Below are 103,737 nucleotides of genomic sequence, written 5' to 3' on the forward strand. Positions count from 1 at the left end.
GCTTAAAAAAAACAGGTGAGGATGACTTGTGTGATAGGTTGTGCGTGGTGAAGCTGTAATAGTAACCATGGATACCAGATGATCTTGGAAAAACACATTTGCAGAGTTCAGGATAGCATCTATTGAAACTACTTTGCAGAAATGTTAACCATAAAACCGTGCAGAGCTCAGGTTTAGCCTTGGATCAAGGTCACACTTGGTCATCTATCAATTTGAAAATTGAGTCTGCTCTTATCTTTTGAAGTGATAGACAGAAATGATAAAGTTTTTTCAATGGTAGGATATTATGTCATCGCGCACCTGCAAAATGCTCACATTTGGACAGTTTTTGTCTGCTCAAAGATTAGATTTTTTTTTATTATAAATTGTTAGAATATCAAAAAAATGTAGCGCACCAAAGATTGGATTTTGCACTTGGTATAATTTTAAAAACATTTACCGTTTGGTTTAAGCCTGATAACATGATAAATTGTTTGGGAGTAGAGCCGGAGCATTTAGGGGGATAAAATTTATCTAAGAGGACTCCAAATTATAAGTACTAATGCCAATCTTTGTGTTGACAGGATGTTAACAAAGAAAAACGGTCATTTTACAGGTGCAAAAATAATACCAGACCATGTGCAGAACAAGGGTTTGGGCTTTCTGAGAAAAAAATTAGGTCTGTCCAGGGGAGTTTGTGACTATTTGACTTGTATAGGAAAGCACATTTAAATATCACTGTGTGGAGCTGCAAGCATGTAGCAATTCCTCATCGTTCAGTACTGGCTCCGCCCCAGAGGTGACTTGTATATTTTAAGAAACAGAATCTGTAACTAAGATATTTGTAACTACAAAACATCTGCTATTAACACATTACTTCATGAGCATTTTGTGAAAAATGGCTGTTTTCATTGAAAAGTCTCCCGTTACAAGTTCAAATTGCTATAAAACTATAAAAACTGCAATAGTAATGAAACTTGGCACAAATGTTGACTGCACCATTGCTTTGCAACATGCTCGGGCTTAAATTTCCTGTTACCATGGCAACAAGGGGACATCTCAAATTTGTCAAAAATCACTATTTTGCGTTGATTTTTTCCATCAAAATTTCAAAGTGCTGCAACTTCTCAATGGATTGAGATAGAGTCAAATGCTTTTCAGCGTTGGTTACACGTTACCTTATGATCAATCTTGGGTCATTTTTAGCCTCTCACAAGTCCAAAATTTTCTTAGTGATGAGGGGGACTGCCGCCCCCCTTCAAACCCCCAAAACAGAAGGGGGCACATCCCCCTTCTGGCAACCACCTGATGTACATTGGTTGGGGGGCTGCGCCGAAAAAGTGGTCTTTTTTTTAAACAACATTTCTCAAACAAAAACAAGTGTTGGGGCCTAAATAAGGCATTTTTTCACCATTTGAGACAACAAAAAAGGCATGTATATCGCGTAATGGGTTAATCATGACCCTTGGGTCTTATTCTGGTGAAACTATATTGCCTAGATTTAAGATACATATTATATTTGACATTGTAGCAATGCCTTGTTGACTCTGCCACTTTGGTAATTGTTTGCCCTACCCCTGGTGTCAATTGATAGTCTTGTATGAGTTAAAAAAACATTTCAGTCTTATTTTGCAAATATACAATGCCAAGAGCTAAGGTATTTAGCATGTAGCATTACCTTCTGAAGGTCTGCAAAACTGATATTAAGGGTCAAATTGGTCTGCCCTGGGCACATTTTATTGTTGAAATACTTTGTAATTACAATGTACCCACTCTGGCCTATCAACAGTGCACTCAAAATTGATATTTATTTCTTAATTTTAGGCTTAATTAACCAACCTTGCTTCTCAAAAAAGCATTATTTGTTATGAATTAACAGTTTATACTGAGGCCAATCTTAATAGATGTTATCCGGAACTTGGCAAAAGTGGGTTTTTCCAAGCTAACAAACAAGTCTTTACCAATTTATAGCTTCATGGTGCACTACCGGTCATGACAGATCAGTCAATCTGCTTTGCTTATTTTCAAAGCTGAAACAGTAAAAGTTTGTTTCTACCCCTGGATTAGCTGGGAAAAACCCAAAATATTCTTAATTCCCGAGTAAGTCTATTTTCATGCAGTTTCATTATTAGACAGTTATTGAAATACATAATAATGCAAAAAAATGAATAATTATCTTGAAGATCTGTTTAGATAAACTGGTAGATATTTTCATAATTATACATTGTATTTATCTTAGTATCATAGAAAAATAGGAAAGGCATCATTGTATTTCATTACCTTATGCTGTCTATAAATACTAATTCCTGATTTTCAACTGTTTAATTGGACAAGTGAAATCCTATTCATGCGCAATGATGAAATGAACTGTCAACATTTTTAGCTGTTACACTTGTGTCAACATCTCGGGTTCAAGGATGATATTTGGAACTGTTGCCCTTTCAAAATGTCATCCCTGATACCTCAGGGCAACAGTTTTTAATGTTCCACAAACACCCATGAAATAACTGTTTACTGTTTCCCTTCTATTTTATCCATATTGTTAATACAAAATTTTACTTTTTGGATACATGTCATTTGATAGGGCCTTCTGTCTTGTTCGAAGATTTAAGCCCAGCAGCAGACCGTGGTACTGAACAGCAATGTATTAATTTTTCCAGAGAATAATATAACATAATTTGTTTTCAATGTGTACCTGTAGTTAGCCTGGAATTCAGGCGTTGATATTTTATGCTTATTCATAATATATACACGCTGTTTCATACTCGTTTGTGTTTTTGATAACATCAATGTCGATATGCCGAAAGGCAACACATAAAAAAACCGACAGACTGGAACCCAAGCCAATCTGACATGGATTGCTCCAAATAATTTGTAAAAAGATTCCACAAACCTGACATGGGCCACTTTTTGTTTGTTTGTTTCATTTTACGCCTTTTCCCAACAGTATTTCAGTCATATAGGCCGGACGTTTCCTAACCATCGTTCCTGGAGAGTTACACCAGTACTAGACTATCTTCCTCCGTGCTAAACAACCAAAGCATCTCCCGGGGATCGAACCCATGCCAGAGAGGTAACTGGATTAGAAGTCATCAACTCTAACCCCTCGACCACGGAGGCGGTCGTGGGCCACTTAAGAGAGCAACTTAACCTGTTCTGTTTGTTTGTGTGATATAACATCAATGTGACTATAAAAATCAAATAAGATAAAATTTTGCTGTATCAGAATTTCTTTAACTTGTTAAAATCATTATATTTATTCAACCAATGGACCTCAACTTTGACTATTCACTGATTTAAAATTTCTGGAATTTAGTAATTCACTTATGGAATTTAGTAAGTCATATTGAATGGCCTTGAATGCAAATAATTTGTGAGATGTATATATATAAGGATAGTATATTGGAATGCAAATGACTATTGAAAATACCATGTTATTTGACACTTTACAGATATAAATCAACTTTTACTTTCATGTATAAACATAATTATAACAATACAATGTAAATACAAAATGTACATGTACAATCAATAACTTTATGAACACAATGATCAAAGTACCGGTGTGTTACATATTACAGGCTTTTTCATAATGTATTAAAATTACACTACTATAAACACTACAAAAAAAGAACGACAGAAGCTTTTACAAAAAAAAAAACATTTTCAGAACACTGTTTTCAGAAACAAAAACAACAACAACAAATAAAAAACATTAAGAATAAAACAAGGGAAATTAAAGAAAAAACAAGGTTTACAATTTGTTTCTAAATGGAAAGATTTAAATAAGCAAATTAACAGACTTCAAAAGTACATTTTTTAAACTGAATTGGGTCTACATGTAATAATATGGGTACATTTTCAAAAAGTATTTAAAATCTTGATTAAAAACAATAGAAATGTATGACCATTTGGACATTCTTACAAAATATTTCTTGAAAGAAAAAAGTTGATCTAGTTCTAAGTGATTAAGTATAGGTTAGTGTTTAATAATACGTATTTAACAAAAATAATTGGCGACCAATTTTTTTGTTAATGCGTATTATTAAACATTAACCTATTTAATGATCAACATTATTGTTTTCAACAAAAAAACAAGGCATTTCTCTAAATCACTGGATAGCTCCGCCCTTTCGCTCCTATAAGATGTCTACACCTTGTCAAGTTTCTAACATGTCACATTTAGATAAGCTAAATAAATGGCCCCTTTCAACATATAATCAGGCACATTTTTTTATTAAAATGTCACAGAATTTATACCTTTATCTACAGTAAAGACTATCATGTTTCTATAAAAATATCTGAGAAAAAAACAGTGATGCAATTAGGTAAAAACAATGGAGTTAATGAAATGTGTATATCCTTTTAAAATAAATGGAAAATGTGAGAAAAATACATAAGAGATTATTAATTAATACAAATATTAGGTTCAAGTTATTTCACTAACATTTAAAATCCCTATTGATTTGCTCATTTGAAAAACAGTTCATTTTTTTTTTTATTTTTCTGTGTATCAATTTAGGTTTACAGGTGGAGGGGGGTCCATTTACAATGAGTTTTCCAGCCAAAAAATGTAATAATTGTATTCTTAATATCAATGATTGTTTATATGCAGTTTCATTCCTATCAAGTGAAAAAAAAAAATGTTTTGGAAAATATAAGGAGACATTTTTCTTAGAGTTAAACGGATATAAAAAGTTACTATGTAATCATTTGTCTCTGCGTGCCCAACATGTATTATCTATGTAATAAATCAATTGATTGTATCCTCACATTTTGACCTCGACTAATTTTTTTTATGTTGGCATTGTTTTGCTAACCTTGACATTTTACAATTCAGAGTGTAAACCATACCTCTAACTCCTCCCTAATATAATGCATTATTGAAATTTGTTAGACTGCGGTTAGACGAGTGTAGGACAAAATCCCTCCCGGACAAAAGCCCTCCCGTCAAAAAGTGACAAGGCGGACAAAAGCCCTCCCGTGAAAATGACAGGGCGGACAAAAGCCCTCCCGTGAAAATGACTGGGCGGACAAAAGCCCTCCCCTAAAAATGACTTGGCGGACAAAAGCCCTCCCGTGAAAATAATAGGGCGGACAAAAGCCCTCCCGCAGCAAATACATATATGTACATTGAATAGTTTTTTTTTCAATGCACTCAACATATTAAAATTGTAATCATGAGTATTTTGTTTTCCATCCACATAACCGTGTTTGTATGAGCTTGAGCACATTCCTGAGAGGCATTTGAATAATTAGTGCTAAAATCTGTAAGTGCATATTTATTCACGTAGATATGAAGGATTACACCTATGTGAAGTTAATATTAATAGAGAAATAAATGATAAAAAGAAGTTAAAATTATCTAACTTAAAAGTATAAGACATTTATAATGTACCTTGCAATGAGTCATTTACTTTCAAAAGTGGCTTTGTTTTTAACGACATTCGTGTAAAAAGTTACCTCGTTAAACATTTCAGGAAGGTATACTCAGAATAAAAGGTGGTTCTAGCCCATACACATACTAAGGCCAATTGAAAACAACAAGAAATATATGTAACAATTTTAATATGTTGAGTGCATTGACAAAAGCCACAGGTATTCAACATACATATTTATTTTTGTTACGGGAGGGCTTTTGTCCGCCTTGTCATTTTGACGGGAGGGCTTTTGTCCGCCCTGTTAATATCACGGGAGGGCTTTTGTCTGCCCTGACATTTTCACGGGAGGGCTTTTGTCCGCCCTGTCATTTTCATGGGAGGGCTTTTGTCCGCCTTGTCATTTTTTGACGGGAGGGCTTTTGTCCGGGAGGGCTTTTGTCCGTTTCCCCGGTTAGACAACAGATTAAGTGAATTTTATTTAGTTAGTACACATTAACCAAAGTTAGACTTAGCAGAAATTTGAAAAATACTACAATGTGATTGGACAAAAAATAATGTTGATCATTAAGTATAATTAACATTTATATTACTGAAAAATAATAATTTGTTCTAGGTACACTTTATGCATTTTTAAAATTCTTTAGAAATGCCAAACACATGTGTTTATTTATGTTTTAAGAATGGATTAAGAGATTATGATTAAACAACTGAAATAAGTAGTGATGTGTCGTTAAGGTAGGAAAATGTAAACTTAATAGTATTTTGACTTCCACACAAAATACTAATTTGCTAAATATACCATTTGCAAACAGAGCAAAATAAGTGAAAATATGGTAATTGAGGATATTTTTTTTAAAACTGTGACAAGATAACAAAGACTGAATGTTTTTGAGAATTAAAAGTTAATAGCATTTCTACGGCATAATTGACCGTAAATAAATATGAAATGTATCTTACAATTACTGACAACATCAAAGTGTAATCCTTCTATTGTTTGTTGTCATCTATGTTACTATAAATACTTTCAACATAATTTTCATGGTATTGGAGACATTTTATTATTGACCAATCTACTTTAAACTGTACTTTGACAAGATAATTCTACATAATGTGCATAATAATAATGACAACTTAAATGAAATAAGAATATATTATAATTTGACAAACAGAATCAATACTAAAAATGATTTCAGGAATCAAATACAACATCAGAAACAAGACCTCCACTGTGGATTAAATGCCTGTACTTGTAACATTTGTTACATAAATCAACTTATAATGGATAAAAATATAAACAATCTCCAAAAAATGTTTTCACTCTCATCATGTCAAAAAAAACACAAAAACAACAAAAACTCGGATCATTCCCTTTAACAATAAAAATAATGAAATTATAACAGTTATCAGGTCTGGTTATTTAAATTTTTCACTTTTGCTCATTATTTATTACAATTAAAGCCATGTTGACACTTACTAGATCTACAAATAGTTCATGTAAATAGAAAATGTTTTTCACATATTTCTGTTGGGAAAATTCCAGACTTCGTTGTATGTATGTTCATTAGAGATAATGGAAAGAAACTCTTATGCTCCCTAGCACCCCTTCCCCCTAGCACCGGCTTAACCTGTATCTTTAATCTTATATAATAAAGTATTTAAATCAATAATCCTGAAGGAGTCGAAAAATACAACAACACTGAAAGCCACAATGGCTTCTTCACAACATCATCCTAATAGTCAATCAGACTGTTAATATTTAAATGTTTCACAAGTCTGTACAGCTTACAATTAATACATACATAAAGGCCAACCAATCATGCTTTTTTTGTTGAGTGTCATGGGAACATTTCTAGACAAATACCAGTACATCTATTATGTAACACTTTTATCACCTATTCTCTTTTAAGGCTTATAAATCCTGTGTGAAATGTTAAAAACACACTAAATAAATAAAGCCTTAATGATGCTTGCAAAGCTACAAAGAATGCTGTTCTAACTTAAATGTCTCAACTTTTATCTTGCTGGTGTGAAAAACATTGTATTTTTTAAGGGGATTAAGTCTAAAATATGCTTACATGAGAAAAAAACGTCAGTACCTATAAATGTATGGTGAAATCAATGAATAAATTGGCTTGATATTGCATGATATCCTACCTAAACAATGCTGAATGTATTATGTTAGGGACCATTGCTCTATCCTTTTCTTGTATAATATGTGTATAATAAAAATGTGACACTTTTTTCTTGCTAAGACTTTCTCTAAAAATGGTAATTATAACAACAAGGGTATGAAAAAAAAAAAACATAATTTGAATACAAGTTTTTTGAAATACTTCTGGTATGTTTTACCAGTTTCAGCTCAACAACATGTAACACCATAAGAAAATAAACATTTTCAAGCACTTGTATTTCCTGCATCATCAACTTTACTACGTGTTAAATCAGGGTCTTTCTAATAAAATCCTGGTTACAAAAATGGGTAATGTCCTCATCTTTTGCACCTTTTCTGATGTTTTTTTTATATTTGGCTTTATAATATCATGTAATAAAATAGAATTATTAATATTCATGTACTTACTTTAAAGTCTTTCTAGACATAAAATAATGTTTGCTACTGCCATGATTATTATTTATTTTTTCATAGATTTGGTTAATAAAGATTAAACTATAGGGCAGCGTTTTACTAACATTGCGTAAGTTTTTCCGTAAGAATTATCGTAACTTTACGCTTACGTTTAAACTTACGCAAATCTTAGGCGTAAGTACGTTAGTAAAACGCTGCCCTAGGGTCCATAAAAAGACAATAATTATTTGAAAATGACCAGTCAAATGGAAGCTTACATTTTCTTGGTATGGTATCTATTAATGAAAAAAAAAAGATTATAAAAAAATTATTAATGAATGTGAACACTTTATTAGAGTATCTTTCAAATGAAAGTATGTTGTAAAGTTTGTTGTAACTATAATAACAGTATAATATATATACAATGTAATTGCTAACTGGGAACACTTAACCTTGTATAAGATATTTCACAAAAAAATGTAAAAAGTACATTACAAATGACAAATATAAATGGTAACAAAATGCAAATAACTGACTCAAAAAATTATATATATTAAACAAAATATAACTCACAAGTAAGGCAAGAAACAAAAATGATACCACAGAAATTATGGTTTCATAAGCAGATTCTGGTTTTTTTAACAAACATGTGAAGATTTCAAAAAATTCTAGTTGAATACAAATATTTATATAAATGCCCATATTCAATGCTTAAAGTATATACTGAAAAATTATGAACACTTTGTTTTAATATCATTAGCATAATATAAAACACAACAGAATAATGCTAAAATTCCAGCCTTGTTGATTTGAGTAAAACATTCTTTATGTCTAATCAAATACAAAATTATTGTATTCCTTTCTTTGCTTTAAAGTTTCTATGTGTTAAGATTTAATTTTCCAGAAGAATCTTTATACGAGGGATGATCAAAAATAACAAAGACATTTGCGTTTGCATAGACACAGGTGGTTTAAATAAAGTAAACCATAAACTGAAACTAGAAATGTGTCCATAGGACACGGGTGCCCCCACACTCCACCGATTTGTCAATCTTATGTCTCTTGGTCAAATTTTTTTTTTGGCTACATGTGCCCAAGTTAAAAACTAAAAATCTTTTATTCAGTAAAGGGCAAATACTACAAATACTGAATTAATCCACAAGAAAACCCCAAGGTGCATAAGTACATATGCTGACCAACATTCTTGTAAACTTTCAGGCCTACAGGTCAAATACTTAACACAAGTTGAATATTGTAAATTTTTACTAAGTCAAGGGCAATAACTCTAAAAATACTAAAAATATCCACACGAAAATACACAGGTGCATAAGTACACATGCTGATCAACATTCCTGTAAGGTTTCATGACTCTAGGTCAAATACTTTTTTAGTTACCTGCGACACAAGTTGAAAATTGGAAATTTTTACTAATTCAAGGGCAATAACTCTAAAAATACTAAATATATCCACACAACAATACCCAGGTGCACAACTACATATGCTGAGCAGCATTCTTGTAATTTTTCATGTCTCTAGGTCCAAATACTTTTTTGAGTTACGTGCCACACAAGTTGAAAATTGCAAATTTTTACAAAGTCAAGGGCACAAGCTGATCAACATTCCTGTAAAGTTTCATGACTCTAGGTCAAATACTTTTGAGTTACGTGCAACACAAAAGAGAACGGACGGACAAGGGTAAATCTAAATGCCCGCCACTAAAAGTGGGGGCACAAAAATGGAAAAGTAACAAAGGGCAATAACTCTGTAATTAATTTAGATAGAGTTATGGTTCTTGTGCACTGCACTTCCCCTTATTGTGTTTGACCATTGTATGAAGTAGTTTTCAAGTTATGCTCCGGACAAGGAAAAGTAACAAAGGGCAATAACTTGGTAATAAGTGAAGATGGAGTTATGGTTCTTGTGCACTTCAGTTCCTTTCAATGTGCTTGACCATTGTATGAAGTTGTATTGAAATTTCAACCATTAGTCTTCAAGTTATGCTCCGGACAAGGAAAATGCAACGGACGGCTGGATTGGCTGACCAACCACCGAGTGACTCCACTCCTATATACCCCCTAAACTTCATTTGGGGGGTATAATTAATATACACATGTATAATTATGCTTCATAGCGGTACCAAAAAATACCACTCAAAACAACAACTGTTAAACATTTGTGAGGCACCTGTATGTGCCTACATACTGGACAAATCAGTAGCTGTCCAAAATTAATCATATTTATTACACCTCAGCTCTAGCAATTAAAGTAGTTCATGCATGCACTGTCCCAGAAATAGTTTCATTATTTTCCATATTCTCTTCGGAACTGTCTCCGCTGCTTTCAATAAATTCAGTATCATTAAACTGTGTAAAGTTTTGTTCAGTCTCTTGTACATCTTTATTCAGACTACCTCCTGTTTTCTCTAATATCTGGTGAATATCTAGAGCTGTACCTGAAAATACAACAATCAAAATGAGTTAACTGACTGAAGCTTGTTTAACATGTTTGGTTCATTAAACTGAAAAATGGAAATAATGACATGCATGTGAATTTTACATGTTTGGTTTTTGTGTCGCCTTGAAAAAGGGGCGTCTTTGGCGTTGTCGGCGTCGGTGTCCCCTTAAGCTTGTCCGAAGCATAAGTCAGTCACTATAAGTCGGATTGACTTCAAACTTGGTATGCATGCTTCTTATAATGACCTGAAGTGCAGTGCACAAGAACCGGTGCTCTGCACTTCTTATTTTTTGAGTTATTGCCCTTTGTTAATTTTCATGCTTTATTTTTGTCCAGGCCATTTCTCCTAAAGTATAAAAGCTATGGACTTGAAACTTCGTATGATGATAGATCTCATTAAGAAGAAGTGCAGTGCACAAGAACCAGTACTCTGCATTTCTTATTTTTTGAGTTATTGCCCTTTGTTAATTTTCATACTTTATTTTTGTCCACGCTATTTCTCCTGAAGTATAAAAGCTATGGACATGAAACTTCAAAGGATGATAGATCTCATTAAAAAGAAATGCAGTGCTCAAGAATTGTTTACTTTGCATGTTTTTCATTTTTTTTTGAGTTATTTGCCCTTTGTTAAATTTTCATACTTTTTTTGTCCAGGCCCATTTCTCCTAAAGTATAAAAGCTATGGTCCTTTTAAAACTTATAGGATGATAGATCTTAATTAAAAGAAAAAGTGCAGTGTACAAGAACTGGTACTCTGATGAAGACCTTATTGATAAGAAGTGTAGTGCACAGAAACTGCTGCTCTGCATTTCTTATTTTTTGAGTTATTGCCACTTTGTTAATTTTTCATATTTCATTATTGTTCTGGCCATTTCTCCTAAACTATATTTGTTCAAAAAGGTGACAACATCCGACTCATAGAGTTCTAGTTTTAATGTTGATTTTAACACAATTTTGGAAATATCTTGGTGGTAAGTCCACCTAACTGGATTGCATGGATAACTTAATGGAAATTACCAATTTCTTTGCAAGTGACCAATTTTAACTCATCCTGCATGATTTCTGAATCAAATGTGAGCAGAGAAAAATATTGTCTGAGCAACCTCTAGATTATACATTCAATGTTCTCCCTATTGAGCTAAGCAGGCAGATCAAAATATAAATACAAAAACTGCTAAACCGAGAATAATTTAAAGTTAAGCATCTCTTTTATCCATTAAAAAGACTCTAATGTGTCTTTTTGACATGATGCAACTAGAAATTATATTTCGAGATTAATGTTCCATTAATGATGTAGGTCAAAACCAATAACTCACTCTGTTTTCCCGAATAATTATACTAATTGTGAAAATTATCCAAAATTGAAAAGCTGTGTCATGCATGCATTTCACTCAAGTCTGGCTAAGATTAGCACAAAAATACAATTTTAAATTTATCCTAGAGTGTATTCCTTAATTATCTTATGCATACCCCTTTGTATCGAAGTGCCCCACTGAGCTATGTTAGAAATTCAGAAATTCATTTTTTTTCATGTTTTGACCTCAGTGGAGTTCCTCTAACTTCATTACCAGGTTTTAATATTTTAATCTTAATATTTATATCAGAAAAAAATAACACAGCTAACATTCAGGACAGAGTTATACAACTGCTGCAGTCAACACTTGACTAAAAATCCAACTTATTTAATAGTGAAAAAAGTTGTAAAGGGAGTTTACCAATAAAACTTATAATGATAAATCAAATTATTGTTGTCTCCCTTAGTTGAAAAAAAAATCTGAATAATTATATGCATTATGAATAAACTTTGTTACGGGATAAGGTTATCAGTACAATAATAATCAAAGTCTCTTAACTATCGCAAATCAACTTTTTAAAGCATAACACACTTATATAATCTTAGCATGGACTGAAAAGCATAATTTTTTGTGTGTGCTAATTTCGGTTACCATAGGTTACCCATTTATTTTTCCAAATAATAAGCATAAAAATTAGCATAGATTAAATAATTCTGCAACAATGACAAAACATTGAATTAATTTTTACTGTTGTTGATTTTTAAAAATATGTGTTATAAGCTTGAATAACTTTACGTCTTTTTTCATCACAAATGATTTTGGATAATTATTTTGTTTCTATCATAGTACAAGATTATAATTTATTAGTTGGTATGTCAAATTGAGTAAACCTAATGAGTTATCTGTTGTTCAGGTAATTTCAACAAGTTTTCCATACTTTTCAACAAAATTATGATTTCCATGAATTGTACATTTGAAAATCAGCCCTTAATATCGCTCTGCTTTTAGATATCTGACCGTGACCAAATACGAAGTCATTTCTGGTGACCTTTCAGCTTTCATAAAACAATCTTGCCCATTAAAAAATGACTATTATTTCAAGTTAATTTGCTAAAAATAACTTCAAACAATTTTTTTTTCTAACAAAAATCAACAATTTGTTTAACTTCTACAGATAACAGTATTTTGATACTTCCTCTAATGCTTAAATCTGTAAAAACCGGTTTGATTGCATGGCTAAAAATTATAAGCTTTCTTGGGAAATCTGTATTATAATAAAGAAGGCGAAACATATATGTCATATAGGTCGTTATCAGATCTACATGAAAGAAATAAGTAGATCTGAACTTAAGATTGACTATCTGTCATACTGTAACGGACAAAGTCATATGATAAAGTTTCTTTTGCTGAAGTTGTTGTGCACTGTAATCACAAAGTTAGTTTGGGCAAGTCTCATTTTCTTATCACACAAAAAACATTTATCAGATAAATATACATACATGTATTATAACTGTATCACTATATACATGTATTATAACTGTATCACTATATACATGTATTATAACTGTATCACTATATACATGTATTATAACTGTATCACTATATACATGTATTATAACTGTATCACTATATACATGTATTATAACTGTATCACTATATACATGTATTATAACTGTATCACTATATACATGTATTATAACTGTATCACTATATACATGTATTATAACTGTATCACTATATCACATCATGAGGACTTGATGATACAGTATGCATTACTATTTTGATGGTTCACTAAGACAGCAAATGTCTGAATTAAAAATTAAAAAGAACAAGATATGTTTGTAAAACATGTATGCCCCCTATCGGCAGCCAATTTGTCATGTGATCAGGTTATTATGCATGACTTCTGACCCAGTGAACAAGCAATTAATAAGGGTTATCTAGTGTCTACTGGTCATGACTAGTCACAAGGTAATAATTATTGTGACCCCATAGGTTGTGTGCAGCAATTAAAGTTATTAAAAATCTTACCAAATAATATATACATAAATTTTATGAATCACGTAGGCCTCATTAATGACAGCCAAGTTGTTATATTACATAAGACCTTCAAATGTGTATACCAAAAGCACATAAAAATATCAACCAAGGCAACTTAAGTTGTTGAGTTATTGGTCAGAAACGGTTATTAAGTACAAGGTCACTAAGACATTGACCCCTTGACCCAAAATCAATAGGGGTCATCTACTGACCAATCTGTCATGACCAATCATCATACCAAGTTTGAAGTTCCTAGGCCTAAGGGTTTTTTAGTTATTGATCGGAAACCGTTTTTACCTACAAGGTCAATGAGACCTTGACCTTTGACCCTTTGACCCCAAAATCAATAGGGGTCATCTGATGGTCATGACCAATCATCATACCAAGTTTGAAGTTCCTAGGACTAAGGCCTAAGGGTTCTTTAGTTATTGATTGGAAACCGTTTTAACCTACAAGGTCAATGTGACCTTGACCTTTGACCCCAAAATCAATAATGGGTCATCTGCTGGTCATGACCAATCATCATTCCAAGTTTGAACTTCCTAGGCCTAAGCGTTCTTTAGTAATTGATCAGAAACCGTTTTTACCTACAAGGTCAATGTGACCTTGACCTTCCCCCTTGACCCCAATATCAATAGGGGTCATCTGCTGGTCATGACCAATCATCTTACCAAGTTTGAAGTCTCTAGGCCTAAGCGTTCTTTAACTATTGATCGGAAACCGTTTTTACCTACAAGGTCAATGTGACCTTGACCTTTGACCCCTTGACCCCAAAATCGAAAGGGGTCATCTGCTGGTCATGAGTAATCGTGATACCAAGTTTGAAGTACCTAGGCCTAAGCGTTCTTTATTTATTGATCAGCAACCGTTTTCACCTACAAGGTCAATGTGACCTTGACCTTTGACCCCTTGAACCCAAAATCAATAGGGGTCATCTGATGGTCATGACCAATCACCATACCAAGTTTGAAGTACCTAGGCCTAAGCATTCTTTAGTTATTGATCGGAAACGTTTTTTACCTAAAAGGTCAATGTGACCTTGACCTTTGACCCCTTGACCCCAAAATCGATAGGGGTCATCTGATGGTCATGACCAATCATAATACCAAGTTTGAAGTACCTAGGCCTAAGCGTTCTTTAGTTATTGATCGGAAACGGTTTTTACCTACAAGGTCAATGTGACCTTGACCTTTGACCCCTTGACCCCAAAATCAATAGGGGTCATCTGCTGGTCATGACCAATCACCATACCAAGTTTGAAGTTCCTAGGCCTAAGGGTATTTTAGTTATTGATCGGAAACCGTTTTTACCTACAAGGTCAATGTGACCTTGACCTTTGACCCTTGACTCCAAAATCAATAGGGGTCATCGGCTGGTCATGTCTAATCACCATATCAAGTTTGAAGTTCCTAGGCCTAAGTGTCATTTAGTTATTGATCGGAAACCGTTTTAACATACAATGTCAATGTGAACTTGACCTTTGACCCCTTGACCCCAAAATCAATAGGGGTCATCTACTGGTCATGACCAATAACCATACCAAGTTTGAAGTTCGTAGGCCTAAGGGTTCTTTAGTTATCTCTCGGAAATCATTTGGTCTACGGACCGACGGACCGACAAGTGCAAAGCAATATACCCCCTCTTCTTCGAAGTGGGGGCATAAAAATATGGCTGGCAAACACAGATCCAGGTCATTTTACCGGAAGGGGGTTTCAAAATACATTATAATGACAAATGGAAATGCATAATTCAGACAGGGTTTAATATTTTCCTAGTTTTCAATAGTCACATTTTCGCACGATTTTCACTCATTTTTAGGTGATTTTCACAAAACATATTACATCACCCTAGAGCAGTAATGCTCTAACTTCTTATTTAATGATTTAACAGGAGTTAACCAGTTACTGCACTTGACATTAAGTCCTAAGCTGGGAGGGTTTCCACATACAATATGAAATCTAAAAAGATGGTAGTGGAGAGATGGATTGACCAGAGGCTAGGTTATTAATGGCCATTAAGACTGAATCAGGTACAAAGTGCCAACTATGATCATAACAATGTTCATTTGTTCCTTACTCATATTAAACTTCATATAACTATGAATTATATATCTACTAAATTACATGGGTCATACCTATATTTAGCTGGCTTTCACAAAAACAAGGGTAAAAACATGAAAAGTAGATTAGACTGGCATGATTTTAACACATTATTTGGTCATATCTTGGTGGTAGATCAAACCTGACTGCAGGCTTTCCCCGATTACCAAATTTTCCACAAGTGACACCTCATGATTTCTGAATCAGTGGTGACAGACAGAGACAAATGAACAGTCCTGATCAATTATCATGGAGAAATTAAACCTAGCTGAAGAATCAAATAAGCAAACCTAGATTACTTACTCAATTCTCTCCTTATTTAGCTAAGCTGGTGGACAGTAGTCTGACAACATTAGACAAGCATTAAAAACTAAAAGATTAAAAGCATTCCATCTCTAAGAGGAAGATAACCTTGAAATTAGTGAAAAGAAAATGCAAGCAGCTCTTGAACTTATATCTAAAGCTGGTTTCCAAATAAAACTTCCTGACATTAAAAGAAAAATGCAGACTCATAAGTAAATCAAATTATTTATAGTGTCAACTTGCTAAAATATATATATAACCTGTTTGTAGTTAATATTTTAACATCTGGTAAAGGGGTGAATCCTCCAAAACGGAGACAATGATGTTTCTGCTGGAGTTTAGTTGGTATCGTATTTTTATTTCATCACAGTGATAAATCATGTATTACTTTGAACTGTTTCCTTATAACAGACATTTGTGCCATATGATCATGGCCTGCAGTTTTCACTATTCAGTCAGTACATATTTTGAATTTTTTCCCTAAGTGAACGATAGTTTTGTCCAGATTGAAAATGGACAAGTCAAATGAAGATATTGAGTGTGATTGCTTACGATAAGAATCACATTACCAATCCTCTTTCTCCATCCTTGTTATGTTATTTTTCACTCACAAATTGCTTAGTTTGTGTGACCAGGCTTCTTAAAAATATGCAAATAATGGCTATATGACAAGAAACTCACAAAAATAATAGAATCTTTTCTTTTTATTTCATTTAAAAAAACCCTAACAAATCATCATCATTATTCTTTATAGATATATTTATGTTTAATCAATGTTAAAAACAAATATTTGTTGAAAGAATCACACAAAGTCTGAGGTAGGTTTAATCATTGATAAGGTGCATTTTAAGACATATGAAGTAAAATATAATATTGAAATAGATTTTACTTTGGCCAAATACTTTCTGCAGGCTACTCAGATAGAACTAGTTTTAGTCCAATGATAAATCATACACTTTAATGTTACCAGTATGTTGACGCACATACAATCTGTTTTCATTCTGGTAGTATGCCACCCCTACTGGACATTCTATTCCTTGTTCTTTAACCAGTAGAATCTTCACCTTGGTCAGGCCAGGTGATAATTGATGTATATTGTATGACCAAAATCCACATACAAATACTGCTCCCGACCTATCTACAGTCAGTTGAAATGGCCTCTTCAACTGGTCATCCTTGTAAATGGCCTTGACTTTCCCATCAAAAGTTAAACCTATCACACAGTTTTCTTTATAGTCAGATACATATATAACAGTGTTGTCTGCACTGATTGTTATGAAACAAGGATTAACACACAGACATTTCCCATGATGATCTTTCTTAAATATTTCCAATACTGTACCAGACATATCAAGTATCTTCACTGTTGCTGGATTGGCTGTGTATGATACTATAAGCTTGTTGTTACTATAGGCAACACCATGACAACATACTCCTACTTTCATATCTTCACTGTTGGTCACTGTCAGAGACTTTGAGAATGTTATCAGTCTTAATATTCCAAGCACAGGAAATGTGATAGCAACTTTGTTATTGTCAACTTTAGCAACTGCCCAAGGATACGAAGGCAGGTCTATTGTATCATATGATGAAGTGCTGACTGACATATCCTTGAATATTATCAGCTCACTAGAGCTAAAATTAGTAACCAGAAGACAGTTTTCAGATAATAAACAAAGAGATGAAAAGGAGTGACGTTTGAATATAATATCTGTGTAATAACTTGCAGTTCTTGGTACTTCAGATTCATGTTTTTCTTGATAGGTGAAAAATTTGTCACAATCTTGTAAATTGGTTATTTTTTGTTCAGAAGCTTTGCATTCAACTTTGTAGTAATGAATAAAATTGTCTTTACATTGTTTATCTGCATGTGGTTTCAATTGTTCAATGATTTCCTGTCCCTTCTTCATAGCAACAAACAGTTGCCACCTTTGATCTGTACCTTGATGATGAACCAGCTCTGTTGAAATGGCTTTTATTTTTATTTTCATTTTAAAGGTTTTCTCTGTGATTGCCTGCAAAATTTTTCTCGTCATTCTTTTTCATGGTTTGAATTTTCTTCTTTATTTCATTCTCCTCATCATTTAATAACTTTTCTAATTTCCTTTGATGTTCTTGTAATTTTTCAATCTTCTCTTTTTTCTGTTGTTTAAGTCTTTTTAAGGTTTCTTCTATCTTTTTGTCAAAGTCTTGAATTACTTTTTTCTGATGTTTATCAAACACTGATAATATTTCTTTCTTTTTTTTCATAACTTTATCTAAAGTCACTGTTTCTTGTGAAGCAACACATTTCATGTTTATGTTCACATGTTTTTCTGTATTTTCCAAATCTTTCATAAACGTATCAAGATTTTCAGTAAGTTCTTTAATTTCTTTGCTGTTTTCAATTCCTGGGACAAGAGTTGGTAAATGACTAACCATACTACAATTCCCATGGTCTTGAGTCTTGCATTCAGTACAGGCAAATTTCTTACAATCTTGACAATAGAACTTGACTAATTTATCTTGATGAACAGAACATTTCTGTAGACAGAAATCCTGTGGCATATTATCATTATCTTTGATGGTATGGGATTTTATGTATATTTTATGGTACTTTATGCAAGTCCCACACAAGTACTCAAAACATTCCTCACAAAATCCTTCAGCAGGAGCATATTGCTTGTCATGTTTATCACAAACCTCACAGAACATTTCTTTAACTTCATCTGAGTCCTGTGTAAATGAGGCACTGAAATCACTTCCAATTGAAAATGCCATAATTCAGGTACTTTGGTAACCACACACTTGTGTTTTGTTTAAAACAATCTCAATATCTAAAGTAATACCGATATTAAATCGTTATTATCTATGATAACTACAGCATCATATGATCATCCCATGACAAATTTTACACAACGATAACTACAATCTTATCATAAGGTACTCAAATAAGGTCAGTGTTTTAATAATAGTAGTACAAATGTTAAAATGTACATTCCTTGTCAAATGAAATTTATTATGTAATTTGTTATCTTTTTAACCAAGGTTGATAACAATATTGAAGAATATACATTGCTGACTATTCATATGTTTACTATATGAGGCTGAATACAAATCTGAAATGCTCATCAGTCTTTATGATTTACTTACACTTTGTTTAAATCCTCAAGTTAGGAAAATGTTTTTTAATGAATTCATACATTCTTCATCATTTAGACTATTGTTACACTATTTTTATCATTGTACTACATTATATTTCTGGTATTAAGGACGTTTCCACGGGGTTACTATTCTCGTTTTTGAGTTATCTGCCCCTGAATCAGAATTTACTACTTAATTTGAGGTAATTTAAAAGGCAGATAACTTATACATACGTAAATGAATTCTTGATTTCACTTCTGGATAATGTTTTTCTTTTTATTGTTGAATAAAAAACATAATAACATACAATTCCTTATATCATTTCTGTTATTTTTTTTTCAAAGAAAATAAAGGTACTTTAAATTCATAAAAAATAGGCCAATTTTTAAAGGGATACACAGGCAAAATAATGACAAAAATACAAAAATGATCTTCTGTACTCAAATCACCCTAAAATGACTTTTCCTAAAGTCCCAGCATGAATTTCTGTATAGATTCTTTATATTTTGGGTTTGAAGCTTAAATATATCTATATATGTTGAACGAAATTTGGTCGCCAACAGAATCACCGAATAGTTTAAAAACAAGTCATGTGATTTGAACAAACCCTGGAAGTTACTAAAACAGGTATTGCAGATATTGTATGATTAAAACAAGTCTAAGTAATTGATTTGACATGTTCTTTAACGATTCCAGAGTACACAGTAACAACTATTTTGAAATCATAGCGCTCTAACCTGACCCACGCGGGTCAAGTTAGGAAAACACCATTTTATTCTTTATATGGAGAAAAGTTTTGTTCTTTTTACTGTTTAGTGCATTCATTTTGATGACATTTACAGAATAATGAATGAAAAATTAAAAACTAAGAAATTAAAATTTTGCCTGTGACTCCCTTTAAGAAAAAATGCACAGATTAAGAGAAGAAGTGGGGAAAAAAAACTATCCACTCTGAAAATGTTCTTGAAATTTTGCATATTGACTATGACGATGGTAAGCTTCATGAAAATAAGAAGAAAAAAATGTGTTGTTCCACTTTATTGTAAATTATCTGCCCTTGAATTTAACGAAAAAGTCCAATTCAAGGGCAGATAACTAGAAAATGAGAATAGTGACCCCAATTTTTTTCCGTGTAAAATGTTTCTGTAACATGCCAAGTTTAAAGAAATTCTATTGAACAGCTTTAATTTTGCCTACAATTGTCTATATGAAAACTCTGGAAAACGTCTTTAAATCAATTGAGTAAACCTCCTATCATTTACATCTAATAGACCGGTTTGATTTTCAGAAAAGACCCTCCGTTAAGAGTCTAACGGCATTTTTTAGTACAAGCAGGTAGTCAATCGTTTTTACATAATTCGGATACGCTGAATCCATTTTTTGCTCTACCACGGCTGTACTCGAAGTCCTTGACCTTCTAAAGGTCAAATCAAAATGGCCGCCATTGTCCTTTACCATCTACTTAAAAAATTATTATTTCTGGTACATATCGTATCGTATGTCCGTAAATCTACATGGAATAAAGTTTCAATTACTTTTAGGAATAATTGGCTGATAATTATACATGCTTTACACATTGACTGCTGTGCCGGCCATCTTTTATTTCAAAATGGACACCTTTTTTAACAAATATAAGTAAAGTGCTTTTTAACAAATGGATCCTTCTGTAGGAATGAGTATCAAAAATTGTAAAATGATATAAGCAACATGTCATGTCGAACTGTAAACACTGTGTAGGTATACAGCACACTTTAAATTACATCATTACTTCAAACTATCACAGATCATTCCTTTTGGACAATTAATCTATGTCAGGTATCTGAGATCCCAAATGTCTTACATAAAACCTGCAAATTTTAATTTACCATAAGATATTTAAGTTTTTTTTTATTTTGATAGAATAGTATTTGTGTTAACCTTTATGGACACTAGGTCATTTTATAATTTGAATGCCAAGAGTCAAGGTCAGTATATAAATATTTTAAATATTGCCTGTCATCTTCACAGGTCAGCGACTATGTCTCTGGGCCCGCACGTCTTTGCAACAATATCTATTGTACGACCCGATTTAAAATAGAAAAAAAAAACAACAACAGAATCCCTAAAAATGATCAAAACGGCAAAATTGAAATGTTGTAGGCTCGATTTGATTGAGCTTGAACATGGACGTTACTTGAAATTGCAAGGTACCGTCCACGCACCCTAGCACCGGCCTACGCAAAATTCATATATCAAAGGGGGAATTGCGAAATTTGGAATTTAGAAATATCCGCAGATGTGTTTATACTATATTTTTTATTGTTGTATTGATATAGCTACTTTATAAAGGGTCGTATTTATCAATCAAACTTTAAACACGCCTAGACATTGGTTAAAAACAGATCATCTATTTATTAATTGAAATAAACTCAAATAAATGGTAAAATAATTTTAATCTTTATTATCTTTCACTTTGAAAAAAAAGTATCGTAAACATTAACCATAAATAGTCTACGAGCTTGCACTGTCTTACTGTTAATGAATAATATAGAGTAAAACATTATAGGTCTATCGCGGGTATTTGATGATGGTACATGCATAGAAGATTAGACAGATAATTGATACCAATTCTGCAATTAATATATTGACGATTCACTGCTGTATACCCTTTTTATTAACACAGAATGATTTGATAGAGCATTTTGTTTTTTGCTACTAAATCATGTAACATATGCCGTCGAAGCCTATGTCTTTAAATTTTATTAACTTAACTGATAATACGAGATTTTTTGCGTTTTGACATTTATTCATTCATTGTCTTAGTTAATATCAACGTCTTCATTATAATTATGTCACTTTGCCAAGGACGCTGCGCCTTACTCTATCTCATGTTTTAAAATCATTCAAGTGACTAAGATATATTCAAATCTTCATACTTATTATGTTCTTGTATTGGCTATCTTTCAAGAAATTGATGAGTATCTTATTCCATTATGATATAACATATTTTGATGTTATTTAATTTGCCACAATATGATTATTTAATCTCATATTTTTTCTACTATCACTCCATAATATTACTTTGGCATTTCTTAGTGTAATTTTAGTCACTAAAATGTGTACCAACTAAATTTGCACTATCCTGACAATTATGTAAAACAAAGATAAACAAGGGTGTGCCACTTTCCTTGTTAATCTTGTTTTCCATTTTTTACATTGAAGGCATGGTTACTGTAATCTTACAAGTTTTACAAACATTAGAAACATTAACATGATTAAGAAACATTTATTTATATCTTCAGTAAACCTTATTATTTTAAAAGCATGGATTAAATGACAAAGATATAGACACAACCATCAATGTTCTTAATTGCCCTATCTAGCTATCAACATAGTGTTTAAGCATTACAAGTAGTCCTAATGTGCCACAAATGTATGCCCGGTTATGCTAATATCCATCTAATAATTGACAGAATTCATGACCGGACATGACCTTTAAAATATGACCTTTAATGTCTGAAATCTTACTTTATGCGACAATTCTTTTCTCACTCAAGACAAATTGTTTCAAAGTACCACGTATTTATGCTTAGCTCTCGCTGAATAACACATATATGGACTGGACATGGCCACAAATGCACTCTCATACCATGACTTTTGAAATACAAGTGTGACCTTGAAACATTTGTCCGCTACATGTCGTCTTACAAAGAGGCACCATATTTATCCCAAATGATTTTTAATTCATCCATGAATGACAAAATCGTTAACCAAACTTTTTAGACACTTTAAGGAAATATTTTGTTCGAAGTGAAAGTATGATTTTGATCTTTGATCTACATCTGTATTCATCAGATGGGTTTACATGTGACTCATTGTCCCAATGTGCCATATATTTATGCAGAATTATTATTTCAAAAGGCATCAATTAATGAGAAAGTTATAGATCGGACACAACCACCTTGTTACGTTTATATAATGATTTATGATATAGAAATTTAACTGTAGACATAACCCTGCTTGTGCATGACACGACCTTTTCAAGTTACACATTTACGCAGTTATTGTCGTTCCAGGACGGCGGCATATACAATTAACAAGATTTAAATATTTTTATCCGTACACCACATGCTCTAGGTCAATCAAACAGATAATTTAATAGCACATGATAACAAAATAGACGACAAAAGTCCTAACACATGGGCCTCAACCACCATGTTCTTGTCGGGTTACCTATATAAGCAAATGAAATACTATCCTCATGTACGAAGCTCGGCACTAATTTGTAGGGGCTTCCATGGGATAAACACCATATGAAATATTTCTCTTACAAGAAGAAACATAAACTCTATTTTTCAGGAAAGTAGTCTACATTGTATTTCATGAAAAAAAAATATTTTTCGAATGCCAGCCTGGATGGCGATTCCTATATTACTTTTGGAAATATTTTAGTCTAAGACTTTTTTAAATATCATGTCGTGCATGAAAAATTGTTGATCGGGTTCCCCACTAATGAACTTTTACCAACTTGTCTTTCTTGATAGACATGACCCTGATCTTTGGACTGTTGAATTGGCTCTCAATCACTCCACGTCACAGTACATGTTCTTGCGCAATTGACATTGACATAAGAAATAGCCAAAGAATTTTCATGGTATCCCTGTTTGAAGATTAAGTAATAATATAAAGTATATCATTTCCCAATCCGTTATAGGCCGTATATTTATGCTTAACTTTTTTCAAAATCCATCTCATAATGACAGAATACTTAAATGCACATCTTTTTTTCTAGCACTTTCAAGTCTAACTTGAGGAGTTGAGCTTCAAACCTGGGTCTTTCTTATGACATTGTATCAATGTGCCACACATTAATGCAATTATTTCAAAATATATCAAAAAATGACAGATATGGACGAGATTAAAAACGGACAGACAGGGACAAGCTCTTACTGAGAGATATGTGAAGATGTCTGTTATCTTCATGTTTGTTTCTTCCCATAATCAATGATTCATCCAATAGGTTGGAGGTATACGGAATTAATCTAAACGCCTAATTGTGATCGCAAATACCCCTAACTGAGACAAAAGGACGCTCGGACAGACGAACAGACATTTGAGCAGGTCCCCCCTCAGGGCGATACAAATCCAATTTAAAAAACATCGCACTAATTTAAAGACCATGCATTGTATTCTTAGAAGTATAAAATAACATCTCAATGACAAAGTGAGGGCGAATATGACTCTCATTTTCGTTGTATTAGGGTAAATTGTGACCTTTGTGCACCATAAAATTTGTTGTTTTAATGGATGTTTTTCAAAATCTGCGCATGGAAGTCTTAATTTTAGTATCACTGCACTTCTAATAAAAGAAAACATGCCTGGTAAAATGTCTGCTTGTGCTTGTTTACTTTAATTATAATACATTGTATAAAACATAGGAAATTGTCAGCCATTTTGAAATCCAAGATGGCTGCCGCAATAAATTTTATTGTTTTTGCATCTATTCTTCTCGTCCAGACTAAAATTAACAAAGCCTTAAATTAAAATGCCATAAAATATGTATATATTACGCCCATGGGAAAATTAAAGTAAAATTAAAAAATTCAATGGCGGCCATTTTGAAATTGATTTTTAAATGTCAAGGACAAAAAATACAGCCGTGGTAGAGCAAAAAATGAATTCAGCGTACTCGAAATAGGTAAGTAAGCCCAACTACCTGCTTGTACTAAAAAATGCCGTTAGGATGAACATTTTCCCAAAATCAAACCAGTCTATAATGAGTTATCTTTTGTTCAGGTATTTAAATTATTTCAACATTTAGTTTTCCATATTTTTCAACAAAATGATTTGTATCAGTTGTTCATTTGATTATCTGTCATACTGTATTTGACAAAGTCATATGATAATTTTTTTTTTGGTGAAGTTCTTGTGCACTGTACTCACAAAGTTTTGGACATGTTTTATCGCATTTGTGTTTCGACAAGCATTATCAGATAAATGTACAATGTATATCTATATATACATACATGTAAATTTTGTATAACTTTATCACATCAAAAGTACTTGATCATACAGTATGCATTTCTACATGTATTTTGATGGTTCATAAAGAGAGCAAATGTCTACATTCAAATAAAAAAGAAAACTAGAAATATGTCCATAGAACATGGGTGCCCCTAACACTCCACTGTTTTGTCAATCTTCTGACTAGCTTAAATATTTTTTGGGCTCAAATGACACAAGTTGAAAACTGAAAATCTTAAAATCTACTAAGTCAAGGTAAAACTGAATAAATCCACAAGCAAACCCCTAGGTCAAGGTGCACAACTACACATGCTGACCACAATTCTTGAAACTTTCAGGACTACAGGTCAAACACTTTTTAAAAAGCAAGTTATGAGCCGGTTGAAATGGAATGTAACAGATAATAATATACCATTTCTTAAAATTAAACAAAAAAAAATTGCATGATACAAAGTTAATCAAATGCTTTTAGTGTCCAAACAATATTTAACTTGCTTTCTATATATATACTACTCAAAATTTGCTAAAGATCACTTTTCTACAATGCTTTACTTTTGTGTATTTGTAATAAATGTGAAAATTGATGAATTCAATATAATTAGTTAGGAATTGGTTTTTATAAAAATAATGACAATGGAATAGTTCCTTGACGTGTTGCGGAAAGAGTGTGTTGGACGAAAATTAACATTGTGGAGATCACAAAGTGGAATACAAAAAAATCTTGAAAGTCAGGAAATGGTTTACATAGGGTGTTAAATACCGAGTAAGGTGTCCGTGGGCATTTATTATGGCCTGGCATCACTGCCGCATGCTGCTAATGAGCCTGTGGACCTTGTGATGAGGAATCTGGGTCCATTTCTCTATAATTGCATGTCTTAGCTTCTGAACTGTTGTTGGTTCATCGTGGCGGGAAGAAATGGCTTTCTACAGCATATCCCAAGTATGTTTTATTGGATTTAAATCTGTGGAATTTGCTGTCCTATCCATACGGACTTTAGTTGCGTCCTCAAGATATCGGAATGTGATGTGGGCACTGTGTGCACGTGCATTGTCATCCATAAGAATGAAATCAGGGCCGACTGCGGCAGCGTACATGGACATCTAAGATATCATTGACATACCTTACTGCCATCAGTGTACTGTTTTCAATGATGTGTAGGTCCGTTTACCCCTGAGCCCTTATTGCCGCTCACACCATGACTGAACCCACGCCAAAAGGGTTGTGTTCTGCAATGCATGCTGGAGCTAAGTGTTCATATGGACTTCTCTAAACCTTAGCCCATCTGCCCGTGAAGTCCACACAAAACCTTGATTCATCATTGAAGAGGACCAGGGTCCAATAATTAACTGTCCATGTGACATGAGTCTGCGCCCATTGCAAACGCTCTTGAATACTGCGTTGTGTCAAAGTAATGCGAATTGCTGGCCTCCGTAACCACAACCCAGCATCATGCAACCTGTTTCTAACAGTTTTTGTGCTTACACGCACACCAGTTGCATTCTGGAAGTCATAACGTAAGGTCGTAGCGCTCGAGAACCGTTGGCACCTGGCCTGAAGGACAATAAATCGTTCCTGGGCTTGAGTCGTTGAATGTTCCTGACCTTAGGCGTGGCCCTACAAGACATTTCCAGTCATTTGGAATCGGTTTCACATCCTGGAGACAACACTCTGGGATTCCACATGAAGATGGGCAACATGCATTTGTGAACAGCTTGCCTCCAACATTTCAATACCCCTGTTCATCTCATCTTCACTAAGACGACGTCTATCCTGTCGATTTGCCATAGTTTGTTAATTTCGAAAACAGTTTTGCAATAAAAAGAGTGAAGTCTCGCTGCTTGTACAAGTTTAAGTGAAAGCACATGGCCATTAAACACCAAATTTCCATGGGTATGCTTTTCCATGTACTTATTGAGCAAGGTGTACATAACATACCGATAACTTAAGTACACGATTATGAGGTCCCTGTACAGATGTATCTTTAGCAGAAATATGATTTTAATATGATAATAGGAAGGAAATATGCAATGTCAAAAAGATGATCCTTAGCAGATTTTGAGTAGTATATATATATATATGACCTGTTTGTAGTTAAGTGGAGTAAATTCAATACATTAAATGAAAAGTTTGGCATGCTTAATATTTTAACATCTGGTAAAGGGGTGAATCCTCCGAAACGGAGATAATGATGTTTCTGCTTGAGTTTAGTTGGTATTGTATTTGTATCTTATCACAGTGATAAATCATGTATTACTTTAAACTGTTTCCTTTGAACAGACATTTGTGCCATCTGATATGGTCTGCAGTGTTCACTATTCAGTCAGTGCATATTTTGAAATTTTCCCTTTAAAAAGAAACAGTAGGTAATAGTTTTGTCCAGACTGAAACTTATGGACAAGTCCAATGAAGATATTGAGCAATAAGAATCACATTAGCAATCCTCTTTCTCCATCCTTGTTATTTTTCACTCACAAATTGCTTAGTTTGTGTGACCAGGCTTCTTAAAAATATACAAATAATGGCTATATGACAAGGAAAACACAAAAATAAGAGAATCATTTTTTTTAATCGATAAATAAACCCTAACAAATCATTATTATAATTGTTTATAGATATATTAATGTTTTATTAATATTCAAAACTCCTTGTAAATATTTGTTGAAATAATCACACAAAGTCTAAGCTAGTTTGATAATTTACAAGCTGCATTAAAAAGACATTGAATAAAATGTTATATTGAAATAGTTTAAACTTTGGTCATGTATTTTCTGCAGGTCATTCAGATAAAAATAATTTTATTCCACAGATAAATCATACGCTTTAATGTGAGCATCTTGTTGACTAACATACAATCTGTTTTTAACTTGGCAGTATGCCACAATTACTGGTTCAATTAATCCTAGTAGAATCTTCACCTTGGTCAGGTCAGATGATAATTGATGTATATTGTTTGACCAACTTCCACATACAAACACTGCTCCCGACCTATCTACATATGGCCTCTTCAACTGGTCATCCTTGTAAATGGCCTTGACTTTCCCATCAAAAGTTAAACCTATCACACAGTTATTCTCATAGTCAGATACATATATAACTGTGTTGTCTGTACTGACTGTTAAGTAATCAGGATTAACAAACAGATATTTCCCATGCTGATCTTTATCAAATATTTTCAATACTTTACCAGACATATCAAGTATCTTTACTTTTGCTGGTCTGTTTGTGTAAGATACTATAAGCTTGTTGTTACTATAGGCAACACCACAACATTCTCCTCCTACTTTGATTTCTTCATTGTTGGTCACTGTCATAGACTTAGAGAATGTTATCAGTCTTATTATTCCAAGTCTTGGAAATGTGATAGCCACTTTGTTATTGTCAACTTTAGCAACAGCCCAAGGGTATGAAGGCAGGTCTATTATATCATATGATGTAGTGCTGACGGACAAATCCTTGAATATAATCAGCTCACTACAATTAAAATTAGAATTAGTACTCAGAAGACAGTTTTCAGATATTAAGCATAAAGATGACAAGGAGGCACATCTTAATTTAATATCTGTGTAATAACAAGCAGTTCTTTGTACTTCAGATTCATGTATTTCTTGATAGGTGAAAAATTTGTGACAGTCTTGTAAATTGGTTATATTTTGTTCAGAAGCTTTGCATTCTACTTTGTAATAATGAATTAAATTGTCTTTACATTGTTTTCCTGCATCTGGTTTCAATTGTTCAATGACTTCTTCACCTCTCTTCATAGCAACAAACAGTTGGCACCTTTGATCTGTATTTTGGTGATGAATCAGCTCTGTTGATATGGCTTTTAGTTTTATTTTCATTTTTGAGGTCTTCTCTGTGATTGCCTGCAAAATTTTCTTGTCATCCTTTTTTATGATTTCAATTTTCTTCTTTATTTCATTTTCCTCATTATTTAATAACTTTTCTAATCTATTTTGATCTTCTTGTAATTTTTCAATCTTCTCTTTTTTCTCTTGTTTAAGTCTTTTTAAGGTTTCTTCTATCTTTTTGTCAAGGTCTTGAATTACTTTGTTCTGATGTTTTTCGAACACTGACAATATTTCTTTCTTTTTTTTCATAACTGTATCTAATATTTTTGTTTCTTGTGAAGCAACATATTTCATGTTTATGTTAACATATTTTTCTGTATTTTCCAAAGCTTTCATTAACTTATCAACATTTTCAGTGAGTTCTTTGGTTTCTTGGCTGTTTTCAATCCCTTGAACAAGAGCTGGTAAATAACTGATCATACTACAATTCCCATGGTCTTGAGTCTTGCATTCAGCACAGGCAAATTTCTTACAAGCTTGACAATAGAACTTGACTAATTCATCTTGATGAACAGAACATTTCTCCAGACAGAAATCCTGTGGCATGTTATCCTTATCCTTTATGGTATGAGATTTCTTGTATACTCTATGGTATTTAAGGCAAGTCCTACACAAGTACTCTAAACATTCCTCACAAAATCCCTCAGCAGGAACATATTGATTGTCTTGCTTATTACAAAACTCACAGAACATTTCTTGAACTTCATCAGAGTCCTGTGTAAATGAGGTACTGAAATCACTTCCAATTGAAAATGCCATAATTCAGGTACTTTTATAAACCCACACTCGTGTTTTTTTTTACATAATTTCAATATTTAAAGTAATGCCAATATTAAATCATTATTATCTATGATAACTAGTGCATCATATGATCATCCCATGACAAGTTTTACACAATGATAACTACAATCTTGTCATAAGGTACTCAAACAAGGTCAGTGTTTTGATAATAGTAGTACAAATGTTAAAATGTACATTCCTTGTCACATGAAATTTATTATCTTTTCAACCAAGGTTGATAACAATATTGAAGAATATACAGTGCTGACTATTCATATGTTAACTATATGAGGCTGAATACAAATCTGAAATGATCATCAGTCTTTATGAATAAAAGTAACATTAACTAACACTTTTTAAAACTTCAAGTTAGGAAAATGTTCTTTAATATATACATTCTTCATCATTTAAACTATTGTTACACTACTTGGGGAAATTTCAGTAAGGAACTCTTAAATGACATGTGGCAAGAATAATTTTGAATACACCCACTGATAGTTTTAGTTTACAATCAAACTGAAAGAAATTCTCTGACAGGGTTCAATATAAAAACAGCTATTTCAGTAAATAAGTCCCTCCCTGATTACATGCAACACCCTGTCACTAATATGGAAAATATACAACTAAGATCATATGAGCATGAACTACTTTCAGCCCTGATACCTTGACTCAAATTCTGCAGAAAATTCCTAAAATATTAAGGCTCAATCATTTGTAACTCCCTTCCTTTATATATATATATATATATATGAAAGAAAGAAAGTCATGAGCGTGAAATTATACATAGAAAAATCGCACGAAAAATCGGCACGCCGCAGTTTTTCGTGCGATTTTTCTATGTATAATTTCACGCTCATGACTTTCTTTCTTTCATATATATTCATTCTTGGGCGGGAATGGTCTTATAAAACAATAAATGTGTTTGCCATAAGATATTTGTAATAAGAAAATTAATAGTGACTGAGTCTGCCAACTGCGGTAAAAGAAGCTATAAATAGCTCGCCGCTATGGTAATAAAAGTGATGACGTCACAATAAAGTTAAAAATAACTTAAATATATAAGGCCAATTAGCACGAAGAAAAAGCAACGGCCGCTGTGGTGTAGTGGTTAGCATACTGGACCGGCAATCCAGAGACCCGTGGTTCGAGTCCCGGCTGCGGCGTGCCGATTTTTCGTGCGATTTTTCTGTATATATATATATATATATATATATATATATATATATATATATATATATATATATATATATAAAAACAAGCATTAGGAATGCCCTTAAATCCTTTACATATATACATTTGTATATTATAAACAACATTCAAAAAATGTATTTGAAATGGTGGTAATCTTCAGTGGAAATCAGTGTTATAAAATTCAACATACATATGTATATGTCTGGTTAAAATTAAATGGGGGTGGTGTGTGCCAGATGAGTCTCGTGCCATACAACAACGTCATTTTAGCGCACTTTATGGATGAACCGCGTTAAAATGACGTAGTGTTAGAAGGAAAATATGTGCTAAGGATGATGTCATTTCGCCGTTGTTATTTAAGTTGTAAGTTTATATGCTATTGTAAGAAAATACTTATGGATGAGATGACTTTAATTTCCATGAACATATATCATATTGAGGTTAACCATTTTAAATATGCAAGAAAAAATATCTGACATATGTTTGCGATTCGGATCGGAATATCCGTCCCTCGGGAACCCGCCCATGGGCGGTAACTCGGCAAGCCTCGTTACCACCCAACGGGCGGGTCCCCTCGGGATGGATATTCCAGTCCGAACCGCAACATATGACAGATATTATTATTATCATTATAATTATTACTGATTAATTTTCAACCACACTGTATTAGGTTGAGCTTCAATCAGAATTACCATCTGCCTCTGAAGCCAAATTGAATAAGAAGCACCGCAATGAAATGAAAACCAGGTTTTCAATGACCAAGTTTTGATGTGACAGCAATCAAAAGGTCAAAGTGCTTAAATATTGTGTAGATGCTGAAAATTCTATTGTAAGCAAATGACCTTGCACTGCTCCCAGATATCTTAGTGGCAATCCAAAGCTGCCATACACGACAAAAGTTTGGCTACTTAGAACTACTGGTATTTTTGAATTTACATAAAGAATGACAGACAAGAAATTCTGGAAGCAAAAACTTAAAACTAAAGGACAAATCATGGCCTATTTTACACATACCTAAGGCTGATTTATCCAATGTCATTGATAGATTATTTTCAGTTATTGCTACATTTTATCAGTGATTTATTAACAAAAACATTGAAACTGTTGTTACTGGACTTGAAATTCTCTACATTGGCTGATAATCTTTAATGTATGATCAGATTATGTCAACAAATTAAGGTTGTCTCCCTTTGTATATGACCTGCATGCATGAGTCTAATTTGTTCAATGATGATTAAAGGCCCATTATGCCTAAGAAATGCTTTCATTTATTTTTAGTATCTTATTACAGTTTCAAAATAAAAACACTCATTGTCTGTTGGCAATTTGTATAATTATATTGAATTAGTATTTTGTATGGAAGTATTTTGTTTACATTTTGCAACCTTTTTGACACATAACTCTCAATTCGTTTTTAAAACATTATTAAACATGTTTGGCATTTCTTGACAATAAAAAAATTTCCGAGGCATAATGTACCTTTAAAAAATGTTTTGACAGCATATTCACTAAAAATGTTTCCAAAAAATGCCTATTAAATCAAATCTACATTTTTCTTAAAAAAATATAAAACATAATTTTAAAAACAAGAGGGCCATCATGGCCCTGAAATGGCTCACCTGTATATAGGCCCCTGGGACAAGACCAATTTTAAACGAGGGGCTTTTATTTGAACAAACATGGTTTAAAAGAGAATTTTATTTCATTTTTTTTTTGTGTGAAAAAAAATATTGCAGAGGGGTTATTCAAAAGTAATGAAATTTAACTTGAAATTAAACTTGCCGTTAATCGTTAAGTATGTAATATTTACATAAAAGTAAGAAATATTACATACTTAACGATTAACGGAAATAAAAGCATATGTCGTGCATTGAGGGTACTACCTATGTGTGTTTAAAAATGAGAGGGTACCTGTGATATAAAAATTCAAATGAAGAGAGGTAGCCCGTGCCGCTGCAAAACCGAAAGTAGGGTGTTTTTATGAACTTTACATTTATTTTTGACAATGTACTGCCATTTGTCCGAAGATGATATGTAAATGAACATATTGAATATGTATGATGCATATATAATCAAGCCACATAACCATTTCAGCCCAAAAAATATGTCGAGGTGATGGGCGAAGCAAGACATGTCGATTTTTTGTAGCTTATTGTGAATTTGTAGTACATGAAAAACGGACACATGACAAATCAGTACAGAGATAAAACATTCTAGTGTTCCGTGGTATACATGTTTTCTACGTGTCATACCTTCTTTCCTTATTTAATTGAAATTTTACTGTATGGTTATCCATCGCAGGTTAATGTTTTTAGCAGAGAGTGGCCTGTGCATGTGCAAAAAGGGTACCGTTTCAGCAGATTTCGCAAAGAGGGTACAGATATGGATATGCACTGTGCCTCTTGTGGTTTCAAAGTTATGTCCCGGACAAGAAAAGCGGACAGACTGACGGACATACTCACAAAATGGTACTTATGTGACTTTTCCTTTGATCTTTTTGCCATTTTTAGTCACACAAAGCTTAAAAAAAGACACACAAGTAAAAACGGAATGAAAAGGATCAAAGAGAATTTACTGTTACCCATTGTTCTCCAAGCCACACAAGTACCTCTTTGTTTGTATGGACAGACTGACGGACAGACAAAGCGGCGACTATATGCTCACCCTTCAGGAAGCATAATAAACAGTGTCCGTAGTTGTATAAAGGCTTTCATGACATTGATGTTTTGATGCTTTGAGACATTGATGTTTCTGCTTGAGTTTAGTTGGTAACATATTTTTATTTTATCACTGTGATAAATCATATATAACTTTGAACTGTTTCCTTTATACAGACATTTGTGTCATCTGATATGGTCTGCAGTGTTCACTATTTAGTCAGTACAGATTTTGAATTTTTCCCCTTTTAAGTGAACAACAGTTTTGTCCAGATTGAAAATGGACAAGTCCATTGAAGATATTGAGTGTAGTTAATAATCTGATGTTTATGGTACCAATCATGTTACCAACCATCTATTTCAAAAGTTGACCATGTAGTCTTATTTTTCACTCATATATTTATATATTGTTAAGTTATTGTAATGGATTCTTAAAAATATGCAAACACATGTAATGGCTTTATGACAAGAAACTCACTAAAATTATAGAATCATTTTTTTATTTGATAAATAAACCCTAACAAATCATCTTTAAAATTCTTTAATAATGACTATACACTATACAAATGTTTCTTGAAACAATCACAAAATGTCTCAGCTAGTTTGATCATTTACAAGCTGCATTAAAAAAAACATGAGGTAAATTTTATATTGAAATAGTTTTAACTTTCGTCAAGTATTTTCTACAGGATATTCAGATAGTAATAGTTTTATTCTAGTGATAAATCAAACACTTTAATGTTATCATCTAGTTGACTCAACACATACAATCTGTTTGTATTCTGGCAATGTGCCACAGCTACTGCTCGTTCTTTACCCAGGAGAGTATTTACCTTGGTCAGGTTAGGTGATAATTGGTGTATATTTTGTGACCAACGTCCACATACAAACACTGCTCCAGACCTATCTACTGTCAGTTGACATGGTTTATTCAGCTGGTAATCCTTGTAAATGGCCTTGACTTTCCCATTAAATGTTAAACCCATCACACAGTTCTTCTCAAAGTCAGATACATATATAACTGTGTTGTCTGCACTTATTGTTAATAAATGAGGATCAGCAAACAGACAATTCCCATGATGATCATTAACAAATATTTTCAATACTTTACCAGACATGTCAAGTATCTTCACTGTTGCTGATCTGGTTTTGTAAGATACTATAAGCTTGTTGTTACTGTAGGCAACACCACGACAACCTCCTCCTACTTTTATATCTTCAGTGTTGGTCACTGTCATAGACTTAGAGAATGTTATAAGTCTTATTATTTCAAGTCGTGGAAATGTTACAGCAACTTTGTTATTGTCAACTTTAGCAGCAGCCCAAGGGTTGGAAGGCAGGTCTATTGTATCATATGATGTAGTGCTGACTAACATATCCTTGAATATACTCAGCTTATCCCTATCAAGATTAGTAACCAGAAGACAGTTTTCTGATAATAAGCATAAAAAAGGTTTTGGAGCATAGAAAGAAAAACTGTTTAATAAAGATGCAAAGGAGTCGGATTTGAATTTAATATCTGTGTGACAACTTGCAGTTCTTGGTACTTCAGACTCATGTATTTCTTGATAGGTGAAAAATGTGTCACAGTCTTGTAAATTGGTTATATTTCGTTTAGAAGCTTTGCATTTTACTTTGTAATAATGAATTGAATTGTTTTCCCATTGCTTATCTATATCTGGTTTCAATTGTTCAATGATTTCCTGTCCCTTCTTCATAGCAACAAACAGTTGACATCTTTGATCTGTATTTTGGTAATGAACCAGCTCTGTTGATATGGCTTTTAGTTTTATTTTCATTTTAGAGGTTTTCTCTGTGATTGCCTGCAAAACCGTCTTGTCATTCTTTTTTATGATTTCAATTTTCTTCTTTATTTCATTCTCCTCATCATTTAATAACTTTTCTAATTTCCTTTGATTTTCTTTTAATTTTTCAATCTTCTTTGTTTTCTCTTCTTTAAGTCTTTTTAAGGTATCTTCTATTTCCTGCTCAAAGTCTTGAATTATTTCTTTCTGATGATTTTCAAACACTGACAATATTTTTTTCTTTTTTTTCATGACTGTATCTAATATCTTTATTTCTTGTGAAGCGACATATTTCATGTTTATATTCACATATTTTTCTGTATTTTCCAAATCTTCCATTAACATATCAAGATTTTCAGTGAGTTCTTTAATTTCTTGGCTGTTTTCAATCCCGGGAACAAGAGCTGGTAAATGACTGACCATACTACAGGTCCCATGGTCTTGTGTCTTGCATTCAGTACAGGCAAATTTCTTACAAGCCTGACAATAAAACTTGACCAATTCATCTTGATGAACAGAACATTTCTCTAGACAGAAATCCTGTGGCATGTTATCCTTATCTTTTATGGTATGAGATTTCATGTATATTTTATGGTATTTTAGACAAGTCACACACAAATACTGGAAACACTCTTCACAAAATCCTTCAGCAGGAGCATATTGCTTGTTATGTTTATCACAAACCTCACAGAACATTTCCTGAACTTCATCAGAGTCCTGTGTAAATGAAGCACTGAAGTCTATCCTGGAATATGCCATTATTTTTTTTATTTAAAATATGAATTTACTACACAGTACTGTCTATCTAAATCTGTTTAAAATGGTTCAAATGAGGAAGTATAAATCTATCCATTGAGAGATTTATTATGTGTGTCTATTTGCTTTTTCATGTTATTGATAAGGGATATATAAATAGCAATTGTTAAGATAAACTACTACTTGGTCTTAAGATTATAAACACATGACAAAATATTCAACAACTGATTTAACTTTACAACATGTTTAAATTTGTTTTGACTCATTTTTCATTCAAAATATAACTATATATACATAAAAATATAACTGTCATGTTCTTGTAATATTTTGAAATTTGTGTATATTTTCCCACATTTAACTTTTAGCCTGATTTCCTTGTAAACTGAAATCACTTCCAATAGAAAATGCCATAATTCAGTTACTTTGGTAAACCCACACTTGTGTTTTGTTTAAAACAATCTCAATATTTAAAGTAATACCTATATTAAATCATAGTTATTTATGATAACAAGAGCATCATATGATCATCCCATGACATGTTTTACACAATGATAACTGCAATCTTATCATAAGGTATTCAAAAAAGGTCAGTGTGTACAAATATTAAAATGTACATTTGTTGTCACATGTGATTTCATTATCATTGTCACATGAATTTTTGTATTTTCTGATCGCAAGATCAGTAAATACATAGCTAACATCCACGGTCTAACACAAAATTTCCTAACAGACCTAACAACGCAAAGTAGATCTCACTCAAAACTGCTTAAAAACCAGCAATTTAAAAGACAGAATAATTTTTAATGTAGGCATTTAACAAATTACAGTGCATTGAAAGTTCAGATTAGTCAATAGAAATATGAGGTTACAATCACAAATTTTGCGGATGAATATCATTTTAATCAATGAAAATGTTCTTTTTAGCTATGTCGATTACTGAATACTCCAGGGCGTAGTACACAAATAAATCTGACTGCCGAGTAGTGGAATATATGCATGTCGGACTGTTTTGGCGAGAAGATTTTCCCTAAATTATTTCTATCAGTGTTAAACAGGTTTATCGTGAACAAAATACCTCGAAATTGATAAGGATTACAAACACAAAATAGAAATTCTCAATTTAAAATTACAATGTATTTGTTTTTATTCAGGCTACATATTACGTATTACTTCACCGTGGTGCAGGGGTATTGCGCTGGTATCACGCTCGTTTAGGGTGTGAAGGTCTAAGGTTCAAATCCTAGTCAAGGCAACTTTTTTTTGAAGTGTCTTTTTTAAGGAAGTAGCCATGATAAAGTGTGGCTGTCATAAAAAATGATTTTTGATGCAACTCTAGTCATCCAAAATTCCATATGTATCAATCTCAAACTATTATAGAAAAAAATCTTAACGCAGTTGCTGCGTAAGATGTATTATAGTATATAAAAATAAACTTATATAGGAAAATACATACAGATAGTCAGTATGATTTAGATTGCAAAGATCAGAAAATACCACAGAGCTTGCAGCCCTTTGATTTTTTATCTTTTCAGGGTGTTATCAACCTTGGTTGATAACTTTTTTTAAAGGAATATACATTGTTTACTATTCATTTAAGGCTGCATACAAATTTTAAATTATCATCAGTTTTTATGAATAAAAGTAACATTAACTAACTCTTTTTTTAAATCTTCAAGTAAGAAAAATGTTCTTGAATGAATACATTATTCCTCACATTTAACTACTGTTAGACACCGGGGCCAGTAGGACAGCTCTCCATATACTTTGTATAGTCGAGCTAAAAATGTTCTTGAATGAATACCTTATTCCTCACATTTAAACTACTGATCGACGCCGGGGCCAGTAGGACAGCTCTCCATATACTTTGTATAGTTGAGCTAAAAATGTTCTTGAATGAATACATTATTCCTCACATTTAACTACTGTTAGACACCAGGGCCAGTAGGACAGCCCTCCATATACTTTGTATAGTCGAGCTAAAAATGTTCTTGAATGAATACATTATTCCTCACATTTAAACTACTGTTAGACGCCGGGGCCAGTAGGACAGCTCTCCATATACTTCGTATAGTCGAGCTAAAAATGTTCTTGAATGAATACATTATTCCTCACATTTAAACTACTGTTAGACGCCGGGGCCAGTAGGACAGCTCTCCATATACTTCGTATAGTCGAGCTAAAAATGTTCTTGAATGAATACATTATTCCTCACATTTAAACTACTGTTAGACGCCGGGCCAGTAGGACAGCTCTCCATATACTTCGTATAGTCGAGCTAAAATGTTCTTGAATGAATACATTATTCCTCAGATTTAAACTACTGTTAGACGCCGGGGCCAGTAGGACAGCTCTCCATATACTTTGTATAGTCGAGCTAAAAATGTTCTTGAATGAATACATTATTCCTCACATTTAAACTACTGTTACACTATTTGGGGGAAATTGCAGCACTCTTAAATGACATGTAGCAAGACTTTGATACACCCACTGATGATTTTAATTCACAATCAAACTGAATGAAATTCTCTGACATGGTTAAATATAAAAACAGCTATTTTAGTAAATAAGTCCCTCCCTGATTATATGCAACACCCTGTCACTTAAATATGGAAAATATACAACTAAGATCATATGAGCATGAACTACTTAAGCCCTGATACCTTGACTCAAATTCTGCAGAAAATTCCTAAAATATTAAGGCTCAATCATTTGTAACTCCCTTCCTTTATATATACATGTATATAAAAAAAAACCAGCATTAGGAACACCCTAATCCCTAACATATATATATTATAAACAACATTCAAAAAATGTATTTGAAATGGTGGTAATCTCCAGTGGAAATCAAATACTTCCATCATTGTTATAAAATTCCAAATACAATGTATATATGTCTGGTTAAAAGTAAATGTCATACATGTACTTACATTGTTTACATTCTTATTAATTTTGTTTACATTCTACTTTCTTAATAGTGATATTTTTCAATAGCTTATTTAATAGCTTAAAGATTGCATTTATATGTTGTATAACAATTGTCAAAATTTGCTGTTCATCAAACATTTTGTTTGTAACTATATACATGTAAATTTGTGAGTCTTTTATAGGAAAGACTCACCATGTCTTTGGTGCATCTTAAAATAAGTGTCTATTATTATTATTATTATTTATATTATTATTACTGAATTAAAAATAAAACTATGGTTGGCAGACACAGATCCAGGTCATTTTACCAGAAGGGGGTTTCAAAATTATGACAAGTGGAAATTTTTATTCAGACAGCGTTTGGCATTTTCCTATTTTTCCATAGTCACATTTTCGTGTGATTTTCATTCATTTTTAGGTGATTTTCACAAAACATATTACATCACCCTAGAGCAGTAATGCTCTAACTTCTTATTTAATGATTTAACAGGAGTTAACCAGTTACTGCACTAAGGTGACATTAAGTCCTAACCTGGGAGGGTTCCCACATACAATATGAAAACTAAAAAGATGGTAGTGGAGAGATGGATTGACCAGGGACTAGGTTATTAATGGCCATTAACACTGAATCAGTTACAAAGCTCCAACTATGATCATAACAATGTTAATTTATTCCTTGATCTAGATGGATGTTTCCAGTTTCAAATTAAACTTCATATAACTATGAATTATAAATCTACTAAATTACATGGGTTGTACCTAAATTTTAAGCTGACTTTAACAAAATTGTGAAGGGTAAAAACATAAAAAGTAGATTAGACTGGCATGGTTTGTTTGTTTTATTGTTCTTTAACACCTATTTTAACAAATTATTTGGTCATATCTTGGTGGCTGGTCAAACCTAAAACTAACTTGTAATTACAATTTTTTCACAAATGACACATCATGATTTCTGAATCAGAGGTGACAGACAGAAACAACTGAACAGTCCTGACCCATTGTTAGTGAGAAATGAATCAAATAACCAAACCTAGCTTTCTTATTCAATGCTGTTTGTAGTTAATATTTAAAAATCTGGTAAAGGGGTGAATCCTCCGAAACATGCAAGAGACAATGATGTTTCTGCTGGAGTTTAGTTGGTATCGTATTTTTATTTCATCACTGTGATAAATCATATATAACTTTGAACTGTTTCCTTTGAACAGACATTTGTGCCATCTGATATGGCCTGCAGTGTTCACTATTCAGTCAGTGCATATTTTGAATTTTTTGACTTTTAAGTGAACAAAAGTTTTGTCTAGATTGAAAATGTACAAGTCCAATGAAGATATTGAGTAAGATTGCTTACGATAAGAATCACATTAGCAATCCTCTTTCTCCATCCTTGTTATGTTATTTTTCACTCACAAATTGCTTAGTTTGTGTGACCAGGCTTCTTAAAAATATGTAAATAACGGCTAATAATGACAAGAAACTCACAAAAATAATAGAATCATTTTCTTTATTGCATTAAAAAAAAAACCCTAAAAAATCATCATTATATTTCTTTATAGATATATTAATGTTTTATTCAAAACTAATTGTAAAATTTGTTGAAATAATCATGTAAAGTCTGAGCTAGTTTGATCATTTACAAGCTGCATTAAAAAAAAACATGGGGTAAATTAAAATAGTTTTAACTTTGGTCAAGTATTTTCTGCAGGCTATTCAGATAGGAATAGTTTTATTCAAGTGATAAATCATACACAGCACATTGATTCGCAATTATTGTGTTATCAGAGAATTTAATCTCTTCAGTACATTGACTGACATACAATCTGTCTGTATCCTGGCAGTATGCCAAACCTTCTGGTTGGTTTTCACTGGGTAGAATTTTCACCTTGGTCAGGTCAGGTGATAATTGATGTATATTTTCTGTCCAACGTCCACATACAAACACTGCTCCAGACCTATCTACAGTCAGTTGATATGGCTTCTCCAACTTGTCATCTTTGTAAATGGCCTTGACTTTCCCATCAAAGGTTAAACCTATCACACAGTTATTATTATAGTCAGATACATATATAACAGTGTTGTCTGCACTGATTGTTAAGTAACGAGGATCAGCAAACAGATAGTTCCCATGCTGATCTTTATCAAATATTTCCAATACTTTACCAGACATGTCAAGTATCTTCACTTTTGCTGGTCTGGTGTAAGATACTATAAGTTTGTTGTTACTATAGGCAACACCATGACACCAGTTTCCTACTTTTATATCTTCAGTGTTGGTCACTGTCATAGACTTAGAAAATGTTATCAGTCTTACTGTTCCAAGATCACTAAATGTGATAGCCACTTTGTTATTGTCAACTTTAGCAACAGCCAAAGGCTCTGAGGGCAGGTCTATTGTATCATATGATGAAGTGCTGACTGAAATATCCTTGAATATCATCAGCTTTATAGAATAAGTAACCAGAAGACAGTTTTTAGATAATAAACATAAATATGAATACCAGTCACATCTGAATTTAATATCTGTCTGATAACTTGCAGTTCTTGGTACTTCAGACTCGTGTATTTCTTGATAGGTGAAAAATTTGTCATAGTCTTGTAAATTGGTTATATTTTGTTCAGAAGCTTTGCATTCAACTTTGTAATAATGAATTGAATTGTCTTTACATTGTTTTCCAGCATCTGGTTTCAATTGTTCAATGATTTCCTGTCCCTTCTTCATAGCAACAAACAGTTGACATCTTTGATCTGTATTTTGATGATGCACCAGCTCTGTTGATATGGCTTTTAGTTTTATTTTCATTTTAGAGGTTTCCTCTGTGATTGCCTGCAAAACTTTCTCGTCATCCTTTTTTATGATTTCAATTTTCTTCTTTATTTCATTTTGCTCATCATTTAATAACTTTTCTAATTTCCTTTGATTTTCTTGTAATTTTTCAATTTTTTCATTTTTCTCTTGTTTAAGTCTTTTTAAGGTTTCTTCTATTTTCTTCTCAAAGTCTTGAATTATATCTGTCTGATGTTTTTCAAACACTGACAATATTTCTTTCTTTTTTTTCATGATTGTATCTAATATCTTTGTTTCTTGTGAAGCAACATATTTAATGTTTATGTTAACATGTTTTTCTGTATTCTCCAAATCTTTCATTAACTCATCAAGATTTTCAGTGAGCTCTTTGATTTCTTGGCTGTTTTCAATCCCTGGAACAAGGGCTGGTAAATGACTGACAAGACTACAGTTCCCATGGTCTTGAGTCTTGCATTCAGAGCAGGCAAATTTCTTACAATTTGACAAAAAGAACTTGACCAGTTCATCTTGATGAACAGAACATTTTCTCTAGACAAAAAGTCCTGTGGCATGTTATCCTTATCTTTTATGGGGTATGAGATTTCATGTATATTTTATTGGTATTTTTAGACAAGTTCCACACAAGTACTCGAAACACTCTTCACAATATCCTTCAGCAGGAACATATTGCTTTGTCATGTTTATCACAAAGCTCACAGAACATTTTCCTGAACTTCATCAGAGTCCTGTTGTAAATGAAGCACTGAAGTCTATCCTGGAATATGCCATTATTTTTTTTATTTTAAATATGAATTACTACACAGTACTGTCTATCTAAATCTGTTTAAAATGGTTCAAATGAGGAAGTATAAATCTATCCATTGAGAGATTTATTATGTGTGTTCTATTTGCTTTTTCATGTTATTGATAAGGGGATATATAAATGAGCAATTGTTAAGAATAAACTACTACTTGGTCTTAAGATTAATAAACCACATGACAAAATATTCAACAACTGATTTAACTTTACAAACATGTTTTAAATTTGTTTTTGACTCATTCTTTTCATTCAAAATATACACTATTATACATAAAAATATATAACTGTCATGTTCTTGTATATTTTTTGAAATTTTATCTATATTTTTTCCCACATTTAACTTTTAGCCTGATTTCCTTGTAAACTGAAATCACTATCCAATAGAAAATGCCATAATTCCAGTTACTTTGGTAAAACCCCACACTTGTGTTTTGTTTAAAACAATCTCTAAATATTTAAAGTAATACCCTATATTAAATCATAGTTATTTATGATAACAAGAGCATCATATGATCATCCCATGACATGTTTTTACACAATGATAACTGCAATCTTATCATAAGGTATTCAAAAAAGGTCAGTGTGTACAAATATTAAAATGTACATTTGTTGTCACATGTGATTTCATTATCATTGTCACATGAATTTTTGTATTTTCTGATCGCAAGATCAGTAAATACATAGCTAACATCCACGTCTTACACAAAATTTCCTAACAGACCTAACAACGCAAAGTAGTTCTCACTCAAAACTGCTTAAAAACCAGCAATTTAAAAAGACAGAATAATTTTTAATGTAGGCATTTAACAAATTACAGTGCATTGAAAGTTCAGATTAGTCAATAGAAATATGAGGTTACAATCACAATTTTGCGGATGATATCATTTTAATCAATGAAAATGTTATTTTTAGCTATGTCAATTACTGAATACTCCAGGGCGTAGTACACAAATAAATCTGACTGCCGAGTAGTGGAATATATGCATGTCGGACTGTTTTGGCGAGAAGATTTTCCCTAAATTATTTCTATTCAGTGTTAAACAGGTTTATCGTGAACAAAATACCTCGAAATTGATAAGGATTACAAACACAAAAATAGAAATTCTCAATTTAAAATTACAATGTATTTGTTTTTTATTCAGGCTACATATTACGTATTACTTCACCGTGGTGCAGGGGTATTGCGCTGGTATCACGCTCGTTTAGGGTGTGAAGGTCTAAGGTTCAAATCCTAGTCAAGGCAACTTTTTTTTGAAGTGTCTTTTTTAAGGAAGTAGCCATTGATAAAGTGTGGCTGTTCATAAAAAATGATTTTTGATGCAACTCTAGTCATCCAAAATTCCATATGTATCAAATCTCAAACTATTATAGAAAAAAATCTTAACGCAGTTTGCTGCGTAAGATGTATTATAGTATATAAAAATAAACTTATATAGGAAAATACATACAGATAGTCAGTATGATTTAGATTGCAAAGATCAGAAAATACCACAGAGCTTGCAGCCCTTTTGATTTTTTATCTTTCAGGGTGTTATCAACCTTGGTTGATAACTTTTTTTAAATGAATATTCATTGTTTACTATTCATTTAAGGCTGCATACAAATTTTAAATTATCATCAGTTTTTATGAATAAAAGTAACATTAACTAACTCTTTTTTTAAATCTTCAAGTAAGGAAAATGTTCTTGAATGAATACATTATTCCTCACATTTAACTACTGTTAGACGCCGGGGCCAGTAGGACAGCTCTCCATATACTTCGTATAGTTGAGCTAAAAATGTTCTTGAATGAATACATTATTCCTCACATTTAACTACTGTTAGACGCCGGGGCCAGTAGGACAGCTCTCCATATACTTCGTATAGTTGAGCTAAAAATGTTCTTGAATGAATACATTATTCCTCACATTTAACTACTGTTAGACGCCGGGGCCAGTAGGATAGCTCTCCATATACTTCGTATAGTTGAGCTAAAAATGTTCTTGAATGAATACATTATTCCTCACATTTAACTACTGTTTAGACGCCGGGGCCAGTAGGACAGCTCTCCATATACTTCGTATAGTTGAGCTAAAAATGTTCTTGAATGAATACATTATTCTCACATTTAACTACTGTTAGACACCGGGGCCAGTAGGACAGCTCTCCATATACTTCGTATAGTTGAGCTAAAAATGTTCTTGAATGAATACATTATTCCTCACATTTAACTACTGTTAGACGCCGGGCCAGTAAAGGACAGCTCTCCATATACTTCGTATAGGTGAGCTAAAAATGTTCTTGAATGAATACATTATTCCTCACATTTAACTACTGTTAGACGCCGGGGCCAGTAGGACAGCTCTCCATATACTTCGTATAGTTTGAGCTAAAAAATGTTCTTGAATGAATACATTATTCCTCACATTTAACTACTGTTAGACACCGGGGCCAGTAGGACAGCTCTCCATATACTTCGTATAGTTGAGCTAAAAATGTTCTTGAATGAATACATTATTCCTCACATTTAACTACTGTTAGACGCCGGGGCCAGTAGGACAGCTCTCCATATATTTCGTATAGTTGAGCTAAAAATGTTCTTGAATGAATACATTATTCCTCACATTTAACTACTGTTAGACACCAGGGCCAGTAGGACAGCCCTCCATATACTTTGTATAGTCGAGCTAAAAATGTTCTTGAATGAATACCTTATTCCCTCACATTTAAACTACTGTTAGACGCCGGGCCAGTAGGACAGCTCTCCATATACTTCGTATAGTCGAGCTAAAAATGTTCTTGAATGAATACATTATTCCTCACATTTAACTACTGTTAGACGCCGGGCCAGTAGGACAGCTCTCCATATACTACGTATAGTTGAGCTAAAAATGTTCTTGAAATGAATACATTATTCCTCACATTTAAACTACTGTTACACTATTTTGGGGAAATTGCAGCACTCTTAAATGACATGTTAGCAAGACTTTGATACACCCACTGTTGATTTTAATTCACAATCAAACTGAATGAAGTTATTGACAGGATTCATATAAAAACAGCTATTTTAGTAAATAAGTCCCTCCCTGATTATATGCAACACCCTGTCACTAATATTGAAAATATACAACTAAGATCATATAAGCAAGAACTACTTTCAGCCCTGATACCTTGACTCAAATTCTGCAGAAAATCCTAAAATATTAAGGCTCAATCATTTGTAACTCCTTCCTTATATATACATGTATATAAAAAAAACCAGCATTAGGAACACCCCTAATCCCTACAAATATATATTATAAACAACATTCAAAAAAATGTATTTGAAAATGGGTGGTAATCTCCAGTGGAAATCAAAATACTTCCATCATTGTTATAAAAATTCCAAATACAATGTATATATGTCTGGTTAAAAGTAAATGTCATACATGTACTTACATTGTTTACATTCTTATTAATTTGTTTTACATCTACTTTCTTAATAGTGATATTTTTCAATAGCTTATTTAATAAGCTTAAAGATTGCATTTGTATGTTGTATAACATTTGTCAAAATTTGCTGTTCATCAAACATTTTGTTTGTAACACCCCAGTTACATAGAGCCATCGGTGATTGATCGGATTAGTTTTTTTAGCCAAATTATGGAGTGGACCGATGACAACGTATTTATCACCGATATCACCTATTGGTCACCTGTTTTCCACCTATCAACTGCTATTGGGGGAAAGATAAGTTTCGTCGGTGAAAAATTACCGATTGAGATTTTTAAACACGTTTAAAATTTCTCGATCGGTGAAAAATATTTTAAAAATTACCGACGACAACCTATATCACGAGATGTGCAAGCTCTTAATCACCGATATCGCCGATCGGACAAAGATAACCAAATATGAATCACCGGCCATATCTGACGGAAAGTGTTTAACCACTGATGACTAGCTATCAAACACCGATTTATCAGCGCTACGCCCTATTTAGCTCCGATTTACAAACGATAAAAACCAAAAGCATTTCAGCATTTAATCATCGACCCATTCCGTTTGAGTTTGCTTTCTGTCACCGATGGCCGTTTACACAGAAAACTTAAAATAAAATCACGCATGACAACCGATCATAGCAGCGAGTAAATTTAAAATTAAATGACCGATTGGGGACCGACCGTCTGTGTAACTGGGCCCTAACTGTATACATGTAAATTTGTGAGTCTCTTATAGGAAAGACTCGCCATGTCTTTGGTGCATCTTAAAATAAGTGTCTATTATTATAATTATTATTATTATTATTTATATTATTATTACTGAATTAACTAGAAATGTGTCCATAGGACACGGTGCCCCCACCGCCCCCACTGTTCTATCAATCTTTTTATTAAATCAAAGGAAATAACTCTACAAATACTGGATAAATCCACAAGCGAAACCCCAGGTGCAAATCTAAAATATGCTGAGCAACCTACCCATAAGGTTTAATGACTATGTCAAATCCTTTTAGAGAAACCTGCGACTTAAGTTGAAAATTGCAAAAAATTTCTAAGTGAAGGGTAATAACTCTAAAAATACTAAATAAATCCAGACGAAAATACCTGGTACACAACTGCACATGCTGATCAATATTCCTGTAAAGTGACATGACTCTAGGTCAAATACTTTTTGAGTTACGTGTGACACATGTTGAAAATTGCAAAATTTTACTAACTCAAGGGCAATAACTCTGAAAATACTAAGAATATCCACACGAAAATACCCAGGTGCACAACTACACATGCTGATCAACATTCCTGTAAAGTTTCATGACTCTAGGTCAAATACTTTTTGAGTTACGTGCGACACATGTTGAAAATTGCCAAATTTTACTAACTCAAGGGCAATAACTCTGAAAATACTAAAAATATCCAAAAGAAGATACCCAGGTGCACAACTTTACATGATGATCAACATTCCTGTAAAGTTTCATGACTCTAGGTCAAATACTTTTTGAGTTACGTGTGACACAAGTTGAAAATTGCCAAATTTTACTAACTCAAGGGCAATAACTCTAAAAATACTAAGAATATCCACACGAAAATACCCAGGTGCACAACTACACATGCTGATCAACATTCCTGTAAAGTTTCATGACTCTAGGTCAAATACTTTTTGAGTTATGTGCGACACAAGTTGAAAATTGCAAAATTTAACTAAGTCAAGGGCAATAACTCTAAAAATACTAAAAATATCCAGACGAAAATACCCAGGTGCACAACTACACATGCTGATCAACATTCCTGTAAAGTTTCATGACTCTAGGTCAAATACTTTTTGAGTTACGTGCGACACAAGTTGAAAATTGCAAAATTTTACTAAGTCAAGGGCAATAACTCTGAAAATACAAAGAATATCCAGACTAAAATACCCAGGTGCACAACTACATATGCTGATCAACATTCCTGTAAAGTTTCATGACTCTAGGTCAAATACTTTTTGAGTTACATGCGACACAAGTTGAAAATTGCAAAATTTTCTAAGTCAAGGGCAATAACTCTGAAAATGCCAAAAAATATCCAGACCAAAATACCCAGGTGCACAACTACACATGCTGATCAACATTCCTGTAAAGTTTCATGACTCTAGGTCAAATACTTTTTGAGTTACGTGTGACACAAATTGAAAATTGCCAAATTTTACTAAATCAAGGGCAATAACTCTAAAAATACTAAAAATATCCAGACAAAAATACCCAGGTGCACAACTACCCATGCTGATCAACATTCCTGTAAAGTTTCATGACTCTAGGTCAAATACTTTTTGAGTTACGTGCGACACAAGTTGAAAATTGCAAAATTTTACTAAGTCAAGGGCAATAACTCTGAAAATACTAAAAATATCCAGACGAAAATACCCAGGTGCACAACTACACATGCTGATCAACATTCCTGTAAAGTTTCATGACTCTTGGTCAAATACTTTTCGAGTTACGTGCGACACAAAAGTGAACGGACGGACGGACGGAAGGACGGACAGAAGGACGGACGGAAGGACGGACGGACTGACGGACGGACAAGGGTAAATCTAAATGCCCGCCACTAACGTGGGGGCACAAAAATAAAAATAAAACTATGGTTGGCAGACACAGACCCAGGTCATTTTACCGGAAGGGGGTTTCAAAATTGTGACAAGTGGAAATGCATAATTCAGACAGAGTTTGGCATTTTCCTAGTTTTCCATAGTCACATTTTCGCGCGATTTCCACTCATTTTTAGGTGATTTTCACAAAACATATTACATCACCATAGAGCAGTAATGCTCTAACTTCTTATTTAATGATTTTACAGAAGTTAACCAGTTACTGCACTAAGGTGACATTAAGTCCAAACCTGGGAGGGTTTCCACATACAATATGAAATCTAAAAAAGATGGTAGTGGAGAGATGGATTGACCAGAGACTAGGTTATTAAGACTGAATCAGGTACATTGAAGCACCAACTATGATCATAACTTTTTAATTTAGATGGATGTTTCCTGAGTTTCAAATTTAACTTCATACAACTATTTATCCCATAAACCGTAGCGCAGGAGTGTAATACAGCCATTTAACAAAAACGATATTACACTAGTGTAATAACACTTTGACGTGACGTCATTTGCGTTATATATACACATAGCGTAAAAGCGCACTAATAAGAGATTAATACACGGCAAAGTAGGGCAGGAAGGTGTTAATAGGCCCGCAAAATGAATAATGGCCCGAGGGCCGATTATCACCTTCCGGCCCTACTCTGCCGTGTATTAATGTCTTTAATATACTTGGTAGATCTAATAATAGAGTTTTTCTAAAAAAAATACTTTGAAATTTCTTTCGTTGAAATTCCTGTCTGCATTTCTACCGTACATTACAGTACAGTACAGTAACTTCCATAGAGTTGTTTACTTTTTGTATGTTCAAAGTACACTAGACTACTGTAGAATCTGTATTTCGTTTTTTCAGGATGAATTTGTCGTATTATTTCTTTAAATTACAATAGTAATAAATAGTGTACAAAATACGCTTAAGCTCTCATAATAAAATCAAGCGATTCATACTTAAAACCTACTTTCACTTTTTACAGTTAACTGTTTGATGACGTAAAATGTGACGTCATTGTTTCAGTTTGTGTACGTGCACAGTCATGTTCAGCTGGCTGATAACCAGTTCTCGGCCCCGGGCCACAAACTCATAATAAGTCACATGACACTCATAATCAGTTGATATCATAGGCGATTTTGTTACTATATATAGTAACAAGTGTATTAATGTTAGCCTTACACTATAGGCGTGTCAATGAAAAATGAGCCTTTTTAACAGTTAACCATTCTTATTTTAGATATATAATACAGTCTAACTTGCCCATGCGACCACGTGTATTAAGCGACTTTTGTCTTAAACGACCACTTTAAATTCCCCCCGATCATTTTCTCTCTATATCTTTAATGTATTAAGCGACTTTTGCTCAACGCGACCAGCGACCGCTAATTAGTCACCTTATTGACATCAATCTTTTCATTAAACGACCACTTTTACCTGTCAAGTAATTGTGTTTTTAGAGAACGCCACCTCGTTATGTCACAAGTGTCAGCAATCAAAACACAACAATAAACGTGTGAAAAACTCTATTTCCCATACAGTTTTAGCGTATGCAAATGAAGTTAAGTATACGCGTGACGTGTATTATCCAATAATATCGGATTAACAATGCAACGCTCCGCCCATACTGAGATGGTGTATACGCTTCGCTTGTTGACATTTAGACTGCATTGAATTGACCTTGAACTTGATCAGCCATTAAATTAATCGTAACAAATAGATGTAGTTTGTTTATTTCAAATGAAAAATGCACGACAGAAAACATCTTCACTAATAGGGTTTTCGTGTTAGAGACAAGGAAAAACAACGGAGAAGTTAAAAAAATTCTGGAAAAAATGTCAAACATGTACGTAATGGATCAAAACTGTTTTGTCAATAAATATCAGAACGTTATTTTTACATTTGCATCCGTTTAGATTATCGAAGCGTACTTATTATTCAACATTTATATAAAAATGAAGTTGAAAAACAATCCCATCGAATAAAAAAGATGTCATTTATAAATTTTGACTTTTATATCATGCTGACTGTCTTAAGAGACCGTTTCATTAAGCGACCGTTTTTGGTGTTTCCCTTGCCCGGTCGCTTAATACACGTTTGACTGTAAATATAATATTATATTCGTGTAGATTCGATACTTAATTTATTGAACTTGTTGAATAAAACAATATTATGCTTGCCAGAGGCTCGCATAATATGATGTCATTCAACTCGTTCCATGAATTTAGTATTAAACCTACGCTCCTTCAATATCCTCTATAAATTATATATCTGCTAAATTACATGGGTCATACCTATATTTAGCTGGCTTTCACAAAATTGTGAAGGGTAAAAACATGAAAAGTAGATTAGACTGGCATGGTTTGTTTTATTGTTCTTTAACACCTATTTTAACACATTATTTGGTCATATCTTGGTGGACAGATTTTGATCAAACTTATAATTCACTATTCAGTCAGTACATATTTTGAATTTTTTCCCTAAGTGAACGATAGTTTTGTCCAGATTGAAAATGGACAAGTCTTATGAAGATATTGAATGTGGTTGGGGTTAATAATCAGATGTTTATGATACCAATCATGTAACCAACCATCTATTTCAAAATCTATGACCAACTAATCTTATTTTTCACTCACAAATTGTTAAGTTTAATTGTAATGGATTCTTAAAAATATGCAAATAATGGCTATATGACAAAGAACACATAAAAATAATAGAATAATTTTTTTATTTGATAAAAAAGCCCTCGCAAATCATCTTTGTAATTCTTTATAGATATATTAATGTTATGTTTATATTCAAAACTTAGCGTAAACATTTGTTGAAACAACCGCACAAAGTCTAAGCTAGTTTGATAAGTTACAAGCTGCATTAAAAAAACATGGAATAAACTTTTACATTGAAATACCCTATAGTTTAAACTTTGGTCAAGTACTTTCTGCAGGCTATTCAGATAGGAATAGTTTTATTCCAGTAATATATCATTGGCGTCCGCGCCAAAGCGCGGCGCTCTTATGGAATGAGATCAGATTTTGTGAAAGGGCGACAGCAACTTCTCGAGCCTTTTAGTCGGTCATAATAAAAGCCGAAAATTCCGATCGGTATGAGTGTGCTTGATTATTAAATAAGAATGAAATGTCGCGATATGTTACAATGAATTTTCGCAATGCAAACATTTACAAATGAAATAACCTTTTCCGTCAATAAATCGCGCTCTTCGGGTTTTTTTATTTATCATTTTTAGTCCACACAGTCCGGTTATCATTCATGGGGTATGTTATTGTTGTACATGTATCCTAGAATGATCAGTTGATGACCTAAAAATTCCAAAAACCTATTTATAGATATATCTTTTTATCACTCCTATCGGTAAATGCCGGTCTCTCCCGGTCTATTTTGACCAGGATTTACTAGTGACCGGCGAATAGTACCACACGTTTATTGTCCGGTCTCTCCCGGTTTTGGAGTAGATGTTTGATATCGTTACAATTAGAAAAAAACAACAATAGCATGTTTCATTTTATCTATATGAGATAAAAACAATAAATATGTACACGGATTTATATGTAATATAAATCCGTGATATGTACAATAATTGAGAAAAAGGTACATTTTTTATGGTATTAAAATGACATTATCAACTTTGAAACATTTTATTTAATTATTCAATTTGTTATCCTGTTTAGTAAAGATGCCGAGGAATTATTCAAAGTTACAAATTAGATTTTATGAATTATTCAATTGATCGATAATTTAAAAAATGATAAAAAAATGCAATGTACATGTACATGGTTTAAGAATAAACAATATTATATATTGAAAGATAAACCATAATTTACTGACTTTTTCCAGTTAAGCTTTGACTTATAATCGTCGGTCAATATGACAATTGAATTCTTAAAAATTTATTTTACAATTTTAATAAAAAAGAGTAGTAAAAACTCAGTATTAAAATAGCACATAAAACACAAAAAAGAATAAAAGAAAACAATATTCATAAAATTTGTATTTTTTTTTAATTAAAATTAATAGATATTACAATTATTGTATAATAAAACAATTACGCTCAAACATGATCAAACATGGTAATATAACCAGTGTCATATTTTTACTAACTTAAAGTGTGAACAGATACCTTAAGGGGGTCTTCGCTAATAGCGATAACATGTACATAATAAGGGACAAATGTGTGGTACGTGTTGATCATGCGTTACACATATGGATTATAAATGATTGCATACATGTATATCCGTTGCTATTAATAACCACGATCATAAAGAAATAACAAGTAATATTCTAATCTCTAGCATGCCAATCAAAGTTCATAATGAACAATGTCTTTCGTCCGCTCATTCATAAGTGGTATACATTTCTGGTAGTTTATAAGAATATCTTCTCATCATATGTGTACTAGTTCATCTTCACTTGCTGCATTTCTTGCTTGGACGCCCTTTGATGCTTTGCATCAATGCTTTTCTTGTACACTTTAATGTTACCAAGATTTTGACCCACATACAATCTGTTTGTATCCTGGCAGTATGTCACACCTACTGGTCCATTTATTCCTTGTTCTCTATCAAGAAGTATCTTCACCTTGGTCAGGTCAGGTGATAATTGATGTATATTGTGTGACCAATATCCACATACAAACACTGCCCCAGACCTATCTACAGTCAATTGATATGGTATTTCCAACTGGTCATCATTGTAAATGGCCTTGACTTTCCCATCAAAAGTTACATGTAAACCTATCACACAGTTCTTCTTAAAGTCAGATACATATATAACTGTGTTGTCTGCACTGATTGTTAAGTTACGTGGATCAACAAACAGACATGTCCCATGCTGATCTTTATCAAATGTTTTCAATACTTTACCAGACATGTCAAGTATCTTCACTGCCGCTGGAAAAGTGTAAGATACTATAAGTTTGTTGTTACTAAAGGCAACGCCACGGCAACATCTTCCTACTTTTATATCTTCATTGTTTGTCACTGTCATATGCTTAGAAAATTTTATCAGTCTTATTATTCTAAGTTCAGGAAATGTGACAGCAACTTTGTTATTGTCAACTTTAGCAACAGCCCAAAGCTCTGAGGAGAGGTCTATTGTATCATATGATGTAGTGCTGACTGATATATCCTTGAATATAATTAGTTTACTAGAATTAAAATTTGTAACCAGAAGACAGTTTTCAGATAATAAGCATAAAGATGACAAGAAGTTAACTGTGAATTTTATATCTGTGTAATAACTTGCAGTTCTTTGTACTTCAGATTCATGTATATCTTGATAGGTGAAAAATTTGTCACAGTCTTGTATATTGGTAATATTTAGTTCAGAAGCTTTGCATTCTACATTGAATTGTCTTTACATTGTTTATCTGCATCTCGTTTCAATTGTTCAATGAATTCTTCACCTTTCTTCATAGCAACAAACAGTTGACATCTTTGATCTGTAGTTTGATGATGCACCAGCTCTGTTGATATGGCTTTTAGTTTTATTTTCATTTTAGAGGTTTTCTCTGTGATTGCCTGCAAAACTGTCTCATCACTCTTTTTTATGATTTCAATTTTCTCCTTTATTTCATTTTCCTCATCATTTAACAACTTTTCTAATTTCCTTTGATTATCTTGTTATTTTTCAATTTTTTCATTTTTCTCTTGTTTAAGTCTTTTTAAAGTTTCTTCAATTTCCTTCTCAAAGTTTTGAATCACTTCTTTCTGATGATTTTCAAACACTGACAATATTTCTTTCTTTTTTTTCATGACTGTATCTAATATCTTTATTTCTTGTGAAACGACATATTTCATGTTTATGTTCACAGGTTTTTCTGTATTTTCCAAATCTTTCATTAACATATCAAGATTTTCATTAAGTTCTTTAATTTCTTGGCAGTTTTCAATGCCTGGAACAAGAGCTGGCAAATGACTGACCATACTACAGTTCCCATGGTCCTGAGTCTTGCATTCATTACAGGCAAATTTCTTACAATCTTGACAATAGAACTTGACCAATTCATCCTGATGAACAGAACATTTCTCTAGACAGAAATCCTGTGGCATTTTATCCTTATCTTTTATAGTGTGTGATTTCATGTATATTTTATGGTATTTTAGACAAATTCCACACAAGTACTCAAAACATTCCTCACAAAATCCCTCAGCAGGAACATATTGCTTGTCATGTTTATCACAAACCTCACAGAACATTTCTTCAACTTCATCAGAGTCCTGTGTAAATGAGGTACTGAAATCACTTCCAACTGAAAATGCCATAATTCAGGTACTTTGATAACCACACACTTGTGTTTTCTTTAAAATAATCTCAACATTTAAAGTAATACCGATATTAAATCATAGTTATCTATGATAACTACAGCATCACATGATAATCCCATGACAAATTTTACACAACGATAACTACAATCTTATCATAAGGTACTCAAATAAGGTCAGTGTTTTGATAATAGTAGTACAAATGTTAAAATGTACATTCCTTGTCAAATGAAATTTATTATGTAATTTGTTATCTTTTTAACCAAGGTTGATAACAATATTGAAGAATATACATTGCTGACTATTCATATGTTTACTATATGAGGCTGAATACAAATCTGAAATGCTCATCAGTCTTTATGATTTACTTACACTTTGTTTAAATCCTCAAGTTAGGAAAATGTTTTTTAATGAATTCATACATTCTTCATCATTTAGACTATTGTTACACTATTTTTATCATTGTACTACATTATATTTCTGGTATTAAGGACGTTTTCACGGGGTTACCATTCTCGTTTTTGAGTTATCTGCCCCTGAATCAGAATTTACTACTTATTTGAGGTCATTTAAAGGGCAGATAACTTATACATACGTAAATGAATTCTTGATTTCACTTCTGGATAATGTTTTTCTTTTTATTGTTGAATAAAAAACATAATTACATGCAATTCCTTATATCATTTCTGTTATTTTTTTTTTCAAAGAAATTCATAAAAAATAGGCCAATTTTTAAGAAACAAGAGGGCCATGATGGCCCTGAGGTCGCTCACCTGTATATAGGCCCCCAGAGCAGGGCCAGTTTAAACCCCAGGGCTTTTATTTGAGCAAACTTGGAAGACACCCATTAGAAGATGTTTCATGATGTTAAGTTTTTACTACACACATATAATGAAAAACAATGACCTCCGCCCCCCCCCCCCCTTTGGCAGGGCCAATTTAAACCCAAGGGCTTTTATTTGGACAAACTTGGTAGACACCAACAAAAAGATGTTTCCTGCTTAAAATCTAACCTCTAGCTCATTGGGTTTTTTAAAAGAAAATTTTTAAAGTTTTTACTATACACATATAGTTAAAAACAATGACACCTCTGGGGCGGGGCCAGTTTTAACCACAGGGCTTTTATTTGAACAAACTTTGTAGACACTTACTAGAAGATGTTTCATTCTTAATATCCAAACTCTAGCTATTTGGGTTTTTTCAAAGAAGATTTTTAAGTTTTTGCCATTTGTTTTTGCTATTTGGGTTCTTTAAAAGAAGATTTTTAAGTTTTTACTATATGCATATAGGGAAAATCAATGACCCCCTGGGGCGGGGCCAATTTTTACCCCAGGGCTTTTATTTGAACAAACTTGGTAGACACTCACTAGAAGATGTTTCATGCCAAATATCTAAGCTCTAGCTCTTTGGGTTTTTTAAAAGAAGATATTTAAAAAATTTTCTTTTGGTTGCCATGGCAACCAGAGTTCTGCATGGAATTAAATTCTTTGAACAATTTTTAAAGGTGACCACCAAAGGAACATTCCTGTGAAGTTTGGATGAAATTGGCTCAGTGGTTTATGAGGAGATGTCATTTAAAGTAAAAGTTTACGGACGGACGACGGACGGACGACGGACGGACGACGGACGGACGACGGACGAAAAGCGATCACAAAAGCTCACCCTGTCACTTTGTGAAAATGCACAGATTAAGAGAAGAAGTGGGGAAAAAAACTATCCACTCTGAAAATGTTCTTGAAATTTTGCATATTGACTAAGACGAAGGTAATCTTCATGAAAATAAGAAGAAAAAAATGTGTTGTTTCGCTTCATTGTAAATTATCTGCCCTTGAATTTAACGAAAAAGTCCAATTCAAGGGCAGATAACTCGAAAATGAGAATGGTGACCCCAATTTTTTTCCGTGTAAAATGTTTCTGTAATCATATTCTATAACATGCCAAGTTTAAAGAAATTCTATTGAACAGCTTTAATTTTGCCTACAATTGTCTATATGAAAACTCTGGAAAATGTCTTTAAATCAATTGAGTAAACCTCCTATCATTTACATCTAATGAGTTATCTGTTGTTCAGGTATTTTATTTCAACATTTAGTTTTCCATATTTTTCAACAAAATGATTTGTATCAGTTGTTCATTTGATCATCTGTCATACTGTATTTGACAAAGTCATATGATAATTTTTTTTTGCTGAAGTTCTTGTGCACAGTACTCACAAAGTTTTGGACATGTTTTATCGCATTTGTGTTTCGACAAGCATTATCAGATAAATGTACAATGTATATCTATATATACATACATGTAAATTTTGTATAACTTTATCACATCAAAAGTACTTGATCATACAGTATGCATTACTACATGTATTTTGATGGTTCATAAAGAGAGCAAATGTCTACATTCAAATAAAAAAGAAAACTAGAAATACGTCTATAGGACATGGGTGCCCCTAACACTCCACTGTTTTGTCAATATACTGACTAGCTTAAATATTTTTTGGGCTACAAGTGACACAAGTTGAAAACTGAAAATCTTAAAATTTACTAAGTCAAGGTAAAAACTGAATAAATCCACAAGCAAACCCCTAGGTCAAGGTGCACAACTACACATGCTGACCAACATTCTTGAAACTTTCAGGACTACAGGTCAAACACTTTTTAAAAAGCAAGTTATGAGCCGGTTGAAATGGAATGTTAGCCTGGGTTCCAGTCTGTCGATTTTTTTTATGTGCTTCTGTTCGGCAAATCGACAGCCTGGGGAAATACAATTTTCGATCGAAGCGCCACCTAGTATACACCCCGAAAATTACGGGTGTTATAAAAGAACGATAACTTTCTAAAAATAGAAACGGAATTTCCACGAAGTGATTCGAAGCTCAATGAACAGTTACGGAGCCTCGCTTTCAAAACACCATTTCCGATTAAAAACTAACACTAGTTGACAAAGGTTATTGCATGATGAGTGAATTTGATTAATAGGTGTGATTATTGAAAGTAGATAAAGTGTGTAAGCATCAGATAATTTTGCTGGACTCAATTTATAATGGTAAATGGCGTCAAATTTTCAACATTTATTATCTTCGCCTCGATTTCGATTTAGTCATGTAATTTGTTGGTCACGTGCTAATCGGTCTATTAATAGGATTATCATTAGTCAATAATTACATGGGAAATCCCGCAGGTTTCCCCAGGCGTTGATACTATCAAAACCAGAGATGTTGTGTTATCTATGACGATCGAGTATGAAATAGCGCGTAAGTTATGAATAAGCAAAAAAAAATATCAACGCCTGAATCCCAGGCTAATGGAATGTAACAGATAATAATATACCATTTCTTAAAATTAAACAAAAAAAATTTGCGTGATACAAAGTTAATCAAATGCTTTTAGTGTCCAAACAATATTTAACTTGCTTTCTATATATATACTACTCAAAATTTGCTAAAGATCACTTTTCTACAATGCTTTACTTTTGTGTATTTGTAATAAATGTGAAAATTGATGAATTCAATATAATTAGTTAGGAATTGGTTTTTATAAAAATAATGACAATGGAATAGTTCTTTGACGTCTGCCTGTTGCGGAAAGAGTGTGTTGGACGAAAATTAACATTTTGGAGATCACAAAGTGGAATAAAAAAAATCTTGAAAGTCAGGAAATGGTTTACATAGGGTGTTAAATACCGAGTAAGGTGTCTGTGGGCATTTATTATGGCCTGGCATCACTGCCGCATGCTGCTAATGAGCCTGTGGACCTTGTGATGAGAAATCTGGGTCCATTCCTCTATAATTGCATGTCTTAGCTTCTGAACTGTTGTTGGTTCATCGTGGCGGGAAGAAATGGCTTTCTACAGCATATCCCAAGTATGCTTTATTGGATTTAAATCTGTGGAATTTGCTGTCCTATCCATACGGACTTTAGTTGCGTCCTCAAGATATCGGAATGTGATGTGGGCACTGTGTGCACGTGCATTGTCATCCATAAGAATGAAATCAGGGCCGACTGCGGCAGCGTACATGGACATCTAAGATATCATTGACATACCTTACTGCCATCAGTGTACTGTTTTCAATGATGTGTAGGTCCGTTTACCCCTGAGCCCTTATTGCCGCTCACACCATGACTGAACCCACGCCAAAAGGGTTGTGTTCTGCAATGCATGCTGGAGCTAAGTGTTCATATGGACTTCTCTAAACCCTAGCCCATCTGCCCGTGAAGTCCACACAAAACCTTGACTCATCATTGAAGAGGACCAGGGTCCAATCATTAACTGTCCATGTGACATGAGTCTGTGCCCATTGCAAACGCTCTTGAATACTGCGTTGTGTCAAAGAAATGCGAATTGCTGGCCTCTGTAACCACAACCCAGCATCATGCAACCTGTTTCTAACAGTTTTTGTGCTTACACGCACACCAGTTGCATTCTGGAAGTCATAACGTAAGGTCGTAGCGCTCGAGAACCGTTGGCACCTGGCCTGAAGGACAATAAATCGTTCCTGGGCTTGAGTAGTTGAATGTTCCCGACCTTAAGCGTGGCCCTACAAGACATTTCCAGTCATTTGGAATCGGTTTCACATCCTGGAGACAACACTCTGGGACTCCACATGAAGATGGGCAACATGCATTTGGTGAACAGCTTGCCTCCAACATTTCAATACCCCTGTTCATCTCATCTTCACTAAGACGACATCTATCCTGTCGATTTGCCATAGTTTGTTAATTTCGAAAACAGTTTTGTAATAAAAAGAGTGAAGTCTCACTGCTTGTACAAGTTTAAGTGAAAGCACATGGCCATTAAACACCAAATTTCCATGGGTGTGCTTTTCCATGTACTTATTAAGCAAGGTGTACATAACATACCGATAACTTAAGTACACGATTATGAGGTCCCTGTACAGATGTATCTTTAGCAGAAATATGATTTTAATATGATAATAGGAAGGAAATATGCAATGTCAAAAAGATGATCCTTAGCAGATTTTGAGTAGTATATATATATATATGACCTGTTTGTAGTTAAGTGGAGTAAATTCAATACATAAAATGAAAAGTTTGACATGCTTAATATTTTAACATCTGGTAAAGGGGTGAATCCTCCGAAACGGAGACAATGATGTTTCTGTCTGTTTGTTTGTTTGTTTCATTTTACGCCTTTTCCCAACAGTATTTCAGTCATATAGGCGGATGATGTTTCTGCTTGAGTTTAGTTGGTATCGTATTTTTATTTCATCACAGTGATAAATCATATATTACTTTGAACTGTTTCCTTTCAACAGACATTTGTGCCATCTAATATGGCCTGCAGTGTTCACTATTCAGTCAGTACATATTTTGAATTTTTTCCCTTTTAAGTGAACAAAAGTTTTGTCCAGATTGAAAATGGACAAGTCTTATGAAGATATTGAATGTGGTTGGGGTTAAAAATCAGATGTTTATGATACCAATCATGTTACCAACCATCTATTTCAAAATCTATGACCAACTAATCTTATTTTTCACTCACAAATTGTTAAGTTTAATTGTAATGGATTCTTAAAAATATGCAAATAATGGCTATATGACAAGGAACACACAAAAATAATAGAATAATTTTTTTATTTGATACAAAAAGCCCTAACAAATCATCTTTATAATATTTTTATAGATATATTAATGTTATGTTTATATTCAAAGCTTAGCGTAAACATTTGTTGAAATAATAACACAAAGTCTGAGCTAGTTTGATCATTTACAAGCTGCATATCTGCAAAGATATTGAGTAAGATTTTATATTGAAATAGTTTTAACTTATGTATTTTCTGCAGGTCATTCAGAGAAAACTAATTTTATTCCAGTGCTTTATCCCAAAGATAAATCATACACTTTTAATGTCACCAAGAGTTTGACACACATACAATCTGTTTTTATTCTGGTAGTATGACACACCTACTGGACATTCTATTCCTTGTTCTCTATCCAGCAGTATCTTCACCTTGGTCAGGTCAGGTGATAATTGATGTATATTGTGTGACCAACATCCACATACAAACACTGCTCCAGACCTATCAACAGTCAGTTGATATGGTTTATTCAGCTGGTCATCCTTGTAAATGGCCTTGACTTTCCCATCAAAGGTTAAACCTATCACACAGTTTTTATTATAGTCAGATACATATATAATTGTGTTGTCTGCACTGACTGTTAAGTAATGAGGATCAACAAACAGACATGTCCCATGCTGATCTTTATCAAATGTTTTCAATACTTTACCAGACATATTAAGTATCTTCACTGTTGCTGGGCTGTTTGTGTAAGATACTATAAGTTTGTTTTTACTATAGGCAACACCACGACAAACTTTTCCTACTTTTATATCTTCAGTGTTGGTTACTCTCATACACTTAGAGAATGTTATCAGTCTTACTGTTCCAAGTTCAGGAAATGTGACAGCAACTTTGTTATTGTCAACTTTAGCAACAGCCCAAGGCTCTGAGGGCAGGTCTGTTGTATCATATGATGAAGTGCTGACTGACAAATCCTTGAATATTATCAGCTTCATAGAATTTAAACAAGTATATAGAAGACAGTTTTCAGATAATAAGCATAAAGATGACAAGGAGTTAACTGTGAATTTTATATCTGTGTAATAACTTGCAGTTCTTTGTACTTCAGATTCATGTATATCTTGATAGGTGAAAAATTTGTCACAGTCTTGTATATTGGTAATATTTTGTTCAGAAGCTTTGCATTCTACTTTGTAATGATGAATTGAATTGTTTTTACATTGTTTATCTGCATCTCGTTTCAATTTTTCAATGACTTCTTCTCCTTTCTTCATAGCAACAAACAGTTGGCACCTATGATCTGTAGTTTGGTGATAGACAAGTTCCGTTGATATGGCTTTTAGTTTTATTTTCATTTTAGAGGTTTCCTCTGTGATTGCCTGCAAAATTTTCACGTCATCCTTTTTTATGATTTCAATTTTCTTCTTTATTTCATTCTCCTCATCATTTAATAACTTTTCTAATTTCCTTTGATTTTCTTGTAATTTGTCAATTTTCTCTTTTTTCTCTTCTTCAAGTCTTTGTAAGGTTTCTTCTATTTTTTTCTCAAAGTTTTGAATTATATCTGTCTGATGTTTTTCAAACACTGACAATATTTCTTTCTTTTTTTTCATGACTGTATCTAATATCTTTGTTTCATATGAAGCAACATATTTCATGTTTATGTTCACATGTTTTTCTGTATGTTCCAAATCTTTCATTAACTTATCAAGATTTTCAGTGAGTTCTTTAATTTCTTGGCTGTTTTCAATTCCTGGAACAAGGACTGGCAAATGGCTGATTATACTACAGTTCCCATGGTCTTGAGTCTTGCATTCAGTACAGGCACATTTCTTACAATCTTGACAATAGAACTTGATCAATTCATCTTGATGAACAGAACATTTCTCCAGACAGAAGTCCTGTGGCATGTTATCCTTATCTTTGATGGTATGGGATTTCATATATATTTTATGGTATTTTAGACAAGTTCCACACAAGTACTCAAAACATTCCTCACAAAATCCCTCAGCAGGAACATATTGATTGTCATGTTTATCACAATGTTCACAAAACATTTCTTGAACTTCATCAGAGTCCTGTGTAAATGAGGTACTGAAATCACTTCCAATAGAAAATGCCATAATTCAGGTACTTAGGTAACCACACACTTGTGTTTTGTTTAACATAATTTCAATATTTAAAGTAATTGCCAATATTAAATCATTATTATCTATCACAACTAGATCATCATATGATCATCCCATAACAAATTTTACACAATCAAAACTATCTTATCATAAGGTAATCAAATAAGGTCAGTGTTTTGATTGTTAAAATGTACATTCATTGCTTCATATAAATTTTTATTATCTTTTCAGGGTGTATCAAACTTGGTTGAAAACAATTTTAAAATAAATAGAAATTGTTTATTATTTCTAATAGGCTGCATATGAATTTGAAATGGTCATCAGTCTTTATAAATAAAAGAAAGATTTACTAAAACTTCAAATTTTCAAGTTAGGGAACTGTTCTTTTATTAATAAAATCTTCCCCATTTAGACTATTGTTGCAATATTTGAGGGAAATTGCAGTAAGAAACTCTAAAATTACACAGTTAAATTTCAAAACTGTAGAGCAAGAATAATATTGGATACAACACATATCAGACTTCACAATCAAACTGAATGATGTTCTCTGAAAGAGTTTATTACAAGAGCCAGTCTCCCTTAATAGGTTTCGGACTTCTTGTTGATATCTCTTGTAGTTTTAGAGTTATGTGCTGGACCAAATTCACAGTGTAAAAATGAAAACAAAGCGCATTAACTCCAAAATTAGGCAAGTCAGAGTTACAGTTCTTTTGCACTGCACTTCTACTAAATGAGATCTATCTACCTACTAAATTTGTTGTGGATATTTTTGTGGTTTCAGAGTTATGTCCTAGACAAAGTTCAAAGAGTAAAAATGAACAAAGGGCAATATCTCCAAAATTGGACAAGGCAGAGTTTAGGTTCTCATGCATTGCACTTCTACTAAATGAGATCCGTCTACCTATAAGGTTTCTTGTTGACACATCTTGTTGTTACTGAGTTATGTCCCAGGCAAAGTTAAAAGTGTAGAAATGAATAAAGGGCAATAACTCCAAAATTAGGCAAGGCTGAGTAACAGTTCTTTTAAATTGCACTTCTAATCAATTAAATCTACCTACCTACAAAGTTTCTTGTTGATACCTATTTAATATTTACTATTTTACATACTTTTTTTAGTAAATAAGTCCCTCCCTCATTATATGCAACACCTTTTTACTAATATAGAAAATATACAACAAAGATCATATAAGCATTGGCAACTTTCAGCCTAAAATCTTTGACTCAAATTCAATAGAAATTTCCTCCTATATATTCAATCAACTCCCTTTCACCAACAAACAAACTTTCATATAAGAGAAAATGCCAAGCCAAGGTCACACTCTACTCTTTTTTTTTCTAAAGTCAAACACACCAGAGAAAGAATAATTATCATAGTAAAGACTACTCCTACAAAACATAATTTTCTGGTAAAAAATAAAATTCAAATTTCATATTTGACCTTGACAGCCAAGGCCATTGCAAAGTGAAGGTCACAATTGAATTAATCATCATGTTTATTTTGTCATAAGTGCTCTTGTCTAAGAAAAAATCAAATCCATAAATAAATAACAAAATTATGACAATAATGAAAATTAAAAAAATTCAATAATTTGGCAGTAAAGGTCAATCAAAGGTCAAGGTCATCTAAGTATTTTTCAACAAATCAGTTTTGTCACATATGGTCTTTGTCCAAGTATGAATCAAATCTGTAAATAATCAATAACATAAAAACAAAGGTGTGGCAAGCAAATTTCAATAATCTGTCCTTGACTGTCAAAGTCAATTAAAGGTCAAGGTCATACTTGAATAATTCAACATAGTCATGGTATCTGGAGTTGTTGCAGCCCTAACAATCTAACTAGCATTTACTGCCATTTATTGAATCTATTGAACATTGTCTCAGCTAAAATTTATTTATTTAAACATTTGAATAGAGGAACCGGTCTCGAGCTATCAAAACTGAAAAATAATAAAGAATAATAAAAGAAAAGATTGTTGTCCTGGCTTGTCAAGTCATTAGAAATGTTGAATCTCCCGAAGATATTTTCTTTTCAGTCATATAGCTTATTGAGGATCAACACTACTAACACACATTATGGATATGCTCTCCAATTATTTGATCTATTCCTAAACCTGCCAAATTATTAACAAATTTAACATGAATTTTCCTACTTAGCTTAAATCCTGAAATAATGAAACAAACTAACATCTATTTTCCTGTTTAGAGTACCATAATCTGACAAATTTATATAATAAACATGTACATGGTGTGCATAATAAAGTGTACATGATGTACACAAGAGCGCAGGAGTGTTATAAAGCCATTTAATAGAAACGATATTACACTAGTGTAATAACACTTTGACGTGAAGTCATTTGCGCTATATATAAACATAGTGTTAAAGCGCGCTAATGTTAGCGTTACACTATAGGCGCGTCGTTGAAAAATTACTCATTGTAACAGTTTACTGTTCTTATTTTATATATGTGATAAAAAGAATATTATATTCATGTAGATTCAATACTAAATTTATTGAACTTGTTGAATAAAACAATATTATGCTCGCATAATATGATTTTATTAAACTCGTACAATAAATTTGGTATTAAACTACACTCATTTAATATCCTCTATATATTAATCTCTGACAATACATATATTGAATTTCTATAAATTTTTTATTTGATTCAAGTGATTTCCTATAGTCATAAATTAATTCATATCCTGTAGGGTCAGTTTACTATATTTCATCAATGTAGAAGCTCTTCACTTTTAAACAACTGCTTCAAGGGAGGTAACCAAATAATAATTAATTATTAGCTTTTAACAATACTGTTTTAAGTTTACCAGTCCTGTTTCTTTCAAATATATACTATTCATGGTGGATGGTGAAGGCTCCAACAATATTGTCTCTTTTGGTTGATTGATTTTTTTTGTTGTTGTTTCGTTTTGTTTTTTAGTTAGTGGGAATTTGAATGCCAAGATAAGAAGTCAAAATGATACATACAAGCAATTTGCACTTAATTTGCTCTTGTTTTCTGTTTTTCTCAGTGTGTTCTGTTTTAAAGTTTATGTGTTTTTTTTGTAGTGCCACATATAAAAAGGTAAATGGCACAGGTACCAACATAAGTAAATAACTATAATCCCTTCATGACCTTGAACTATAATTTGGCTTAAGAATTTACCTTGTGGTATATCATAGCCCTTTTCAAGTCCATGTGGGTTTGATGGTGTGACACAATCTAGGTTTACTTCCTTCCGTAGACACTGGTCAATATCAACAGCACTGAAGAAAGCCACAGTCTGAAAACGCAACATTCTATAAATAACTTTTATGTTATAACAACATCAAATATTAAAATGTATGTGTATCACACATAGAAGATGACATGAGTTGCCATTTTAAACACAAGCCGGTTGAACCGGGTGATGTCTCTGAATAGGTTTTGGATACAGAAAAGTATACTTTTGTAGTTTTAGAGCTATGTCCTAGACAAAGTTCAGAGTGCAATAATTCCAAACTTTGGCAAGGCAGAGTTAGGGTTACCCAATAAGATCTATCTACCTACAAAGTTTCATGTTGATATCTCTTATAGTTTAAGCAAAGTAAAAAAATTAACAAAGGGCAATAATTCCAAAATTGGGCAAGGCAGAGTTACGGTTCTTTAGCACTGCTCATCTACACAATGAGATCTATATACCTACAAAGTATCATGTTGATACCTTTTGTTGTTTCTGAGTTATGTCCTGTACAAGAAAAGCGAATGGATGGACAGACAAAGGGGCGACTAAATGCTAATCATATGCTCACCTTTCGTGTAGCATAAAACGAAACCAGGTTTAGAAAATATCATAAAGTAAGTGTAATATTATTTGTAAATGTTTCGATGAAACATCAATAATTGTCAGATTCTTTCATCACATGATCAGAACAAGTATCTGTGTGTTTACATTTAAATAACATTAATATAAAGGGGGCGTCCTTGGCAGAGTTGTATAGGTCATTAACTTCAAACCACTTGCCCCTTACAGCTGTGGGTTCGAATCCGGACAGGGAGTTTGGATTCTTTCATATGAGGAAGCTATCCAACAAGCTTATAGAGGTGCCCGTTTTTGCCTGAAATAATACACAGAGGAGCACCTGAGCTTCTTCACGATCTTTTTAGGGCTCTAAGAAGCCCTTAGCCTTCTCTGTGCCTGACTCGGACCTCTGTATGAAAATAGCCATTATGATAGAACGACATGTATTATCGGGAGAAAAGGCGTTATAAAATGTAATGAATGTAATGTAATGAAGATAGCTCATGGGAAGGCTTGCACCAGTGTGCATATGCCGGAACAGAGCTTTCAGACATAATAAAGTGAAAGATTGTTCTAGGGATGGCAGAAACAGTGAGAATTTGTCTGTCTATGCAATAACCTAACATTCGGAAACTTAAATAATGAAGATAGCACATGTGAAGGCTTGCACCGGTGTGCATATGCCGGAACAAAGCTTTCGGACATAATAAAGTGAAAGATTGTAATAGGGATGGCAGAAACAGTGAGTATGTGTCTGTCTATGCAATAACCTAACATTCGGAAACTAAAATATTGAAGATAGCTCATGGGAAGGCTTGCACCTGTGTGCATATGCCAGAACAGAGCTTTCGAAAGTAATAAAGTGAAAGATTGTTATGGGGATGGCATAAACAATGTATGAGAGTGGTCTACGATAGGGCTGCCTCCTTGTGGCGTAGACTGGAAATGTCTCTTTCTATGAAAGAGGCGGCTAACAGCCCTTAATCAACATGATAAATAATTTTTCACCTATTTTTTTGTTTTTTTACATCTGTTTCTTGAACGCAATTCTATCAGATGGCATCCAATCTTAACTAAATTATGCTTAAAATGTGCGTATGGATATTCTGTAAACATTGATGTATGTTTCAATAATATCCAACAAAGAATTTTAAAGCTATACCCGAAAACCTACCCCTCTACCCGGACTTCCGTCATTTTTGAAAAGTTTTAGATTTTTTACCCCTAATTTTTGCATGTAAATAATTTATTGATCATTCGATTCTTTTAAAAATAGTCTTAAAAAGTGCCAATGTTTAATATATTTACTAAATATGAAAAGTTTTTCAATATTATTTTATGAATGGGGTGAATAATTTGAAATATGCTACCCCTGTATCATAATCTTCGCCTATTTTTCGTTTTTTACATCGGTTTCTTGGACGTAATTCTATCAAACGGCATAGTATCTTGACAAAATTAGGCTTAAAATGTGCGTATGGATATTCTGTAAACATTGATGTATGTTTCAATAATATCCAACAAAGAATTTTAAAGCTATACCACGAAAACCTAACCCCCTACCTGGATTTCCGTCTTTTTTTAAGAGTTTGAGAATTTTTACCCCTAACTTTTGCTTGTAAATAATTTATTTTTCATTTGATTCCTTTGAAAATAGTCTTAAAACGTGCCCATGTTTAATATATTTACGTTTATGAAAAGGTTTTTAATATTATTTTATGAACCTGAGGTTTTCCTCCACCAGTAAAGCTGGAAAGTCACCATATCACCTCCACTGTAATGGTGCGATCATAAACACAAGCAAAATAAGAGGGCCATGATGGCCCTGAAATCGCTCACCTGTATATAGGCCCCAGGGGCGGGGCCAATTTTAACCCAGGGGCTTTTAATTGAACAAACTTGGCAGACACCCATTTGAAGATGTTTCATGATAAATATCTAAGCTCTAGCTCTAAGAAAATTTTTAAGTTTTTACTATACATATACATGTATAGTGAAAAACAATGACCCCCCTTCTAGGCGGGCCAATTTTGTCCCCAGGGCTTTTATTTTAACAAACTTGGTAGACACTCACTAGAAGATAATTCATGCTTAATATCTAAACTCTAGCTCTTTGGGTTTTTGAACAGAAGATTTTTTAAGTTTTTACTATATACATATAAGAAAAATCAATGATCCCCGGGGCGGGGCCAATTTTAACCCAGGGGCCCTTAATTTAACAAAAATGGTAGACATCCCATTAGAAGATGTTTCATGCTAAATATCTAAGCTCTAGCTCTTAAGATTTTTTAAAAGAAGATTTTTTAAGTTTTAACTATATACATAAAAGCAAAAACAATGACCCCCTGGCGCAGGGTCAATTTTGACCCCCCCATGGCTTTTATTTGAACAAACTTGGTAGACACCTACTAGAAGAGGTTTCGTGTTTAATAGCTAAACTCTAGCTCTTTGGGTTCTTTAAAAGAAGATTTTAAAGTTTTTACTAAATGCATATAGGGAAAATCAATGACCCCCTGGGGGCGGGGCCAATTTTGTCCCCAGGACTTTTATATGAACAAACTTGGTAGACACCCACTAGAAGATGTTTCATGCTTAATAGCTTAGCTCTAGCTCTTTGGGTTTTTTAAAAGAAGATTTTTTAAGTTTTTACTATATGCATATAGGGAAAATCAATGACCCCTGGGGCGGAGCCAATTTTGACCCAAGGGCTTTTATTTGAACAAACTTGGTAGACAACCATTAGAAGATGTTTCATGCTAAATATCTTAGATCTAGCTCTTTGTGTTCTTTAAAAGAAGATTTTTTAAGGTTTTACTATATGCATATAGGGAAAATCAATGACCCCCTGGGGCGGGGCCAATTTTGACCCCAGGGCTTTTATTTGAACAAACATGGTAGACACTCACTAGAAGATGTTTCATGCCAAATATCTAAGCTCTAACTCTTTGGGTTTTTTAAAAGAAGATGTTTTAAGTTTTTTCTTTGGGTTACCATGGCAACCAGAGTTCTGCATGGAATTAAATTCTTTGAACAATTTTTAAAGGTGACCACCAAAGGAACATTCCTGTAAGGTTTGGATGAAATTGGCCTAGTGGTTTATGAGGAGATGTCATTTAAAGTAAAAGTTTACGGACGACGGACAGACGGACGATGGCCGGACGCAGGACGAAAAGCGATCACAAAAGCACACCCTGTCACTTTGTGACAGGTGAGCTAAAAAACAAAACATTAATCTAAACTGCTAAAATGAAGTAAAAGATAAAAATGAATAGACAAATCATAATACATGCTTACTAAAGGCAGATCCTTAAGACCAAGTTTGTATGCAAATATTGAACGCGTTAGTAGATTGGTGATCTGTAGAGCTAGAGCTGCTCTGTAACAATCCTCCTCAGCCACCAGGTATCTGGAACAAAAAATTATATTCTGCAAATTACTCATCCAGTCTTAACTAATGCAATTTAATAGTATTTATGTTGTTTTAATTAGGAAATAGATATCAATTCTGAGTGCATTGTTCTAGAATAATGCACGGTTTGAGTTCAAATGCGTAGTAATATAATCACGAAGGCCATTAGGCCTGAGTGATTAATTACAAAGCATTTGAACGAAAAACGTGCATTATTATACAATAATGCACGAAGAATTGATATCTATTTCCATTCTAACACGTCAAGAAAAAATATAATTATTATTATAAAGTTGGACTTTATTTTTGGTGGTTAAATTTGTTTTCGCCTCAGAGTTTCCAATAGAAACGTTCTTTAATGGCCGTTCCAGTGGGTTGAAAAAAACTGTCGTTAAATCTACCGTGTGTAGAAACATTTTGAGAATAACGAATTTTGAAAACATTGATAAAACTTTCTTTATTTATTTTATTTCAGTCTATAATTTTCCAAGCGAAATACAAATTATTAAAAGTGAAATATATGTAAAACTTGACTCGTTTGCGACATTAAAATAGCGTACTTGATTTGATTGTTTTGCATGTGCTGTTTGGCGCTACATTGTGACGTCACGTAAACAACACTTTAAACGTCTGTACAGTGTTAACGACTGAATTAAAGATATTAGTGTTCGGATTCATTTTCTTAGTTAGACCATTTTCTTTCATTCTAGATAGTTTTCACAACAAAATTCGACAAAAAATTGTTTTGTTTATCAGATTTTTCAAACAAAATGGCGCCGTCAATGTGAAAATACACAGGGAGATAATAAGAACGGCGAGTGCATTGTTGTAGAATAATGCATGCTTCGGGCCTTCTTTGTTTATATGGAAAAAATTCCGATAGTGTTAGAATACATTTTTTGGTCATATCTTGACAGTCAATCCACCTAATCAGCTTTCCTGGACAACTAACCAGTAATTAAAATTTCTCCCCACATAATCAACTACTTATCCCATGATTTCTGAATCAGCAGTGATAGACAAATGACTATCAGACTCAATGATCAAGGTCAATTGTCAAAGCATAGAGAAATTTAGCTTTGCCCGAGGATTGAACCAATAACTCCTGGATTACAAATCAGCTGCTCTCCTTATTGAGCTTATCTGGTGACAGTCATCATTTCATTTACTTTGGTTTTTTAGTCAGCTTAAACACAATAAATGTCATATGGCAACTTTTTTTTCTATGCTGGTAGTGGAATACATCTGATGCTCTTTCACACACTGAGTTGAACCAGTGGCATTCTATAAGCTTATTGGACACCTTGGAAGACGGACAAAGTACCTTATAAATTTAAACTTAATGATATGAGAGACAAGTGTTTCAAAGTCAATAACCTTAACTTATTGGTCATGGGTAACCCATTACTGTCATGATAAATATTATTAATTATGAATCTTTTTAAATTCATTTTGATTAAACATGGATCTTTTTAAATTCCTTTCACGATAAGAATAAATATATATATATATGTATATCAAAACAATGACCATTCAATGTTTTTGCATTCATTTTAAGGATTCTTGTATGCCAGTATAACTGGACTTACCTGACTTCATCATGAATACTGATAGAAAACCGTCCTTTGATATTGTACTCTTCAAACAACCAACTCATACATGATAGCATCAAGTGGAGATAATCCACTGCTGAACTCTGTACGACCCAATTTATACGACTTGTCATAAACTGAAAATAAAACATCCCAGACAATGTTTAATTAACATCATAATTTATTTCCTGCATGAAGAAATAATTCAATTTGTTGGGTATTTTTATATCGAACGAGTCAATAAGGATTCTTGTTTGCTTATATACTCTTACTTATATAAATGTAAAGAAAACACTTTACATTGTCACAACACAATGTTTTCTATGAAATTTCATACTATTTCTGTCACCTTATCATCAACAAAAGCAGCCCAATACCTCCTCAGTATAGCCTGAAGAGGCTCTATATGGTTTTTGGCTGATTTTTTAATTGCAATTTAATAATTTAATAATGAAACTAGAAATGTGTCATCAAGCCACGGATGCCCCGGCATGCAGCCAAAATTTCAAATGTTATAATATTTAGTTTTTTCATTTTAAGTTCAAAGCCCTTAAAACTTTTCAATGTTAACACAAACCATTTTCATACAATGTTCAAGGCACTGAAATTATTCAGTCTTAACCTTTTAAAAATAGCATATTGCATATTTGTAGCCAAAATAATGGCTAAAAGTATGAGTGCTGAAACTGAAAGTTCAAAATTTTTCCAACATTCAGGAAAGATAAGTTTGTCCAAAATCATTGAACCACGACCAAATTCAAACTTAAACTGCTTATTCCTAAGATGTATCTATATTATTTTTCAAAGTGAAAGGGACATAACTCTGTCAAAAAATCATCAAACCATGACCAAATTCCAACTAGACCTGTCCATTTCTTTGACATATCCATATGTCAAATTTGAGTTGAATATGTAACACTGTTGGGTAGATAATGAACAGAAACTGTAAAGATCATATTATTTTCAAAGTGAAAGGGGCATTACTCCTCCAAAAATCATTGAACCATGACCAAATTCGAACTTGGCCTGGGCATTCCAAAAACATATCCATATGTCAAATTGAGTTGAATGTGTTGTACCGTTGGGGAGATAATAAACTGAAACAGAAAATTTCATATTATTTTCAAAGTGAAAGGGGCATAACTCTGCCAAAAATCATCGAACCATGACTAAATTTGAACTTGACCTGCGCATACCTTTGACACATCCATGTGTCAAGTTTGAGTTGAATGTGTTGTACCGTTGGGGAGTTAATGAACGGAAACTGAAAATTTCATATTGTTTTCAAAGTATAAGGGGCATAACTCTGCAAAAAATCATCGAACCATGACCAAATCCGAACTTGACCTGTATTTTCTCATGACATATCCATATGTCAAATTTGAGTTGAATGTGTGAAACTGTTCTTAAGATAATGAACTGAAACTAATGATGATGGAATGACAGAATAATGGAAGGACAGAGGGATGGAAGGAAGGAATGACGGAACAGGGTAACACTATATGCCCCGGCCATTACATGGAGAGAGCATAAAAACCTTTTTAACTTGTAATGAATTTTTCTTGATAATCTATGGTACAATTGTTGGCTGTGTATTGCCAGGTTAGTGATTAAGACAAAACAATTCTCAGTACAATTCAGAATATATAAAAACGATACCAAATTGCTATGCATTCAGAATACTGACTGCTATCTTTCTGTAATCATATGTATAACTATCAATAATTGCGAATCGCATGAATCACAATGTAAAATTGATTTTTTTAGCATTGTCTGTAATATTTCAAATCGATTTTGAAACTATATTATACACAATAAATTCTGTACACTTTGTAAACATGAGCAAACTATGGAAAAAAGTGTCGATCTGAGGTGATTTCTTGATACTACATTAGCAGTTCAATGTGTAAGGAAGCAATAATCCAGTACTGTCAGCTGGCTTATCATGGGCTATTGTAACAAGATTAAACCTCTAAAACAATTCTACTTCACTTACATCTTCGCTGACATTTTCTGGTTCTAAGGCCTTGCTGATCCGGCAGCCCAGCACTGGAGTGCAGGGTTCCTCTTGTTTGGCAATTTCTTCCAGCTTGTTAAACATAGAGCTTTCACTGTATACATAAATGAGCCGTGTCACAACAAAACCAACATAATGCTTTTGCGACCAGCATGGATCCAGACCATCCGGGCAGTCTGATCAGGATCCATGCTGTTCGCTATCAGTTTCTCTACTTGTAATAGGGTTGGTAAGCGAACAGCAGGGATCCTGGGGGCCGTTTTATCAACGTGTCGTAGTCTACGACAATTTTTTGTCGGTGCCGTACGTCTGCGACAACGTCGTACGACTGTTTTATGAAACGTGTCGCAGACGTTGTGTTTCTACGACGTCGCAGCCTTTGTCGTAGACAATAATTCTTACGAGACACAGTCTAGCCAGTGCGCGTTTTGACGTCACATATGAAATCAAAGTACTTAAAGTACTGATGGAATTTACATGACTATTATCAAACGGATAAATTTACATGATTATTAGAAAATGGATAAATATTTTATAATGTCATTAAAAGAACACATTTAGTGAGAAATACAGCATATATTTTCTGCACTCGATTCAACCCTTAAAATACTAAATCACGCTACGCGTTTCCACCATTAATGCCGGGTCTGTACTGAATGCTAAAGGCACATTATGTCTCAGTCTAATCAAGTTTCTGAACACGGGTTTTATAACCTTTAAAATAACTTTTTCAAAGCAAGCAGCCGCTTATGACTTGAAGCGGTGAATGTAAAATTATTAACCAAAAATGTCAACAAAGTAGTATTTGACTTTTATACAAAATACTAAATAACTATCACAACTAAATTGCCAAAAATTAACAGACGCAAAAGATGGAAACAACCGATCAGCCACTTTTGGAAATTAAAACAGAAAACTAAAAATCAAAAGCATTTTTAAGAAACGCCAAAAAGTATGTTAATAGTACTTAAATAGTAAATTAAAATATAAATAGCACCGGGCTTTTCAAGTGTATCGTGTGGCGATCAATCGGAATGTCACGGCTATTATCTATAATAACATCGGAGTTAATACGGATTGAAAGTAGTTACACCAAGTAAGGAATACGCACATTCCAACTGATTTTAACGAGATAAGGTGCAGAGTACCCGTGACTATATAAGCTACCCACAGTATATAAAAACTAAAAAAAATAATAACCTGAAAGCATTCGAGTATAGCCATTTTTCATAGTATTTCCGAGAAATACGGTACAGACTCGAATATATGAACAAGCGAATAACTAGTCCCTTGTTTTTCTAGTTGTTTGAAACAAAAAAAATAATATACATGTATAGTATAGATATACCATTGCCAATGCATCGAAATAATAAATTGCTGTTTTGATTTTTTTGTTTATTTCGTTTTTAATTGAAACGGAACACGCTGTTTTGTATTCTGTTCCAATTTGTAATCTTAATGAAATATTTCTATTTAAGCGTCATGTATAGTTATTTTTTAGTGTTTTTTTTTTCAGAATTATATTAATTGTTTAAAGGTATTTATACATATATTTCATGTAGTATTCTAAAAAATCCCCTACTCCCGGCATTGTAAATACAGTTCGGGTACTATATTTTTTCAAGTCTTAAAAAGAATTGAAATACATAACTGGAGAGGTCACGAGACCTCTTCACAGTGTTCAGACCTATTGCTGGCGGCATCCATTTTTGCGTACATGTGTTTATCATTTATTTTAAATTTAGTTTGATGGCATAACACAAATTATTTTCTTTGTAGAAAAAGTATCGCTTAAAGTATCTCCGGCATATAATCTTTCAAAACATTTTTAAAAAATGAAGTGTAAAACAAACTTTCATTATGACACTATATAATAATAGTCTATTTTGTTAAATAATTGTAATTAATAACCATTCATTGTGTCTTTTAATGCAAAAAATATCCCCAAATATTTTCGAATTACACAAATCTATCACAGCAGCAAATTGACCTCTCGCATGCTTCTTTTTAAAGAAGCAAACTTGTTAATATATCATGCAGTTTGTGCAGACTTACATTTTTGTTTTGCCTGTATTTCTAAAGAAAGTAGTTGTGAATGTGAAAGTATTAAAATTGTTACTGTAGCAAAATTGTGACTTTCATACAAATTACTAAAATCATTAACACCGTTCTTGATTGACAAAAATTAACAGAAGCAAACGTTAGTTCAGGTTAATGATAATGGAAATAAAAATAATAAAGAAAAATAAAAAATAAAAAAATATAAATAAAAAGCTTTACAAAATAAAAGCATTTCTAGGGCTTTATTGGCCTTTATGAAAGGATTTTTGCGCGTTAGAAACAATTGTAGCTGCTTTTTTTAGAAACGCCAAAATTGTGTTTAAAGTACTAGCTATCATGATAAAACCAATGATTTGTACATATGATTTACTTAAACGGCACCCGATGTACTTTTTGTAGTATGAAGTGTGCGCACATTTTTACCCATTTTCCGAGGAATTCAGTACACACAAGATTTCAAACAAGTTCTGTTCCTTCTCGTTGTTTGAAATAAATATATATAATTAATCTTATAGATTTACTATTGCTAAAGTTTTGAAATAATGAATTGATGTTTTGACATATTTTCGTAAAGTTATATTAAGCGCACTGCTTTTAAGTTGAAACGCCCCACGCTGTTTTTGTTGTAATTTACATGAACTAATTCACTTTAAAATGTAGCTTTTTGTTGTTGTTTTAGTTATTGCGGTTTTTTTACGGAAAGCGGATTAATTTTTCTCATAGATTAGCCTGGGTTCCAATCTGTCGATTTTTTATGTGCTTCTTGTCGGCAAATTGACATAATTGAGCCGCGTCATGACAAAACCAACATAGTGGGTTTGCGACCAGCATGGCTCCTGACCAGCCTGCACCTCCGCGCAGTCTGATCATGATCCATGCTGTTCGCTTACAAACCATATAACAAGCACAGGCACGAGTATCGGACCTGGGAAGAAAAAATATGACCAGATTGATAAAAAAAACCAGTGTTCATCTTAAAAGTGTCAAAAAAACAAAAAAAATGTAAATAATGACCCCCTTTAAAAATATACTATAAGTTAAGAGAAGGCCGGAAACTCCAGATTCGAGCCTACGAGCAAGGGATTCATTTCCCGTGCTGTTGTGAAAACAATTGGCCAGACAATTAAAAAAAAACTTTTATCACTATTTCACTTTTATATTAAGCTTCAAAATGAGACCAACCCCAAGTCTCTAGCCCTTCCCGTTCATGAAATATCTATCAGGAAACGAGCGAATTCGTGCTAAAAATCCTTGGTAGACAGAATTGCGGCACAACAATTCGGTACGTAAACATAGACTAATACATGTATGTCAGCTGACTACGGGTCAAAATCACTTGCATTTACTAAATAATATTACTAAATACATTAAGTTGGACCACTCACAACCGTCAGTAGCATCTGATACACGCAAAATTCGAATTTAACTTATATATATATAACTTTCCTATTTTATACCATATGGGTTTCTTCAAAGAAATATCTACATTTATGTAAAATCTAGTTAAAATATTATGATTTTTCCAATATTAATGTGAAATAAAAAAGAGTTAATTCATTTTTTATTCTATTTTCCGAAGACATCTTTGGAACTCATTATTAATAGAATAGAGTATGACCGTAAAGGCATATTTGCTCCAAATGAACGATATTTTAGACATTTTTATAGGGTATAAGATTAGTATATTCTGTCTCTTTCTTATACTTAGAGCGCATGTATAAAGTCCCTTTATAAACGATTGACATTAAAAGAAAACAAATTGAAATATGTTGTTTGTTTTTTTTATTCTGAAAAAGTTATTTCATAAAAATTAATGTGCTGAGCATGTATACATGTAAACAGTGATCGCCAGTCTTGACGTTACAGTAACGTCGTACGACAGCCCTAACCCTGTCGTAGAGCTGCGACATTTTTTACGTCGTAGGCTACGACAAACGTTAATAAAACGGTCTTAACGTTCTGCGACATGTCTGCGACAAAAAACTAGCCTACGATGTGTCGTAGAGCGTTGATAAAACGGCCCCCTGATCAGACTGAGCGGATGCCCAGGCTGGTCTGGATCCATGCTGGTCACAAACCCATTATGTTGGTTTTGTCATGACACGGCTCATTAATATAATTACAAACTTAGCATGCCTGACAACTTGGTGATCTATGTAAATCTAGAGAGAATAAAGTATTAATAAATTAGGTATTTATCTTAAAATCAAATTTTCTCCTTTTTTTGCGATCATTAAATTCCTCAAAACGAGTTGAACCACTGATGTTACGTAAGCTAGCTGGATAGCTTCCTCACATGGAAGAATTCAAAGTCCCTGGTTGGATTCGAGACTTCAGTCAGTGAGGGGCAAGTGGTATGAAGACAACAACCTAAAGAAACTTAACTAGGGACGCCGATTCACAAGAAATTAAATAAAAGTCTTTCAAGCCTTCCATGCATTCAAACTAAAATAACTATGTTATAATATAAAATATCAATAAATACATGTAATAAAATAAACAAGTTTAAAACAAACAGGCTTTTGCCTAATTTCATTTTTTTTAAACTAATATTTTTAGAAAAATAAGCCTAACTTTACATGCAGGGAGTAAAATCTAACAGCTATTATAATACATTTACCTCCCACCACTCCACAGCCCTGTTCGGTAGCTGAAAGTTAAAAGAGAATAAGTGAGTTTACAATTTTTGTCACCTTATTTCTATAAAATAACTTGAAAACTAATGGCTATTTTCAGCATGTTATGCCTATTTCAACATATGTTACACCTTAAAAATTTCTGGAGACAATTTAAATACGAGCAGCTTTAGTAGCTCATATCACTCCATTAAATTTTGACTCAACAAAAGTTTGACTTCTTAGAACTACTGGTATTTTTAAATTTACATTAAGAATGACAGACAAGAAATTCTGGAAGCAAAAACTTAAAACTAAAAGACAAATCATGGCCTATTTTACACATAGCTACGGCTGATTTATCCAATGTCATTGATTATTTTCAGCTATTGCTACATTTTATCAGTGATTCATTAACAAAAACATTGAGACAGTCGTTACTGGACTTGAAATTCTCTACAATGGCTGATAATCTATAATGTATGATAAGATTATGTCAACAAATTAAGGTTGTCTCCCTTTGTATATGACCTGCATGCAGGAGTCTAATTTGTTCAATGATGATTAAAGGCCCATTAAGCCTAAGAAATGCTTTCATTCTTATTTCTTAAAAACAATTTATTTTTAGTATCTTGCTACAGTTTCAGAATAAAAGTTAGTATTTTGTATGGAAGTATTTTGTTTACATTTTGCTACCTTTACGACACATACTTTCTTCAGTTGTAAAACATCTTACATGCTCTAAATTCATTTTTAAAACATTATTAAACATGTTTGTCATTTCTTAACAATAAAAAAATTATGGATTTCCGAGGCATAATGTGCCTTTAAAAAATGTTTTGAGAGCATATTCACTAAAAATGTTCCCAAAAATGCTTTTTAAATCAAATCTACATTTTTCTTAAAAAAATTTAATTTTTTTCTTTCGGTAACCATGGCAACCAGAGTTCTGCTTGGAATTAAATTCTTTAAACAATTTTCAAAGTTGACTACCAAAGGAACATTACTGTGAAGTTTGTATAAAAGTGGCTTAGCAGTTTATGAGGAGATGTCCTTTAAAGTAAAAGTTTACGAACAGACACCGGACGGACGCCGGATGAAAAGCGATCACAAAAGCTCACCATGTCACTTTGTGACAGGTGAGCTAATAAAAAAAGTCCCAAGATAAAACAATAAAGTTTTTTCAGTACCATCTTTTGCCTTTTGTAGTAGCAAACATCAGTTTGGCTTTCTGCCTTGCCTCTTCAATTGTAAGTCTATGGTTAAACTGTTGGAGAAGTTTCTGTGCAAACGTCTGGCCTGCCCCATATATACGCCCATAGTTAAACACCTGTACATGGAAAATAATGAGAAAATTCATACATCAATAAGGTTTATGTAACGGCAGCTATAATATATTTTACTAGGTAGCATGGGTAGGGAGATTCAAAAACGCACCTCTTGGTTTTTATATCTATTTACTAATGATACTACAGAGAGGTGATGCAAGGTGAATTTAGGCGGGGCTTATCAGCTAGCAGCTAATACTAGCTGACCAATAGCGAGTCAATATATTACAGTTTATATACCCAGTTAATATGTATAAATGGGACAAATATTAAAGGGTTTTAGAAAAACATTCCTCCATTATTCATGATCTTGATAAAGAGAGACTGATAGTTTGATTTTGTTTAAATTGATAGACAAACTTGACATACTAAAACTACATGTTCTCTAGCCTAAATACTCAACCAACCTGTTATTAAATGCTACCCTTGTGTGATTTGCTAATATTTCCTCACAAAAAATGTCTGGAATTTGAAATAAGCTTACTTTTTAACATGAGGAAATATTCACTTATACAGTATTGTTTGACTGCTCAATCGCTATTTGTCAAGAATGCCATGCTCACAAAATCTTTACCAATTTCCCCGTATTCTTTTTATAATCAAGTTAAAAATGTTTTGCTGATAAACCTCACCTTGGCATGGTCTCTAGAGATATCAACTGTTTTGGCAACCACACTGTGTAGATCTGTGCCCTCTTTCTTACTGCCTTGTAGTGTCATCCAACCCAGAGCTGTACAACCTGAAAGTGACAAAAGTAAACTACCATATACTCTGTAAAAAATGCCCCCACACCTAAAAAACACCCCCTTTAGTTACCAAGATCATAGCAGTTTACTACTAAATCAAGAAAATTAGCATACCTGAATATTTAACATTCAAGGCCTTTATGACAGAGTGACAGAATTCTGTTCATTTACCCCTTAATAATTTGTGGATTCAATGTGTGTCCTTAATGTGTTGAAGCTGTCCACCAAATGTAACAAATATTGATTATTCTCAGGTGACCACTCATGCATAAATTTATATACACAGACAGATGGGTATTTGAGGTTTAATTCATCTGTATTATTTCTTTTTAAAAATAAAACGCAAAAGTTCATAAAAAGGCTTGAACCTTTAAACAGCCATGGGGCAGTTGCCTCCATGTAAGCAGTCATCATCACTTTACCACCAAAAGCTGCAATCAAATAAAGAAACAAACATTTTCATACCATGTGTCTTTCCAAAGTTGGCATCCCCTAGGATAGCACCAATCCACAATTCCTGTGAGTCAACATCAGCCCCTACAAAACAGAATCCTGGTGGTGCCTGAACCATTGATTTCAACTCACTCCCAATTCTGTCCACCTACATAAAGAGTACACATTGATATCTGTTTCAAGAAAATATTTATGTATGTCCATCATTATTATATATAAATACATACAATTCAAAATATTAGTATATAAAATATAATATTAACCAGATCTAGGGCATTAACTCTAAGTACAATTGTAAACCTAATATATATAGGGGCATTAAGTAACAAAGAATCTAAACCAAAAATGCAAGAAAAACAAGATGAACTGTTTATTTAACCAGATCATGGGTAAACCACTTATTGGTTATACTTTTAATGATGGTTTACCAGAAATAGCATGCTGAAAATCTAGGTTGTTTTATTTGACTTACAAGGGAGATAATTAACAAACTTTTTTATAGGTGTTAAATGTAAATCTTTAATTTACATGCTTCTTTTTAAAGTGCCAAGTCACAATCTTTGTCTTGCATGCCAATTCAATAATGAAACAATTCAAGGGCAGTAACCCCATAATAACTTAAAATGTTTGAGGAGCCTTATCTGATCAATTTGATCAGGTCAAGCGCAGTAACCCTGAAAAACATAATTAGTTCAAGGGCAGTAACTCTGCAAAACATGTGAAAATACCACTGACTATAGATTTGTTATGAGATATAATTTTCATTAATATGATTGTTACCAAATTAAATGAAACTCATTTAAATTAAAAACTACTTTTAAAGATGTTTTCTTTTAAAAATGCATCTGCCATGGACTTTCTTATTTCATATGCATGAACAAAATATTTAAGTTTAGTCTTACTCACATATGCATTACTAGCTGTCAGCCAGGTTGGTTCCACACCCCTCCGTGTAATGGTACCAGCAGGGACAATTCTGGGAACTATTGCTCCTATTTGACTCCCCTCTACATAATTTGGTGCCCTGTAAATAAAGACAATGAATATCAACTTCATCTATCTAAAATATGTGAAATATCAGTGAAAAAGAATTCTCCCACTTTGATCTGGAGCTACTCTTGGTCAGTTCAAGTTCAGTATATCAATTATACCATAACTGACCAATCAACAGTATACAAGAGTCTGGTTAGACTGCACAGTCTACATAAGCGTACAGTTACTGCTTCAAGACCCAATGAGTACAAATTTTACCATTCCTCTAAATAAGGCAAAACAGACCAAAGTATCTCTTTTCTGGTTTTCAGATAAAAATATTCAGGGCAGTAGTTCAAATCCAATAGGGTCCATCATCATAATTACCAATACTTCCATTGCAAATATGGACACATTTTGACAATGGCAATAAGGTCAGTAAGCAAAGGTCAAAAGGTCTAGATCAGAAGGCCAATTTTCTTGCTCTATTCAATTTTGTGAAATAAAGAGTCCTATAGATGTAAATAAAGTTTTTAAATACATATGTTTCTAAGTATTCAAATAACTAGGTAACTTGTATCAGTGACCACATCAAAACATTGTTACTTCTGTTTTGTTTGCATGCATTCCTTGCTAACCTTAATGTTTTAAAAGCATTTGCTATCATGATTCAGATTAACCTGCAATGTTTCTGACCAATAAAAATATTGCTGTATCATATATGACACACAGGAATGGAAATTTTGAATTAATTGCCTATGTTAATTAGAATTGCTATTTTAGATAATCAACTCCATGTGGTTTTGATTGTTTGTTTATTTTGTCATTTATACATCAACTGTCAACATGTAATATTATCCAGTATGGTTAATAATATCTAAAGTTGTTATGCTTAAATCTTTATACTCACTGTTTGATATGGTCATATATCTCCTCATCAGAAAACCATATTGCCATCTGTGACCTGGAAATTTATGAAAAAATAAAATGTAATGAAGGAAATGTCAATTGATTAAAACATTTCCCAATATAGGAAATTTAGATTTTGACAGAATTTCATGTTAAATAAAATCTTGCTGTATTTGTTGGTTTTTTTGTAGTTGTTTTTTGTTGCTTTTTTCAACAAAAACATTTTGGCTTGACATCTCCAAAAACGGTTTTGTTTAGTTGGATTTTTAAGTCACACCAACACTGTAAAGGTCATATGATGACTTTCCACCTTTACTGGTGTAGGAAGACCTTAGATGCCTGTTAGTGCATTATTTCAGGCACAAGCAGACATCGAAGTAGAACCATTGACCTTGTGTAAGCTTGCTGGACAGCTTCCACACATGAAAGAGTTTGAAGCCTCTGACTGGATTCAAAGGATAGATTGTTTGAAGTTAGTAACCTGAACCACTCAGTCATGGAGGGGCCTATCTACAAAAGGTTAATGGAATAATTGATGACATTTTGTTATCAGGTGTTCCCATCTTCAAATTAATGGGCTTTGCAAAAAGTTTGACAAAATAATTCTTATCAGAAACTTGAATAAATTTTTTAAAAGATTTTGCTAATTACAAACAAAAAATGTTCATAATTAAAACATATTACAAAATTGTTTACATTCAACTTTGTTTTTTTTTTTCTGGTTTCTGACAAATTTCAACTTAGTTTTGGTCATATCTTTGTGGTCCTTCCACATAACAGGTTTTCCTGGATAACTAAGCAGTAATTTCTTGGAGAGTCATGACTACAAATCCTACATGATTTCTGGATTAGCAGTAAGAGACAAATGATCATTAGACTCAATGTCTTGAGATGAACTGTCATGGAGAAGTTTTGCCTCAAATGATGATCAAACCAGTTACCCCTTGTTTAGAAATCTGATGCTCTCTCTATTAAAACAAGATATGTTTGTAAAACATGTATGCCCCCTATCAGCAGCCAATTAGTCATGTGATAAGGTTATTATGCATGACTTCTGACCCAGTGATCAAACAATTAATAAGGGTTATAAAGTATCTACTGGTCATGACTTTGACCCCTTGACCCAAAACTCAATAGGGGTCATCTGCTGGTCACGACCAATCATCATACAAAGTTTGAAGTTCCTAGGCCTAGGCGTTTTTAGTAAATTGATCAGAAACCGTTTTTACCTACAAGGTCAATGTGACCTTGACCTTTGACCCCTTGACCCCAAAATCAATAGGGGTCATCTGCTGGTCATGACCAATCACCATGCCTAGGTTGAAGTTCCTAGGCCTAAGGGTTCTCTTATTATTGATCGGAAACCGTTTTAACATACAAGGTCAATGTGACCTTGACCTTTGACCCCAAAATCAATAGGGGTCATCTGCTGGTCATGACCAATCACCATGCCAAGTTTGAAGTTCCTAGGCCGAAGCGTTCTTTAGTTATTGATCAGAAACCGTTTTTACTTACAAGGTCATTGTGACCTTGACCTTTGGGCTTAATCCCAAAATCAATAGGAGTAATCTGCTGGTCATGACAAATCACCATACCAAGTTTGAAGTTCCTAGGCCTAAGTGTTCTTGAGTTATTGATCAGAAACCGTTTTTACTTACAAGGTCAATGTGACCTTGACCTTTGACCCCTTCACCTAAAACTCAATAGGGGTCATCTGCTGGTCATGACCAATCATCACACAAAGGTTGAAGTTCCTAGGCCTAAACGTTTTTAGTAAATTGATCGGAAACCGTTTTTACCTACAAGGTCAATGTGACCTTGACCTTTGACCCCTTGACCCCAAAATCAATAGGTCATCTGCTGGTTATGACCAATCACCATACCAAGTTTGAAGTTCCTAGGCATAAGGGTTCTTAAGTTATTGATCGGAAAGCATTTTTACCTACAAGGTCAATGTGACCTTGCCCTTTAACTCCTTAACCCCAAAATCAATAGGGGTCATCTGCTGGTCAATACCAATCACCATACCAAGTTTGAAGTTCCTAGGCCTAAAAGTTCTTTAGTTATTGATCAGAAACCGTTTTTACCTAAGAGGTCAATGTGACCTTGACCTTTGACCCCTTGACCCCCAAAATCAATAGGGGTCATCTAGTGATCATGACCAATCACCATCTCAAGTCTGAAGTCCCTAGGCCTAAGGGTTCTTTCATTATTGATTGGAAACCGTTTTTCCTACAAGGTCAATGTGACCTTGACCTTTGACCCCTTAACCCCAAAATCAATAGGGGTCATCTGATTGGTCATAACCAATCACCATACCAAGTTTGAAGTTCCTAGGCCTTAAGGTTCTTTAGTTATTGATTGGAAACCGTTTTTTACCTACAAGGTCAATGTGACCTTGACCTTTGACCCCTTGACCCCAAAATCAATAGGGGTCATCTACTGATCATGACCAATCACCATACCAAGTTTGAAGTTCCTAGGCCTTAAGGTTCTTTAGTTATTGATCGGAAACCGTTTTTACCTACAAGGTCAATGTGACCTTGACCTTTGACCCCTTGACCCCAAAATCAATAGGGGTCATCTACTGATCATGACCAATCACCATACCAAGTTTGAAGTTCCTAGGCCTTAAGGTTCTTTAGTTATTGATCGGAAACCGTTTTTGCTTAAAAGGTCAATGTGACCTTGACCTTTGACCCCTTGACCCCAAAATCAATAGGGGTCATCTACTGATCATGACCAATCACCATACCAAGTTTGAAGTTCCTACGCCTTAAGGTTCTTTAGTTATTGATCGGAAACCGTTTTTGCTTTCAAGGTCAATGTGACCTTGAACTTTGACCCCTTGACCCCAAAATCAATAGGGGTCATCTACTGGTCATGACCAATCACCATACCAAGTTTGAAGTTCCTAGCCCTTAAGGTTCTTTAGTTATTGATCGGAAACCGTTTTTGCTTTCAAGGTCAATGTGACCTTGACCTTTGACCCCTTGACCCCAAAATCAATAGGGGTCATCTACTGATCATGACCAATCACCATACCAAGTTTGAAGTTCCTAGGCCTTAAGGTTCTTTAGTTATTGATCGGAAACCGTTTTTGCTTAAAAGGTCAATGTGACCTTGACCTTTGACCCCTTGACCCCAAAATCAATAGGGGTCATCTACTGATCATGACCAATCACCATACCAAGTTTGAAGTTCCTAGGCCTTAAGGTTCTTTAGTTATTGATCGGAAACCGTTTTTGCTTTCAAGGTCAATGTGACCTTGACCTTTGACCCCTTGACCCCAAAATCAATAGGGGTCATCTACTGGTCATGACCAATCACCATATCAAGTTTGAAGTTCCTAGGCCTTAAGGTTCTTTAGTTATTGATCGGAAACCGTTTTTGCTTTCAAGGTCAATGTGACCTTGACCTTTGACCCCTTGACCCCAAAATCAATAGGGGTCATCTACTGGTCATGACCAATCACCATACCAAGTTTGAAGTTCCTAGGCCTAAGGGTTATTTATTTATCACTCGGAAACCATTTGGTCTACGGACCGACGGACCGACAAGTGCAAAGCAATATACCCCCTTTTCTTCGAAATGGGGGCATAATTAACAAAATACAGTATCATAAAAATAAACTCACTCAATACGCTTGTGATTCATTTTCCAGTAGTTTGATGACTTGTTTAATTTCAGGACAAGATCTGCACCTGGACCTGATTGTGCCGACAGTGTCCCATCTTCAACACGATTAACATAATCTTTTGCCAGAGGGTTACCAACTCTCTTACCCTTCCCATCCTGCAGACACAAGAATTCACAATAGACACAAGAATTCACAATAGACACAAAAATTCACAATAGACACAAGAATTCACAAATATTTTAACATGAAGGGTATACGTAAAATGTATCAGATGAAAGTGGAAAAAACACATAGAAAACTTCTGTCTTCACCAGAAATCTTCTTGTCAAATGTTTGTAATGCTTTGAATGCTTTGAATTGCAACGTTACAAGATTCAACTAGGAATATGTCAATAAAACACTTATGCACCTTCTTCATTTACCTTTTACAGTGCTAATTTTGTAGATTGTTACCTTGTGAGGTGAAGTGAAACAAGGGTAAATCTAAATCCCCCCCCCCCCCCCCCCCCACTAAAGTTGGAGCACAAAAAACTTCTGTCTTAACCGGAAATCTTCTTAATGTTTGTAATGGATTAGCAATGCTTTGTATTGCAACATTACAAGATCCAACTAGGAATATGTCCATAGCACACTCATGTGCACCTACTTCATTTACCTTTTACAGTGCTATTTTTGTAGATTGTTACCTTGTGAGGAATTTTAAAGAACCAGCAGCCTGGAATATTCACACTGTCATAAGGTCCATCTCCTGTATGTTTTAAACGTTTTCTTGATCTTCTTTCCTGAAAATAATAACACAGCATCCATGAGCTCAAATACCATACATTTTTGATAATTTATTATAGTTTATTATACATGTATACATCAATGGTTTGATCCTCTGGTTAGGCAAAGTTTGTCTGTAACAACTGATAAAAGACATTCAGTGTAATGATCATTTGTGTCAGAAATAATGTTGGATTAGTAGTAGTCATTCCTATGTGTAGAAATTGGTTATTAACAGTTAGTTGTCCAGGAAAGCCTGTTATATGTATCGAATGCCAGGATATGACCAAAAATATGTTAAAATCAGCATAAAAACAAGAAAAACAAATAAATTAACATTTTATGATGACAGACAAAAATCTTTGGTGCTCTTAAGAGGTGTTACTTCACAGAAGTAAAACTCATTGTGAATTGTTACTTCGAGAAGGAAAATGGTACTAATGTTGGAAAGAAGTAAGTACAGTCAAACGTGTATTAAGCGACCGGGCAAGGGAAACACCAAAAACGGTCGCTTAATGAAACGGTCTCTTAAGACAGTCAGCATGATATAAAAGTCAAAATTTATAAATGACATCTTTTTTATTCGATGGGATTGTTTTTCAACTTCATTTTTATATAAATGTTGAATAATAAGTACGCTCCGATAATCTAAACGGATGCAAATGTAAAAATAGCGTTCTGATAATTATTGACAAGACAGTTTTGATCCATTATGTACATGTTTGACATTTTTTCCAGAATTTTTTAACTCCTCCGTTGTTTTTCCTTGTCTCCAACACGAAAACCCTATTAGTGAAGATATTTTCTGTTGTGTATTTTTTCATTTGAAATAAACAAACTACATCTATTTGTTACGATTAATTTAATGGCTGATCAAGTTCAAGGTCAATTCAATGCAGTCTAAATGTCAACAAGCGAAGCGTATACATCATCTCAGTATGGGCGGAGCGTTGCATTGTTTATCCGATATTATTGGATAATACACGTCACGCGTATACTTAACTTCATTTGCATACGCTAAAACGGTATGGGAAATAGAGTTTTTCACACGTTTATTGTTGTGTTTTGATTGCTGACACTTGTGACATAACGAGGTGGCGTTCTCTAAAAACACAATTACTTGACAGGTAAAAGTGGTCGTTTAATGAAAAGATTGATGTCAATTAGGTGACTAATTAGCGGTCGCTGGTCGCGTTGAGCAAAAGTCGCTTAATACATTAAAGATATAGAGAGAAAATGATCGGGGGGAATTTAAAGTGGTCGTTTAAGACAAAAGTCGCTTAATACACGTGGTCGCATGGGCAAGTTAGACTGTACTTTTAAAAAAAGGTCACACAGAGTTTGTATTCACACGAGCTGTCATAGGTGGTGCAAGCATACTTGACTAATTAGATATATGACATTTTGAAATCATATATGTTGCCAATAAACATAATACTTTATTAATATATAGAAACTATTTTTGTTACATAACACTGATAATTAATTAAATACCAATCCTTTCAATAGGATTATATTTTCAATGTAACATAAGCCTTATTATGACTTGAAAATTAATTTACAGAGAGATTTCAAACCTGCAAATATTGACAACAAGTAAAAAAGCCAATCTGTGAGCATGTTATAATCAATGTAACACATGGCTATATTTATCCCTGCTTTTCCCTATGTCGGGTCACATAGTAAGTTCAATAAGAACACATTGCTAACTCAATGTTAAGTTAGTAAGAAATGAGTTGTTGGAGTTTTATTTTTATACTTACTCTGATTCCTCTGCAGATCAAACATTTAAAGTGAAAAATTTAATTATTGTAAATTCTCAATATGATTAATACACATTTCAGGTTTGACTTTCAACTTTTGACTTTTTACAGCCTGCACATGGTTTAGTAGCTAGACTCTGGATAACTAATACTGGCACTGTAGTTAACACACAGTGCTCCATTGGATATACAATTTATTCCGCGGGCATTTCCAAGAAAAAAGTCTCTCAACTATGATACAAATTGAAATGGACCATCTCATAAATATATGACATCAAAACATGTTTGTTGTCTTAAATGCCAAATATAAAAGCACAGATAATATCATATTCTGTGTGTTTTACTACGCAAAAATAACTGGTTATTTTCCAATTTTCTAATGAAAATCAATACAAAATATGATAAAAAAAACAATTCATCAATTCTTATAGACTACTGAATAATTCTGCCACATAAATATTACAGTAGCCTTTTTGTTTTTAAATCAAAAGATGATATAATGACAAACAATTTAGTTGGGTTTTTTTCTTCTACAAAGACAGATTGATAACTTGTGATCTTCATATGTTAGGATTTCACTTTTAACACATTCTCTATCTATCTATTACTTTTGCCAGCAATGTTTTATTCAGGGCCAAAATGCCACTTTTAAAAAAGTCCTTTTCTTGACAGACCAGATACTTTTCACTGAATGGATAAAATGTTAGGGAAATGAAAGTGGGAACATTAACTGGTCTTTTTTGTTTAGATTACAGATACCAGATGAAAGTCTGATAGAGCTGACTCTGGTGAAATAATGATATTCACTCAAATCAAGGCCACAGTCATAAATGGCATCCATGGCAAATATAGCATTGTGAACAAGGGCATTGGTCTGGAAGAACACCAAAATTTTACTGAGTTTTCTGCATCATTTGAGTTACCTAATCATTTGAGGTGATACATAATATGTGTTAATGACTGTTTGTCCCTTTTGCAGAAAATCTTTGATAGGAATACTGTCGTCTCCATCACAGAAAACTGAGGATATATCCTGAAGGTGCTGTTTAAGTTTTAAAACATAGTGATTCTTAAACTGGAAAAAAACAAAAAAACAAAAAAAAACATACATGTAGAAACAATACTGACCTTGACTGCTTTTTTTATCTTCGGGTCTTCACCTTCTTTACGATGTTTGTAAGATTTGGGACCGGCATTTACAAGTCCATTCAGCATCTTGTCCATCTTTAGTTCAAACTCTTTATCTGTCATATCAACATTTCCCTCATCATCACTATCAATACATTCATCATCTTCAATACTTACAGCGGAGGCTTCTTTTCCTATACCCAGGATTTCACAAAGTTCCCTGTAAAAAGTGATTAAAAAATCAATATACTGCAATAAGCAATAATAAAAACAATACTATAACAAGGCAGTCCAAAGGACAGCCATGTTACCTCACACTTTAGCTTGTTCAATCAGAATTTCATGTTGTCTGCATTCTAAATATCATCTCATTTATCTCATCATTTGGTACAGGTAGACCTTAAGATATATCAAACTTGCTGATTTAGGTAAACTTGGTATGAAAAGATTGATGGACAGTTCTATTTCTATTATGTCCAAAGGCATACAAAATTTAAAACTTTTTACAGGTGATGTTTATGTGCCTTTAAACAATTTGTATGCCACAATTTATCCATCTACAAACAGGCAATGCAACAATACCTTTGCTCTTTGTATTGCCTTAAAAAATTGGATTTGAATGTCAATAAAAAATAAAAAAAGCCATTAAGCAAGGTATTTAGATGATCACAAAACATTCTTAAAAAGCCTTTAATAAAAATAATACAGTACAGACCTTGCAGATTGTGAGAAAAAAAAACTCAAGACCTATTTCTAGCTGCTGTGACCTACTTATTCATCATTAGTAGTACATGTATACTGTAAATACCAAATATTATTCTATTCAACCTTCCTAACAATATAGTACCTACACAATGTATATACTAAATACAAATTTCTGTTTACTAAGCCTTTGTTGTCAAATGTCATGATAACAATTATGTACCAAAAAAACATACTTAATTCTATCATACCAAAACAATTTATTTTCCTCACAATTCATACAAAATGTGTTGTTAATGACCGTTCATATTCATACAAATCAAGACATGTACTAAACACTCTCTTATTTGCTGGCGGAAAATTGTACAAAACTGTTAGATGTATTCAGTATATTTCTGTTATTATGTTTGTCAGGAGAAAACAGTGTTGAAATAATTAACTGTGTATAATAATAATAATTTTCCTTTGTTATTTATCAACTAATGAGGCTAATAAAGCGAAACATGTATTGATATTTAAAATTGTGTTGGTTTTTTATCTTCTTTAATCCTATATAATCATGGACAACATACAATGGATGACTTTCTCACTGGTTGTCACAAAGGTTTCACCTTTGAGAACTTTGCATTTAACAAAGAAATAATAATCAGATCTACATATAATTCATTTCAATTTGAGAATATAAAATGACATATTTTTTTTTACACATCATGAAATTTACTACACATACTTATACATACTCATATGGGAACTGCCTTTCTATGGATGTTTCTTCGCCAGGTTCGAGTACTGGGTCCTCCAAGTTATCTGTTCTGCCCGGGACCAGGTATCCCCAGCCATGTGTGTCATCATGGTGGACGGGATAGCCGTCCCAGGTGAGACGTAGAAGTTTTGGGGTCACTCTCGTCTGATGACTGATCTTGTGGGGACCTGGACACCACTCATCACTAGTGAAACGTGTACATAGTATTCTATACCATCTGTTGAAAGAAAGATACATATGAGCCGCGTCATGACAAAACCAACATAGTGCGTTTGCGACCAGTATGGATCCAGACCAGTCTGCGCATTCGCGCAGTCTGTTCAGTATCCATGCTGTTCGCTTACAAACCCTATTACAAGTAGAGAAACTGATAGCGAACAGCATGGATCCTGATCAGACTGCGCGGATGCGCAGGCTGGTCTGGATCTATGCTGGTCGCAAACCACTATGTTGGTTTTGTCGTGACACGGCTCATTAATGAATAATCTTGTACAGTTCTGAGTACTTTTAACTAAAGAATTGATATAGAGGGTAAACATTTTTGTATATCTCTGACATAGATGACATATCCCAAACATATTGCAAACCTAAAAGAGGAAACTACCATCTCAGTAATTACAAACCATAGTTGAAACAATAGCAAGTCTTAGTTTGTCTGTTTTACTGTTTTTACATGGATTTTAACGGAAGTTTTTGGTCATATTTAAGTAACAATCCACCTATTTGGCTTTCCTGGATAATTAAAACTAATATAAATTTCACTATGTATCATTACCATATTGCATTAACCAGTTACTGCACTATAGGAGTTAACCTGTTACTGCACTACAGGATAGGAGTTAACCTATTACTGCAGTGTAGGATAGCAGTTAACCTGTTACTGCACTACAGGATAGGAGTTAACCTGTTACTACACTACAGGATAGGAGTTAACCTGTAACTGCACTACAGGATAGGAGTTAATCTGTTACTGTGCTTTAGCATAGGAGTTAACCTGTTACTGCACTATAGGCTAGCAGTTAACCAGTTACTGCACTATAGGATAGAAGTTAACCTGTTACTGTACTTTAGCATAGGAGTTAACCTGTAACTGCACTATAGGATAGCAGTTAACCAGTTACTGCACTATAGGATAGCAGTTTACAAGTTACTGCACTATAGGATAGAAGTTAACCTGTTACTGTACTTAAGCATAGCAGTTAACCAGTTATTGCACTATAGGATAGGAATTAACCTGTAACTGTACTTTAGCATAGGAGTTAACCTGTTACTGCACTATAAGATAGGAGTTAACCTGTTGCTGCACTATAGGATAGCAGTTAACAAGGTACTGTACTATATGATAGAGATTAACCAGTTACTGTATTTTAAGAAATGTGTTAACTGGTTATTGCACTATATGATAGGAGTTAACCAGTTACTGCACTAGAGGATAGGAGTTAACCAGTTACTACACTATAGGATAGGAATTAACCAGTTACTGCACTATAGGATAGAAGTTAACCAGTTACTACACTGAGGTGACTGTATTAGAATACTTACTCAGGATAGCCCATCATGTACGTATTATTTTTATAGTGTCGATCTTCCTGTTTCAACACTTGCTGTATGCAGTCAATATCTTCAACCGATTCCAACTCGCCTTGCTCCCCTTTTTGTTTCTGATATTGATAAAAAAAAAAAAAAACATTAATGGATTTTTTCCCACATAAATAATATATATATGAAAACCAATTGTATATTTATACATAATATGTGAAAACCTTCAAAAATGGTATATTTTTACATAATGCATACATGTATATACATGTATATGACAACCTCCAATATTGATTAACTTTTTACGTAATATCTTAAATTGTTCTATAATATTACATAGTTTTACATAACAGATCGCAATGAACGCCTTCAATAATGGTGCCATCAGTCATCCCAATGTTCGTCACCATTCAGAAAATCGTCAAGTGCTAGAAATTTGATTGTTTACCACTGACGTCATCTTTCAACAGAGATGAATATAGCATTACAAGTGTTATCTCATAATTTGTCAAATGGCTAATAGGCCAATAAATTTGTGAAGAAATATTTTAACACAAAATCATATATTCAATTATTTTATGTTTTGCTATTCTGGTATATTTAAACAAGAAATTCTGATTGAATTATTTATTTTTGTGAGGGAATTAGTTTGGCTCTGTCGCCATTCACTTGTAAGTAATGTGAAAAGTGAGACAAAAAAATGGCAGGAATTTGACAGTTTTAATAAATAAATTTAAAGGTGCAATTTAATGATAGCCACCAGAACTACCTAGTTCTTTACATTAGCAATAGAGTTTTTCTATAGTCTTATGACTAGAACAGTGGCATAGGAAATGTCAAAAAAAAAATATTTGTATATCAAAATTCTTAACATTTATTGACATCATGAATTTGTTGTCTGTTTTTCCCTTAGTATGATGAAAACTGTCTGGACAACTCTATATATTTTACATTAATGATAATCTTCAATAATTGTATATTTTTTAAGCAAATATCTGTCTTAGTTGAGATATAAAATTGTACAAGAAGTTGCATACATAACTTAAAGTGAAGTGTTATGCTAGAGCTAATGCCTGTAGGACAGCCTTATGAAAGTCCAATTTTGATCTTGTACAGCTGTTTTTATAAAACAAAATTTTAAACTAAAGCTTAGCACATAGCATATACTATTCAGGAAAATCAAACTGTCAGCTGAAGAAAATGGCATACCTAATGCTTAGCATTAAACCTCAGTCTGTATAATAATCACTAAACTAGAAATGTGTCCATAGGACACGGATGCCCCCACAAGCCAATGTTCTGTCAATCTTATGACTCTAGGTCAAATATTTTTTGGACTACATGTGCCACAAGTTGAAAACTAAAAATCAACAAAGGGCCATAATTCTGTTAAATTTGGTCGCAGCAAAAATTCCTTCCTTACTACCATCTACACATTAAGGTTGTTACTCCCTGGAAGTTTAAGCAAAATCTGCCATCCGGTTTAAGAGGAGTTGCGTTCACAAAATTTCTACATGGTATATAATGATAAAATACAAAAATACAAAAGGGCCATAATTCTGTTAAATTTGGTTGCAGCAAATATTCCTTTCTGTACGACCATCTACACATAAAGGTTGTTCAACCCTGGAAGTTTAAGCAAAATCTGCCATCCGGTTTAAGAGGAGTTGCATTCACAAAATTTCTACATAGTATATAGTGAAAAAATCAACAAAGGGCCATAATTCTGTAAAATTTGGTCGCAGCAAAAATTCCTTCCTTTACTACCATCTACACATTAAGGTTGTTACTCCCTGGAAGTTTAAGCCAAATCTGCCATCCGGTTTAAGAGGAGTTGTGTTCACAAAATTTCTATTTAGTATATTGTGAAAAAATCAACAAAGGGCCATAATTCTGTTAAATTTGGTCACAGCAAAAACTCCTTCCTTTACTACCATCTACACATTAAGGTTGTTCATCCCTGTAAGTTTAAGCAAAATCTGCCATACGGTTTAAGAGGAGTTGCGTTCATAAAATTTCTACATAGTATCTAGTGAAAAAATCAACAAAGGGCCATAATTCTTTTAAAATTGGTCGCAGCGAAAATTCCTTCCTTTACTTCCATCTACACATTAAGGTTGTTCATCCCTGTAAGTTTAACCCATTACTTCATGAGCATTTTGTGAAAAATGGCTGTTTTCATTGAAAAGTCTCCCGTTACAAGTTCAAATTGCTATAATACTATAACAAGAGCTGTCAGTAGGACAGCACGCTGGACTATTCTAAGTGCTTGATAGTAAAAGAGCCTTGATAATGTTAAATTTTCTAAGTTCACCAAAGGGCTAATCTTTTTTTATAAATTCATGTTATAGGCCTTAGAGAGAGTCTAATTATACAGTATTGGCTTGACTATTTGGAAGGTAATGTCATTAGGGTGTTTTATTGAGTATAATAATACTAATTACCTATGAATACATAAATTTGACAGAAAAGGTACAAAGGCTTGTTATTAAGATGTTTTATCAAGTAAATCACTGCTTTATTATTATGAATGCATAAAATTGTCCCAAAAAAGGCACAAACCCTTCAGTAGTTATAGAGATAACAGCTTACAAGCAAAACTTTATCATGAATTTCTAAGTTGAAAAGGGGAAGAAAATCAGCCTAAATGCAAGATAGAATTATGGATCTTTGTCAGTGACCTACAATTCTGACCCTAAATGCATATGTGAAGTTTTAAATAAATATCTTTAATAGTTATTGAGATATGTAAAACTTGCATGTAAACAGTAACCAAGAGACTAAGTAGAAAAGGGGATATGAATCAGCCTTAATGCAAGATAGAGTTATCGAACTTGGTCAGTGACATACAATTATGACCCTCAAATTATGACCCTAAGTACATGTGTAAAGTTTCAAGTAAATATCTTTGAAGACCTTTAACCTTTAACCAAAATTTCTAAGTTTCAAAGGGGCAAATAATTCTGCAAATATTGCACAGAGTTATGCAATTTTGCAAAATGATGTACATTGTTACTATAAAAAAGTGTTGTAAATTTCAATTGAATATCTCAAGCAATAATTGAGATATTTGACTTTACAAAAAATATTTAACCAAAATTTCTAAGTTTCAAAGGGTCATAATTCTGTCAATATTGTAGGCAGAGTTATCCAACTTGTCAATCTGGTGTACCTTGTTACTATAAATAAGTATTGTAAGTTTCAATTGAATATCTCAAGCCATAATTGAGATATTTGACTTAATTACAAAACACTTTAACCAAAATTTCTAAGTTAAAAAGGGGCACAATTCTGTCAATATTGTAGGCAGAGTTATCCAACTTGTCAATCTGATGTACCTTATTACTATAAATAAGTATTGTAAGTTTCAATTGAATATCTCAAACAATAATTGAGATATTTGACTTTACAAAAAACTTTAACCAAAATTTCTAAGTTAAAAAGGGGCATAATTCTGTCAATATTGTAGGTAGAGTTATCCAACTTGTCCATCTGATGTACCTTGTTACTATAAATAAGTATTGTAAGTTTCAATTGAATATCTCAAGCAATAAATGAGATATTTGACTTTACAAAAAACTTTAACCAACGCAGACGCCGACGCTGACGCCGGGGCAACTACAATAGCTCTCATATTCTTCGAATAGTCGAGCTAAAAACTGCTTCAACACTAATCAAACTTGGCACAAATGTTGACTGGACCATTGCCCTTGCAACAACATGCTCAGGCTTAAATTTTATGTTACCATGGCAACGAGGGGACATCTCAAAATTGCCAAAAATCACTATTTTGCGTTGATTTTTTCCATCAAAATTGATTTCAAAGTGCTGCAACTTCTCAATGGCTTGAGATAGAGTCAAATGCTTTTCAGCGTTGGTTACATGTTACCTTATGATCAATCTGGGGTCATTTACAGCCTCTCACAAGTCCAAAATTTTCTTGGCGATGAGGGGGACTCCGTCCCCCTTCAGACCCCCCAAACAGAAGGGGGCACATCCCCCTTCTGGCAACCACCTGATGTATCTTTTGGTTGGGGGGCTGCGCCGAAAAAGAGGTTACTTTTTTTAACATTATTTCTCAAACAAAAACAAGTGTTTGCGGCCTAAATAAGGCATTTTTTCATCATTTGAGACAACAGAAAGGGGGGGGGGTGAAAAAGGCCTTAAAAGGCGTGTATATGAAGTAATGGGTTAAGCAAAATCTGCCAACCGGTTAAAGAGGAGTTGCGTTCACAAGATTTCGGGACGGACGGACGGACAAGAGCAACGCTATATGCTCCCACATTGTGGGGGCATAAAAATAAGCATAAAGCATAACCATCTAAAGCTTAGCATAACAACGTATCTTATTCTGAACAATAAACCTGTAAGCCAAAGTTTAGCATAATAACATACCTTATTCTTAACAATAAACCTGTCAGCCAAAGATTAGCATAATAACATATACCTTATTTTGAACAATAAACCTGTCAGCCAAAGTTTAGCATAATAACATACCTTATTCTGAACAATAAACCTGTCAGCCAAAGATTAGCATAATAACATATCTTATTGTACACAACAACCCTGTCAATAAAAGCTTAATATAAAAGCATATGTTATTTTAAAGACTCTAGCTAAGAAAATAGCACTTCACCTTTTTCGACTCTTTCTTTTTGCTCTTTATTTTGAACTCTTTCATAGTCCAGTCTAGGTTCCATAACCAGGGGTCTTTTTTATAGCTGAAAAAATATAATAAAAGTAACTAACATGACGGTTCTGTAGTATGATTATACAAGTGACTTCCTGTCATTAAATATTTTAAGATATTGTTGTAGAATTAATCATCATATTCTTTTTTTATTCCATGAAAAAACTTTCCCAGATAGCAGTGTTCTAATTCATGCTTTGATTCTTCTTACCATTTTTCATAAAATGTCCTGATAATTCTATTAATACCATCAACAATTGGTGTACTAACATAGACTTTTACACTTGAATGGATTTTGGTCAAGGTAATTGATTCTCCAAAGTCATGCTGATGGGCAGTACTAACATGCTGATGGGCAGGGTTAACATGCAGATGGGCAGGGTTAACATGCAGATGAGCAGTGGTGCAGATGGGCAGATATGACATTCATGAACGAAATAAGCATGAAGATGGGCAGAAATAACATGACATTACAAGCATATGGACAGACATAAGGAGCTGATTGGCAAAAGTAACTAAGCAAATGGGCTGATATTACAATTCATGCAGATGGGCAGAAATAACATGCAGATGGGCAGAAATAACTAAGCAAATGGGCTGATATTACAATTCATGCAGATGGGAAGACTTAATATGCAGATGGACAGAAATAACTAAGCAAATGGGCTGATATTACAATTCATGCAGATGGGCAGAGGTAATATGCAGACGGGGCAGAAATAACTAAACAAATGGGCCGATATTACAATTCATGCAGATGGGCAGAGGTAACATGCAGACAGGCAGAAATAACTAAGCAAATGGGCTGATATTATAATTCATGCAGATGGGAAGACTTAATATGCAGACGGGCAGAAATAACTAAGCAAATGGGTGGATATTACAATTCATGCAGATGGGCAAAAATAACATGCAGATGGGCAGAAATAACTAAGCAAATGGGCTGAATCTTATTACAATTCATGCAGATGGGCAGACTTAATATGCAGACGGGCAAAAAATAACAAAGCAAATGGGCTGATGTTACAATTCATGCAGATGGGCAGAAAAAACATGCAGATGGGTAGAAATAACTAAGCAAATGGGCTGATATTACAATTCATGCAGATGGGCAGAGGTAATATGCAGACAGGCAGAAATAACTAAGCAAATGGGCTGATATTAGAATTCATGCAGATGGGCAGAGGTAACATGCAGACGGGCAGAAATAACTAAGCAAATGGGCTGATATTACAATTCATGCAGATGGGCAGAGGTAACATGCAGACAGGCAGAAATAACTAAGCAAATGGGCTGATATTACAATTCATGCAGATGGGCAGAGGTAATATGCAGACAGGCAGAAATAACTAAGCAAATGGGCTGATATTACAATTCATGCAGATGGGCAGACTTAATATGAAGATGGGCAGAAATAACTAAGCAAATGGGCTGATATCACAATTCATGCAGATGGGCAGACTTAATATGCAGACGGACAGAAATAACTAAGCAAATGAGCTGATATTATAATAAATGCAGATGGGCAGAAAAAACATGCAGACAGGCAGAAATAACTAAGCAAATGGGCCGATATTACAATTCATGCAGATGGGCAGAGGTAACATGCAGACGGGCAGAAATAACTAAGCAAATGGGCTGATATTACAATTCATGCAGATGGGCAGACTTAATATGCAGACAGGCAGAAACAAGATATGTTTGTAAAACATGTATGCCCCCTATCAGCAGCCAATTAGTCATGTGATAAGGTTATTATGCATGACTTCTGACCCAGTGATCAAACAATTAATAAGGGTTATAAAGTATCTACTGGTCATGACCTTGACCTTTGACCCCTTGACCCAAAACTCAATAGGGGTCATCTGCTGGTCACGACCAATCATCAAACAAAGTTTGAAGTTCCTAGGCCTAGGCGTTTTAGTTAATTGATCAGAAACCGTTTTTACCTACAAGGTCAATGTGACCTTGACCTTTGACCCCTTGACCCCAAAATCAATAGGGGTCATCTGCTGGTCCCATGACCAATCACCATGCCAAGTTTGAAGTTTCTTAGGCCTAAGGGTTCTCTTATTATTGATCGGAAACCGTTTTTAACATACAAGGTCAATGTGACCTTGACCTTTGACCCCAAAATCAATAGGGTCATCTGCTGGTGATGACCAATCACCATGCCAAGTTTGAAGTTTCTAGGCCGAAGCGTTCTTAGTTATTGATCAGAAACCGTTTTTACTTACAAGGTCATTGTGACCTTGACCTTTGACCCCTTGATCCCAAAATCAATAGGAGTAATCTGCTGGTCATGACAAATCACCATACCAAGTTGAATTCCTAGGCCTAAGCGTTCTTGAATTATTGATCAGAAACCGTTTTTACTTAAAAGGTCAATGTGACCTTGACCTTTGACCCCTTCACCTAAAACTCAATAGGGGGTCATCTGCTGGTCATGACCAATCATCACACAAAGTTTGAAGTTCCTAGGCCTAAGCGTTTTTAGTTAATTGATCGGAAACCGTTTTTACCTACAAGGTCAATGTGACCTTGACCTTTGACCCCTTGACCCCAAAATCAATAGGTCATCTGCTGGTCATGACCAATCACCATACCAAGTTTGAAGTTCCTAGGCATAAGGGTTCTTAAGTTATTGATCGGAAAGCATTTTTACGTACAAGGTCAATGTGACCTTGCCCTTTAACCCCTTAACCCAAAAATCAATAGGGGTCATCTGCTGGTCATGACCAATCACCATACCAAGTTTGAAGTCCCTAGGCCTAAGGGTTCTTTAGTTATGATCGGAAACCGTTTTACCTAAGAGGTCAATGTGACCTTGACCTTTGACCCCTAGACCCAAAATCAATAGGGGTCATCTACTCATCATGACCAATCACCATCTCAAGTTTGAAGTCCCTAGGCCTTAAGGTTCTTTAGTTATTGATCGGAAACCGTTTTTGCTTTCAAGGAAACCTTTTTTAACTACAAGGTCAATGTGACCTTGACCTTTGACCCCCTTAACGCCAAAATCAATAGGGGTCATCTGATTGGTCATAACCAATCACCATACCAAGTTTGAAGTTCCTAGGCCTAAGGGTTCTTTTGTTATTGATCAGAAAACCGTTTTTAATTAAAAGGTGAATGTGACCTTGACCTTGACCCCTTGACCCCAAAATCTATACGGGTCATCTACTGATCATGACCAATCACCATACCAAGTTTGAAGTTCCTAGGCCTTAAGGTTCTTTAGTTATTGATCGGAAACCGTTTTTACCTACAAGGTCAATGTGACCTTGACCTTTGACCCCTTGACCTCAAAATCAATAGGGGTCATCTACTGATCATGACCAATCACCATACCAAGTTTGAAGTTTCCTAGGCCTAAGGTTCTTTCATTATTGATCAGAAACCGTTTTTTAATTAAAAGGTCAATGTGACCTTGACCTTTGACCCCTTGACCCCAAAATCTATACGGTCATCTACTGATCATGACCAATCACCATACCAAGTTTGAAGTTCCTAGGCCTTAAGGTTCTTTAGTTATTGATCGGGAAACCGTTTTTACCTACAAGGTCAATGTGACCTTGACCTTTGACCCCTTGACCCCAAAATAAATAGGGGTCATCTACTGATCATGACCAATCACCATACCAAGTTTGATGTTCCTAAGCCTTAAGGTTCTTTAGGTATTGATCGGAAACCGTTTTTACCTACAAGGTCAATGTGACCTTGACCTTTGACCCCTTGACCCAAAATCAATAGGGGGTCATCTACTGATCATGACCAATCACCATACCAAGTTTGAAGTTCCTAGGCCTTAAGGTTCTTTAGTTATTGATCAGAAACCGTTTTTTGCTTACAAGGTCAATGTGACCTTGACCTTTGACCCCTTGACCCCAAAATCAATAGGGTCATCTACTGATCATGACAAATCACCATACCAAGTTTGAAGTTCCTAGGCCTTAAGGTTCTTTAGTTATTGATCGGAAACCGTTTTTGCTTTTAAGGTCAATGTGACCTTGACCTTTGACCCCTTGACTCCAAAATCAATAGGGGTCATCTACTGGTCATGACCAATCACCATACCAAGTTTGAAGTTCCTAGGCCTTAAGGTTCTTTAGTTATCGATCGGAAACCGTTTTTGCTTTCAAGGTCAATGTGACCTTGACCTTTGACCCCTTGACCCCAAAATCAATAGGGGTCATCTACTGGTCATGACCAATCACCATACCAAGTTTGAAGTTCCTAGGCCTTAAGGTTCTTTAGTTATTGATCGGAAACCGTTTTTGCTTTCAAGGTCAATGTGACCTTGACCTTTGACCCTTAACCCAAAATCAATAGGGGTCATCTTACTGGTCATGACCAATCACCATACCAAGTTTGAAGTTCCTAGGCCTAAGGGTTCTTTAGTTATCACTCGGAAACCATTTGGTCTACGGACCGACAGACCGACGGACCGACAAGTGCAAGGCAATATACCCCCTTTTTTTCAAAATGGGGGCATAATAACTAAGCAAATGGGCTGATATTACAATTCATGCAAATTGGCAGATGTAACATGCACACGGGCAGAAATAACTAAGCAAATGGGCCGATATTACAATTCATGCAGATGGGCAGAGGTAACATGCACACGGGCAGAAATAACTAAGCAAATGGGCTGATATTATAATTCATGCAGATGGGCAGAGGTAATATGCAGACAGGCAGAAATAACTAAGCAAATGGGCTGATATTACAATTCATGCAGATGGGCAGAGGTAACATGCAGACGGGCAGAAATAACTAAGCAAATGGGCTGATATTACAATTCATGCAGATGGGCAGAGGTAATATGCAGACAGGCAGAAATAACTAAGCAAATGGGCTGATATTACAATTCATGCAGATGGGCAGACTTAATATCCAGACAGGCAGAAATAACTAAGCAAATGGGCTGATATTACAATTCATGCAAATTGGCAGATGTAACATGCACACGGGCAGAAATAACTAAGCAAATGGGCTGATATTATAATTCATGCAGATGGGCAGAGGTAATATGCAGACAGGCAGAAATAACTAAGCAAATGGGCTGATATTACAATTCATGCAGATGGGCAGACTTAATATGCAGCAGGCAGAAATAACTAAGCAAATGGGCTGATATTACAATAAATGCAGATGGGCAGAAAAAACATGCAGACGCCCAGAAATAACTAAGCAAATGGGCCGATATTACAATTCATGCAGATGGGCAGAGGTAACATGCAGACAGGCAGAAATAACTAAGCAAATGGGCTGATATTACAATTCATGCAGATGGGCAGACTTAATATGCAGACGGGCAGAAATAACTAAGCAAATGGGCTGATGTTACAATTTATGCAGATGGGCAGAAAAAACATGCAGATGGGTAGAAATAACTATGCAAATGGGCTGATATTACAATTCATGCAAATTGGCAGACGTAACATGCAGACAGGCAGAAATAACAAAGCAAATAGGCTGATATTGCAATTCATGCAGATGGGCAGAGGTAATTACAGACGGGCAGAAATAACTAAGCAAATGGACCGATATTACAATTCATGCAAATTGGCAGACATAATATGCAGACAGGCAGAAATAACAAAGCAAATGGGCTGATATTACAATTCATGCAGATGGGCAGAAAAAACATGCAGATGGGTAGAAATAACTAAGCAAATGGGCTGATATTACAATTCATGCAGATCGGCAGACTTAATATCCAGATAGGCAGAAATAACTAAGCAAATGGGCTGATATAACAATTCATGCAAATTGGCAGACGTAACATGCAGACAGGCAGAAATAACAAAGCAAATAGGCTGATATTGCAATTCATGCAGATGGGCAGAGGTAATTACAGACGGGCAGAAATAACTAAGCAAATGGGCCGATATTACAATTCATGCAGATGGGCAGAGGTAACATGCAGACAACCCCCAGAAATTACTAAGCAAATGGGCTGATATTACAATTCATGCAGTCATGGGCAGAGGTAACATGCAGACAGGCAGAAATAACTAAGCAAATGGGC

General features: G+C 33.7%; 6 protein-coding genes and 1 non-coding gene across 7 annotated transcripts; 1 reads left to right on the plus strand and 6 right to left on the minus strand.

Moving 5' to 3' along the window:
• Positions 1-10,127: 10,127 nt before the first annotated feature.
• LOC132736006 (DNA polymerase subunit gamma-1-like) lies at positions 10,128-98,129 on the minus strand. The gene is made up of 18 exons (XM_060723050.1): positions 97,915-98,129; positions 97,650-97,734; positions 93,017-93,135; positions 91,452-91,691; positions 90,010-90,229; positions 87,040-87,135; positions 86,351-86,508; positions 82,715-82,768; positions 81,739-81,856; positions 80,845-80,980; positions 80,266-80,372; positions 79,496-79,635; positions 78,311-78,340; positions 73,609-73,723; positions 71,610-71,749; positions 69,906-70,017; positions 65,996-66,113; positions 10,128-10,375 (listed from the first exon to the last, which is right to left on the minus strand). The coding sequence occupies exons 1-18, from the start codon at positions 98,127-98,129 to the stop codon at positions 10,194-10,196; spliced, it is 2,385 nt and encodes a 794-aa protein (XP_060579033.1). The 3' UTR covers positions 10,128-10,193.
• Positions 18,098-18,984, minus strand: LOC132736007 (transcription intermediary factor 1-beta-like). The gene has a single exon (XM_060723051.1). It carries the CDS (start codon positions 18,872-18,874, stop codon positions 18,107-18,109), a length of 768 nt encoding a protein of 255 aa, XP_060579034.1. The 5' UTR covers positions 18,875-18,984; the 3' UTR covers positions 18,098-18,106.
• Positions 28,037-29,955, minus strand: LOC132736009 (uncharacterized). Its single transcript, XM_060723053.1, has one exon. The coding sequence runs from the start codon at positions 29,846-29,848 to the stop codon at positions 28,037-28,039; it is 1,812 nt and encodes a 603-aa protein (XP_060579036.1). The 5' UTR covers positions 29,849-29,955.
• On the plus strand, positions 30,960-31,032 carry Trnaa-ggc (transfer RNA alanine (anticodon GGC)). Its single transcript has one exon. It is a non-coding gene; the product is annotated as a tRNA-Ala (tRNA).
• On the minus strand, positions 34,265-36,721 carry LOC132736008 (uncharacterized). Its single transcript, XM_060723052.1, has one exon. The coding sequence runs from the start codon at positions 36,279-36,281 to the stop codon at positions 34,428-34,430; it is 1,854 nt and encodes a 617-aa protein (XP_060579035.1). The 5' UTR covers positions 36,282-36,721; the 3' UTR covers positions 34,265-34,427.
• On the minus strand, positions 51,731-55,162 carry LOC132736004 (uncharacterized). Its single transcript, XM_060723047.1, has 3 exons — positions 54,793-55,162; positions 53,381-54,238; positions 51,731-51,750 (listed from the first exon to the last, which is right to left on the minus strand). The coding sequence occupies exons 1-3, from the start codon at positions 55,160-55,162 to the stop codon at positions 51,731-51,733; spliced, it is 1,248 nt and encodes a 415-aa protein (XP_060579030.1).
• On the minus strand, positions 61,013-62,927 carry LOC132736005 (uncharacterized). The gene has a single exon (XM_060723049.1). It carries the CDS (start codon positions 62,822-62,824, stop codon positions 61,013-61,015), a length of 1,812 nt encoding a protein of 603 aa, XP_060579032.1. The 5' UTR covers positions 62,825-62,927.
• Positions 98,130-103,737: the final 5,608 nt, after the last annotated feature.

This window comes from Ruditapes philippinarum, unplaced genomic scaffold (assembly GCF_026571515.1).
Source record: "Ruditapes philippinarum isolate M1 unplaced genomic scaffold, ASM2657151v2 ctg2294_1_1_1_1, whole genome shotgun sequence".
Classification (NCBI taxonomy): domain Eukaryota; kingdom Metazoa; phylum Mollusca; class Bivalvia; order Venerida; family Veneridae; genus Ruditapes; species Ruditapes philippinarum.

Excerpts from the sequence above, each read along its gene's own strand:
- LOC132736007 (XM_060723051.1), bottom strand. The coding sequence starts at position 18,874 with ATGGCATTTTCAATTGGAAGTGATTTCAGTGCCTCATTTACACAGGAC.
- LOC132736009 (XM_060723053.1), bottom strand. The coding sequence starts at position 29,848 with ATGGCATTTTCAATTGGAAGTGATTTCAGTACCTCATTTACACAGGAC.
- LOC132736008 (XM_060723052.1), bottom strand. The coding sequence starts at position 36,281 with ATGGCATATTCCAGGATAGACTTCAGTGCTTCATTTACACAGGACTCT.
- LOC132736004 (XM_060723047.1), bottom strand. The coding sequence starts at position 55,162 with ATGGCATTTTCAGTTGGAAGTGATTTCAGTACCTCATTTACACAGGAC. Across the intron at positions 54,239-54,792 it reads TTTGCCAGCTCTTGTTCCAG|AATGCAAAGCTTCTGAACTA; the intron begins GCATTGAAAACT and ends AATTCAATGTAG. Across the intron at positions 51,751-53,380 it reads GTATGTGGGTCAAAATCTTG|CTTGTAACTTATCAAACTAG; the intron begins GTAACATTAAAG and ends TTTTTAATGCAG.
- LOC132736005 (XM_060723049.1), bottom strand. The coding sequence starts at position 62,824 with ATGGCATTTTCTATTGGAAGTGATTTCAGTACCTCATTTACACAGGAC.
- LOC132736006 (XM_060723050.1), bottom strand. The coding sequence starts at position 98,129 with ATGTCATATCTGCCCATCTGCACCACTGCTCATCTGCATGTTAACCCT. Across the intron at positions 80,981-81,738 it reads TGACAGCTAGTAATGCATAT|GTGGACAGAATTGGGAGTGA; the intron begins GTGAGTAAGACT and ends CTCTTTATGTAG. Across the intron at positions 78,341-79,495 it reads ACTACAAAAGGCAAAAGATG|CTACCGAACAGGGCTGTGGA; the intron begins GTACTGAAAAAA and ends TTTAACTTTCAG.